The sequence below is a fragment of the Rattus norvegicus genome, chromosome 1 (assembly GCF_021556685.1).
Source record: "Rattus norvegicus strain SHRSP/BbbUtx chromosome 1, alternate assembly SHRSP_T2T, whole genome shotgun sequence".
Lineage (NCBI taxonomy): Eukaryota > Metazoa > Chordata > Mammalia > Rodentia > Muridae > Rattus > Rattus norvegicus.
Genome location: NC_141534.1, coordinates 46,249,902 through 46,394,080, shown reverse-complemented (window position 1 = coordinate 46,394,080; position 144,179 = coordinate 46,249,902). Strand labels below are relative to the sequence as shown.

The 144,179-nt window shown below is 41.1% G+C and overlaps 1 protein-coding gene and 1 long non-coding RNA gene across 3 annotated transcripts; one reads left to right on the top strand and one right to left on the bottom strand.

The window, feature by feature from the left end:
* Positions 1 to 68,035: 68,035 nt before the first annotated feature.
* On the bottom strand, positions 68,036 to 102,315 carry LOC120099111 (uncharacterized). Of its 2 annotated transcripts, none has more exons than XR_015645259.1 (3): positions 101,691 to 102,315; positions 100,529 to 100,707; positions 68,036 to 71,339 (listed from the first exon to the last, which is right to left on the bottom strand). It is a non-coding gene; the product is annotated as an uncharacterized LOC120099111 (long non-coding RNA). The 2 variants fall into 2 exon arrangements; XR_015645270.1 differs by lacking the exon at positions 68,036 to 71,339 and adding an exon at positions 96,595 to 96,982 and having other exon boundaries at positions 101,691 to 102,016.
* Positions 76,993 to 141,833, top strand: Nox3 (NADPH oxidase 3). The gene is made up of 13 exons (NM_001004216.1): positions 76,993 to 77,040; positions 77,610 to 77,705; positions 77,820 to 77,930; positions 79,898 to 79,982; positions 87,972 to 88,117; positions 90,572 to 90,753; positions 94,312 to 94,441; positions 100,024 to 100,116; positions 101,730 to 101,983; positions 107,520 to 107,682; positions 122,437 to 122,583; positions 125,941 to 126,065; positions 141,707 to 141,833. Exons 1-13 carry the CDS (start codon positions 76,993 to 76,995, stop codon positions 141,831 to 141,833), a joined length of 1,707 nt encoding a protein of 568 aa, NP_001004216.1.
* Positions 141,834 to 144,179: the final 2,346 nt, after the last annotated feature.

Here is a 144,179-nt window from a genome sequence, read left to right as displayed (position 1 = left end):
AGAATTTCTCACATGAAACTCTGAACATGGTTTTAATTTTTTCCATGTTTTATTTAAATACTGTGAGATGAAGGCCAAGGGAAGTTTGCAGCAGATCGCTCTCCCCTTCTAACGTATGGGATCCTGGGATCGAACTCAGGTTGTCAGGCTTAGTAGCAAGAGCTTTTGCTGTCTCAGCCGACCCAGTGGCCACGGCACATGAATTTTTTAACAGTACCTAGCCCATGCATTCTTCAGTGGGTGAAGAGTTCAGCATCTCCTGGTAAGTCAAAATCGTTCAACACTGTCCAGTAATGGCAAGGTACTGACTCATAGAGCAACGTGAGTGGATCTCTAGGAATTTCACAGATTAAAGAAAACAGAGCTGTGAGGCTCATATAATATCCAAGTATCCTCCTATAACAAGCACAGAAAACAGCACCACAGAAACAATGAGAAACAGATCAGTGTTCTTCCAAAATTAGGAACAAGAGAAGGGGTGGGGAGGTGCTGCGAATGTGAGAGGCCCGTAGGTGGGGGTACTGTGCTGTCATCTCTTGTCTATTTCGTTATCCCAGCGGGAATGCTGCATTCAAATTTTTCAAGAAGCCAACTCATAAGTATTAATTCCGACAATTGAATGTGTAAATGTATAATTATATCAAAATAAAACGTTAGTTTTAAGGGCTAACAATAAATGGGCATATCTATAACGCAGAAAACTTGGATCCTAGGATATTAAACCTGAGTGAGTGCACTGTGGGGCATGCTGGGTTTTGATAGTGTGACAGCTAATCTTGGTCGCTTACTTGACTACACCCAGAATGAAGAAAACCCCAAGCTGCTGGGTTTCTCCAGTGATACAGTTTTTAATCATATTATCTCAAGAAGAACCTACCCCACATGGACATGGGACTTTCTGGTTGTAGCCAAATAAAAAGACATGACTGGAGGATGCTTTGCTTCTTGCCTGCTTATCCTCAGTCTTCCTGGCAAGTTCACCTACCCGGTTGCTGCTGGATTCCTTCAGCAATAGTAAAACCAAATACTCCAGAGTTCAGACATAGGCTGAAGAGCAGCATCTGTCCAGCAATCCCTCCAGATTTGCAAATTCAAAACTGAACAGCCGAGACATCCAGGTTCATGGACTAGATTTTGTCCACTTCAGTATGAGAAAGTCTTGTCTTATCTGAACCATATCTGGTAAGCCAATCAAAAAAAAAATCCCCCTTTAACGTGTGTGTGTGTGTGTGTGTGTGTGTGTGTGTGTGTGTGTGTGTGTGTGTGTTCTACCAGTTCTCCTTTGGAGAATTCTGATTTGTGCACACAAAAAAATACAAATGGTAAAGCATTATTCCCCCTAATCATTCAGTGATACACCAATACTTTAAGAAGGATTTGACAGCAGTGGGAGAGAAAATGACTCTAAAATAGAGAAATCTTAACATGGTGAAATACAGTACTTAGATACTAGTACTCGCATTAGTTGCTTTTCTTGTTGCTCTGGGTGGGGGGGACTTAAGAACTTAAGAATTTCTTGGTTGCTTTTAGGAGAGGAAGTGACAGAATTCCTGGTGTCAGTGGCATGAGGCTAGAGCTCACCTAGACAGATCAGGCACAAGAGATCCAGGATCACAGTCACTCAGAGGACTCCCTGGTCCCCTCTTTTCTACCTTTTGATTCACCCAGAATCCCACCCCAGGGGATGCTGGTTCCCACATTAAGGGTGAGTTTTTCCTTCCTAAGTTAAAATCCCCTAGAACTGCCCTCAGTGATGCCCCCACAGCCTGCATCATTAATTGCTTAGGTATTTCTGAAACCAATCAAATTATTACAATTAATCATTGCATTTATTAAGTCAAAAATAAGCATCCAATTGTGTTCACATGGAGACACACTGACCTTATCTGAACCTTGCTAGAAACATTGAGCATCTCTCCTAGGCTGACAGCTTAATGAATTATGGACACCTTGGATGTGAGAATGGTATGTGACTCTTCAAAAACATACACCTGCTTTATGCTGCCAACATAAACTTGCCTTGAAATGTCTGTCACATTAAGTGTGACGTAGAGCCAGGCATGGGCACACACCTTTACTCTGCTTCTGGGAAGCAGAGACAGACAGACCTATCTCTGTGAGATTCAGGCCAGCCTGATCTACATAATGAGTGAGTTCCAGGCCAGTGACGACTGAATAGGATAATACCATCTAAAGAATAAATTTTAAAATTGAGTATAATGTGATACCATTTATTTCAGAATAAAAAGCCCTGTGAGAGATACAAAAGCTTGTTTATAAATACATTTTAGAGGAGTGTGGAGAAAGAGTTTCTCTCTGAGCAGGATAATCGATATCATGCTAAGAATATTTTCTACTATAAATATTGCCATATTTAACATATTCACTAATTAGCTCTTCTGAAGTGTATATAAAGACAAACCTGAAGGGGAAAGATTGATTAGTAAAAGGTTAGGATCATGTGCTATGCATCTTATACTCTATTGTTGGTATTCTGCCAGGCCCTCTCAATACTGCAAATCGCACTCTGGTTGAGCGCCCTGATGTGCAGTAAGGGTTCTCTAGTGTGGAAGGAGAACCAAGAAAATGGACCTAAGTTCCTCCTGTGGGCCTAAGGGAGAGTCGAGGTGCAAAAAAGACACAAGGCCAAGAAAGAACAGTAGCCCATGAGGTGCCCAAACAGACCATTGGCATCCTGTAAAACATGGGACCCCAGTCTCCCCATCCACAAGAGCCAAGGGAATTGCATGACAACATTGATCTTTGATGGGACCATGCAATCACCCACATCTTATGAATCTCAAAGAGAGGCAGTGCTTAGCTACCCTCTAGGACCTAAGTCAGATTTCATCAGTACAGATGCAAGATTTACGTAACCCCATATCATACATCCGCGGTTCTCAAAACATCCCTCAATGCCCACTGGCTTAATTATCCTAGTTGATTTTTTATTTCTGTTACAATGAAAGAATTGTGTCTTGCAAATATGAGTTCTTTGAGTCACCTGCACCGTGCTGGCGTGGGCAGAGAGCTGCAGGCATCTGCGGTTTGAGAGGAAAGGCCCCTTTAGCTGAACCACGGATGACAAATTCTGTTCCGAAGCTCATGACAGTAGCCAAGAGTGAGACAGATGACTCGGGGCTCTCATATGTTAGGATTGTCCCCCATTAGCTATTTATAGGGAAATCTTTTAAAAATGTATATGCTTAAAAGTTTAAAGTAGGCCGCTCAGGACCATACAGTGATAAATGGATACGCTATAGGTTACTGTCCCCTCACTTCAAGCTTAACTTTATTGCCAGAGGTGGGAGAAAATACGAAATGTTTCAAGTTCCTGATCCCAAACTCTTAAATAAAAGGACTTCTTTTTCTTAAGTTAAAAAAAAAAGAAAGAACCTATCTCAAATATTTTTTTTTAAAAAGTGCATTCTTACCAAGGGAAAGATATAATAGTGAAAGAAAAGAAAGTAGCAACAAAATGTATGTGGACATACAGGAAATACACTTAAATTAAATGGACAGAATCCCCATGAGGAGTCGCTGTGCATGGATGCACTGGGTACTTTTGTGGGCCTGGGGAGCAGCCTTGGAGGTAACACCTTGACAGAAAAGGCACGATGGTGATCACAGCTTTGGAGCTCTACCTAGTTAGTAAATTAACTTGGTTTCCACAGATTTATCTCAAGTGCTTATGTCCAGGTACTGAGAAGGATGGAGAGACGCTTGCTGTGCAGTCAAATGACACACTTACCGGTTAAATCCTAGCTTTATCCTAGGCTGTGTGTGTCTAACTGCGGAGAGGAAGACAGTAGATCATGCAGGATCACAGGCCGCAGCCTCAAGCTCCCGAGAACCCAAGAGTACAATCTTCCTCTCGGCCATCACCACAGGGCCTGAACCTCCCGGTCTGAAACAGCAATGAATTGTGATGCAGACTGACAGCCTAAGTGTAAATCCCTGGATCAAAACAGATGCAGGCAGAGCTGGGGACATTCGGCTCACGGAAACCATATTGTTTCAGTCTGTAGAACAAAGTATCCTAGACTGAAATGTGCTAAATACACAGATATCTTCAATTTTAGATGTCTTTTTAAAAGTTAGTATTTTATCTGTCCATTTTTTGTATTCTCTGTAATAATGGATGGCGTATATGAAGGATATGGGCAAAGCCAACCCTTAATACAACAGCATTGGTACTTCTATATTCATACCATTGTAGAGAGTGTGTGTGTGTGTGTGTGTGTGTGTGTGTGTGTGTGTGTGTGTAAATTCTAATTTAACCAATTTGAGTGAATAGTTTCACCATCTTCAAAGAACTTACTGTGGAGTGGTGTATCCAAAAGAACAAATTATTCACATCCTACTTGACTGAAAGGGACATGTATGTAGTAACGCATAGAAAGTGCTGTGTGTGGAGGTAGGGATGGAAAGAAAGATAGGAAGAAAGAAGAATTATACTTTGATATGAAGATATATCAAATGATGTGAAAGATGAAATGAATAAAGTCCTTTTAAAAAGCCAAGAAAACACAAAAAAAAATTGAAGGAAATGAATAAGACTGCCCAATACCTGAAGGAGAAAATAGAAGCACTAGAGAAAAGACAAACAGGGAATTCTGGAAATGAAAAAAAATTAGGAATTCAAACAAGAACCACAGAGTCAAACTCCACCAACAGAATACAAGAGATGTAAGAGAGAACCTTAGGCATTAAATATACCATAAAAGAAATGTTAAATCTAAAAGTGTCAAATAAAATGTTAAAAATTGTTCCTGACACAAGATCTCCATGAAATCTGGAGCACTGTTTTTTGGGACTAGGTAGAATATCAAGGTAAAATGCTAAGGCCTAGGAAACTGTTACTTAACTAGCCTGCCATTATAGGGAAACTTTCTCATGTGTTTCCGCTGTTACTAGGAATGCCAAGGTTCAATACATATTCTGTTTTGTTCCGTGCCCTTGGAAACCACCCGTGATAAAAGTCAGTAGGACTATTTACTATAGTTACCCACAATAAGCCTAGACCTGAACCAATCACCCAACAACACTTCCTGCACATATGTAAAAGTTTTTATGGTACAAGCTACACTTGGATGGACCCCAACATAAGAGATATAAAAAACTATTTAAAATAAGACTTTGATTTTGAATAAGGGTCAAATAAAGTTTAAGTTCCCAAGACCTCCCTGGGAATTGACATTCTACTTGGCCGGAAGGGATGTGTATGTAGGCAACTGACATCCTGCTCAACCAGTTAAGACATGAATATTAGACAAGGTAAGTCCCTTGCCACAGTTGAATACCCCAACCAATGGAAACACAGGCTAAATGTATAACAAAGACATGTTGTTCCTAAGGAAATCCCCTATCCCTAAATCCTGATTAGTGAGATAACTTGGCACAGATGTTTATGGATTTGGGGCTTAAAACCCTGTAGGACCTTAACTGTTGGTCATGGTTCAGTTCCAGAATCTGGACCGTGGACCTGGCCAATCAGTCCTGGGTCATAAGCTCAATAAACTATCCGTGTCTGAGTGAGATAGGTGTTTATGTGGCCTATAAGGTGATTCCTGGATCCCAACAACTACGGAAAAAATCAAATCTAAGAATAATAGGATTAGAAGTAGGAAAAAGAATCCCAGACCAGAAAATAATTCTGACAGAATTATAGACGAAATTGTTTCTAAAGAAGAAGATGTCTACAAAGGTATAAGAAGCTTACAGAACACTGAATAGATTGGACAAGAAAAGGAAGTCCCCTCAGCATATTAATCAAAACACTAAACATATAAAACAAAGAAAAATTATTAAAAGTTTCAGTGGAAAAAAGCACAAGTAACACATAAAGGCAGATCTGTTAGAATTAACCTGCTTTCACAGTGGAGACTGTAAAAGCCAGAAGGGCCAGGACGGATGTGCTGCAGACTCCAAGAGATGCCGGCTTAGGCTACTATACAAAATGCAAAGTCCAACACCTCTTTATGATGAAAGTCCCAGAGACATTAGTGACACAAGGGACATACCTCAACCTAATAAAAGCAATTTACAGAGAGCCTATAGCCAACATCCAATTAAATAAAGAGAAACTCAAAGCAATTCCAATAAACGCAGAAACAAGACAAGGCTGTCCACCATCTCCATATCTATTTAATATTGTTCTTGAAGTTTTAGATAGAGCAATAAGATAAATGTAGGAGATCAAGGAGATATCCTTCAAAAGTAGGTAGGAAAAGTCCAAGTATCACTGCTTGCAGATGATATACTAGTATACATAAGTAACCCTAAAAATTCCACCAGGGAACTCTCCCAGCTGATAAACGCTTTCAGCAAAGTGGCTGAAAACAACTAAATCAGTAGCCCTCCTACATGCGAACAACAAATGGGCTGAAAAAGAAATAATGGAAACAACACCCTTCGCAATTACTTCAAATAATATAAAATATCTTGAGGTAAATCTAGCCAAGTGAAAGACTTGTATGATAAAAACTTCAAGTCTTTGGAGATATAAATCGAGGAAGACATAAGAATATGGAAAGATTTCCCATGCTCATAGATCAGTAGAATTAACATAGTAAAAAATGGACATTCTACCAAAAGTCATCCACAGATTCAATGCAATCCCTATCAAAATTCCAGCACAATTCTTTACAGGCCTTAAAAGGATAGTTCTCAACTTGATATGGAAAAACAAAACACCAAGATAGTTAAAAAGATCTTGAACAATAAAGGGCGTGCTGGAGGTAACACCGCCCTTGATTTCAAGCTGCACTCAGAATTACGATAATAAAAACTACGGTACTGGCTTAAAAACAGACACGTTGATCAATGGAATCAAACTTAAGTCCCTGACATAAATCCACATACCTATGGACACATGGTTTTTGATGAAGCCAAAAATATACAATGGAAAAAAGAAAACATCTTCAACAAATGGTGCTGGTCTAAACTTGATGTTTCCATGTGGAAGAAGCAAGTAGATTCACCTCTATCCCCCTGGACAAAACTCAAATCCAAATGGATCAGAGACCTCAACGTAAAACCACACACACTGCACCTGATAGAACAGAAAGTAGGGAACCGCCTTGAATGCATTGGCACACAGATGACTTTCTGAATAGAACATAAGTAAGGGACTAAGATCAACAATTAATAAATGGGACCTCATAAAACTGAAAAGCATCTGTAAGGCAAAGGACACCATCAATAGGACAAAGTGGCAGCCTGCAGAATCAGAAAAGATTTTTACAAACTCCAACAGATGACTAATACCAAAATATATAAAGAACTCAAAAAACTAGATATCAAAAAACAAATAATGCAATTAAAAATGGGGTACATACCTAAACAGAGAATTCTCAACAAAGGATGTCAAATGGATGATAAACACTTAAAGAATTGTCCAACATCCTTAGCCATCAAGGAAATACAAACCCAAACTACTTTGAGATTCCGCCTTACACCTGTCAGAATGACTAAGATCAATAACACGAGTGACAGCTCATGCTGACAAGGATGTGGAACAGGTGATACACTCCTTCATTGATGATGAGAGTATGAACTTATACAGCTACTATAGAAACCAGATATGTGTGTGTGTGTGTCTATGTCTGTATTTATGTGTGTATGTGTACATGTACCTGTACATATATGTGTATATGTATGTATATGCATATAATATATATGCATATGATATATATGTATATACACACACGTACTTGGGCACATACCTAAAGGGCACTCTATTCTACCACAAGGAAACTTGCTCAACTATGTTCATTGCAGCCTTATTCATAATAGCCAGAAACCAGAAAGAACACAGATGTTCCTCAACTGAAGAGCAGATAAACAGAATGTGATACATTTGCACAGTTGTTGTTTTTTAAATGACATCATGAAATTTGCAAGCAAATGGATGAAACTAGAGAAAATAATCCTGAGTAAGGTAACCCAGACTCAGAAAGACAAATATTGTATGAATTCACTTATAAGCAGATATTAGGATATCAGTGGATTAAGTAAATGATAAACTATAATCTGTGAAGTGGTTAGGTAAAGAGGAGGGGCAGGAGGGGGGTGCGTGGGTCACCCTTGGAAGAAGAAATAGATTTTGCAGGTGAACAGCAGGCAGGTAGAGATAGGAGTGGGAGGGATTGGATGGGAAGGGAGATGGGAGTGCAGGGAGAGAGAGAGGACTAGAATCAGGCATGCATTTGGGAGTGGTATGGAAACTTAATGCAGTGAACATTTCCTGGAATCTATAAGGGTGGCCCTAGGAGCACTCCTAGTAATGGAGGACACAGGGTCTCAACTTGCCATTTCTTATAGCCAGGCAAAGCTCCCACTGGTGGGACTGGGTTCCATTTGGTTGAGTTGTTGGCCAAAGGGGTCTCATGGATATCCCTAAGTAACTCAGGCTGAGCCTAAGACAGAAGGTGGTTCTATAAAATCTGACAGCGGGGCCCCACTGTCAAGGACAACACCCACACAACTCTGTGAACCTGGTAGAGTCAAGCTGGTGTCTGCGTGGGGCTGTTCACTCCCTACATTGTAGGCTCTTTGACAATGGAAGGTACTCTACAGGCAACTGAAAGAGAAACGTGGACACCAACTCAGCCACAAAACCTTTGACCAATAATCTGTTCTGACTGTAAGATATGCTGAGGCGATAGCAACTCAGAACTTGTGGGAGAGGCCAATCAGTGTCTGATTTAACTTGAGGACTACTGCACAAGAAGAAGCCCATGCCAGACCCTGCTTGGATGGCCAGGAAGTAGAGGATGAATAGACCAGAGACCTAGGGTGGAACCCAACACAACTGGTCCAATAAAAAAAATAGAATTGATGAAATGATTTTTAAGGCTATTTTGCTATATTCATAGATCAGTGCTTTGTCCAGTCAATATCAGAAAGGCTTCTTCCGGCAGCAGGTGGGAGCAGACTCAGAGACCCAAAGACACTATGCACAAAGAGTCTAAATTGGAAGTTTCCATTGGCTTCCTCCCCTTAGAGCTTGGGCAATCCCTTGGAAGAGGAGGTGGAACAATTGTATGAGTCTGAGGGTATTTAGGACACCAGGAGAACATGAACCACTGAATCAGCTAAGCCAGGCTCACAGGGGCTCACAGAGACTGACGCAGCAAGCATAGGGCAGCATAGGTCCACAGCAGAGAGTCTGCATGTAAGTGGGGCTGCTAACTGTAGAACAGATGTCTCTCCTGACTCTTTTTGCCTGCTCTTGGGACTCTTTTTCTCCTGTTGGGTTGCCTTGCCCAGCTTTGCTGTAAGAGCTTTTGTCTTGTCTGGTTGTATCTTGTTTAGTCATATTTGGTTGTTTTCTCTGGAGGCCTACGTACTCTTTTCTGATGGGAGCTGGAGGGAGAGAGAATGGATCCAAGGGAGGAGGATGTAGAGGAAAGGAGGGAGAGTGGAGGTAGGGGAAATGGTGGTCAGGATGTATTGTATAAGAGAAGACTCTATTTTGAATTAAAAGGAAGGAATCACGCTTTGAGAGAAGAGGCAGTGAGGTTCAACTTGGAAACTGGATCTGTATGAAGGCAATTTAGTGACTGACTTAGAAAAGGCTTCATACGTCTTCACTTCCCCATCCATACAAGGGATTCCTGCTCTATTTAAGCTCTGCATAAGAGAATATGCTTTTTTAAAGTACCGGAAATAAAACATATAACACACACACACACACACACACACACACACACACACACACTGGAAATAGTAATACATCAAATAAACTCCACATTTTTGAAATTATATTTTATATTTGGTGCTTTAGAAAAATGTTTTTTGTAAGAGCAAGAAGGCATCTTGTTTTTTCCTCTGAGGAATTTTGCATTATTAAAGGTATAGAAGGCAGATAAGGATGAAGACTGTAAGAGTTTTTTAAATTGTTCACTCTTCAGACAATCTAACAAACATGTCTTTTAAAAAAAATGCCTAGAGCTTATTTTAAAAAACACATCAGAATGCATGATCCCTATAGGCAGTTTTTGTTCACTGGAAGGCAATATAAAATGTAGCTCTCCCATTAATGTTAGTAGCAGGAAATTCACATATGCCAGCATTCCATTCTTACATTTACTATTTAGACTTCTTCATTTCTAGTGCAAATGAAACAAAAAAAAGTTCAATGCAAACAGGTTTCTGGGATGAACAACCTGCGCCACATGTATACTACTACTCTGAATTCAGAAAATCTGGTAGAACCAGATTATTGTGCAAGCGTCATCTTCCCCTTGCCTCCGAGCACGGTACTGGTTCTGATTTCAACTGAAGTGGCTGTCTCTTGTCACTCGCGTAGCTCTGGATGAATGGGTTTTAATTTGACCCTCAAGAGTCAGTCTAGCCAAATAATAACAATGAAAATGCATGAGAACAGCAATTTCAACCTGGCTATTTCACAGACAAGCTTATTTTATGCATCAATAGCAAATAAATCAAGAAATTGGATGGACTTGCTGAATGTCTTTCACTGCTGTAAGTAAATCTGTCTAGCTAGCGTAACAAGCAGTTCTGAAGATTGGAGTGTAAGCAGAGAAGAAATATTGATTGATTGCTTTATTTAGAGTGGAACTGCAATACCACCTATGCGAGGGATTTAGCATATCTAGCCAGGCAGTACCATGTTGTTGCTATAACCTTAACTGCAAGGTGGGTTAGTCATGCACATGTGGATTCCCAGCTCATAACCTAAGCCCATCTCTCACAGCAGAACAGCTCCTACCAAAGCTTTGGGTAGATGCAGGTCACGGCAGCCTACGCTAGTTTTCCATAATACCACATTGTAGCTTGGATCCATGGGGATGTCCAAATCCACCCATAGGAGCCAGTTAAGCCATACTTGCAAATATTTAAACTAGGAGAGCGTCTTACTGAGAAAGCAAAGTTCCAAATCTGTGCTCCATGCAGGAGACACCTATTCAGACAACCATTCCCTTTTTTGCAGGCTTGGTATCATCTTCTTATCATAACTCATTATTTTCCAAATAGGCATGATGCAAAAAAGCCCTGTCCCATACTCTGAGAACAGTTGATGTCTTATTGAGACCAAGAACATAAAGGACTTAAAGAAGAAACACGTAGGCTAACAGTTTGCTTGCCCTGGTAGAAAACTCACTGACGCTGTTGTTTATTATACATCACTGATTGTTCTGAACACCACTTCCCAAAGGTATATTGTTATTGAGATGTTCTTTAGAAGATTTCTAATGTGAATAACCAAACTCTAAACAAAAATAATATTCCATGTACCTATTGCTAATAAGTTAAAATGTCTTAACTTTCTTGATATGCTGAAAGGGACAAATCCTAAAAGGTTTGTGTATCCCCAAAGAAACACACAGCCCTTGGGTCTATGAATTCTCCTATAACATTAAATAAGCCCAATGACTTCTAAAATCCTTTCAGAGAACGGTAATTCAACTATTAAGGCCACCAGAGAAAAGCAAAGCATATCTGGGTGGCCCTGGTGTTCTACTTCTGTTTTGTTGGTAAAAACCAGAATGACCAAGAGGAATTTATGACAGACAGGTTTATCGAGTTTACAGGTCACAGGTCCCTCACGACATGGCAAAAACTCAAGCAGAAACTTGAAGCAGACATCATGGAGTACCTCCACTTCCTGGCTAGCTCACTAGCAAAAGTTTAGCTAGCTTTCTTGTACAACCCCAGACCCACAGCCTAGGGATGGTTCTTTCATAGTGAGCTGATCCCACTTACATAAACCAACCATTGAGACAATCCCCTACAGACATACGTGTCAATGGGCCACTCTTACTTGGGAAATCCTTTAGCTGAGATTCATTTCTCAGATGACTCTAAGCAATGTCAAGTTGACAGAAGAAGCCTATAACACATGGTCAGGTGGACTCGCTTCCTAGTGGATCATTGTCTTATAATGTATGAGTTGCAAAGTGTTCTTCAGTAAAACAATGAGAATTGCTGCAGTTACTACATCTTAAATAGGGATGTCTTGAACATGTGCCTATCCAAATTTACTATTGTGCAGAGCCTTATGTGCATTTTTAGCAGAAGAAAGTTGTCATTCTTCATAAATTGATTTATTCAGTTTCAAGTGGATTCAGATGAGCAGAATTACTGGTAATACTTAATACAATATCAAGGGGGAAGTTTTTTTTCAGTATGTCATTCTACAGTCAAATGAAAGTTCTAGAATGTTCAGAGGTAGATATGAATTACTAGAATGGAATTATTTATAAAGGCTTGATTTATGTGTATCTGGATATGATGTTCCTTAGAGACCTCTGTGAAGCTCAAAATTACCTGCCTACTCCTGGGCAGAGCCACTGAGACAGCTACACTATGGCTGCAACCCTTCTCTATAGATCCCAACCCTTACACTGGAGGCATCCAGAAATAGGTTATATGTCTCACTGCTGATTTTTATAGCTTCCAATGATGCTAAGAAGACTTGTTTCCATGGGTACTTTGCAGCTGTCTGGAGTATTGCCTTGCTCTGACAGGTCCTTCAACCCCTAGAGTGGCCCATGCCCCACTAATGTCATCTGGGTACCCTGTGCCTATATGACAAGTCCCTCAAGAGCAGAAGTATGTGGTGGTTCTCCATTTTCACAGCCCACCCAACCATGTGTCTCTCATAGAAAACTACATGACACTCGGTAAGCAGAATAATGGAGACACCAGACATTTGACTAAGCCACTGTCTCTAACAATTCACACTCTCCCTCATTTTTCCTCCTCTGAGGCCCTGGGAAACATAACCCATGCTTGGTGGGAGCTCCTAAGGTTTTCTGGGTACAGGAAAATAAAAGGAGTCAAAATAGGAGGTTTGAGTAGGAGGGAGTGCAGTTCCAGCCAGCCATGCCCACAGGCAATCAGAGTGCATCGCTGTGAGATGTAGAAATGTAGAAATGGGAACAGTCTATCATCTAGTAAAACAGGGGGAAATGAGCACAATGCCTTCATTTCCTACAGTACAGTGTGAAAAGAAATTGAATAAATACCCTGGCTGCCCAAGTCACTAGGCTTCATACTTGAAATGATTGAGGGAAAAGAGAGTTCTCAGAAAACACTTTTCTAAAATGGCCTGTTTAAGCAGCTCAGCTCATTTCCTCAAGCAAAATCACAACTTTTTTGATTTATAAAGTGTGAGTTGTGGTAGAAGAGCCTTTGAAAAGGCTCCTTAGACTCTTGAAAGCAGGGTAACATCGGCTGGTTGCGTCTCTGGAGAGAGAGCTACCTCCAGAATGCTGGGCTCAAAAATGCTTGCACAGGAAAGCATTTCTCCTGACTTAGTGAGAAGGAAAGAGAATTCAATTCTCTTAAGCCTTCTTTCTGCCTGTGCCAGAGAAGAACGACCTAGAAGGTTGAAAGAGCTCCTCGAGGAGGGACTGGGCTGTGACAACATGAGAATGCTCTCGTCATAGACATTTCCCACAGTGGTTATCGTGAGGACACCAGGTGGCTGTCACAATCCCCCTCTGAGGTGACACTCAAAACAATTGTATTCCTGATTTGAGTCTCCCACACAGGTGAGGACGGACTCCGCCTTTTCTGGGTTTGTAATAACATTCCCGTACTTTCTCATTTGACATGCATATTCCCTCAGTGTCTCTTCTTAAAGTGCAGCCCATTTCAAGGCCAAAGAGACTGGTAAGCTTCTGACATCAAAAGGTGGTTAGGATGGTAGAATATGTTTTGCCTATCTCACACATGCGTCCTCGTTTACTTTTTGCTGTAGGCTCTGTAAAAATTCTCCAAAGATGGCTAGTAGAGATGGCTCACTGGTTAAGACCACATACAGTTCTTGCTGAGGACCTGAGTTTGATTCCTAGCAGCCATGGTGGGTAGCTCACAACCACCTCTAACTACAGCTCCAGGTGACTGATCTCACACCCTCTCCTGACTTCCATGGACACACACACACACACACACACACACACACACATGCACACACATGCACACACACGCACACGCACGCCCCAAAAGCAAATCTTTAAAAATATCTCCCAAAGGGTATTTTTGTTAAGTTGTTTTGTAGATGAGAAAACAATTGGTTCTGAATCGTACTCTGCAGAATGTCCTTTGTGTAATTAAAATTAACCTAATGAAGAACAAATTAATGACTGCAGAAAATCTTTGTCTATTTTAAATGTCTCCGTCTGAGAAAAAAAATCTATAGCCTATGAAAGTCATTTAGTCTGATGGTTCTTTTCTGCACATAATTAAGGAGTGGTGCCTGAGGTTTAAGAAGGGAAACAGTTCTTTTGCACAGCCCAAACAACCTTCTAAGGTAAGCACCAGGCAGTCATATCGAAATCCCACAGATTTTATATGGGCTGATTCCAGTGCTATAGAATAAAGAAATTGCCAGAGCTTTCTCCCATGAAGGACTTTCTGATATGGGAATTGCAACTTGCTATAAACAAAGATAAAGTTACTGAGGCACACGAAATGGGTGTTCAAATAGCGAGAGACAAACTTAGTCCGATGACTCTAGGAATAAGGAAGAGATGAGACACTCCCTCTCATCCCTTGTCTTACTGCCTAGAGGTAGTTTTAAGGTCCTAAGTGGTTTTGAAAAGGCAAAGAGACTGGACAATTCCATGCGATGCACAAGGAAGGTGATGGTGTTGGGAAAGATCAGAGTTCCAGATTCAAGAAGATAGGGTAACAGAGCTAGGAGACTATTTAAGGAGATGGCTTGACACCTACCGAAGTGGCCATGCAAATCACTGCCCCAATACTGCTGGACACATGGGACGGGTAAAATTCCATAATGCCAAGACAAAGATAGAAAGCAGAGTGGGGAAAACTTAATTAAGGCAATACAGGTGGGGGCAGGGATGATGCAAACAGATGACAGTTAACAAGATGTATAGACTTAAACGAAAGCATATGGATAACTGAAATTAATATAAACGGTCTATGTGGCAGCTGGATCCAACGCACAGCTTGTGGAGCCGCGTGGGAACCAGGATAGCTGCAACACGGAATCCTACACTTACTAAAGGCATTATGGTATGTGTCGCTCTGTTTGTATCTCTGTTGCGAGGCTCTCTGGTGTGAACACCACTCTAGATGACAAAGTTGTGTCTCAATGTCAAAGGCTTGAACACACCTGGACTCTAATAAGGAAGCAGAAATAGAATTATAAAAATAAAACTAAACTATACGTTCACTCCAACAAACGTCAATATGAGTTAAGTTACATGTTCTTATTATATTTTTTTATTATTTAACATGATTTTAAACTTAAATATATTTTAATCATATTCCTCTCCTCCCCCAAGTCCTTCTAGATCCTCTCCCCTCCCTATCCACCCAACTTAAAGTTCTTTCTCAAAATATAAGCAAAAATCTAACACAACTATAAAAGCTCACAAAACCAAGAAAACAAACCTGCACACACACACCACACATGCATATATAAATACATACACACACACATACACACACACACACACACACACACACACACACGCACACACACACACACTGTGGAGTCCATTACTACTGTTGGCAAATTACTACTGAACATGAGGCCAGCCCTGGAGTAATTGATATAGCCAATGTCACTCTATTGGAGAAAATAACTGCTAACCTTTACTTTAGTGCTTACATTTTTATTCATTTATATCTTTAAAATATAGCAGAGTAAGATATAATAAAACAAAATAACTAAAATGTAGTAAAGCAAAAGAAAAAATCAAACAAAAACCATCACATCAAAGTTGGACAAGACAAACCAATGGAAGGAAAAGAGTCCAAGAGAGGGCACAAGGATCAGAGATCCACAACTTGACACACTTAAGAATCCCATAAAAATACTAACCTGGAAGTCATAATATATATGCAGAGGAACTGGTGCAGACCCATGCAGGCCCTGTGCATGCTGCTCAGTATCTGTGAATTTATATGAGCTTTGTTCATGTTGACTTAAAGGGTCTTGTTTTCTCGATGTCCTAGTCTATCCCCTCTAGCTCTTACATTTTCTGCTGTGTCTTCTACAGGGTTCCCTGAGCTTAGTGTTGCAAGGTCTGCATCTGCATCTGCGTCTGCCCCCCTGACACCCACCCCCCCTCCCTGTATAATGTCTGGCTGTAGGACTGTGGATCTTTTATTCATTCCTATATGCTATATGCTGCAGGAGGAATCTTCTCTGATGATGGCTAAAGAAGGCACTGATCAATGGGTATAGCCGAATATCATTAGGTTGTGTTCTGTCACTACTTTCCCCCCTATTTTCAGACCAGCATTATTTGGTTTTACCCTAGGTCCCTAGGCTATCTGGTTTCAGGGCTTTAGTTACCCAAATCATGTCAAGTATGAGTTCCACCTCACAGCATGAGCCTTAAGTCAAATGTCTTAATCAGACATTGAGTTGACTCACACAAACTTTATACCACCCTTAGCCTAACATATCTTGCAGGCAGTAGGCCATTGGTAGATAAAGGGCTTGTGGCTGGCTTGCCATTTGCATTTCTTCTTTGAGTGTATGCAGAGTGCACTCCTGTGCCGAAGACGCTGGAACATAGCAGTGAAGGGTCTAGGTAGGTACTGGTCCAACATCTCCACCTTCAATGTGTTACTTAGGTGTTGTCTTCAGTATGCAGCCTTGCTCTCAGTTTGTGGAGAAGAACCTACATTCTTGGCAATGACCTGGGTTGTATGTTTTAAAAATGCCAAATGATAAAGTAATGAGATTAATCAAAAGGAAGCTGAAGTGAGTACATACACGCATAATAGTGTTCTGGATGGGACTGTCATGTGGCATTGTGGTGCTAAAAATGTACTTACTTAATAACAGATATTTAAGAAAATTTGACTCAATGGAGACAATATAAAGACAGATCCCAAATTACAATTAGATATGTGATCTCATTGCTGAGAAGGTGGATCATGGAGTCTAAACCCAGCCTTATTTAGCAAGTTCCGGCCAGTGAAAGAAGCTGTTGAGGTATAATTTCTCCTAAATTAATCCCTGAATTCAACACATTCAGAATAAAAATCTCAACAGAGCCTGCATGTACTGGATAGCTTTATGTCAACTTGACACCAGCTAGAGTCACCTGGGAGGAGGGAGTCTTGATTAAGAAAATGCTTCCATATGATCCCGCTGCAGGCAGCTAGCCTGTAGGGCATTTTCTTACTCCATGATCAATGGGGAAGGGCATGGTCCATGTGGGTGGGGCCATCAATGGATTGGTGGTCCTGGGTGTTATAAGAAAGCAGACTGAGCAAGCCACGAGAAGTAAGCCAGTAAGCAGCACCCCTCCATGGCCGCTGCGTCAGCTCCTGCCTGCAGGTTCCAGCCCTGCTTGGGTTTCTGTCCTGACTTCCTTTGATAATGAACAATGCTATAGAAGTATAAGCCAAGTAACCACACCCCCTCCCCTGCAGGCACAAACACAAAGTCGCTTTGGTCACGGTGTTTCATCACAGCAATAGAAATCCAAACGATGACACTCCATGAGGTTGAGCTGGGTCTCTTCACGGTTTTTAGTCCTGACTCAGAAAGACAACCATTTCTCTTGTCTTCAGCTTATTTGTTTCTTTCTTGTGCTGGCTGGAGCCTGAGTTTGCCTTCTCTGGTGCCTTGGGCTTCCTTACTCTTTCCACAAAGCTCCTCTTCTTACCCTGTCTGCCTGACTTCTATACCAGATTTACTTAAAACCCCATAGTTCTCATTCTCTCTCCCTCCTTCCTTTCTCTCTCCTCTCTCACTTTCTATCTCCCTCTCCCTCCCTTTCTCCCCTCCTTCCCTCCCTTCTTCCCCTTGCTCCCCCTTCTCCTTCCACTCTCCTTCTCCTCCCCCTCCTCCCTTCCCCTCTCCCCCTCCTCCTCCTCCTCCACAGCATAGCTGCTGAGATTCACAGCTTGCCTGACCTGGGATTTTTCTTTTATACTCTAATAAAGTTGCCTTCTTTGACTGAAAACACAAAACACAATATTAAAATCTCAATAGGCTTTTGGGTAAGAATGACAAATTGACTTTATAGAACTGAAAAAGTCAGATCATTCAAATATATTTTTAGAACTAGAAACTAATGAAGGACTTACTAATTAATTTCAGGACAGAGATGTCGCTCCATGGTAGGATACATACTTGCCTGCCAGACATTAGGCCCCCAGTTCAATCTCTAGATTGAAATGAACAATCTGTATTTTAAAAACTTCTCTGAAAACTGTAAGTAATCATTAAATGAGCTGTGTTTGTCAGGTGTACAGAACCAGGAAATAGATTGAGTACAAAGGTACAGCGCATGTGTAACTGACTGACTTGCCACACAAAAACCAATAAATGGTGTCAGAACAAGTCGAGCTCCATATGCAAACGTTAAAAACTTTTAATAAAACCTCTGGATTTGTACAAAAAATAACTCAAAAATAAAACATACAACTGCATGTTTTGTTTTGTTTCTGGAAGAACTCACAAGAGATTTTCTAGAAAACAAAATCACAACTATAAAGAAAATAGCCCAGCATAGTTTGGACCAAGCCCATCTACTCCTTGGCTGCTAATGTAAGTCACTAGCTTCCCAGTGTTCACATGGCCCCAGTCACAACGTGCTCCCTCCCTCCTGCCCTTCCTCAGCAGGAAGGGCTGCCCTACTCAAACCGTGAGCTAAAACAAATTGTTCCTCCTTGTTTCTCTTAGATTTTTATCATAACAACGAGAAGGTCAAGTGTGTGTCTTGATGTTGGAAGAGATGTGACTCAGACACAAAAGTCCCCAAGAGCGTAAGGGAATGTTGGTGACTATTGCATAGGAAAGGAAACAGACTCACAGCACTATACCCACAGAGACAATAAAGACAATCTACAACAAATATATCAGTAGTTACAAGAGTCCAAGGCAAAGGGACACCCTTTCGCATCCAGAGAACTAAGGGAAAGCCTTCAGGATTAATAAAAAGTATTTTGTCTTTATTTTGTGATGGTGTTTGCACAACATTAAAAAATTTATCAAACACCAGCCAAATTGTGACACAAATGGCCTCATTTTACAGTATCTAGAAAAGCCATTATCCACACACTGCATGGATATGAGACCCCCTTCTTGAAAAGATCTCTTCCCAGTGATCTTATATGCCTCCTGTATGTATAATAAGCCTCAATGATGTTTGTTGTTTATTATTTAAAGATTACATTTTCTAAAACTATGTGCACATGGTATACATCTATGAGGGGGTGTGGATGTGTGAGTGCAGGTACCCAAAGTCCCCTGTGGCTGGAGTGTTGTGAGCTGCTGTGCATCAATGTGCTCATTGGAAGCCAAGCTCGAGTCTTCTGTAAGAACAGTAAGTGTGCTTAACTGTTGAGCCATCTCTCAACCCCCTGGAAATTTATTTTTTAAAACAAAAGTCAAATATATATAGTTAGATGAAACCATCATTATTTATTAAAGCATGAGCATTAAAAAGAAGTGTCTCTTGTTTCCTAAACCCATGCATCTTATCATAAGTTTTGCCACTTAGCAAGCTCACTGTGTAGCTGAGGGTCACCGAGAACGCCCCATCTTCCGATTCTGGCTCCCCTGGTGATGAGATCACAACATGCACGCACCACTCTGCATAGCTGTGCAGTAACTGATAAGTTTCTAACCAACTGTTATATTTTAGAATGCAAAGAGCACACAACTGCAACTCCATTGTGAATTAGTAGGTGGTACGCACATAGAAATGACTGGGTTTATTACTTTATCTGAATTATAATTTCATTTATAGTATTCCAATTTTTTCAATCAATGTCATTCATTTTCCATAAATTATGATGAAAAGAACATTGGGATAATATAATATTCAGTCTTTTGAAGTTTCACTTCTAAACCGTTTTGTCAAAAATTTGAAAAACAAATTCATTGATTGGAATAGACTTTTCTCAGCCTTGCTTTCAAAAGCACTGTAATCTATCTGAGCACATTTCTTCATCAATATAAAAGTTAAACTTCGGGAATGACCTATAAATAGACCAGAGGAGTAGAGGGATGCTGGGAACACGTTAATGACAGCTTCAGGTAATCAAGTCTAGTAAAAATGTAGGATTTAAATGTGTGATGTTCAGAATGAATCAACGTGAAAGGACCATTCCAAGGCTGTAAAGACCTGTACTGAATAAGAAAAAGGACCCCGTAAGTCCAGATCAATCACCTTGAAGTGGCCTTTTCACTATGAGTATTCTGCAGAATATTTAAATATAGGACACAAAGACACATAGATGTGTGCGCGTGTACACACACACATGCACACACACACACACACACACACAAATTTATTATCAAATCAATTAGGACAGCATTGAATTAAACCAAATAAAACTGCTTCACCCGTCCGGATATTTCAGAGTCCTTTAATGTGCAGTTCTGCATAGTGATTCACATCAGTGTACATGTTAGATACAATATCCCCACATTTTAGTCAATGAAATATTCTATCACAGAGCAGCAAACAGCAGTCATATTTGAAAAGCAAACCCTGGATTACATGGCTTGAAACATAATCTATTTTCTCTCAGAATCCTTTTCTTAAATAGGCGAGCATAGCTCTCAAAGCTGTGTCTCAATCTTGTCACAGGGAATCTCCTTTCATTTCTTCTGCTTAGTAGATATTGAAAGTGATTATTCTGTTGCTTGCTTTCGATTAGTATCTTAGAAAGTGCTGATTCACAGGGTAGGTCAGGAAGTGGGCATGAAAAACAGGAAATGGGCAGTGTGGAAAACAGTCCCTCCTGCAAGGACACATTCTGGGGGACCTTACTTTCCTACAGTTGCATATATAAGTAATTTTTCCATAAATAATTGTAAAAATATGCATAGAATTTATCTTATCTCAAACTAAAACCTATTCTGTAAACCTAGGAAAGTTAGCACAGTTTACATCAGATAGGCATCCCCACTTATCTGGGAAATTTTTATATTTTTAATCTATTATTTGACAATTCCACACATAAATGATGTATCCTCGGGACTGGAGTAATGACTCAGCGGTTAAGAACCCAGCTGCTCTTGCAGAAAAGCTGGATTTGACTCCCAGTGCCCACACATTGACTCACTGCCACCTATAACTCCTGTTCCAGGGGATATGATACCTTCGAACCTCCACAGGGACCAGGCACACACATGGCAAACACACACACACATACACACACACACACACATACACACACACACACACAAATACACACAACAATTTATCCCTACAATGCAATTAAATGAAGATATAAAAAATTAAACAATAAACAATGTATCTTACTATATATGCCTTCAGTTTCCCCCTCCAGATCCTCAGATATCTACCCAGCACTGTCCCTGTGGGGTAAGCGGACCATGTCACCAGACAGAAGAACTGGGAAAGGTTGAAGGAGGGTCACAAACATTGGTAAATAATTGAGAAAGGTGGGCAGGCATGGAACCAGGTGCTACCTGTCCTGGAACACGTAACCATGACACCCCACTGAGAAGACCATGACAACCTATAGCATGACCATATGGTAGCAGAAAAACCTAGAGTTCTCCATGCTAATGAGATATCTAGATAGGCCCGGAGTGAGTGACTATTCAGCCAATGAGCTTCCCTTCCTTCCTGGGCATCCTGTCCTAAAGAAGGTATTTATTCCCTGGTTCACCCTGAGTAAGACATACACATTCACATTTACCATAAATAAAACAGTTTAGACAAGGGGGGTTGGGGAGCTTTCTCACTCAGAACCAGACCGGATTCCACCCTGTCCCAGGCTCAGCTATCCCCTTCTTGCCCGGCACGTCAGGAAGAGTGAACTTATGGACCACCACTCTCAACTCCTCGAGGCCCTTAGCAACATCTAGGTACGCAGGAGATTGGGAACCACATCTGTCCCAGACTTCACGGTTTCTCATCCAGGAAACACAGGCTGAGACCCTATCTCAGACTATGCTCTCTTTCCCAGAGCAGCAAGCCAGTGGCAACTCCAGTATGCTGGCGGTACTCAGATATCCCAGCAGAGACGCAGACACCCAACCCCACAAGCCCCCTCTTCACTTCATGTCTTTTCACACATTCCCTCCTGGCTAAGTCTGATTAGTGCTGCCTGCTCAGTGTGGACTCACCTTGTTGCCTTGATCTTGTGCAGGTAATCATAGGGGCAATGAGTCCATTGTGCAGGAGCCATGTTGTATCCTGGAGACAGCATTTTGCAGCACTCAATCCTCTGGCTCTTAGGTTTTTGCCCACTCTTCCACAATGTTAGCTGAACCACTAAGGACGATGGGAGGATAGGAGTTAATATAGAAAAAGCCCATTTTAAAAAATGATTTATTTGTTTATTTACTTACATCCCAAATGTTGTCCCCCACCCCCTGACCCTCCTTCGCAGAGTTCCTCTCCCTTCCCCTTCAACTTTGAGAGAGCAGCCTCTACCCTCCAATATCCCCACCCCCAGGGGTCTCAAGTCTCTGCAGGATTAGGTGTGTTCTCTTCCATTGATGCAAGATGTGGCAGCCGTCTGCTACATATGTGTCAGAGCCTCGTACTAGCCTGTGTATGCTCTTTGGTTGGTGGTCCAGTCTCTAGACACTCCCATGTCCAGGTTACTTGACACAACAGGTCTTCCTGTGAGGTTGCTATTTCCTTGAGAGTCTTCAGTCCTCCCCTAACTCTTCTACAAGGGTCCCTGACCTCTGTCCAATGTTTGTCTATGGGTATCTGCATATATCCCAGTCAGCTGCTAGGTAGAGCCTCTCCGAAGCAGCCAGGCTCCTGTCTGCAAGCACAATATAGCATCATTAATAGTGTAAGGGATTGGTGCCTACCTGATCTCTGTTCCATTTTTGTCCCTGCATTTCTTTTAGACAGGATAAATTTGGGGTCAAAAGTTTTGTAGGTGGGTTGATGTCCCCATCCTCCACCAGAGGTTCTGTCTGGTTACTGGAGGTGATCTCTTTAGGTTTCGTATCCCAACTGTTGGGCATTTCTGCTAAGGCAGAAAACCAATGGCTCAAGCACTAAGAATTAATAAGTGGGACCTCATGAAACCAAAAGGCTTCTGTAAGGCAAAGGACTCTGTCAATAGGACAAAACAGCAGCCTACAGATTGGGGAAAGATCTTCACTAACCCTTCATGACACAAAAGGCTAATATCCAAACTATATAAAGAACTCAAGAAGTTAGACTCCAAAAAAAAAACCTAAATAACCAAATCAAAACATGGTGTACAGAACTAAACAGAGAATTCTCAACAGAGGAATCTCAAATAGCTGAGAAGCACTTAGAGAAGTGTTCAACATCCTTAGTCATCAAGAAAATGCAAATCAAAATGACCCTGAGATTCTACCTTATACCAATCAGAATGGCTGAGATCAAAAGCTCAGGTGACAGCAGATGCTGGTGAGGATGTGAAGAAAGAGGAACCCTCCTCCACTGTTGGTGGAATTGCAAGTTGGTACCACTCTGAAATCAATCTGGGGGTTCCTCAGAAATTTGGAAATAGTTCTAACTTAAGACCCAGCTATACCACTTCTGGGCATATACCCAAAAAATGGTCCAACATATAACAAGGACACATGTTCCCCTATGTTCATAGCAGCTTTATTTGTAAAATCCAGACACTGGAAACAACCTAGATGTCCCTCAACTGAAGAATAGAAAAAGAAAATGTGGTATATTTACACAATGGACTACTATTCAGCTATAAAAAAACAAAAACGTGATGAATTTTGCAGGGAAATGGATGAAGCAAGAAAACATCATCCTGAGTGCGGTAACCAAGACCGCAAATGACATGTGTGGAATGTCCTCACGGATAAGTGGAAATGAGCCAAAAAGTACAGAATACCCGTGACACACCCCACAGACCCCAAGATCATAAACAAGAAGGAAGGCCCAAGTAAGGATACTTGTTCCCAAGGAGGAACAAAATCCTGGTAGGCAGAGGGAGGGAGGGACCTTTGTGAGTGAGGGGAGGGCTAGGGGTAAGATCAATGTGAGGAGAAGCAAGAGAGAGTCCCAGAGGGCCAGATGAATGAATGGAAATATGCAGCTGCCAGGGGTCAGGGATGGGGGATTCTCTAAGAAGTCCCAGAAAGCCAGCCTGGGAAGTTTCCAGGAACCAGAGCAGGTGACCTTAACAATAAAGGCTCATTTAAAAAAAAAAAAAACAGAAAGTGGGAGAAAATTGACCATGGCTCCCAGACATTTCAGTATGTCTTAAGATAAAAAGCAGAACTGACTGCTTTTGGTACACATTTGAGGGACATTCTTGGCAGTGACAGTCTTAGAGAACACAGTATTTTCTTCTCCACAACAGGGCTTATTTCCTTGTAGTCCAAAATACAATGATAGTGACTTTTTATGGGAGTGGGGGGTGAAGGCAGGGCTGGTTTGCTAGCAGCCCCACTTGAAAGGATGGTTCCTGGATACCACCGAGGTTGGGCTGGAGAGATATCTCAGATGTTAAGAGCACATACTGCTCTGGAGAACCTGAGTTCAGTTCCCAGTGCCCAAATCAGGCAGCTCACAGACCACCCGTGACTCAGCTCCACGGAGGTCTGATGTCTCTGTCCTCTGTAGACTCCTACTTACCCATGAAATATAATTAACATAGAATGAAGCTCAAACTGTCAAGGATACCTTAACCCACTTGCATTAATTTATTTGACATCGTTGTGAACACTTTTAACTAACAAGAAAAAGTTAAAGGAGGAAACATGTATTTTGGCTCATGTTTTCAGAGGGTTTCAGTCCACCACAGTGGGAAAGGTATGGTGGAGCTAGTCCTGGGCTGAGTGGCTGCGGCCCATGGAAGAATTTATTCACATCATGGAAGATCAGAAATCAAAGAGTAAAGAAGAATCAGAGGCCAGGTAACACGTTCAAAGGACCATTCCACAGCATCCTAGAACAAAGCCACCAGGTTGGGAACACACACAAAACAAGCCAGGATAGAACATCTCTGATTCAAACTATAACCCTACTGCATATGGCGTGTGATACCTGTGCGTCTCACATTCCTGATTCTCAGGGTGATAAGGAACACTGTATACATGGAGCTTATGCTTTCTGGTAAGCTATGAGTAATGCTGTCCTTTGTCTATGACCCAGGAGTCTTGTATCTTTCTCAAGGCATTCGTGAAACTCTAACACACAGTCTTATTCGCTTGCAAACAGAATAAAATCTCAGGCCCCTCATAATTCCTTGACAGCTGTAACATTTACACTGAGATGACATTTTCAGGTAAATATCTTCCCATGTAGCAAGAAAGGATTGAAGATGTCAGCAGAGGACTGAATGACACAAAACGGAGATTGTAAAGAGACTCAGCCCTTGCTCACATAACCAAACAGTTAGTACGGGTCCCCAGGGGCTTCCCATGTAAGGTACAAGAGAAATGTCAAAAGGATATGAGAGAGGTAGGATTTCAGAACACAGTGTTTTGACTTCGCAGTCATACTGTCTACACTAATAACCACAGGTCTTAAAAGAGGTGGGAGGAAGGAAGTGGGACTTACGATGAGTATGTACTCCAAGGCTAAACAAAGGGCAAAAAAAGAAAAAGGCAGGAGAGGGAAGGAAGAGTGGAGGAAGGAGGGAGGAACATATGTAAAAGTTAAGTAGCTCTGCGTAAATTTTACTACATCTTTACTTTAGAAATCCTGAAATAAACAAAATATCGGTAACATGCATGCAATTCTAGAAGAGAAGGGAGGATTGGAAGGTATTCTACAGGAACAGCTGCGAAGCACAAAGTTCTGAAGAGATAAAGGCTTATCAAATTGCACACTGTCATTTTAGTCTATAAAAGTGGAACAAAAACAAAACAAAACAAAAAAATTTCTGCCTCGTTATTCAATATAGTTATAGGCAGAATACGAGTTCCATAAAGTGGCCGTGTTTTTTTTTCAATATCTGAACTATGATAAAAACATGGTGACAAAATTTTTAAAAAGACCTTGCAAATTTAACTAAGGTTATAAACCTTAAAATGGGGTACTTATCCTTGATTATCGGGGTGAGACACGTCTAAACACAGGAACCTTTAAAATGAGACAGAGATGGGTCAGACGACAAGGCAGAGAGATCTGTAGCAGGAGAGGGAGGTAACATACCCCTCCCGCAAACCCACGGTAGCAAGAGAAGGATAGAACTCACTGTTGCTGGAGGTCCTCGTGTAGTCCTATAAGAGCAAAGACTGGATCCCAGGGGACACTCAGCAGGGAAAGCGAGACCCCAGTCCTACAGCTACATAGAATAATATGTGTGACCTAGGGAGGAAAGTTCATCTCTAGGGTCTCCAGAAAGGGTCAGCCCAGGAAACTCTAAAGAGAGTATTCAGCTTGTCTCCAAGTCTCCCTGGACTTGTGACCCGCGGAGCTACAAGATCCTAAATAGTGGCATTGTTCTAAAGGTTAACTGCAAGGCTATTTGTTATAGAAGAAGAGCATTAACACAGGCCCTGTATTCCCTCTCTAAGCACAGGTGGGTAGTTTTATGACTTTTTTATTTTGAGGGTTTCAGCAGAGATGGACCAATGATCAAGCTATGGGGATGTTGCCTGTTTTAACCCCGGTAAAAGTTATTTGCCCACAGACAATTAGCAGAGTAAACAAGGTAACTTGATGAATAATTGAAACTTTGCTAACAGATACCTTTTCAATTATTCAATGACAAAAGATAATAGGAGCCTCATTGCCTCCGAGTTTAAATAAATATTCTCTTGTGAATTTACTTAACTCTTATACTATGACCACGATGTCAAGGCTATCACAAGATGAGAGGACCTCCTCTGGATTAATTTTCAGTCACTGAACAGGAGGCCACTGCAGGTTAGTGGAGCGGATAGGTTAATATTTGCATCTTGACCAGAAAATGACCTAATCCTTTTGAAAGGATCTTTCTTGTTACTTAGAGCGATTGAAGTTAACTTCTCTTTGAGGATAAAACCCCTTGACAAGTCTAAACTTCAGATTTGAGTACTGTAATCTCATGCTTTGGGGAACTGGTAATATAATAATATAAATGACCTTTCTATAACTCACAGAAAGAATGTGAACAAACTCTAAGACTGTGAATAGAGATACACAAAGAGGAAGGGACTGTGTGAGGCACAGTGAGCGATGTTCAATGACCATAATACACAACTCTGAGTTAACACTCTAAAAGAAGATATTCATGCCAAGGTCATTATCAGAGAACAGCTCTCCACATAGCTCATGACCTTTCTCACTTAATGTGACTGGACAGTGCCTAGTTACAGATTACAATTTGCACCATCACAAGTATCCCTGACTCAAGAGCAAAAGATTCTCTGCATTTATCATTTTTACAGCATGGTTATCATCAGCAACAACAGCAAAACCAGGATAGGAAAAAAATGTGCTAGAAACTCTCTAAAAACGTGTTCTGGGACTGGGAAGATGACTCGAGGGGAAGGCACTTGCCTGCAGATCTGACAACCTGAACAGGATCTGGGAACCCACTCAGAAGTAGGAGGAGAGGACTAACATTATGTAGTTCCCTTCTGGCCTCCATACGCGCACCATGGCACATCCAATCATAATGGATAAAAACAAGGTCGAAAAAAATAATAAATAATGCTCTCCTGGAGATATGCCCTATAGATGCCAATAAAGGGAGAGCAAGGAAATTTCAAAAAATCAAAAGTTATTTTCTTACTTGGCGTTTATTTTTAAAATTGCACCCAGAGACCAGTAAAGGGCAAACTCGTAGGGGAGCTTTAAGGCTAAATGTCATGTAGTCTTTCCTCCTATTTGCAAGAAGGACAACAGCAAGTTCACCTCAAACAGATAAAAAAAAATCAAAACAAACCAAACTTTTTGTACTTGAAAATGACCTCAAGGAAAGGGAGTTGCACATGTCCTATGAAGCTCACAGCAATGCCTATTTTTTTTTAACATGTAATTTTTCTGCTGATAACAACTGGTTGAAAACTATGTAGATATGCATTTAGTACCTGCTCTGGTTTCCTTCTTTAACAGCTTGGTTTTTGGTAAAATTCCATGCTATAGAAGTATCCTTAGGATGGGACGTGCCCTTTAATGATTAGAGGAAACACAGGAGAAAAGCACAGATAGTATTACTTATAGGTTCTGGGATATATAGCATGCCTGGGGACCAAAGACAGCAGTCACATGAATAGAGAAAAGGAGGAGCCCATAGACCGATAGTTTCATTGGATCTAATACGCTTATTACAAGCAATTTTGAGGGCATTTTAATTAGTGACTAGAAGCCAACAGGGAAAATTCCAGGTCACAAAGTGACTGCAAAATGATTCCTGAGACATGTGTGCATAGTCATCTGTGGTGTGAAGACCTGGGAGCCCAGTCATGCAGGCTGCATCTAGCTATGCTTGAAGGAACTGGCAGTAGGGAGCTGGTACAGAGGCAGGGACCTGCATGGAGCTCATGGAGGATGAGTAAGTAACAAGTGTGGACCAGGATATGTGTCAAGTGTGACAGTGAGTCCAGCCTCCAATGAAAGCCACCTGGAACCACAGACATTTGCTACATAACCACATACCAAGACCTCACATGGGGGCTTCATGGTGCTCTCCAGACTCTACCTACTTTCTCCCAGAGAGCTACACATCCTCACTGTGCTTGCCCAAACTACCCATGCCTTTTCCTTCCAGACACAGCCAGTCCTGAGCAGCGCCAGGCACCGTGCACTCATCCTCCATCTTCAAGTCATCTATGGGCAAGGACATTGTTGTACACCTCAGAACAGACCTGAGCATCTTTGGAGCCTTCTGTTTGATAGACCAACATCTCAGGGTGAAATTCACTGATGATACCAACATCCCAGACCAGGAGAAAAACCTTCGGGCTTTGTCAGTAGAGAATTGTCGAATCTGGGCTCCAGGGTTGCCATGGGCAGCTGCTGACAGTTGAAGTAGACGGGGCTGACATGGAAGGATGCAACCTTCTCCATCCATGAGCTGTAACTGCACATCACGCTACCCCACCTCTAAGTAAAGCTTTATTTGGGGAGGATTTTTTTAGTATTTTGTCTTGTTCTTTTAAGAAGAATAGTTGGGGAGACTACCCTATGTGGAGAGCAGCAGATAAAGAGGCCAAGAACTTCCAAACCTTCGCAGTCTATCCCGCATGACGTTACTTTCCCTCGGGAGCTGTGGGCATGTTCTAGCTTGTTCCAGAGCAGCATATGATACTTTTAGGGGAGGGGAGAAATTAATTTAATCCACTCATAAGGATTAAAATGTATGATGAACTATTGGGCAAGGAGGTAAAAGAAACCTATTTACAGTGCACAATTGAATGACTTTGGTATATGCTCAAGTTGTGCAGTGGTGACGCCCAACCTGGTTAGAACACGGTCATCAGCACACAGCCTGCTGCTCATTAGCAGCCATGCCCTGTCTGTCTCTATAGATTAGAGTGTGTGTGTGTATTTGTCTGTGTGTGTGTGTGTGTGTGTGTGTGCATCTAAGATACCATCTTTTGTTATCAATGTTATCAATCCCTCAGTAAAATGCACACATGGTATGCACTCCTTGATAAGTGAATATTAGCCCAAATGCTCGAATTACCCTAGATGCACAGAACACGTGAAACTCAAGAAGGATGATCAAAATGAGAATGCTTCACTCCTTCTTTAAAAGGGGAACAAGAATACCCTTGGGAGGGAATAGGGAGGCAAAGTTTAGAACAGAGGCAGAAGGAACACCCATTCAGAGCCTGCCCTACATGTGGCCCATACATATACAGCCACCAAACTAGATAAGATGGATGAAGCAAAGAAGTGCAGGCTGACAGGAGCCGGATGTAGATCTCTCCTGAGAGACACAGCCAGAATACAGCAAATACAGAGGCGAATGCCAGCAGCAAACCACTGAACTGAGAATAGGTCCCCTATTATTGGAATCAGAGAAAGAACTGGAAGAGCTTGAAGGGGCTCGAGACCCCAAAAGTACAACAATGCCAAGCAACCAGAGCTTCCAGGGACTAAGCCACTACTCAAAGTCTATACATGGATTGACCCTGGACTCTGACCTCATAGGTAGCAATGAATAGCCTAGTAAAAGCACCAGTGGAAGGGGAAGCCCTTGGTCCTGCCAAGACTGAACCCCCAGTGAACGTAATTGTTGCGGGGAGGGCGGTAATGGGGGGAGAAGGGGAGGGGGAGGGGTTGTGGGATGTTGGCCTGGAAACCGGGAAAGGGAATAACAATCGAAATGTAAATGAAAAATACCCAAGTTAATAAAGATGGAGAAAAAAAATGTTCTTGATGACTACTCATACTGTAGGACACACCGGAATTTCATGTATGGATACACCACATTTTATTTGTCCATTCATCAACTTACAGGCATTTGGGTTGTTTCCCCTTTCTGGCTTTTATTAATAATGTTTCTGTGATCATTTATGTGTGGATGCAGGTTCTCATTGCGCTTGGATTCATATCATATTCAGCAATGTGATAATGGATGATGGGTACAGCCCCGTTAGCATTTTGAGGGGTCCCCAAATATGTTCGAAAGTAACTGCACAAGTATACATTCACACCAGCAGTGCCTAAGAATATATATTCTTACCAACACTTGATTTTCCGTCTTCTTTATTTCTTTTTGGGGTCACTACTGAAGATGGAACCTCGGGGATACTTGGCAAGCATTCCATCACTGAGCGATACTCCCAAGTCTTTGTTCATTTTACTTTGAGAAAGCCTCTCAACTAACCTGCCCAGGATGGCCTTGAACTCACTTGGCAGCTCAGGCAGGCCTTAAATTTGCAACCTTCCTGTCTCAGCTTCACAAGTAGCTTGGGATTATAAGAGGCCTTGGAATCCATGGCTTGGATTCTCTGTCCCCCACCCCCAACTCCCTTCTCTGTGTTTTAATTATAGCCATTCTAGTTGGAGCAATATCTCAGTGGACTATAATTTTAGTTTTCTCAGTGAACAGTCACATTGATCACCGAATGAGTACTTTCTAGCCATTTATTTATTTTTGTTAGAGGCTTATGTTTACATCTGGATGCTCTGTGCATTTGAATTGGCTTGCTTTTTAAGTTGTCATGGTCCTATGTGCTAGATACAAATATGATATATAGACAACTTACAATATTTTCCCCGTTCTAAGCATTATATTTTCATTTTCTTGATAATTATTTGTGGTAATATATGGTAATATTTGTGGTAATATATGTGGAATTTTCCAGTTTGGGTGAAGTCTAATTTATCTTTTTATTTGAACTTGTGATGTATTAACTAGAAAATGGTCTAGCCTAGGTCATACATGTTTGATCCTAAATCTTTTCTAAGAGCTCTATCTTTTATATTTAAGTTACAAGTGTGTTTTGAGTTTATGTGTTAAGAAAAAAAGAACCTCGTTTACTTTATTATAATATGGATGTCCACTTTTCTCAGCACAACTTATCAAAGACTGTTCTTTCTACACTGAATGATTTTGGCAACTTTTTACAGAGTCAGTTAAATATCTAAGCTGATATATGAAAGTCCATTGCTTTGGCCAATACATACATCTTTTTATTAGTACCTAACCCTGTCATTAATATTTCAACTGTGCAGTAAATTTTTTAACTGGGATATGTGTCCTCATCATTGCTTTTCTTTTTCAAGATAGTTTTGGCTCTTCTTAAATTATTAATATTTCATATGAATTTAAGATCACATTATAAGTTTCTCCCCAAAAGCAAATAAACAGACTATAACCATTATACGTAATCATCACTTAAACGGTCAGTACAATGATTTTTGGCCACTGTTCCAATTTGACCATGGATTCTGAATTAGTAGCTATAAAAATCCTTTAAAGATATAACAACTCATTCTTTCTATTGACCTCATTCTCCCGCAATGCATAAACCAATCAAAAGGTACTCTGTGGTAAATAAACTGATAAATTTTGAATGGATAATTTTTGCTGAGAGCTTATTTATTGTCAGTTGTGGAGTTAGATGGTGAAACTTGGAAATGAAGGCAACATACTAAGAGACTACGAGCTTAGCCACTCCAGGGTAAGTTGGCAAAGATAAAATACATAGTCCGTAACTTATAAATGGCCTTCAACTAGATAACTGACTCTATAGTTTATTAATTTCTTTATCCTCTTCTGAAACCATTCACCCATGATGGTCAAGGGCGTAGGCCAAGAATCCATTCTACTTGAAAACAGGGATTAGTAAGCTTATCCAATGGAGAAGAGCTGGCATACAGTATCATTTATCATGCCTCTAGTCTCTATTATAGCTACTCAACCCTACCAGAGAAATGGCCACTACCCAGCATCAACCTATAATGTGTGTGTTCTAATCTTCAAAGTTTTTAAAGACATAACATCTTGGGTTTTTTCTGTATTTCAGAGCTATAAGTACCATGCTTTTTGGGATAGAGGTCAATAGGGGAAAAAAAGAACAAAACAACAAAACCCAAGATGTTATATCTCTAAAGATTTGCTTCTGCATTGGGTGGGCAAAAAGATCTGGCCACTGTACAGCAGCCAATAACCTCTGTCCTTCTATACTATACTGTGCCTAGAACACAATGTTGCCCTCATGCACATGTGGATGTAAGCACTGTGGACAGGATGTGTCCAATACTAATAGCCCCTATTAGTACATCTCCAGACATTCAGCCAATCTCAAAAATGATAGGAGCTTCCAGTTATTTGGCAGCAACTTGCTTTTGAAGAGAGGGAGTCAGGGAGAGGAGTGGGGTTTTTGCAGCCAAAGACAACAGCCACCACAGCCCAAGACTTCTGCATTCGTCTGTTCTACTTCCTAGAGCAGTAGTTTGCAGCCTTCCTAAGGCTATGCCCTTTTAATACAGTCCCGCAACATGCTGTGGTGACCCCAGCCACTAAATTATCATCACAACTTCATAACTGTTATTTTGCTACTGTTGTGAATTGTAAATATCTGATATGTGATTCCCCAAAGGGGTCACAACCCACTGGTTGAGAACCTCTGTGCTAGATACCAAAACAATACACCAAAACATATACCAAGAGGTTTAAACAACAAGAATTTACTTTCTTATGGTTACCTGATCTACAGGCAGACTATTAAGTTATTAGCAAGACCTCTCTTCTGGGCTCTTTTTCCTGTACTTTTCTAACTCTGTTTCCTGATCTTAAAAAGAAGGACATCAGGAACACTTGGTTAGAGCTCTCCTGACTTTAACTGTTTTCAAATGAAATCGCATATGGTGGGACTTCAATGAGCATACTTGTGAGAGAGGACACATGTCCATAAACTAGCTTTACTAGCCACAAATTTTTCCCATCTAGGTGCTTCCCAGCTTTTCCTGGGTTTCTCTATCCCAGAAAACATGGCATTTACAGGTTTAAAAGATAACAGGAAAAAAATACTCCTTCTGAAGGCTTTCAGAACCTAGGTTTTGTGGAGAAAGACATAGTTCCTCTCAGAGAAGGCATTGTATAGACGTTGGACCAAAGAAAGATTTGTCTATTTTCTTAGCAACAGGAGCTAACATTTACATGAAACTTTACTACAAGGAAGTGCATATACATATGTTTACATACACATTTGATACACCATCGTTTTGTCCCTGTGGTTCAGGTGAGAAAAGCAGGAAATCTTTAAATTAAACATGAAGAATCTGAGCTACAGAAAGATCTATACACAACTGAAGTTCTTAACTAGAAATAGCCAGTGCTCTGGTTGACTAAGGCATGGTTGGCACCAGAGATTGTTCAGAAAGTTCTAGCTGCTGCCTTCCTGTTTTGAACAAAAGATGCTATAAAATATCATTTTGGATCATGGTTTCAAACGTTTCAGGAGGAGGGCTTCCAGGACCTTGGGCCTGGTATAACGCTGAATATGAGAGGGCTGTGTGTAAGGAGAAGATGGCTGCCTCCTAGAGTCAGAGCCAGAGGCTGGGGGAGAGACTAGGGCTCAGATACCACCTTCCAAGACAACCCAACCAACTCCCTCCACCCAAGACCCACCTTCAAACATTGCCTTAACGTTGAAAAATAACTCCATGATCATCTAGAAACCAAAAGTTTATTTTAACACAGGAACCCAGGGTGGGGGTAGAATGTTTTTCTCTATATAAAATCTAACTTCCTCAAGGTATGAAAAGCAGGTCTGTTACCAGGATAAGAGAAAGAAGATAAAGCCAATGAGACAAGTACTCAGGAAGGGCTAAACTCCAATGAAGTTGAGAAAAGTCAGGTTCCCCTGCCCACTCTTGGCTCTGAAGGCGCCAAGACAAAAGTTCAAAGTACCCACTTATAGGAAGCAGTGACAGGAACAATACAGAAGTGCTCACACATCCTCCAAAAGAGTTTCCGAAAGGAACATTGACCAGAGATGATCCTAAGACACGGCCAGAATCATTCCTCAGGAAGCAGGTTTGGAGAACCATTTTGGACATGCGCAGTAGACTTTTCTTAATACATTGCCTATGTGTGACAGGCACCGCTAAGCTTGATCTGCCTGCAGCCTGCTTATAGACACAATGCTCTGTGGGGATAAAGCTTACGGGGAAAAATACCCTTCCATCAAAATATTTTGTCTTGAAAAGATATTGTTCAATCTTTCCCCTGCTGTCCTCTGGAAAGCCTTTTTATTTTCTAAAGGGCATGTTGCTTAAATCATTCCAACCAAGGCTGCGCAAAAGCTCTTCAAAGGCCCTTCTCCAGCTGCCCTTGGGAGAGAATGCCAAAACACATTAGGTTCTGAAGCTCCGAATTGAAAAAATGTTTCTAATTCACAGCCCACAGTTTCCTTGACTAAATTCCATGGCATTACTTCTCATTATGTTTCCTCTTGGCAAAATATATATCCCTCCCCTTCTTCTTACCCTTCGGATGGCCGTCAAGAGTTATCGCATCGCTCCAATTCATCACTTAGCTAAGACATATACAGCATACTGAGTTATTTCAGCCTCTTTCTTCAGGCTCAAGTCTTTAACAGATCTCTTTATTGTCGGCAGCATTCTTCTGGGTAAAGATCTCAAAGTTAGGAGGCATTTTTAAAAGTCACTTTAATCCTTAGTCACACAAGTGACATCCAAATCTAATCTTACCCAAGAGACCCACAGAAAGAGTTCCAAACGACCCCTCAGCATTCAAGATACTCAACCCCTTGCAAGTCAACCCTTTTCATCTGAGGGGCACAATCTATTTTTTAAAATTATTATTTGGGGTGTTTGTTTATGCTTCTGTGGAGAAAAAATATGACTTTGAACATCTTTTTAATGCTCGGAAGGTCAGATGAAAAGTCTGCCTATCACATATACTTCCAATCAAGCATTGAGAACAGCTAGCAAAGTCACTGAAGAGTTCCAAGACCCAGTTGACATCAGGAAGCAAAAGCATTCACTGAGCATAGGGTGAGCAAGTGGTGTGACTGGAAAAGGTGTTGGAGAGGGGAGACAGAAAAAGGGTGAGTATAAGATACAGGAGGTCAGTGTGACAAGAAAACAACTCTGAATATTCTATAGCATAGTAGGGTAACCATTGTTGACAATTGATTATGCAATCAAAATGTCTAATTATGAGGATGTGAATGGTCCCAACATAAAGAACCAATAAATTCTTGAGGTGATGGATATATCAATTAACCTGGCCTAGTTGTTCTATCTGAACACATGTATTGAAATGTCATACTGAACTCCATAAATGCATATCAGTATTATCAACTAAAACTGTTAGTCTATAGATTGAGCACTCATGGTGCCTAACACTGAGATTAACAGCCTACGATGCTAAGGGAAACCTACATTTCAAGAATTACTTCTCTCTTTGCCTCTGGAGGCTGACTCGGCAGGTTTGCCTGGCACTGCAGTCAGCTGCACAACTGCGTTTGTCTCTGGAAGTAAAAGCTATAAGCACTGTCCTGTGAGGCCTCCCATGCTCAAGGACAGAACACTCTTGGCTAAATCTTTGTACTTGTTTATCCTGAGGATGGTGAAGGGCCCCGTCAGATAACTCGAGAGAGAGAAAGGACCCTTCCTGCTTCCTAACTGCAGAAAACTTTAAGGTCTCCCAGAAAGGAAAGGACATTGAGATCCACAGACTGGGAATGTGGTTCTGTGGTGGAGTAACTGCTTAGTAGGTGCAAGGCCATGGGTTTGGTTCATTCCAAACATTGAAAAAAATAAAAATGAAAGCTTAACTAAATTACCGTGTATATCCCCCTGCCTCTCTTGCCCTGATTCCAATGACCAAATATCCCTCTATTTTCCTATTCTTCCAATATGGATGTAGTAGTTTACCTTTCGTTGCCACGACAAAATACCTGACAGAGGCAATGTAAGGGAGGAAAGATTTATTCTAACTAGTGCTTCAAGCACGAGAACACAACATGGCAGAGAAGGTGTGACAGAGGTCTCAGTCTCTGGTGACAGGAACATGTGCCAGGTTACATGGCAATAACCAAGCAGCAGAGAGGCTGGGTTCAGAGACAGTCATGGTCCCAAAACCCAGCAATCCATTTCTGCCAACCATTACTCATCAACAAACTCTTCTGCAAATGCTCAAACCTGTATCACTCTGGACAGCAAGTGTTCAAACACCTGAGGCCAGGGGAAAGAGTTCACACACAAACCCTACCAAATATTCACCTTCCTGCCACATTAGTCCTTTGTATCTAGCTCTGACCCGTTCAAAGAATTCCAACAGGTACATTTGAATTCAGAATAAAAGTTAGACTCTCTGCTGGTAGGTCAAATTCTTTGTGAATCATCTTAAGTCTGCCGTTTTCCATTGGCCTCCCATGGCTCTTCACAGATCTTGTAACTCAGGCTGTGATAGTTTAATAGGTTTGGCCCACCATACACTCATATATTTGAATGCTTGGCCCATGGCGAGTGTCACCATTAGGAGATGTAGCCTTGTTGGAGGACGTGTCTCAATGTGGGGGTGGGTTTTGAAGTCTGCTATGCTCAAGCTCCAGTCAGAGTGGGTTTTTGCGCCTCCCTTTGGCGGCCTGCAGAAAACAATCTCTTTTCGGATGCCTTCAGTTGAAGATGTAGAACTCCTGGCCCTTCAGCATCGTCTGCCTGCAAAAGGACATGATTCCCACCTTGACGATAATGGACTAACCCTCTAAAACTAGAAGCCAGCACAATTAAATGTTTTCCTTTAGAAGAATCGCCTCATCGCTTCTTGGCCTTTTGGCTAAGATCAAGTGTAGAAGAATCGCCTCTGTCATGGTGTCTCTCACAACAATAAAACCCTAAGACACAGATAAACTATACCTGCTCCAGTGCAGACAGGCATTCATAGTCACTGCTATGCTCTCAACCAGGATTGTCCTTTACCATTGTTCAAATGAGCCAGTTCTCCAGTCTGCACAGGCTTATCCCAAGGCTTCTCCCCAAGCCTCCTGCCAAGACTCCTCCCAAGCCTCTTCCTAAGACTCCTCCCCAGGGCTCCACCCCAAGGCTCCTCTCTAGCCTTTCTCCTACTGCTAACACTATCTTCCTCTAAACCGTCAGAGAAATGGGTTTTGTTTTTGTTGCATTTCTTGAAGTATTTGCATGGTTCTATCATCTTCCCCATTATACTAATCACCTACACAAGAGACTACTAGTTCCAGGTCTTGAATCATGTGATGCTTAATAAATGTTTATCAAATAACACCAAACACAATCAGTAGTGGGAGGTTATGCAGAAATATAAGTTGCAAGAGAGAGGTGACTGATGTCATTATATGTATAATCACATCTATCTATCGATCTCTCCATCTATCTACATAATATGTCATATATATGTATATGTTCACATATATACTTACACTAAATATATATATATTGTTTGATATACACTATATAACATTATGTTATATATATGCACATATATATACATGCATATATACTAGTATACATTTTACATATTATATATATATAAGCTTTTTAAAATATTGGCTTTGTGTGTTTGATTTAAAGATTTCTGTGGTGATATGACTGAGCCCTTCATTACACACACACACACACACACACACACATATTTTGCTATTAGAAGAAAAAGAAAAAACTTGCTGTCATTGTACTTCCAAGTTGATAAGCCACATCAGACACGCTTTACAGATGGCCTCCTAAATTGGTGGCATTGAATTCCTTGCCTCCTCCTCCTCCTCCTCCTCCTCCTCCTCCTCCTCCTCCTCCTCCTCCTCCTCCTCCTTCTCCTCCATTGGTAGCATTGCATTCCTCCTCCCCTTCCCCTCCCCCCTCCTCCTCCATTGGTAGCATTGTATTCTTCCTTCTCCTTTTCCTTCTCCTCCTCTCCATCCTCCTTTCCCTCCTCTCCCTCCTCCTGCTCCCTCTCCTTCTCCCCCTCTATTGGTGGCATTGCATTCCCCTTGCATTTCTATCCTGTTCTCTTAACAGCTTGGAGAATGCTGCAAAAATGTTATTATGCTTTATTACTGGTGAGAAAAATGGAACAATTCAATTTCCAGCAAAGATAACTCTGGTAATCCTCCTTTGCTTGCTAATTCTATAAAAAAGGCTGGGGGAAAAATGCAAAGAAACATCAAAGTGCTATTTTCCGAAATAATTCCATCCCTTCAATGGCTCCACAAGGGTGACAGCCACAGCAGAAGAGACAAGGTGAGCTTCCAGGGGCTAATTACAGTGCCTCCATCCAGGATACCAGTAATTGAGTTTTAATGTCCTGAGCTGTTGCTTGCCATAAATCCTCTATATGTAAAACTTGAGCCTTTGCTAGCTGAGATTAATGGTTAGCAGTGTATATAATATTTATTAAACTTCTTTTTATGTTGCTTGGCAATCTGTGCTACCATCAAACAAGTTGAAGTAATTGACATTTAGCACATCAACCCGCTTTTGACTGAGAAGCATGACATTCATGTAGATAGTAAACATTTGGCAATTGCTGTAAATGTCTCCAAATTTAACGTCATGACCTTTTCTCAGGTAAATGTTTTTGGATAAAATGTAAATAATGATTCACCGGATGTCAAATACCACAGTATGTCAGATACTGTACAATGTCAAGTTTACTGTCTTGTTACCTCCAGAGGTTTGGAGATTGCTTGGCCTGGCACACCTCTCCATGAGTCTCATATTAAAACTCGTTACTACTTACAATTCCCTACCCTCCTACACACACATATATATACAATATTTCTGATTAAGAAATGTGGCTTTGTTTCCCTGTATAATTAAACAGAACTTGGCATTTTAAAAATCTATACTCAAGCATGAAAAAGCTAATTCTGTTTCAGGGGTCTGTGAGACACAGACACAAAATATCCCTGAGAACCTCAGTGAGTGCAAACCTCCCATTGGAATGTGGAGAACTGAGCAAGCAGGTTCAAAGGGTACATCCCTCTATCTTCCAGCATCCCTAACTATGTCCCAAACATACGACGAAGGCTAATGTTATCAAAAGCATAAGGGGAGTGCATCTAACCCTGCTACTCTGGTGCACTTCACCCTACTCATGGAAAAGATCTATAAGAAGTAGCACAATCAGCCCTTTTAACTCCATGGCTGTCTTTAACTCCGTCTTTTTCCAGGAAGACATAGACTGCCCACATATGGTCCCTTAGTATACACCAGATACAAGGTACAGAGTTCTGCATCTTTCACTCTGTACTCTTTATTGCTGTTATAATCGTTGTTTAGGTTCCAGGGAAGAAGTTGCGAGTGGATGCGGAGGTGTTTTGTTTGTTGAATATGGATTTCACAGCATGGCTCAGGTTATCTTGAACCTCGAATCCTCTTGCCCTGGCTTCTGGGTGCTGGTAGGGCAAGTGTGCATAGCTGCTCCATTCCTTTAGTTTTAAAATCATCCTATATTGTGTATTTGAAAACTTAACAGATTCCATAAGAGTATTATTGGGCTGGAGAGATGGCTCAGTGGTTAAGAGCTCTGACTGCTCTTCCAGAGGTCCTGAGTTCAATTCCCTGCAACCACATGGTGGCTCACAACCATCTGTAATGGCATCCAATGCCCTCTTCCGACAGCTACAGTCTACTCATATACATAAAATAAATAAATCTTAGTAAAAAGTATTATAATGTTGCAACAGAAATAGATACACAGTGACACACTATCTTAGGGTTTCTGATGTTGTAAGTAGACATGACTGTGGCAACTCTTATAAGGAAATCTGTGACTGGGTTACAGTTCTGAGGTTTAGTCCATCATTATCATGGCAGAAAGCATGGTGACACATAGGCAAGTATGATGTTGGAGAGGTAGCTAAGAGTTCTACATCAGGATACGCAGGCAAGTGAAAGAGAAATGGCACTGGGCCTAGCTTGCTTGTGTATATGAGATCTCAAAGCCTACCCGCTACAACACGCTTCCTCCAACAAGGCCAAACCTACTCCAACAAGGCTACACTTCCTAACAGTGACACAACCTATGAGCCTATGAGGGCCATTTTCATTCAAACTACCACAAATGCAAAATAGTAAGTTTAAAATCTATCTAAAATAGTTTCTGAGGTTCAAAGTCCTTGGTCAGATTCCTAAAGAGACTTTCAATACAGATGTCAGATGATCAACTACAAAATAAAAAGTCTGGAGACCTATGGTGGGCCTGTTATTCACTCTTCCCTTCCTCATCACTCTGGACAGTGTGACTTAATTCTGAAGAGGGCATCAAGCCCCTATATAGTGCTTACACACTGGGGAAAGAATATTGTGTGCATTATCCACAGTACCAAATCATTGAAGCTATTGAAGTCTTAGAGATGACTTTTTTCCTGCCTTCACTTCATCTCAAAATATTTATATGACCTGCTCAAAGACACTTATCCCTGTGACCAAGTAAAGTCAGAACTCTTAATTTCTCCCACTTTCTAGGGGACTTTTCTGTCCACTTAATTTGTAAATTGGTACCTCATATGAAGGTCTCAAAAAATTATCTGGTCTTCCTATAGTCATCAGGATCTGCAAAAGCCAGACAGTCTAAATGCAGCTCTTTAATATCTCTCAGGGGAACTGTTGGGTTGTGTTCAAAATAGTAGCTCTGGTAATCATTCAACCTTCTTCATAATGCTTGTTACCCTTCAGACCCATCACTAAGCTCTTTGCATATATTAGCATGTTTAATCCACACAACAACCTTAAGAGTTAGGCTTTTATCCATGCTTGAAAAACTTAAAAAAAAAAAAGGCCCAGAGAAGAGGATCAGCTCTTAAAGCTCTTTGAGTTAGAGACAGTGTAACCTCCAGAGAAATAAGCTCACATGCCTAGATGCTTTAAAATTCCCATGGTGTGCACTTAAGTAAAAACCAAACTTTAAGACATGTATGAAAACATATACACATATAGATACATATGTATGTATTGCTTTTGTCTGCTTTCTTTTGCAAAGTACTACTTGCGAGGTCTTTGCCCTGGCCTTTCAAGTCAGAGTATCCCTGACTAGAGTCTGCTCCTCTGGAGTCACACATAGATTATTCTGATGGGTACTGTATTGTTGGATATGATCACCTGTCCTCTGCTGTTGGTTTCTGGGAGAGAACAGACATCATTGCCTTTAGTTGTGTACTCTGTTCTGAACCCAGCAGGTTCCAACAGATAACTCCAAACCGGTGGTCATACAGATGGTATGGGTTAATTTCAGTAAATCACAAAAATAAAAAAAACCTAGTAGAGGTGATTATGGATGTGAGAGAGACATCCGGAGAGAAGGGAAGGTGGATTGAAACAGTAGCAAGGCGGTAGGTGAGAGTCTTCAGTATGCAAGGTAAAATTGGAAAACAATACAATACTAATAATTAAAATTTAAAATTACTGACTGTCCTTATGCAACTGGATTTGGCAAGAAAGTGCCCCAAATAGCTTACAAGATTGGAACCTAAATTATAAAAGTGAGAAATTTAAAATCCTCAAGGCGTATTCAGATGACTAAGAAAGGAACAGAAATATTCTGTACCAAATACAAGGAAAATATACTTTAATCTGAACGGAAGCAGAAGTTTGTAGCTCTTGCCAACACGGGATGTCCATACATTCTTTCATGTCACTAGCAGGCAGAAAAAAAAATTTAGAGTTGATAACTTCAATTGTTAATTCCTGATTTAGACCATTGAACCCTAATGCCCTTTCAGGCTAAGTAAATTTTAAATTCAATTCACTTGAAGGAGTTCATTAGTGACCTTTGCAAAATCAATTGCATGGTATTCCTGGGGAAAAAAGATGATATAACTTCCCTATAAATTGATAATCTGAAAAAAAGTGTATGTTATTCCTATCAAATACATTGGAAAACACTTCCCACTCAAAGTTCAACGACAGCCGATTGCATCCTAACGCTACATTTTGAATCTCCTTTTTAAAATGCAGTTGAAGAGATGAATACTGAGAAACAGATCTTTGCACAAATATTTGGTAATTTTTATAAGCTTTCTTTTGGTCTTGCTCTTTGTTTTGACTACTTGAATAAAAATTGGAGCAATTGTTAAATTGTAATCTTCATTTTTTTAAATCAGCACACTTCCATTTTCTGCAAAAGTGAAAGCAGTTTATACAATAAATAAGACTGTAGAGTTAATCATACAAAAAAAAAATTGTCCCTAAGGTATAACCATGGATAATTAATGTCACAACTGACTAATGAGTCGGCCTTTCAGGATTCATGTAATCTCTCTGTTGGAAATCCAGAAATACTTTACATCAAGATTCAAGACCCAGTGACTGAAATTGGCTTCCCTCTTTTTACCAATGCCAATGGTCAATTCCAGATAACCTGCAACTCTCCTCTCTGGAGGCTCCATCCCAAGCACAGCTACTCTACCAAACTGTGTCCACAGTGACTGTAGTACATCAGGCAACAAAACCGCAACCGCTCTTCCAAATCCCTTGTTGATCAACTATAACTACCAGTTTCCAATTTGGGTGACATTTGCTGTCTTAGTTGTCAAGGCAACTTATAAAAGAAAGCATTTAATTTGGGGACTGATGGTTCCAGATGGTTAGCATCCATGACCATCAAGGCGTGGCTGCAGGCACACAGTCATGGCAATAGAGCAGTAGCTGAGAGATCATATCTTAAGATACAAACACAAGGCAGAGAGAACTGAGAGTGGGTGGGGCTTGAAAACCTCAAAGAACAGCCCCAGTGACACATCTCCTTCAACGAAAATCCTTCCAAAAAAGTTCCACAGATTGGGACCAAGTATTCAAATATATGATCCTATGGGGCCATTCTTATTTAAACTACCACAGTAACTTAATAGACCCACCAGTGAGGTAAACAATCAAGTTCAGAGGCTAGATCAGCAAATACCCAGAGTCCTTTGTTTGCTGAGATCAGCATAAACTGGGAGTAGGGGCGGGGGGCAGAGAATTAAGAACTGGTTCAATGGTTAATGGCAGAAAGATTAGTGTCTGCAAGTTTCTTATCTTTTAGGGAGGTACTTGCACTTGTCTGTGGATCACCCCCAGACTTAGTAAACAACTCCTCAAGCCCCATCTCCTGTCTGCAGAGCCAGCAGTTAAACACTGCTTCTCAGGGCAGTTTATATAAATAAGTTATGGACAATATATTGCGAGCTTCCACCACCTAATAACATCATGTATTTTTTATGGATTGTTGGAATTCACAGGTTGGAGGCATATCCATTGAGATGGATAATGGTTGTGTGCTTTTATTTTATGCACTTACCCTTCTTATTGAGAACTGCATTAATCTTGTGTTTTACAATGGTGAATGCCAAAGAGGTATCTATTCCTCTCTGCTGAAAAAAAAATCTTGCTTTGGCATATAATGTACTTGCTCCTTCTGCTTATCTTCTGCTTAGACATTTTTATTAGTATAATTGTTTTGAGGAAGCATAAACCAAACTCTAGAATCTAAGAAACCGAAGTTCTCATGGAGAAGATTTATGATCTAATATGAAATTTTCTTGCACTTTGAAACTCAGTCTCCAAAGTCAAGAAGAATTTGATGTCAGAATGTTTTAAATCATTTTCCAGAAGAGATCTAATACAAATGCCTAGAGACACCAAGCTTCCTATAAATGGAGTTAAATTTCAGATTAATATGCATGGGTATCAGGCAGTATTATGTAATTTAACCATCATTAGCTTCCAATTGTTACGCAGATTAAATAGCTATTTTATTCTAAATGCAAACACAATAGCACTACACAGATTTATTATTTAATTGTTTTAAATAGACTATAGCTTTACATATTTCTAGTAAGATGCTTTTTCTTAACCTCTCTGAGAAAAGCCGTGCTGCTGGTATATAAATAAAAACTAGTCAGTGCCAGAAACCATTACACTATAGAGAGATTCAGCAAACAAGAGGTTTGGGCTCTGCATTTTCCAATCTCTATGTTGATATCCTAGCAATTTGCCTGCTTATAGAACATGAGAGATGGAGGGGACCTGAAAATGTAATGAAACCCAGCACCTGTATCTTATGTGGGACAATCTGAATGTGTAAATTAGGCAAAGGCTAAGGGAGAAGGCAAAATTTTGGGTTTCTACTATGATGTTCTTTTCTCCCAGACCGCATCGTATCTGTATGGTCAAGGAAACCAAAGAAGCATCATGCACAGTAGCCACTTGCATCTGTGGGTGCATTCCAAGAAGCTCTGGTTAGCTCAAAACTACATACAGTACCAAGTCCTATATATACAATATCCTTGTTTTCCTCTGTACCCTAGAGCTTTGTTGTGTGGAAACAGATTTAATCTCTTCGTCCCTGTCTTACCATATGGTTCCTCCCCCTTTGCATTACAACATTTGTGCATTGGGACCACTACTATATGAAGCATGGCGTCACTTGAACACAAGCAGAGATTACTCAACAGTCAAAGTGGTAAGTAAGTGTTAGGCAGACTAATAGAATATTCAGAGTAGAATCTCTGGTCATGGGTAGCATATACCGGGTGGATAGACTGGCCAAAAGATTTATTTACATACTGGGTAGGGCAAAGGAGGACAGTGTTTTCATTGTGTTATACAGGACAGCATAGAGTATGATACTTATATATTGTTTATTTTTTGAAATTTCTATTTATAATTTTTGGGCTTTGGTTGACTATAGGTAACTGATACCATAGAAATCAAAGCCATTGGAAGGGGGTATGGTTGTACATGGAATTATTTTACATCTTTTGATGACAACTTGAAGGATCCCATGATCATCATAAAAAAATTCATCCTAAATATTTTTAATGAAACCCACTAAAATTCAAGTTGCCTGTTATGATGAAAAACATTAGCCATTTTCTTTTCTTTTTGCTTTAATGGATTGTTCATGGGACTAACTTGTAGAGCTCCTCTTTCCTGAAACACTGTCCTATTGAAGGTGCTGTGTTTGAATGCTTGTCTTCTGTTTTCACTTAAAGGTGAAAATTGTGAATGCTTTACTAAATTTGATTTAGAGCTGTTCTGTCTTCTGTTATGCATGTAACAACTCTTAAGATTTGAAAGGTCTTGTTCGAAGAGCCCGAATCAATTGATTTCAACATCTTATGTAAATGAGTCTACAGATATCTAAATGCCAGCTCACAGCAGAGAGGAAAACCTGATAAATCCTTAATGGATGCAACCCTTATTAACAGTCTATGGTCCCAAGGAGAACTCTTCCTGTAATTTAAAGCGGTATCATAATTATCCCACTTCCCATAAACGGCGACTGTAATGACACAAAGCATGCAGTTCATCATATGAGGGCAGTAGAAGTACATATATAGCTCTTCACTTTTAATAAGTCATATACAGTAATGGGCATTCTCCAGTAATAGCAATATGGACTATATTTATGAATGCCCAGGAATGTTTACTTATAATAGCCGACATTAAGACATTAAGTGAGAAGTAAATATGGCAGACAGTGAAATACTACATCCAAAGAAGCAAAATATTCTTAGACAATTTGCAATTTTTGCCCCACCACCTCTATCATCATGCACTTGTGACCCGGTTTTGTCAGAGTGACAAATGACACCACGATCTACATTGTGAAGACAGCTACTCCTATACATGTAGAAGAAATCTCTTGGTATGAAAGTAAGATAATCAAATCCAAAATTGATCAGTATGTGAGCATCTGGAAATGCTGTAGAGTTCTATCTATGAAATAGTGCGACGTGCCAAAGAGCAGCTTAATTATGCAATGGCCGTTGCTTTAAGTTTCTAATACTTCATGTCCGAGCTTGAAGTATTGATAATGAGGTGATTCGTAGAGAGCAGTGACAGTAACCTTTTACCTTTGCTATATCTTCAAAGGTCACTTGGTTTTATGGACTTTTATAGGCACTCATTTGAAGTAATTGTGTACTATATTTCAGTGGAATCGGATGTATAATGTCAGAAGAAAAAAAGATGCCCCTGCCATATTTGCCCTACGTCTTCTAGACTGAAGGTCACCATGATGTGTACTTCACATTAACAGTGCACTCAAAGAATTATATCTTGGATGCATGTTGAATGACAGAACTCTGTAATAAATCTGGCTAGTGGTCCTCATGTTCACCATCCAACACCATGTATTTTCTCCTATCAAACTCTTCTGCAATTGCCAGTTTACTATCCCAAACCCTCCTCTGTAATGAGCAACATGAGATAGTGATGGTGACTTATTCCTTATAATTCTTTGATGCTCCCTTTAGATTTTCAAGTATACATTGTGCCTTACACACAATAGGTGTGTGATTTTGCATGTGATTAAGGGTTGGGTTAGAAAGACAGATGCAAGGTGGAAACATAGAGAGAATCTCTTAAAGCATCACCTGTCAATAAAAGAAGCTTGGAATACCTAAGAAAAAAATTCACAGATCATATGAAGCTCAAGAAGAAGGAAGGCCAAAATGTGGATGATTCATTCCTTCTTAGAAGGGAGAACAAAATACTCATGGGAGGAAATCCTGGGACAAAGAGTGGAGAAGGGACTAAAGAAAAAGTCATTCAGAGACTGCCCTACCCGGAGTTCCATCCCATATGCTGCCATCAAACCCAGTCACTACTGCTAATGCCAAGAAGAGCTTGCTGACAGGAGCCAGATATGAGAGGCTTTGCCAGAGCCTTATTGATACAGATGAGGATGGTTGCAGGTAACCATTGAATTGAACAAGGGGACCTCAATGGAGGAGTTAGAGAAAAGACTGAAGGAGATGAAGGAGTTTTTCAACCCCACAGGAAGAACAACAATATCAACCAACCAGACCCTTTCCTGGGTCTAAACTCACCAACCAATGAGTACACACGGAGGGATCCATGACTCCAGCCACATACGTAGCAGAGAATGGCATTATTCAGCTTCAATCGGAGGAAAAGTCCTTGGTCCTGTGAAGGCTCATTTCCCCAATGTAGGGGAATGTCAGGGCTTTGAGCTGGGAGTGGGAGCATCTTCATAGAAGCAGGGGAAGGTAGGGGGGAGTATGGGAAAGGGAGGAAAGAGGAAAACATTTGAAATGTAAATACATAAAATATCCAAGAAAAATAAAATTTAAAATAAGTCAATGGCCAATGAGCTGAAGCAGGAAACATGAGGTGGGCCACTAGCAAGAAGAGAGGGGAGGATTCTGGGAAATAGTGAGAGACTGAAAAGAGACACAGGGAGAGATGGGGGAAAAGATGCTGAGGAAATTGTGAAGGAAGAAGTGGTCTGGGACTAAAGGAAAGGTAACTAACCATTTGGAAGACACAGAATAGTTTGAGTAGGTTAAGTAAGTTACATGCTAGTCATAAAAAACCTAGCTATATGGCCAAGGTGTTTATAAATATATCTTGAGTCTGAGTCTCATTTCTGGTAGCATAGGACTGGGAGGAAGAACCAGGCCATAACTTCTACCCAGAAGGAAGGAAGGAAGGAAGGAAGGAAGGAAGGAAGGAAGGAAGGAAGGAAGGAAGGGAGGAAGAAAGAAAGGAAGAAAGGAGACAAGAAGAAATTCTTCCCCACCACCCTTTTAATTTTTTAACTATTCATTTTTATCACTTCTAATTATATGTGTATGTGTGTATTTCTGTAGGACAATAGTTTTCAACATTCCTAATGCTGCAACACTTTAATACAGTTCTCATGTTGTAATGACCCTCCAACCTTAGAATCATTGCTACTTCATAACTGTAATTTTTGCTACTGTTATGAATTGTATTGTAAATACTTGTGTTTTCCAATGGTCTTAGTCAACCCACACAGGTCCTTTGACCTCCTGGCTAAGGGGACTGCAACTCATAGACTTGAGAATCGATGTGAGTGCAGTACCTACAGAGTCAGAGAGAGAGAGTCAGATGTCCCTGGAACTAGAGTGGGAAATAGTTGTGAGCTTTTTAACGTGGCTTCTGGTAACAGAATTCAGGTATTCTCCAAGAGCAGTACAAGTCTTCAGCACTGAGATACCTCTCCAGCCCCCTCAACTTCTTGACAAACTAGGCCACTTTATCCCTGTGAAGAAAATGACAACATCTAGACGCCTATATTCACTCACGAAGTAATGGTAGCAAGAAAAGGTCCCAGTGCTGTGTCCTGCTGCTATGAAATTTACAGAAAGTCCGGCTGCTTACAGTATATTTGGAGTTCCAGTCAACTAAGATAAGCATGAGACCATCCCCATCCTTCTTAAAAATAAGTAATGCTTATGAAGTGGCTGGTGTGGATCTGATAGCATGCTATGAGAGCAATGCAAAGGCTCACAACCACCCATTCACTCAGCCTTTATTGGGGACTTAGTAATTTGCCAGCTGTGCTGATTGCTTTCTCTTTCCTTGAGATAATGGTACAGTTTCTGCAAAGCCGAGGCATGTAAGTATGAAAAACACGGTGAGAACAGGAGATACACGGAGACACTTGTAATCAAGGCAATGTTACCCAACATCTCATGAGCTCTTCCTACTGGTCAAGATGGTGCTGAACTATATATATATATATACATATATATATAGAGAGAGAGATAGATAGATATGTGTATATATATGTGTGTATATATATGTGTGTATATATATGTGTGTATATATATATGCATTATTTTATTTAATGTTCCCTACACTTTGTACTTACTGAGGTCACTATATTACAGCTAAGAAAAGCTTGTCTCAAAACAGTTAATTAGCTCCCTGTCTTCATTTATTTACACTGCTAAAACAAAACACCATTGCCCAATAGTTTATGGGCAATAGTAATATCTTTCTAACTCTCCTGCAGACTGGGGTCCAACAGAGTCCACATTTGATGAGCACCTTTCTTGCAATGCATTGTCTTCTAACTTCACATGATGGCAGATCCAGGGGGGCTCTGTAGGGTTTCTCTTGTAAGGGCCCTAATGTCGTAAAAGCTCTACTACCTTGAACTGATCAATTCTCAAAGGTCCTACCTTTTAATCCCATTACTTGGGGATGGGGGTAGGATTTCAACAGAAGAATTCTGGAGCAGGGCCTAACCTTTCAGGCCAAAACATTCAAGTCAGTATCTCATGCCTCCAGCCAACGATCTTCACAGCCCTCAAATCCATGCTCTTAAACCTGTGTTCCACTATTCCGGGTTACCTGCCTAAATAGGTAGAGATATGCAATACATTCTCAAAAAACATACTCCATGTTGCCTAAAATTATAAGAGAAACTTCATAAAAGGGAGAGCAGTCTAGGTCTTGGAACGTTGACCTGATTTTCACAAGTAGAGGAAGATAAAAGTGGAGGCAGAGACTCCTTTTCAAAAATCAGTGAAACAGTCTATAAAATCGTAAGCTCTCTCTGGAATCATTTAATTTAATAAAACTGAAACCTCTGCCTATGGATGCTAACGGATAGGACCAGAACAGCAACCTGCATTTCATACCCTACAATGCTAGCTTCTTCCTCTCCTATCCCCATTTACTCTATGATATTAAGTTCTATTTACTTTGGCATTTGAATTGGTTTTCACCTACCCATCACTACTACTCAAACCTCAATTTAAGACCTTATAATTTCTTCCTAGGGTTAGTGCACCAAGACCAACTTGCTTGTAACCTCATGCAAATTCCTATCTCTCTCTGTCCCTCTCTCTGTCTCTGTCTCTCTCTCTGTCTCTGTCTCTCTCTGTCTCTCTCTGTCTCTCTCTGTCTCTCTCTGTCTCTCTCTGTCTCTCTGTCTCTCTCTGTCTGTCTCTCTCTGTCTCTCTCTGTCTCTCTCTCTGTCTCTCTCTCTGTCTCTGTCTCTCTGTCTCTCTCTGTCTCTCTCTGTCTCTCTCTCTGTCTCTCTCTGTCTCTCTCTCTGTCTCTGTCTCTCTCTGTCTCTCTCTGTCTCTATCTGTCTCTCTCTGTCTCTATCTGTCTCTCTCTCTGTCTCTCTCTCTGTCTCTGTCTCTCTCTCTCTCTCTCTCTCTCTCAACTTCAGTTTTCCTGAACAACAAAATAAAACACGGTATGTTTTAGGCATGGTAATAAAATAGTTCTGATAGGCTACCATGACCATAAATGACACTATGCCTGTGAAATAGCTAACTTGGTAAGGAAGATAGACTTGCAGAAGAAGAGCTTTTCTTCTTCGGTTAAGTGTCTGGGCTCTGTGAATTAAACTAACATTTTACAGATTTATTGGTGCCAATGTAGTAAATTTGGAGACAGTATCTAGCCTCACACTGAATATTTCCTTTTCCTTGGTCTTATCTATCCCTTTATGATCTTTCTTCTATATTATCCATATCCCAGCCAAGGTTCATTTCCAAAATATCCATGACCATTTAGATGTTCTGATTCAAATTTTCTCAATGATCACTCTGCTTTCAGAATGAGATCCAGACAACCTTGTCTGAACATCCATTTCCGCCCATTAGTACATTCACCATGTTTGCCTATTAGAGCGTTCACCTCATTTGCCTCTCAGTACAATCATTCTATTTGAAAAATAGTAAGCTCCTTCTATGAGTCAGGAACTAATCTAGATTATTAGTTGGCAACAATAAAAATCAAAAACTCAAAATCTAGTGCTCACAATGAAGTTTTGTAACCCAGATAGAGCACTGGAGTCCCCAGCGTGTTCAGGAACCATAGGCATAGGTGAGAAGCTGGCAGAGAGCATAAAGCATTAGAAGAAAAAGGATTCCAGACACTCATGGCACCAGTAGTTAAGGAATAGGAAAAAACAAAGAGAGCATGAAGGAGCCTGGGGAGAACAATCAGCAAAAGTGAAACGGACACTAAAGGATTGCGATCCAATCAAACACAAAGAAGCAAAGGCCTGGTCATCGTGATTGGTAGCAGGGCACCTCAGTGCCTTCAGGGGTGTGGAGCAGAGACAGAAACCCAACAGCCATAGCTTAGAAAGAAGATGGAGGGCGAAAGCACAGGCTACAGGCTATGCTTGGGATGTCTTCAGTAGGTCAAAGGTTCCGTGCAGACAAGGGGTGGGATTTCTTTTAGATAAAAGCTTTCTTTGCTGGAGATTCTTTACAACCATGATCACTTTTAGAGTTAATGTTTGAAGAAGTAATGCTGGTCAGAGGAAATAGGAAAAAAAAAACAGATCTAATTACTTTTGAGATTTGATCAACATCTGTTTGGAAATTTTTGCTGTTGTTGGTTTTTATTTTTTATTTTTTTATTTCCAACATGGTTCAGACTTGCACCAGGATTAAGGGTCTCTCGGCTTGGGGAGAAGGGAGATTAAGGAGTCCTTCTGGATGTCTCCTAGAGGAAGCATGGATTTACCCTCAACATCAGGACAAAGAAGAAGTTCTCAGCTGTAGTCCTGACAAAGAGGGATTAACAAGAGAGAAACAGACAACTCTTGTTTCCGTGTAAATTTCCTATACCTGGGGGGAACTCAGAATAAGCAACTCAAAAACATAGCTTAAAACTCTGACTTATGAAGCGTTTTCAACAAAGAACAATGTGAAAGACATGAGTCAAGTGGGAAAAGAGCTGGCAAGACAAGTGTAAGGACCTAGGTTCAAATCCCCAGAACTCTTGAGTAGTAGCTCATGTCTGTGATCCTAATGCTTCTCTGAAAAGATGGGAGGCAGAAACAGGAGAAGCCCCACAAGCTCAAGAAGCCCATTCGTGTACAAAATGCAGCAAAACAAAACAAAACAAAACAAAAACAACAAAGAGACCCTTGCTCCCAAATAAGGTAGATAATATTGACACCCAAGGTTGTCCTCCAACTTTCACATATGTGCCTGTGAATGCATTTATGATCGTGAGTACACATGTACACACATACTCGCACAGACACGGGTTTTTTAAAGACAAATAGTAATTAAAAAGCAAACAAGCAATGCAGTTGCAGGGGAATGATTGGTCAGAGAAGAGTGGTTTGAGATTCAAAGAACAGAAAATTGTGGAAAAGCACATAGATAATGGGAAAGAAGTCAGTGGCGAAGCTGGGTATGCAGTTTGCTATGTAGATTTCTCTGGTACCGTCTTCAAGTTGGAAGTTAAAGTTGTGTCCTGGACTAATCATTGACGCTCTTGGAAGGGCAAGGGGACAGAGTTACAACACAGGGGTTTTATAAATAATGACATATGTTTTTAGTACATGAGTTTCACTTTGCCCTTGAATTGATGTAAATGATCTTATGCAGTCAGCCTAATAAGGTTAAATATTAGACTTAACCTTTTAAAAGGCACTGGGAACCTTCACAAGGTGAATACTTCAATCAAGGTGAAACTAAGGTTAGCCAATATTAGTTACCAGGTAAGGGTAGGGCCAATCTTCCCAAGAGCTTAAGCTATTGGCTGTATTGACTGTGTACCTAACTTGACTGCCTTCCACTTGTAAATAATCAATCATATCCCACCCACTCACCCACCCCACAGAAGTATCATGAGTGGAAATACCAAATGATGCCCAGGGTTCTACAAACAAAAGAGAAAAAACATAAAAGAAATGCTAGTAGCAAAAAAATGACTGTGCGTCATGGTGGAAGCCTATGGTCCCAGCACTACGGAGGCCAAAGCAGAAGTTCAAAGTAAGCCTGGGTTACACACTGAGATCCCAAGCCGCTGAGAAATTGTATTGGACTTTGAAGGAGACGAATCCTGGGCACCATGCTGTGAACTTCCTAACTTGCTTGTGCATCATTGGTTTGGTTAACTAAATACTGAAAAGTTTTAATTCCCAGATTCAGCATAATTCAGATAAAGCATTTGACAGATAATTAATTTTGCTTAAGCTAACCCTGAACTTGAATGGCACCTTTGTCCTCCCTTCCTAAATGACCCCAAACTGAGTAGATACAATGACAGAAGCCCAAATAATGATTTAGTAGGGCAATTACAAAAAGTTTACATTTTTCTCCTAAATTAGCTGCACAATAAAAAGTTTTAAATTTGTAGATAAGTGAAAGTTTATTAATTATTCAAGACAGGTGAGCTATAGAACATCACCAGGTGCAACGAACTCTAATTCATCATCACTCAAATTCGGTTACATGCTCCAAGCATACATGCACGTGTGAGTGAGCGCGCGCGCACACACACACACACACACACACACACACACACAATGCTTGTTCTTAAGGAGTAGGCACATATATGTCACCGTGGGTGTGCGGGCATAGGACAAATGCTCACTGATGCCGTGGCATAGAGGCGCTGAGATCTATCATGGCTTCGGAGGGTGCCCTGATGGTCACAGCAGGAGAAGGCAGAAATAAACAAATGGATACTTTTTAAATTTCTAAGTGACAAGATGAAGAATATTGTGGATTTTCTTCACCAGACTGTAACAATATTAAGGTAAATCAAATTTTGCACCTCATTTATTTAACAATGTCACTTTTTCAGATGCTGAAGGCTTATTTATTTATTTATTTATTTATTGGCTCTCAGAGTATAAGGCTGGGTGAAGAAATAGAATTTATTTTTAAAAAGAAAAAAATAAACAGCTCTCGAACAATTATAAGTGGTTAGACTTTTTTTCTTTATAAAAGTGATCATTTGTGAAAGACTACTTCACGATCATCTAAAACCCCACTTTGGAAAGACTGAAGCCAGGGAAGATGTAATCACAATGTAACGTCATCAGAATTCTTAATTAACATGCAATCATGAAAGAAGAAAAGAGTATCACAGCACTTGTACCCAAGAGCCGACAACGGGGCTCTTTCCAAAGAGAAATATATGCTTTATGAAGATTTTAGTGGTTACAGCATTCAAAAAATATTTCCCCTATACTTTTATTTGAAATTTAAAAAAAAACAAAAAACTAAAAGCAGAGTTCCAAGACCACTGCTTCTGTTTGCCGGCCCGGCCAGCTACGCTGAAGTTTCCGGTTACTGCTTGAGTGGAGGGCGTGGGCGCTCTTTCGCGTCTCCATTGCAAGCATTCCTTTGCATGCTCCATCTGCCCCACAATCTCTTCCTCCTATGAATTTGGGATTAGTGTGGTAAGTTATGGTCAGAAAGAAAGGCTGTCTTCCTTGGGAGTTCTAATTTCCTCCTCTCCTGTTTAAGTAACCGTAAGAACATATCTGTTACAATTTAGATCACAAATCTGCCATACATGCTCCTGCTTTCAAAGCTTGGTCCTCAGAACAGCCGAAGTGAGAGTGGATTTTGAAGACTAACCGGATCAGGAGGGCTCGGACGTAGTAATCTCACAAATCCACTATCTTGGTAGGCTATTGGGAGGTGGTGGAAACTTCGGGAAGTAAGGCTTACTCAAAGTAAGGTCTATGTGTCCCGTAAAGATATGTATCTCTTTACCTCTCTGTCTCCTGTTCCCCACGGTGATGTTCTTCCCCCTCCCCCACTGGCGCTAAAATAATGAAGCGAGATGCAATTGTGTCCCAAAACTCTACAACCATGAATGAGAATAAATATTGTCTCCTTTGATTTTTCTCAAATATCTGGTCAGTGTAACAGAAAATCAACCAATACAATATCAAAATACTGTTTTCAAAAGCTGCTGGGGGGACGCACCATTGGTCCATCACATCAATAGCAAAACAAAGGGCAAGAGAGGAATTTGTAAAGGGATCCGAACTTACTGTGAAGAACGGAACAGAACAGATCTCCAAGTGAAGGACCTTTTACGTGTGCTCATAGGCAATGCACGTACCTAGCCCTGTGGATGTGTGTACAGCAGGTTCTTCGTGGTAGGTACTCATCAGAATTGCTAGTCTGGAGGTGTGTCTGTGATCCCACCAAACGACACAATACCGAATAGACTTCCAACGTGGCCATAATAAATGACAACCCCCAGAAAGTTATGAGTGCCTACCGCAGTTAACACTTTAAGTCTGACAATAAAATGAAAGGGAGGTAATGTCCCCCCTCCAACTTGACGTTTTCTCATTAATTCAGCTAATTTCCTTTGAGCCCTCCATGATATGGTTTCTTAGAGATTTTTCATTTCGTTTCTCTAGTTTTGTAAAGAGCTCTTTGTGTGTTTCTAGAATTTTCTTCTAACCACCTGCTATAGAAGATGCTCAGCCTCTAAACCTGCAGCTATACTGCAAGCTCGCCAAAGCTGAAGAGCTGCCCAGAAAGCAATTAATAATGTCACTAATGTTTCATCTGCTTAAAATTGACCAGGGACTGCGAAAAGAAACTGGTACGTTACTGACGAAAAATACCTCATCATCAAAAGGTTTAAATATTATGAATAAACCGAAAAACATAGTGAAAAGCTGTAAACTGGTGTGCTGAGAAAATGCCAGGTCTAGCAGCAATGTTAATTTTAGATTACTTGTTTTAAAACAACAAAAAAAATAGAAAACAAAAAGAAAATGTATTATAGACCCTGGTAAATAAATTTTAAACTGCAAAATTTTATTTATTGTGGAAGAGCTTAGTAAGTGAGGTCTATTTTAAGTAACATAATTAATAATTGGACAACAAAACTGATTGCTAAACAAGAAAATGTAATTTGGATTATAAAACTCTTGCTTTATAAAAACTCCTGAGGATAGAAAACTGGCCCAGTAATTAAGAGTTCACCGTGCTCTTTCAGAACATTTGAATTTGGTTCCCAGAACCCACTTTTAGTGCCTCTAACTACAGACTCAGGGAATCTGATCCCCTCTTCTGGGCTCTGTGGCACATGTGCTTATGTGTACACACACACACACACACACACACACACACACACAAAGCACACGCGTGCACACGCACACATAATTTTTAAAATATTTTTTTAATTTAAAACATTCCTTAAACAGCGAGCATTTATTCTTTGCCTTTCATATATGGTTCCTTATTCCTGTTTATATTATTTTAACTACATGCAATTTTGTGTATTATATTTCACATGTAGCTATATATAAATATAATATTCCTTTTACGTTACATGGGGAATAATATTTATCACTATAATGAAATAATATATTAATTATATAAGTATATTTCCCTTATATTACATATATTTGTCCTGTATATTTTATGCATGTTAAAACGTACTCTCTTAATGTCCAATCAATGACTGTCCCTACTTAAGACCCATCCCCTGGGCAAGCACCAGTCCCTGACATTATTTAATGATACTCTGTTATGCTTGTAGACGGGAGCCTAGCCTGGCTGTCCTCTGAAAGGACAGATTCAGCAGCTGAATCAGAGAGATGCAGACACCCACATCCAGACAGTGGATGGAGCTCAGGGACTCTTATGGAAGAGCTGGGGGAAGGATTGGGGTCCTGAAGTGGAAAGAAACTCCACAGGAAGACGAACAGAGTCAACTAACCTAGGCCCATGGGACTGAGTCACCAACCGAAGTGAGCACAGGATGGACCTAGGCTCCCAGGCTGGACCTAGGCTCCCTGCACAGATGTAGCAGAACAACTTGGTCTTTATGCGGCTCCTGAACAACAGGTCCTTGAACCTGTTGCCTGCTGTGGATCCTGTTCCCCTAACTGAGCTGCTTTGTCAGGCCTCAGTGGGGATGGGGACTACACCCTCTCAGAGGAGAAGGGAAAGGAGGGATGGAGGAGGGACCCTGTGAGGAGGACCAGAAGGGGGGCAGTGATCAGTAAAGTGAATAAATAAATTAATGGGGAAAAGAAAAAACATTGCCTCTTAGCTTTCATGCTCCATTTTAATCAAATTCTATGGGTGTTTAAGTGCATTAGGAGTACGTTTTCACCCTGACCTACATACAAATCGTTAGCTTTGGACATTTGTGCCTTGCTCATGACATAGTTTTCCACCCTGAAACAATAAGATCTCTCTCTTGTATTTTCAACAAACCGTTTGATGTGTGTGTGTGTGTGTGTGTGTGTGTGTGTGCGCGCGCGCGCGCGCGCGCGTGCGCGCACATGTGTGCTTTTCTTCTTCTTCTTCCAGCATTTAATTTGCACAGATTTGGTTCTGATGTCATGTGAGGTGGGTGTATAATTATATTTTTCCCCACACTAAAAGCCACATTTTACCTTCTGTCTATGATACCACTCATTCATCCAGCCTCATTTACTCTTTGGTACTTAGTGAATTCCATACTTACATCAAATTCAAAGATTGCTTTACAAGAAAAAAATGATATTTTTATAATGCTGGGTCATCCCAGTCATGAAAATATAGTTCTGGATTACTGTATGTCTGCGTTAGTGTTCTCCAACTAATTTTGCAAACTTCCACATGATCATCTCACAATTTTTGGCTAAATTTCAGTGCCATGAATGGGATTTATTAATGAATTTAATTTTAGATAAAGAAATTTTGTCTATTCATGTACAGTAATTTTTAAATAGAAATGTTCCTAAAATCTTCTAGTGGTTAAAATGTTTTGATTGTTAGCTGACTTTTTTGGACTGTGTATGCAGATCACAATTTGCAGTCTGTATTTCATTATACAACTGTACATCACGATTCTGAGTCTTCCTTATTTTCTGGTTAGGTACCTAAAAGCAGGGTTGGATGATTACAGTGGTCACTTTTTCTGATGAAGCAAGGGAAGGGTTTTAAACTTCATCACCACATATAACATTCAATATAGCTTTGGGGGATGTTCTCTAGCTGAGAGACTCAACTTTCTTGTTTTAAAAAAAAAAAGCTATCATTGATGAGTCCTGTAGTCAATGACTTTTCTTACCTATTGAGATGATCACAGAGATTTTGTGATAATTTATTTATGTGAATAACACAAAGAGATTTTTCTCATATTAAAAGAAATTTTTGCGTTTTTCCAGTGAACCCCTAACACATTTTTCTACACAGCCTACACTTAGCTAACATTTTTCTTAATTTTTTTACAAAAGGTCTGTGGTTCTCTTCGCTTACTTTATCTGATTGGTCCTCCTGATTACACCGTGGGGTAGCGTTTGTAAGACAAAGCTTTCTACATTCTCCGCGCACACATATTGTGGGATGATGTCACAGGTGAGGCAGATACAAGATAGGAGGAGGCCTGTCGTTGGATGAAAAGGAAGATGGGCAGGAGAAAAGTTTGAAGGAAGAGGGGACGGGACTGGAAGAGGAGGAGAGAGAGAAGCTGGGTAGACAATATGGCAGCTGACGTTAAGATCCCACGCTGTACCTTTACAGGTTGTTATAAATGTTCTTAAGGGATGGATGTGTACAGGGCTTTGTATGTTTAGGTAGGCAATTATATCTTATCATTTGGATAAAAGATTATTGTGTTGTGTGGTTTTTCTTGTGTAGATTTAAGTGTAAGGGAGTCTGGGCCGCCATGGAGTTGGGATGTGTGTGTCTGGCATGGAAACCTGCCTTGGGAACTAGATGGGTAGAGAGATTGCTGCCAGGCTCAGAGAGAGGCCTTCAGCAGTGTGATATGGGATGGAGCAAAGCGGGCGAGAGGCTTTGCTGACTGAGACTTAAGATATCCAGCAGGTATCATGGGGCACTGTGGTGACAGACCTAGTGGGGATAAAAGATATCATTTTATTTTTTATATTTTTACAACAACAACATACTCCTTTCTTTTTTTTTTTTTTTTGGTTCTTTTTTTTGGAGCTGGGGACCGAACCCAGGGCCTTGCGCTTCCTAGGCAAGCGCTCTACCACTGAGCTAAATCCCCAACCCCAACATACTCCTTTCTTACAAGTTATGCCTCAACTATCTCGTGAGCAGAGGATTTGGAAAGCACAGAACAGTCTTGGCTATGAATTCCTTTCTTTATTAGGAATTCTCAGTTCTTCAGTAGGACTCTCCTTATTTCTTCTCATTTGCCTTGAGCACACTACAGCCTGCCCCGTTTTTCTTGAGAATCATATTATTATATCATTGTTTTCAGATTTTTTTTCATAATTTCAAAATATGCATTGACAGCATGCCTTGATGCTTAATATCTACCATTTAGGTCAGTTACTTTAATTTCATCCTTATCGTCTTTCTCTTTTTACTTTTTGACATCATTTCCTGCTTCTATTTATTGACCACCTTCCCCGCACAACTCTGACTACTGTTTATTTCATCATAACTTTTGATTGTGGAACATCTCATAAAGGATGGTATTGTGAGCTCCATGAAACCCTCCCAGTTTCAAATGTAATTAGCCCCAAGCCAATCATTATTTTTAAGTAGAATTGGATATTGTTTACTGCAGCCATATGTATGTACGATGGTATCCATATATATGTACTATGGTATATGTCTCTGAAAGATGAATTATCTTAAAAATAGAATCACATTTACATTGTCATCTCTGAAGATATAAAACTCTTAACCATATGTATTTAGGGCTGAGTTTTCCTTACCATCTCAAAAATGTTTCAAAGCTTGATATTCTGGTCTTTTGTTAAGGTCCATCAATCTATAGTAACTGTCTAAACTTGCCCAAGTTCCTCTTCATCATTCACTGTTCCGCATTTTACTTTGTTGCTTGAGTTGATAGGTGGTCCCTCAGAGAATCACTTAGTACAAGTGTACTATGTAACATAATTAAAAAATAATCCCTTAGGTAAAAATGTTTTGTGTCGTTTTACTGACAATTCTAATTTAAATCCATAATTACAGAATTTCTGCTTAATCTCATTAATTTCATATGCATACCCTTTTCCCAACATATACAACCCCCCCTTTGCCATGACAATACAAATATTCATCTATATCCAATGGTCTCGAAAATCATTGGCTAGATCTACTAGCCTGATCAAATGAAGTGTCTGTATTTTGTTTAGAAAAACATTCCATAATGCTAAGTAGCACAAAAACATATGTACTGTCTAATTGGAGTTTTGTATGTACTGTTAGAAGCCCATGGTGATAAACCACCTATATTTAGCATTTTGATTTCAGGATTGGGTTTAGATGTGAGGAAATATCTTAGCTTTCTTCACTGCTTTGAAGCTCAAGCTTGAACACACCACTCCTAAGAAGAAAATGTCCTCTCAATCAGTTATCAATAGGTTCACCACAGAAACAGCTTATGAGAATGCTAATGGCAGATCAGAAGGCAGGGGGTGCTCTAAAGAGCAGGACACTGGGGATATCTAACTAACCGAGTTCATATTGTCAACCCTTGAACATCCTGTGGAGTTACATGCTACTGTTTACAGCTGTTCAGGGTGACAGTGAAGCGTTCTAGACACTGATCCAGTCAGGCTGGCTGTAGCGTATCCATTGATCTGAACCGAACCTGCTTTCCTTGACAAAGCCTAAAATGCTATCCATAGTTTCTGGTGAACCTGAACCAACAGTTTTATCTGGTGAGATGCTGTTCTCTAGTCTTTCAGGTAGGGGTGACAGTGAATAAATTGTGTAATGCCTTCCTTCCAATGTTTGCACATTTATAAAATGATGTTTTCCTTTCCGCTTCAGCTTTAGGAATATTTTTCTCTATAGTTCTTCTTCTTTAGACTTTCATATCTCCTCATACCCCTGCCTCCAACTGTAAGAGAAATGGGGGCAGGGTAGCAACATAACTTCTTTTCTACAGTTCTGCTCTTATCAGTTACTAGTTGATTATAGTTGAGTATTTTTACTGGATTGCATGCTAGAAAAATTTAAATATAGGTCTGTTTTGTTTGGGGCCTGTCAGGGTTGGAAGTTGAACAGCTGTTGCATTGTAGACTTTTGCCTTTATATTGAAAAATTGAAATCAGGCTTGTCTTGATTTTTCTCCCCTATTAAACTGCCATGTTCAGTATTTTGAGGGGGTGGGGGAAGGGACTGCTTCATAAGTTCTCTGCCTGTTTGTATGTGTGTGTGTGTGTGTGTGTGTGTGTGTGTGTGTGTGTGTTATAAAGACTTTACTCTCGCTGTAAAATAATAAAACAAAAAAGAATCATCACCAAAAACCAAAATTAAAACAAACAAAAATAAACCGTCAAAGCAGAATGATGGCACATAAAGTCCATGTGTATGCACTTTTTAATTTATTCATTTGTAAAAGGATTATCTGATGCCTCGACAGCTTCAAACATTCTAACCGAGGTGTTCGCTTTTAGTATCTTTATGGATCAATGCACTTTCTCATCCCTGCTCTCCTCTGACCACCTTCCCATGCTGGTCCTGCTTGCCATTCATATGGCACTTGTAGTCTATAATGGCTGTCTGATCTCTGATGTGACCAGAAATTACTATTGAGTTAATTTCAAAGTATAAACATACTTATAACTGCTTGTTAGCTATGAATCACCTGTTCCAAATATAGACCCAACTCCTACTCAGTGGCCTCAGGGTGTTTGTAGATAAATGACATTTACAAACATAGCCTGAACCAAGGCAAGTTCACCACCCATATACACTTGGATGTCATATATTTTAGAATTTTTCCATGAACATAACTAGAAATAACCTCTTAGACAAAGTATGCCATGCTTTATACTGATAATTCTAATTAAATCCATAATTACAGAGTTTCTGCTAAGCCTCATTAATCTCACACTTTTATCCTTTCTCCCTACTGAAAACCTTTGTGTTCAATGACAGTAACACAAACACTCCTTTTCTTTATCCTGGAGCATGTGCAACACTTAGAGTAATATAGCCACTAAAAATGTTTTACTTCTTTTTCCCCTACAAAAATACATCCAATGTAAATAAATTACTTGATAAACGAAAAACTCCAGGGGACTGACAAAATGGCACAGCAGGAAAAGCCGCTTGCCACTAAGCCAAATGTGATTGGCTTTGACCCCAGAACTACATGGGAGAAGGAGAAAACTGAATCTAGCAAGTTGTTGTTTGATCTCCACAGTGGTACATACATGGTGGGGGAGGGGGGAGAGAGAGATACAGACAGAGACAGAGAGAGACAGAGACAGAGACAGAGAGAGATACAGACAGACAGAGACAGACAGAGACAGAAAGAGAGAGGGGAGGGGTGGGGAGGGGGAGGGAGAAGTTAAAATAACTGGGATAGGTAACTTCTGTCTGTGTAGTTATTGCTCCACCATTCCTAATAATTAAAGGGGTAATTTGTCAATCCTTCCTTCCTTCCTTCCTTCCTTCCTTTTCTTTCTTTTTCATTATTGATTAAATTTTATCTTATTTTTATTTTACTTACTTTTCTTTCTCTCTTCTTACCTTACCTTTGCATACACAGTATGGCTTTCAGTTTGTTTTTTGTTTTTGTTTTTGTGTGTGTGTGTGAGATTCCTGAGTTTGCAAATGTGTGGGTCTCTGTATCTATATCTATTTCTTGTGCCTGTTCTTGGATTCTTTTCCTTCTGTTTGTCTGCTTTGTTCTATTCCGGTGTATTAGTTTTGTTTTTTCTTATTATATTGCATTTTAATTATTCTTTAGAAGCTTGTTTTTATTTCTAATGAGAAATAGAAATGGGAGTAGATCTGGATGGAGAGAGGTGGAAAGGAGCTGGAAGAAGCAGAGGGAAGAGAACGAGTAATCAGGATATATTATGTGAAAAAATCCTACTTTCAATAACAAAGAAAAAAGAGTGAAGATTCAATCTGAATGTGTAGAAATGAAACCTTTGGAAGATGATTAAATTGTACAAAGTCACTGTGGTGAAGGCCCTGTGGTTGAATCTTTGTAGTTCATATGAAAGGAGAGAGACACAAAGAAATAATGCACACACACTCACACAGGCACGCACACTCATGCAAGTGCACAGGCCTGTGCAGAGGTATGCATGCATGCAGGCACACATACCATGATCCTTGTCTCTCAGCAGATAACTTCGTATACCACATTAAGGCTTCATGTATAATCTTGACCCTGGTGAGCCAAAGCCAGTTTGTTTTCACAAGCCTTACATGGTCTGTAGCACTGTGTTATCAGACCAGAAAACAGACAATGTAGGCAGAAAACCTATTGCCATCTCTTGGATGCCCCTTGTAGGCTGTGGCCCCTAAGGGATTTCATTCCCAATGTCCTACCCACTAGTGCTGCTTTCTATAGCTTCTTCCTTTGGGCAATTGGAATTCTTCATTTCCGTGGACTTAGCTATCTCTTTCTCAATATTTGAATATAATTTTCTTTCCCGAGTATTTTAAGTTGTAGCGAGGCTCCCTGAATCTATTAAGGCCATAATCATGATGAGAGGTTTCAGAAAGTGAATTTCCACAGATGAGTTCATACCACCCAGAACAAAATGAAGTCTGGAAGATTCCCCCATGCAAATATTGTGGTGATTATTGTAAAATTATTAAAGCCATTTTTCCTTCTGGCCACTTCTGGAATGATGACTCTGAGACTAATTACTTATTAATAAATACGTAGCCATAAACTTTGGAGCATTCCCCAAGCAGCCCTTAGCTTTTTTAATCCATTCAGACTACTCTATGTCTTCCAAATGGTTAGTTGACTGTCTTTCAGTCTGGCCTGCTCCTTCCTTCATGACTTTTCTAGAGGCTCTCTCAGCATCTCGCTCCAATCTCTTTCCTGTCTCTCCCTGTGTCTCCTTTTATTCTGTCATTATTTCCCAGAATCCTCTTCTTCCCGCCAGTGTCCCACCTCCTAATTCCTGCCTCAGCTCATTGGCCATCAGCTTTTTTATTGACAGGTGATGTTTATAAGAGATTCTACAAATTACAAACATCTGAACAACTGACTCTATTTGCTATCTAGAAGCTGACTTTATGAAGTTTTTTCTAAACCACTTGGCTCATCCACTTTAATTTCTGGTAACCATTTCAAATGATGCATAATTTCTGTTCTGTCATGTTTTGACCTTGAGCATAACATTTCAGCTTTTATCCACTCAATGACAAAGCTTTATTGAAGTCCAGATCATGTGACTTTATGGGATAAAGAGTGCAAATCTTTCAAGTATATATTCCACAGGTTTGAAAAGCTTCACCTGGGGTTTAGAAATTATGCTTTAGGTATTTTAATTATGGGTATGTGTGAGTTGGTTGGTGTGAATGGGTAAGTGGGTTTATAAGTGGATGTGAGTGTGTGTGTGTGTGTGTGTGTGTGTGTGTATGTGTAAGTAGGTGGGTGAGTAGGTGGATGTGTAAGTGGATATGGTTGGTGTGTATAAGTGTTTGTGGGTGAGTGGGTGTGTAACTGGGTGTATATGGGTGGGTGAGTTATAAGCAGGGGTGGGTTGCAAGTGGGTATAGATGAATTGGTGGGGGTGTGTATATGGGGGTAGATGGATGGGTGTGTGCAAGTGGGTGTGGATGAATAGGTACGTAAGTGGGTGTGAGTAGGTATGTAAGTGAGTGTATGCGTTAGTGGGTGTGGATGGGTATATGAGTGAATGAAGAAGAGTGTGTAAGTGGGTGTGGATGGGTAGGTGTGTAAGTGGGTGTGGATGGGTAAGTGTGTAAGTGGGTGTGTGTATAGGGTAGATGGATGTGTAAGCAAGTGGGATTGATGGGTGGTATATACATGGTGTAGATGGATGGGTGTGCATGGGGGGGATGAGTAGGTTTGTAAGTGGGTGTGGATGGGTAGGTGTATAAGTGGGTGTGTGTATAGGGTATATAGGTGTGTAAGCAGGACTGGGTATGGATTAATGGGTGAGTGTATATACATGGGATAGATGGATGGGTGTTTATAAGTTGGTATGGGTAGGTTTGTAAGTGGGTGTAGGTGGATAGGTAGGTGTATAAGTGGGGGTGGGTGAGTAAGTGGGTGTATAAGTGGGGAAGAGGTCAGCGAGACTATCAGGTTTGCACAGCAAACACTGTTACCCACTGTACCACCCTAACAACCGGGATGAAGGTTTTAGTAACATGGCTTGACCAGTTTATTATTCGGTCATTTGTTCTGAAGGCAAGGAATCTTCTTGCCTTTGTGTTTAAGTTACCTGGCTCCCAAAGTCTAACCCTCATCCCTTTTAAAAGGCATTAATTTTTTAGAGAAGAAAAAGATATATTTTAAAACAATTTTCTCTGTCATATATAAATCTTAGCAAAACTTAGAGAAGATATTTAAAAATTAAGTTCATACCTTAGCAATTATATTCATAGGCTGAGGAGAACAAAGTTTTATAAATGGAAGACTTTTAAATAAATTATAATTAATTAACTATGCAAATATATCAAATAAATTTGGATACATAGTTAGATGACTAATTACAGTTCAGAAAGGTTAGAAATTTTAATACTATTTTTTAGCTTAGTTAATATAATATTATAATTGAGGTTGCTTTGATCATTGGGAATGTCAGAGACAATAATTTTTCAAGCTTGGCTGATTTTGAAATCATATGGTTATGAGTATTAACAGCTTAGTATAAAATGTGGTGCTGTCCTCAAAGTTAAAAGAAATTATTTTTGTCATAATAAGCTATATTAATTTAATTAGTCATGTATAGGGTTATATTTTTCATTTGAAAATGAATGCAGAGTGGTAGCCGTTAGATCTGGTTCTTGAAAGAGAAAAATAAGTCTTTGATATTTCAAATAGTTTCATAAGAAAAACATTTGCACATGTAAATTGTATTATCTCATCGTATACTGTTACATGTCCTGTAATTTACGTTTTCATTAGGTAAGCATCCTCATGGGCTCAGCAATGAATTAGAGACTGCTACTCTTGGAGTTAACTTTTATAGGTTCTTTCCTGGCCGTTATGATGACTTTCTACTGTGTCTGTAACTTTGAGTTCATTCATTTTAACTTACTTTTCACACTGGCCCCCAGTCTTTAGCCATCGTCTTCTGTATCCAGCACCTCCATGTTTCATGTTCTTACAGGGTTTACCACGGTGGTGGTCCAAAAGTGGAGGTCCATGAGTTGTATCTATTTAATAGATTCGTTCCTTGGGCTCACATATCTTACACATATTTTGTTTTTCCCCAAAACTGAACAGTGCACTGATTATATATCAAATTCTAGAACTCTGTCTTTCCTTCAAAAATTAAAAAGTGAGGGGGCTGGAGAGATGGCTCATCAGTTAAGAGCACTGACTGCTCTTCCAGAGGTCCTGAGTTCAATTCCCAGCAACCACATAGTGGTTCTCAACCATCTGTAATGAGGTCTGATGCCCTCTTCTGGTGTGTCTGAGGATGGTGACTGTGTACTCACATACATAAAACAAATAAATAAATCTTTTAAAAAAAATAAAAAGTGAGCATAAAGTTGTTCCACACTCCTAGAGCCAAGCAGGTCATGCCCGACAGATGAGGCCATTGGCAGCAGGTGCCTTGACCTCGTAGACAACTGAAGAACATTTGGAGGTCTAAATCTGTGGTCCCTGAATACAGGTCCAGATACAAATCTAAAGTAAGTTTGTTTGTTTGTTTGTTTGTTTGTTTGTTTGTTTTCCTACAAGACTGTTGTGGGTTATGGTTTCCAAAGATATATCCACTGGGAACATCCGGAGATATACTATTTAAGAAAAGGTACTATGCAGGTACAATGAAGTCATCTCAATGTATGATAATTCTGGATTAATGAAACTTGCAATATTATGAGCATCCCCATTTAAACAGAAGAAGAAGACTCAGAGACAAACAAAGATGTGGGTCATATGAAGGGGCAGGTACAAACAAATGTTATGGCTTGAATTGCAAAAGTCCCTTAAAGGCCAAAAGTCAAAAGTTTAGTCGGGGCTGGGGATTTAGCTCAGTGGTAGAGCGCTTACCTAGGAAGCGCAAGGCCGTGGGTTCGGTCCCCAGCTCCGGAAAAAAAAAAAGAACCAAAAAAAAAAAAAAAGTTTAGTCACTGGCCTGTGACACGTGAGCATGGTGGAAGCTTCAGAAGGTGGATCCTTAAAAGAATGAAGTTAGGTCAGTGAGGCTGGGCTCTTGGAAGGGATAATAGAAGCCTAGTTGATGCTGTGTCTCCTCTCTCTCTCTCTCTCTCTCTCTCTCTCTCTCTCTGTGTGTGTGTGTGTGTGTTTCTGTGTGTGCACCTATCTGTGCATTGTTCTCTCTCACTCCACCTTTCTCAGCAGCAGTGAAGTGAGCAGACTCTCTACCCCATGCTCTCATTGCCATAATTTGCCACCAAAAGCCCAAAGTAGCAGGGTCAAATGACCATACGCTGAAATAAACTTTTCTTCTTTATACATGGATTATATTGGAGTTCCTGTCACGGTGACACAAAACTAGCTAACAAGCAAGAGAACACCAAAGACTGCTGACAACCAGTGAAAGCTCCCAGTGAGACAGGAAAGAGATTCTCCACCAGAGCCCAGAACCAATCCTGCTGAGCCTTTGTGTTGGACTTCAAATCTCCAGAACAGTTTAAAACACAAACAAAAAACTATTTGTTTGAAACTGCCACCTTTGTGGAAACTTCTTGGAGCAACTCAAGACAATTCATAAGAGGCCTCAGTGGCCAGGCCCCGGCTTCCTCTCCAGTGTCCCCTCCCACACTCCCACACTGTCCTTGACTTGACTGCTCCATTCACATCAGTCCCCTGCTGCTCCTGCCCCAGGCTTGGGAGACTTTCACATCTCTTCTTCCTGATTTAATTCAAATGAGTGTTAAATGTTGGACGCTTATCTCTTTTGTGTCTGCTATCCCTGGGGCTACCTGCAGCTCCTTCAGGCCCTTTTCAGTGTAGGTTCAGAAGGGAATCTTACAGAAAAGTTTCCTGTGGTTCTCAACCTTGTTAATGCTGTAACCCTTTGATATGGTTCCTCATGTTGTGGTGACAAGAATTTAATCATCTCTCAACAAAACCAAAAGAAGAGAATCACACACACACACACACACACACACACACACACACACACCACCACCACCACCACCACTACCACCACCACCACCACCACCACCACCACCACCAAAGTAACAGGAACTAACAATCATTGGTCATTAATATCTCTCAACATCAACCGCTTCAACTCACCAATAAAAACACAGGCTTCATACAAGAAATACACCTCAGCAACAAAGGTAGACACTACCTCAGAGTAAAGGACTGGAGAAAGGCTTGGGTATGTTTTTAATTGAACATTTAATTGAAGGGTCCCTTTCCTTTCCTGCATCCAGACCTTCCCCAATATCCTTCCTCAAACCCTTCCCATGGCCCCTCATTCTCAAGTTGATAGTCTCTTTTCTTTGAATATTATTGTTACATACTGTGTGTGTGTGTGTGTAAATATATATGAATACAATCTGCTGAAACAGTTTTGAGTTATACATACACACACATATTTATATCTATATCTACATCTATATCTATATCTATATATAGTCAAAGCTGACCAATCTACTAAGTATTTGACAAACAATAAGAAGACATCCCTGGGGAAGACTAATTATCTTATTTGACTTTCTAAACTGTCCTATGACTTCCATGTTTCATGAAATTACAATAAGTATAAATGAATTAAATTATGCCTAGGAAGCTCTACCTGTGCCTCCCTTCCTGAATGAGTCTAGGGAAAAATGCAAGGGCTGCAACTATGAGCAGTAGGTTTTGTAGCTCCTGAGTTCCAGTGATAATTAAATTGGCTGGGACAGTTGAGACCACCTGGGAAAGAAGGCAGAAATAAGACCAGGTATCAGAAGGGACTGTAACACACTTGAGTGTCCGCATAATTATAGAAATCCAGTGCCCTTGCTGAAGACTCATTTTCTAAAATGCACTGTAACTTGGTCTTGTGCAGTGGCAATACTTCTTCCCCTTGGCCAGAAGAATTGTTAAAATCTTTAAAAGAAAAGTATAAATAAAATTTAGATTTAAATTGTCTATCAGAAGAAGGCATTTCTTCTGATCAATTGTCCTACAAAATCTTATTCCTCCCTTGGGAAAATTCACATTTTAGATAGAACTTTTCAAAATTTGACATTAGACTTACATTCTCTGGGAAGAGCTATGCTGCCAGAGGACAGGAGAGTAGCTGAGGACTGGCCCTGTCTTTCCAGGGCACTGAAACACAGCTCAAGGGCCCTGTGATTCTGAATACATTTTTTTTATTGGCTTAAGTTAATCAGCCAGGCCATCATAAAATCTAGCATGCCAATCAAAGCAGGAGGTAAAAGAGGTGCCATCCAGTACTTGTGAGGCTTCTTTGCATCAATCTTTAAAATAGCTCAGCCAGGCAGAACATCAGGGATGAGCGCAATAGGCACAAAACTCAACCATGACCTTTTCTCACTGTTACAGATCTGAAATACTTGGCACCTAAGAGACCTTCCAAAATATCTCTTCTCCAGGACTTTAGAGAATAGTAGCATCTCTCTGTGCTACGGGTACCTCTCTGGTTGCATCCACTGGACAAGAGATGTGCTCTTTGTCCATTGTATCACCCATGTACACTCTAGATGGCAAAGATATGAAAACAGGTGTTGGGAATAAGACAACGGAAAATCCCAGCGGATGGAATGCTAAGCGGGTGGTGTTGGTCCGTGTCTGCTGTAATCAGCAAGACCACCTTACCTGGTGGCCTTGACTTCACTGCCACTCTACAAACCCTAAGGCTTCCCTCAGTTCTTCCAAATCACAGTTCTGGGAAGTTTTCCTTCAAACTGTGTGCTCTGTATCATTTCTAAAGAAAATGATAACGTATATTTTTCTGTATGCATGTCCTGTGTCACAGGGATGACAATTTTAATGATAGCTGTATGCTTTTTCCTATTAAAAAAAACAATACTTTTATTCTGCCTTCTAATGGTCTTTGTCACCAATATAGAGCCTTTAAAATTTAATAATACAAATACTGAGTCCCATAGAATGATAACAAATTTTCCATGCGATGACAGGAGAAATGAACACATTCATCTTGGAAGACAGGTCCTAGCCAACCTGTTGAGCGACAACCCTCTCCTGTAACACAGGTGCACATTGCTTTCTTCAGCTGATATTTTTATATCTGAGTTTAAAAAATAATAATAATAACCTTTATTTGAATTCCCTGTTGTCTTCTAAAGCCCGATCAAACAGCGCAGTTTGGCAAACTCACTTATAAAGCACTCAGATTAAAAGTAAACTTTCTGACTTGTCTAAATGGATGGTGAAAACAGAATATTTCAATAGATGTTCATTTGCCTTCTTATTTGCTATCAGAAAATTCATGGCTGCTCTGAGAAATACATCTTTGCGGGTGTGTGTGTGTTGGGGGGCTGTGTTACCTCGCTTCTCCCTGTCTACTAAATCAAAGGGACGTAATTCATTGTCGGAGCTGACGGAGCTTCCCCAGTGGCAGCACACTGTGGAGGGAGGCTGGGGGATGAGTGAACACGCAGCAGGAAAGAGCAGCAGGACTGGATGGTTGGAAATGCTCTCCTCATCACAAATATGTGTCTTCAATATTTAGTTGTTGTGGCAGGAAAACGCCAACAAATACATGAACTGTAAACCATCTGGCTTGAAATATGTTCAAATATGAATGTTCATCTTGAAAAATAAAATCTATGGAATTCTGGCATCCACTTTGACTTCTGAAAGATGAACAGCTTGGGTGTGCAAGAGAGGGATTTCTAGACTAGCCTTCTTCAACTTTACATTTTTCTGAACTCGGAAGTCAAAGAATCCACTGCCTGGAAAGGCAGACTTCCCTTCCGTTCTGAAACTTTAATGAAAGACAGTGGCTGCCAGAAACTTCCTGTCACGGTGTCTGTGTGGGGATCTGTACAGAACTGTCTCGTGTGCTAAGAAGCAGAGAGACAAATGCAGCTCTGTATGTATTATTTAACATTACGTGGCGTCTGATGTGTGCTGTACCCGGTAAGATTAAAGACATGAGTCCTGTCCTTAACCGCATTTCTAAGCCAAGCGTTTCAAACAGGGCCACTTAGTTTAGAGCAAGAAATGATAAATTAGTCACTCTGTAGTCTTGTGCTGGGAACTTCGGGAAACCTAATGTCAGGGCTCTCTCAGCAACTTCAAGAATAGTTTTAGAGACACAATTAATAGAAAGAAGAAGCTGATTGCAAATGTAGGAAGAAGAGGAGGGGCACACCAGTGATGTTGAGACGGTCCGAGCTGGCAGAGCACAGGGAGAGCCTGGAGGTCTCGGGTGCAGGATGCCTCAAGTGGAATCTTGGGGTTTTGCACCCACAACTGTCATCTCCACTCCTCCGTCTCAAGAAAGTCAGACCGCACACCCGCACGACACAAATGTAGGATGACCTCAGCACAACTTCCATCCGGGATTGTGACCATGAGATTAAGGAAAGAATGATGACACAGGTGACGGAAGGAGCTTTGAACTTAGAATTCTGAACTGATGAGCCGAGTCACAAGAATTACCGGAAGAGAATTTCACAGTTCCTGAAATAAACACGAAATATTCGCGATTCAGCAAAAGTTGGGATACTGTGATGGACAATGACATTTTATCTGGAAATCTGTTATGCATTGATACATATCCTTTTCATTTTTTCTAGTCCATGTATCCTGCAAAAGTAGGCTTTATCCAATACATGATTTATGTAATACAATTACATAGTTGCCACCATAAATGTTCTTTAAATAATTGTGTAAGAATTGGAGACGGGCTGTGTTTACCTTTTTTTCCCCCAGTTTTCCATTCCTTTTCACCTGAATATTTAGATGCTGATGTGTGCACTCAGGAAAAGGCTAGAAGATGCTTATCTCTTAGAAGATAACCTGCCATACTATTCTTATACTATACCTGCAGGGAACCTGGATTTTATCGCGCAGCAGTGAACTGCCAGATGATTAATCCCGTCCTTGAGGATCAAAGTCTTTCTTCATTTGGCTAAGTAACCAGCTAAAGGATTGAAAGGAACTAACACACAATGGGTGAAATTAATCCCAGGAGTGTAGCTTGGTTAATATAGAGTTCTCATTCAGTTATAAAAGCAATTAATCTACCTTTCTAAACATTGTTCTTTTTTTTTCCATTTTAGAAGTATTGATAGGGCTGGAGGTACATGTCAGTTGACAGAACAATCACCCAGCACGCAAAAGGTTTGAACCATAGTACTGCATAGACTGTGCATAATGGCTGACACCTACAGGTCATCTCAGCACAAGGGAATTGAAGGCAGGATGATCGGGAGTTCGAAGCCTGCCGACGTAACATGACACCCTCAATATCAAGGATGAGCTGTTATTGGTAAGTGTTACTGAAGAACAATACCCCAATACTTTTATATCATCTTTTGTGGTGGGCTAGAGAGGCCAGTGAAGGTTATCACTTCATAAGGAAGACGGCAGAACTGACTCACTCTAGTTGGATAACAGGTAGGTCAGGTTTCACCTTCTGTTTTGAGACACTTCTGAGAAACAAGGTGGCACTTAGCGATGGAAAGAGTTTGATTTAAGTAGGTCCAGTTCTAAGCATATTCATTCTATCACTAGACTCTGTGCAAGCTCATGTCTTGTTAATTTTGTCCCAAGTTCTTTGAAAATGATTCAAAGTCTTGATTTAAACTGTGACCCGTGCAAATGCCTTCTGTGAAGGTAGATAAGATAAGGTACATTTGGGGCTTGCATCCTCATACCCTCAGCAGGTTAATTAAGAAACAATGGTTACCCACTCATGCTTCATTCATAAGTGTTTCTGTGGAGAAGTCCTCACAGCTTGAGATTGCACCAACATGGACTTTTATGTGTGCTATAAGATATGATGTCTGATGTTGTCTAGAGTTTGATTCTAATTCAGAGGTGTAATCAGCTTATTCCTAAACATGAGAATTTTGAGAATTATCTCCATCAATTGCACAAAATTTTGGAGTTCTGAATGAATTTGAATGTAATTTAGAATTAAATATAATTTAGAACATAATTTAGTCTTTGATATAAGTGAACTAAAATCATCCCAAGCTCTAAGAAGGTGGAAAGCATTAGGAAGATAATCCTTTAGTTAAACCATGAGTTAAGGCCTTCATAATATGACTACTAACCATTTTTGTCTACTGTAAGGGATAATAACTATATTTTAGCACATAAGGATTACACATAAAGATGTATTTGTCTGGGAACACAGTTTCAGATGATGCAGTCTGCGGCCATTAGGTATTGTGCCTCGGGCCTAGCTGAGGAAGCTGACCATAGTGGCAGCACAGGGGAGAAGTGGTTGGTTCACCTGATAGCAGGCATTAGGCAAAGAAGAGGCCGGGTTCCATATCTACTTCAGGGGATATTTCCAGAGACTGGACTTCTGAGTGACTCACCCTCTAGTAGTGCCACAGACAGTCAAGACTTTCATTTGTGGCTTTTAGGAAACATTTGAGATCCAAACCATATATGACAAGCATTCTATGTCTCTTGAAGGCAGCTGGGTCGCTCCATCAGTGCTGCCATGGGTCTTAATTGTAACACAGTATAAAGAGCTCAGAAGACTAGAAGACTCTGTTTAGCTCACTGAATATGAACTGAGGATAATATAAAATCTGTGGGTATTCCTTCTGAATTAGACTTTTCATAGTCCAACGAATAAGGCCTCGAAGATATGTAAATCCTTAATCATTTCAGAAACAACAAATCATTTAACCATGGGAAATTATTGGCTTAAAGTAATGCAAAGATTTTATAGGTTTTGAAGTTTAAAAAGTAATTTGTATGTGTATGTATGTATGTGCGTGTGTGTGAGTGTGTGTGTGTGTGTAAGAGAGAGTATGTGTGTGTGTGTGAGAGAGAGAGAGAGTGTGTGTGTGTGTGTGTGAGAGAGAGAGAGAGAGAGAGAGAGAGAGAGAGAGAGAGAGTGTTTTGTGCAGTGTCCATGCAGAAACTCGACAACACCCAGTGATATTTCAATCCCCTGAAATTAAAAAAGCAGGTCGTGGTTGTGAGTCACCATGTGGGTGCTGGGAACTGAACCCGGGTCCTTTATAAGAGCAGCAGGTGGTCTTAGCCACTGAGCCATCTTTCCAGCCTCAAGAGATTACATCTTAATATTGCTCATTTTTGAATAATCAGTTAAAGATGCTAACTTACATGCTAATCCCAAGCAAAGGCTGCCCAAACGCCAATGTCTCTATATATCTCTACGCAGAAAAATTCTTTTAAATTTGTGTCTTTTTCGAAGAAGAGGTGAATGTGGGAATTATTTTACGCCACAGCCAAGATTTCTCCAAAAGAAGTATGACCTTGCTTATGTTTGTGTACCACTGGAAGTGAGGTGAAGCAGGGTTGATTCCGCAAGGTGGCGCTGTTTCGGCCCACTCTAATGAACATAGAAACAGGCTTACTAGAGGTAACTCATAGGTCGCGTTAGGCGACACACAAAAAGTTCTTCCAGCACTTAGTGGATGAACAAAGCCCTGAATATTTAAACACATAGACGTTTTTAAAGCCTGGGACTTGTTTGAATCCGATGTGCTAAGATGGCAGAGAGGCACTGACCTTGAATTAAAAGATTTTTTTTTATTTACAGTCCCCCGATACTTAGCGCCATGCGGGGAACAGGTGGCAAGCACACGTTCAGAAGGCAAATGGAACCAAGAAGAAAATGTAAACCAAGGCCTTCACTGGTAGATTTCACACAGGGCAAGGCCCCATGAGCAGCTAAGCTGACCTAAGATCTGATGATTTGAACAGTTTCACCCGGCCCTGGGCCATGGATGGTCCTGGCTCTGTACCTGGCCCTGGACTGCTTTAATACAAAGTTGTTTTTGTATATGAGAAGCTGAGGGTGGGGATGGCTGTTGTTTATGAACCGGGGACTAGAGAGGGGCTTCTTGCCTTGTCAGCCCACAGTAGAAAGGCAGAGAGAGTGAGAGAGAACATGAAATGGGGCTGAATGTGTCCCGTTAGGGACATGACACTGGCCTATAGCATTCATTCAGTCATTGATCATTGACCTTGCCACCGACCCTTGTGCAGGCCCTGCCTCTCAACCCCATGTCACCGAAAGTCAAACTCTCATAGAGAACAGAGAACCCATTAAAACCGTAGTGAGCCTCAGTATGTCAAAGTATCCCAAAATTTATAAAATAAAGAATAAGGATTAATGCAGTTGAAATATTTATCTATGAAGTTTTTAAATTATTGAGAAAACAGTACTCCTAGTCACATAGAACAATTTAATTACTTGTAACCGATACTCTAAAATAAACCAGTTCCTATAACTTAAATATGTCCAGTTGGTAGGAATGACATTCGTATGGTAGTGTTTTAATACACAAATCGTGTATTGATATTTTACATGGTAGTGGTTGAAAATATGAACGCCGAGCTCAGAGTCACAGTCAGGTCACCATCGTTCCTTTACCAATGGCTTCCTTTGACTTTCTCCCCATGGTTGTGTACAATGCTTACGGCTTCTACATCTTACAGTCAGTGTGCAGATTAATTGGACAATAAATATCAAATGTTCTTAACTGCATGCCTTGGTAAACGCAAGTCAACAGAGGTTCACAGTTATTACACTTACTAGGCTCTTAATGTTTAAGAATTCTTTCATCATGACTAAACAAACCAGCCCTACAAATACACAAGCACCGTGAACAATTCTCCAAACGACTCAAAGCCCTTACTTTCAGTTTTCTAAAAACGTAATTAATTGTCATGTACGGATTTTTGCCTGCCTATGTGCCGTCTGTGCATCTGGTGCCCTCAGAAGCCAGAAAGGGGTGTCTGGTCCCCAGGAAATGGACTTATAGACAGCTGTGAGCCACCATGTGGATGCTTGGAATTGAATCTGGGTCCTCTGGAAGAGCAGCCAGTGCTCTTAACCACTGGACCACCTCTCCAGTCCCATAACAAATTTTTAATGAAAATATCTGGGCCAGAACTAGACAGAAAACTACTTTGGTTGAGAATTGTCTTAGAATCACAGTCATTACATTTAATAATCATGACTTACATAAAAATAAGAGAATAACAAGCCTTCCTGGGGTCACCAAAGTATGTGTGCTGACGGTGGGGAAGGGATCTTCGTCTCAATGGTCACACACACACACTCACACACACTCACACACACTCACACACTCACACTCACACACACTCACACACTCACACTCACACACACTCACACACACTCACACTCACTCACACACACACTCACACACTCACACACACTCACACACACACTCACACACACTCATGTGAATGCATACATCTCACACATACACGCACATACACATACTCATGTGCATACACACACACACGCACACACACACACTCACTCACACACTCACACACACACACACACACACTCACACACACACTCATGTGAATGCATACATCTCACACATACACGCACATACACATACTCATGTGCATACACACACACACGCACACACACACACACTTGTCCGTGCATACATGCTCATGCGCACACAGAAACACACATACTCATGTGCATGCATATATACTCACACACACACAAAGAGAAGTATACTTTATACTCTCATCAGCATATTTTTAAACTTACAAGAGTTTTCCCAACTGGGAATTTTAGAATCTTTTCCAAAATATTCTGAAAAAATGGTTTAGTCTATATTTACTTAGCTCAACTCTCACTCTTGGTCTTTTTGGGAGGTTTTGTTTACTTGTTTGTTTGCTTGCTTGCTTTGTGTGGAAAAAGGAGGAAAGACTTAAAATAAGTAGTGTGGGGAAAATTAGGTAGAGATCCTTTCGTATACCCAGGATCCTTCAGAAACTGGGTTATTTCTCAAATTTGCACATGGAATTATTATGGTCCTGACCACAATCATGTAGACAATGAATGGGGCATGGGCATGAAGACAATTTAATGAAATGAGTTTCTTTTCCTTTGAATTCTTTGAAGAAGGGCATCATTAGACAGAGACTCATATTTACCTTGTCCATGAAGCATGTCAGCTTGGTGATGGGCTCTTGGCACTAAGTCCTTGATTAGAAATTCCTTGAGAGCTCCTCCCCACAGGTGCTCCAAGACAAAATGATCTAGAAGGGAACTCTTCCCTAAGCACACAACGCAGAGGCTCAAGCAAACAGAAAGGAATAACGTGTTGGTAGTAAGAGAAGTGTCATGCCGACGTGCTGGATTTTGAACGAGAGTGTGTCCTTCGTGGTTGCTGTGAGTATCACTCTTCTTACTTGGCTTTAAGAGTCCCCCTTTCTTAGAAAGATATTTCTAAAGCGGTTAAAGTTTGGAAATATTACTTTAGATATGAGACTAAAAACTTGTTAGTAAACATTCATTGAATGTATTTAACCTACCCCTATAGCATCATGCAAAGTTGTTTTCCAGTTCAGTTCTATTTTAAAGTATTTTTAAAGTCAAGTAGTTTGTTTTGTGTGCATGAGTATACCTCTCTATCAAATGAAGTCTTTGAATCAGCCTGTGATACTGTCATTTTTCTAGAACGCTTTAAAGACACCCTGCCTCTTCACACAATGGTCAATTCCTGTTGACTAAGAAGATTCTGTGCATGTCAGCAACTACTTTGAAGTTGACCACACTTAACTTAAAATAATGTATTTGTAATCCCTGCTGGAATCTATAAGAAATAAACATATGGAGTGATTCCGTGGGATACTGACAACCTCTGCATTGCATTTGAAAAGAAGTTGAACCCGGAATGATCCTGGGTGGGCCAAGGGTGGTCCATAACACTGATCTTATCTCCTTTCTCTCTATCCTAGCTCTTGTGGCTGGCAATAAATATCTATCTGTTTATTGACACGTTCTGCTGGTATGCTGAAGAGGAGTCTTTCTTTTATACACGAGTTATTCTGGGTGTAAGTAGATTTAATGACAATCTGTTATTGTTTCAGAAAAGAAAATGCATTCTACTTTCCCAAGCTTCGATGTTTTCACCGTCCCCCTTTTTTCTATTTCTAACTTATGGACAGTCCGCATTGGCATGGGCCCGGGCATCTGCCGTGTGCCTGAATTTTAACTGCATGCTAATTCTGTTACCTGTCAGTCGGAACTTCGTTTCACTGGTGAGAGGAACGAGCGTGGTAAGTACTAAAATATCTTAAGCAGGCTCAGTTGTTGTCAGCCTGCAATGGAAGACTGGAAAGATGGCCAAGCAGGTAGGAGGGCTTGCCTGCAAGCCATGGGGTCTGAGTTCAAATTTGCCAAAGTCCATGTAAAAAGCAGTGTGTACTTGTGTATGTCTGTGACACCAGCGTGGTTGAAGGTCAGAGGCAGGAGGATCACCAGGGATCACTAGCTCACCACCAACCTAACTCCAAGTTCAATAAGGCCCTGATCTCAAGGAAAACAAAAAGCAGAGAGTGATAAAGCAGGTGACCTGGTGTTCTCTAGCCTGGGATTGTGTGCACGGGTATATGTATGCATGTACACTCAATATGCACATCCCAATGCTTACACACACACATAATTTTTACAGGTGTGATTGAAACATGTATTTTCCTATGAAATTCCCAGCAACTGGGCTTATACTAGTTAAAACTTGTGGATGTTAGCCCAAAAGCTTGGGACACCCAAGATATAATTCACAGACCATATGAAGCTCAAGAAGACCAAAATGTGGATGCTTCAGTCCTTCTGAGAAGGGAGAACAAAATACTCATGGGAGGAAATACAGGGACCATGACTAGAACAGAGACTGAAGAAAAGGCCATCCAGAGATTGCCCCAACTGAGAAGCAGCCACCAAACCCAGTCACTATTGCTGATGTTAAGAAGTGCTTGCTAACAGGAGCCTGATATGGATGTCTCCTGAGAGGCTCTGCCAGAGCCTTACTGATACAGATTAAGATGCTTGCAGCTAACCATCAGACTAAGCATGCAGACCCCAATGGAAGAGTTAGAGAAAGGACTGAAGGAGCTGAAGGGGTTTGAAATCCCATAGGCAGAACAACAATATCAACCAACCAGACCCCTCCTCCAGAGCTCCCAAGGACTAAACCATAAACCAAAGAGTACATGTGGGGGGACCCATGGCTCCAGTCACATATGTATCAGAGAATGGCATTGTCCAGCCTCAATAGGAGAAGCCCTTGTTCCTGTGAATGCTTGTTTCCCCAGTTTCAGGGTGTTGAGGTGGAAGTGAGTGGGTGGGAGGGGGAGCATCTTCATAGAAGCAGGGGAATCGGGGTATGTGAGAGGGGAAAACTGAGAAAAGGGATAACATTTGTAATGTAAATACATAAACTTTTCAATAAAAAAGTAAATAAAAATAAAACAGACCCTAAAGATCAGTACATTCAATTTAATGTTGGTTTTCTGCTATTGACTTTCTAAACAATATTGGACTCAATTTTTTCCCACATGGAGATGCAAGGCTTATGACTATTTGAACCACAGTCATTTCTGATTGAAGAAAGACAAATAAATGTTCTAAATAAACCACTCAGGGAACACCCCAGTTTCTACCATAATCAAAGCCACAAGGCCCGGATTGAACCTGGTGATTTTAACACCGATCAGTGGTAACACCCTTCCAATCCTATTCACTTCACCATGCTAATTACCACTCCTCTGCTATTGAAAACGGCATGCAGAAAAATAAGATTATTGGTGACCTTTGTCAGAAGAAATATCTTATTGTGGAATCATCACAATAGCAGATATTAGTTACAGATGCAAAGCCTCTTTCCTTGTATAATAAGGAATAGTGTACAAGTCATTCAAAATATGTGGTTGGGGGTGGCAATTGTTGCTTCTTTATTCTATATCAATACGCTGACTGAGGCATGACTATAAGGTTCATTTAAGAGTTGTGAGCTATAGCCAGAGACCTAAGAGTTCCCACTTTTGGATAGAGTTGATATTCCAGCAAAATAGCTAAAAGAAATCCTTTGCTTTGCTGTGATAAGTGCCACTAGTTTTTAAGTCCCGTGTCCCCATTTGACGCAACATAGATGTAGGTTGGGCCTGAGTCATAACCTCTTAGGTCTCGTTGCATTGTTAGCTCTGTGTCCATTTTCCTAACTGATTTATTCACTTGGATACTTCAGTGCTGTAGAGGACCGTGGAGACGGCAACTAGACAAAAACCTCAAGTTCCACAAGCTCGTTGCCTACGGGATAGCTGTTAATTCAGGTGAGTGCTTACCAGTTGTCCAATGGCTTGGCACTGGCTAATGTCTAACTTCATAGCTTTTTAAAAAATTCCTCCCATCTTGCCTTTAGATAAAAGAAACTTTCGCCCTTTATCTGAACACATGAAACCTTGTATTTACATTTTTCAATTCTTTTTTTTCCTTCTTTTTCTTTTTTTTTTCTTTTTTTCTTTTTTTTTTTTTTTTTTTTTTTTTTGATCTGGGGACCGAACCCAGCTCTACCACTGAGCTAAATCCCCAACCCCATTTTTTTCAATTCTTAATCTACGCTCAAAGAAGTTTTTCCATAATAATTCCTCAAATATCAAAAGAAAGTTTGTCAGATTTCCTTTTGTTTGTGAACAAGTGGCTTCTCTATAATGTAGTGATAAATACCTATTTAAATAAAAAATCTGCTATTCATATAATTCAGAACTAAAATTGACATAGCCAAAACCTCACTCATATAATAGGAAAACAGCTATTGCCATTCAACAAACATCAATAGACATGGGATAGTGTTCTTTTTTGTGTGTTAAAGATGGCTTTCTTAGCCCTGACATCAGAGTCAGAGAAAGAAAAAAAAGAAAGAAAGAAAAGATTGGTCATGTTACCTGGGTTCTGAATAGTGTTGCGTTAGTGGACATAGAAGAATCTTAAAGAATAGAGGTTGTATGTTGTATAGTCATAGAAACCGCTACTGTTACTGTTACACTTGTCATTTAAGGAGAAATTAGAGTTTCCATGCAAGGTTAGACACCCAGGAGGAAGGGAAGAATGAAAGGGGAGGTAGCAGTCAACTGGCTTGTGGCTTTGCTGGGGAACAAAGACATTGAAATAAAAGGCCATCGGAACCATAAAGAGTTATGATTCAGGACTCTTTCTCTCAAACTAATTTCACTATAAAATGTTTTCCTCATTTGTTTTTTATCCTCTCATGCATAAAAAAATTGCAGAGTAAAAGGAACACTTGAACCAAATGGGAATTTAATTAAGCAACAAGACATGACAGACGGTGCCCGCGTGCCAATTAACACAACTCTGGGTGTGTAGTGAGACATGCGGGAAAGATTCTCCCCATTGATTGTCTTAAACACCAAAGCAAACCAACCCAAGATGTGCTTTCCAGTGGGGCTTTGTGGTTTGTCTAAAAAAAAAAAAAAAAAACTAAAAGAAATGGCTAGTGAATGGGGAGGGGCAGGGACAAGGCTGGTCTAGCTGTATATCTCAGGGCCTGGAGTGGTGTAGAATAAACCTATATACATAGAGCCTTTGAAATTGGAAGCCATTTCCATACATTGAAACAATCAAAAAGCAGAATTATAGTGCTGGAAGAGCTCAGAGCTCCCTGTGACGGGTGTTGTCCAGGCACAGCTATGGAAGCTCCTTGGTAAACTCGTCAGAGAAGGAATTCTAGGACACTTCCGGGCTTGCTTTAAACTGTTCAAAATTCCTTATTTTCACATTAAGAATAGAGGTTGAACACTGTAAAAAGGCAAGAAGACTCTTATTACCATGCACAGCTTAAAGGCAGAGTCAGACTTTAAAAGAGAGTTGTAACGCTATAAAGAAAAAGGGGGTCATCAAAATTCATCAGGAAGAAGCACAGAGCATACATGGAAGCAGGAGTTGTGAAAGGCTTTCTTCTCAAACCTCTGGGTACTCAGATATCAGTAGTATAAATGTATAGGTAATATATATTGAATGTTTCCCATGAGCAAGGCACCCTGGTAAGACCTATTACCTTTTGAACCCCCTATGGTCAGTGCTGCTTCAAGGTGCTGTGAAACTGAGTGTATTTGGCTGGGATCATATGACCAACTTCTTTTAGCTCAGAGCAGGTCTCTTCAGCTGGCTGTGGAGTTTTAAAAGCATCAATAGCCATTTGATTTCTCTACCTCGGTGAGATAGTGTAGATTACTTTCAAGACTAACTCTGCTTGGTAATCTGAAGAATACAAGGTCTTCATTCACTTACTGTTATTGCCAATAAGGTCAAGTCTGCACCCCAGAGTAAGATGGACAGACTCACAGCTCTAGCCACATGTTCATTGTCTTTTCCCCTTGGGTACTCCTCAGAGCAAACATTCTCCACCTATGGGTTGCGACCCCTTTGTATGTTGCATATCAGACATCCCCCATATCAGATATTTAAATTGTAATTCACAACAATAGGGAAATTACACTTATGCAGTAGCAATGGAAATCATTTTATGATTAGGGGTCACCATAATATGAGGAATTGTATTAAAGGGTTGTAGCATTAGAAAGGTTGAAAACCACTACTCCAAGGTCTTCTATGCCCTTGCTCAGGTGTCCCCTCTGCTGAAATTCCCTCTCTTTCATGGTGCTCCCTGGGTGGTTAAGACACTACTGTATCAAGAACCACTGTCTGACCACTGTCTTAGATGCCTATAAGGCTCATGACATCCTCCATAGCTCAGACGTGGCAATCCTCAGTCTCTGAGAGGCTCAGAGGCATGGATTGTCTCTTGCATTTTAGTAACTAACCTATGTCTCTGACACATGAAGACAGTAACCGATTTAACCAAACCAGGGCGTGTGGCATCTAGCCACATGCATGAGAGGCTAGAAGAATTGATAGGAAAGGAACAAGACACAAATGTCCAAGCATCATGCGGATGAAACAGAATTGGGGAAATGAATGGATTCAGAATGCTACCAATTATTCGAGATTATACATTCACATTCTGCTGCGAGGAGAAAAAACAGGATGTTCTTTCTCCATCTTCCCCTCACACATCTCCAAAGAGCATTAGTATTCTTTCCAACCCACTTCTCTTGAACTGCCAGCCACTCTGTGCTGCTCCTGAGCGCCTCCTGGGACTCACCCCAGCAGGGTCAGAGCTGTATCTCCCAGCAAAGGAGCCTCATCCGGTCTTCCATGGCAACCAGACCCAGGGCTGTGGTTTCCAGCCGGACAAAGGCAGGAAGGTGGAAAGGAAACTCTCTACCTTGTCCAATCCTTGACAGAGCAATTACTGCATTTCACATTAACTAAGAAATGTGGCTGGCAACTGTGCTTTTAGAGAGAGAGGGGGGAAAATGCTAAGCCTGGTTTCATTGCTACACCTTGCTTTTCTCGTTTGTCCTTCTGCTGTATTCACGGGGGAGCAGCTGCAGTGTCCCTGGGCTTGTTTTATTAGCCTCAACCATTATGCTGCTTTGAAATAGCCAACTGGCTTAATAGAGGTGTGTAACCTTGGAAGAAATGCATGCACAGAGAAGTTTTCGTGCCAGCCTCTAATTTCTCATCCATTCCCCTAGATGTTGAACTGCAGGCTCTAATTGGTCGGATCATTAAAGGATGTAATTAGAGACTGGTGGATATAGGCAAGGGAGTGGGGAGAAAGGCAAAACAGTGATATCTCTAATCAAGGGCATCACCAAAAATGCCAGGAGCCCTCCTTCCTGCCTTCTTGCTTGCCTGCCTGTGAGAAGCAGGACCCCCACCTCCAAACACTAATAAATGTGTTCAGGGACCTGTAACTCCATTGGTATAAAAATCATAGTCTTACAGCCTTTACATTCTTATTAATGTGGATCTTTCTGGGTTCCCTAGTCCATGGCAGACCTCGAAGACCCCAGCAATTGAAAAGCAGTATGTGGAGCCTGGGTTTCCATCAACAGAGGTTGTAAATTGTGACCCATGCACTTCTTTCCGCAAATTCTGCAACTTGTGTCTGCCAGATTTCAGAGGTGTAAGATTACGCTGAGTGCAACTCCTGATGAGTTGCTAAAATTAGTTCACAAACATCGATGAACAGAAGAAGGGCAGGTTGAGAAGACAGGGTACAGAATAAAGATCCTGAGAAAATAACGACTTAGAGCTCCCAAGGTAGAGACGGTGCCAAAGGCATGAGTTCCTTGGAATCTGACATCTAACAAGACACTACCAACCAGCTCGTTAGTTTCACTGAAGGCGATCAAAGCTCCAACAAGGTTCCACCCGGAGTCCTGCCTCATACGTTCAAATGTGATTGACAAACACGTGTCTCGTAGTATCCCAGATGGACTGGCTCTGTACTAGACACAAGGAAGTTTCAGGCAGATTGTGGCTTCAAAAGCACAGGGGAGATTCACTCCTAGGTCCTGGTTTCCACGCACTGCACTGCTTAATTAAGGGGTGATTAACTCCAGATCCACTGTCATCTCCGAGAGGTAGGCAGAAGAGTACTAGAACTGACCCTCTTCCAAGATTCCTCTCCAAGATAAGTTCTTTGATCTCCAGGGGGAAACTAAAAGCAAAAGGCACTTTCTCAGGGCAACTGGATTTAATTGTAGCCTTATGGTGTTTTTTTTTCTTTTGGTCGGCTTCTCAACAAAAGTTTCTTATATGAACTCAGAAGTCCACAGACCAATTAAATGTGCATGTGCAGCATTGTCAACATAGCTGGTCTCTTTAAAAGTACTTGGGTGAGAAAATAGAATTACAGGAAGACCCACTTACAGCTGGGATCGTTCAGGGGCATTATGGAGAGAGGTAGTTTGAGCCTTTGCAAATATGCAGCAGTGTCTGCCATGGAAAGGACACAGGGGCACACAAAGAGCTTGTTTTCAGCTAATGACCTTGGCTTCCTGGCAAGACTGCAGATCTCCCATTCAAACTACTGTGTTGTTTGGGGGATCAAATTAAAATATGAATTTCACATCTGCAGATCCCTTTTGAATGGAGAGTGCATTCAGTGAGCTTCAGAGAATCACACGGTTGTCACACAGCTGGAAGAGATTTGAGCTGCCTTGTGTGGTTATGGGTATTTTTTCCAAATCTACCTATTTTACAGATGAGAAAAATAGAGGCAGAAAAATTAGGTAATTGGAAAGCATCCACTCTGCTACTCTTTTTGCTGGACACCAGCATCCAGTCTAATGTCATGAAAGTATCTCGGTGACTGAGAAGGAGAGAATGCAACCAAGGCAGCATCTTAAACCCATTCCAGAGATAGCTACGGCCATACCATGATAGTTTGATTGTTCATATTAAAAAGAATAAGACATATAAAAAAGAAAAAACACAACATCTGAAAGGGAACAGAAGCAATAACTCTCAAGCAGCCTTAGATCTAACAGCTTATATATTTCTAGTTTTTAGCCATGATCCAAATCTAAGAAGAAAATAGAATGCTTACCCAAACAAAATGGCCTCGTGTGGTTTTTACCCTGAGGATCCCTGAGATTACTAAGATCTTACACATTTAATCTACTCTGGGAAGCAAAAATAATCTGGAAAGGACTGAAGAAAAGAAACACTTATTATATAAACCTTAAAGCACATGACAGCTCAGGTAACAGAGTTCCAGCTTAGGCCCTTTGAGGTGTCTCTGAGAGGCAGCTTGGGCTCCCTCCTCCAGTGGTGTTTTCAGTGCTAGAAGAAGGGAGTAAACATGAGTGCGCACCTCTGGGGCCCGAGTCATCCTCCACACTTCTATCCAGTTTAGCTCTGTCAGATTCTTCTGTGGAAGCTAACCTAGCAGGGAACAGATTGAGATCAGCAGCTCATTGCACCGGAGAGGAGTGTTATAAAAGCAGGCGAAGACAATGGGAATTCATTGCTTTCTTCCTGACTGTTAGGTATGGATGGCACATTGGTGAATCAGCCCTATAATATAAAATGAAAATCAGTCTCTAATTCTGTGAAACTAGAATGTCCCCGTCCTTGCCTCTATGGAGAGAGATTTTTTTAATTATTTCATTTTTAGTTAATCTTGCATTCAGCCACTTTGGTGAAAGTGTTTATTAGCTGTGTGTGCTCCCAGGTAGAATTTTGGGGGGTCGCATATGTATACTATCATATCATCTGTGACTACAGATAGTTTGACTTCTTTCTTTCTAATTTGAATCACCTTGATCTCCTTAAGTTGTCCTACTGCTATGGCTAGAATTTCTATATTGAATAGATGTGAAGAGAGTGGACACCTTCATTATGACGTGTTTGGTTGAGGTTCCTGGAAAGGCAATGCTTCTCTGAGAGGTGAAGAGTGGTGTGGATTGGGGAAAGAGGAGATGGGGGAGCGACTTGGGGGGAGGAAAAACTGAAGTCAGGATGTACATATGAGAGAATAAATAAAAAGGGGAAAAGAAAATAAAGAAAATGCTTCTAAATAATAGACAGCATCGGGCCGCTATAACCATAGGCACAGAATTAGCAGCAATATCCTCAAAGGTTCTGTGTGTGCACACATGCACACGCATGCATGTGCATGCAGAGCCAGGCATTGGCACTGGGTGTCTTCCTCAGTGGTTTTCTAACAGTATCTCCCTGAGCCTGGAACTCACCAGATTTTTTGGACAGACTAACTGGCCAGCAACTCCAAATATCTGCCTCTTTCCTTTCCAGCTCTGCCTTACCCAGTACTGGGGTTATAAACCTGCACTACTGGTTATACAAGTGTCAAGAGGTAGAAGTCAAGTCTCTGCTTACCGACCGCACCACCTCCCACCCCAAGTGTTCTCAGGAACACTGAGATCTTATTTGCCACACATTCTTCCACACCTCCAATCACAGAGGACAACCATGGAAGATGCTGTAACACACCCACAACGTGTATAGCCTATATACATGTTAGCCAGCTGTATAGTATACATATGTATATATACATAGAAGCCAGCACGGCTACTTCTTCCCATTGCAGATGCAGAAGAACTTTGGGGAAAATAACTACATCCTGTGTAATGAGTCCTTTGTTCATACTTGAGTCCAATCCCAATGGTGTGTGTCAACTGGCTGACCATCCAGGTCTCCATGGAGATGACATGACTGCTGGCTCCCCAACAGAGTTTCCAAGCTCAGAAAAAGCAGCATAGAGGCAGAATCTCTGGGCCAGATCAAACAATGTCCTTGAATTTGTCCTCTTTATCTAAAATTTTATCATATCAACTCTCAGAATTAGATAGCACATCTTCCTTAAGAATACAGAAAAAATATGTTTGGTTCCACAAACACTGGCTCATTTTAATGTGCCAGATGATTCTGTAAGAATCATCTATGTAAATGTGTGTGTATAAGTACATACACACACACACATATATGTGCCTAAACATATATACATACATACATGCATGCATGCATGCATATATATATACATATGTTAAAGTATATGAAGAGAAGAACAGAAAATATTTCTGTAAAATATAAAGAAAATATATACTGGTATCAACTTATGTGTCAAATAAACATATATTGCTGTGTGTGATGCATGGTTTCTAGAATAATTCTTTCTGACTTCTTAGGAAGCTTCATATTCTATACCCATCATAGGCTGACTTTGCTTAAGAATTATATCGTCTATAATATAGTATGCTATATTATATTATATTGTATTGTCTAGGATTAAAGTAATGCTATGATGAAATACTGTGGCCAAAAATGCAAGCTGAGGAGAAAAGGGTTTATTTGTCTCCATTACTGAAGGAAGTCAGGACGGGAGCTCAAACAGGCAGGAACCTGATGCAGAGGCTGTGGAGGGATGCTGCTCACTGACTTGCTCCTTGTAGCTTGCTCGTTACAGAACCCAGGACCACCATTCCAGAAGTGGCCCCACTCACAGTGGGACAGACCCTCTCACATCCATCACTAATTAAGAAAACAGCCTACAGTCTGATCTGATAGAGGGATTTTCTCAGTTGAGCCTCCCTCTTCTCTGGTGACCCTAGTCTGTGTCAAGTTGACATAAAACTAGCCAGCACAATAACCATGTCCTGATGTGACTTACGTCACTTCCAAAATGACTAGAAATTTAAAATTAAATCATGAATTAAGATTATTTGTTAATATAATTAAAATACATATAATAAGCCATACGCCATATGTTCTGCTCCATTCAAGAAACTGGGTAAGATGCACAAATAAATCACGATTCCTTGTAGACTGCCAACACCAGATCAGAGAAACCTAAGGTATCAGCACAGTGTTTTGAATGAACTAAAAGGATGTCTCTGACACAGCCTGTGCCCAATGTCTCTCACCCTCAGTTATCCACATTGTGGCACACTTGTTCAACCTGGAGCGTTATCACCTGGGTCAGGCCAAGGATGCTGAAGGGCTGCTGGCTGCGCTTTCCAAACTTGGCAATGCCCCAAATGAAAGCTACCTCAATCCGGTCCGCACCTTGTATACGGTGAGTGAGTCCTTGCATGTTAACCAGCCTCGCTTCTGCAGAATCGCTTCTCTTCCCATCCCTCTATCCAGAGCAATAGATTTCAAAAGCTTTACATAAAAGAGCTGAAAAAAAAGGTTTCTGCCAAATGCTAATATCAATTCACCTTTCTGCTCTAACAGCTGGTTTTCCGACCATTAATGTGGCTGGGAGGATATGAGCAAGGAGAAAAACATACTCTGCTTAATTAATTTATAGTGAATGTGTATCTGTGATATTTTAGGAATGCAAAAACCTGTTAAAGCCTTAATATTATGGGTTTTAAAAGCAGCGCCTGATCAGATTTCCTTCACGGATGTTAGATTCATAAAGCAAGCACCACCTGAACCCAGAAACGACAGGATGGATGCTTGGCTTTCAACCTGCAAATTGTTTTCTGGGTCTGTCCTCTGTGCCTCGTCTTCTGGCACAAGAGTGAACAGCTGGTTTGCCAAACCATACACTGACTGAAGGTCATTTCAGAGGGAGAACTAGATGGCTCGTGACACCATCAATGCTAATGCCTAGGTGCACAGAGCAGCAGTGTCTCTGGGAAGGAAAATACAATCAGCCACAGCATCCTACCCTAGAGGTAAAGACTTCCCTTGATTCAACATACATCGCTCTTATTGGTTCATCTAAACATCTTCCATGGAGTACCATATTGGAATAGAGACCATATATTTTTAATCTATTTTCTAAGAAAAGTCTCAAGGCCACACACCCCATCGATAGAAATCTCTATCACCTGGGCCCTCCCTGTAAATGATGGGTTTGCTCATTTTGTGTTTATTAGAGAAGGAAAATTCAGATTCTAGTTACAAGGAGATTCTTCCAAGTCAAAATCTTGATTTCCTCATGAAGGCTTGCAATCTCAGGTCATTAATAAACTGAATTCCCTTTTCTTAACTGACACCAATTAGAAGCACAGATTTCATAGCTACAAATCAAAACTGCAGATGCCCTAAGCATGCAGAGAGCTGTTTAATACCGTTTCGTGGATTCTCAGAATTTATTTGGCCACCTGTTTAGATCTACATCCCCACCCTTCCCCCACTAAAGCTTCACAAAATTCACTGCTCGCAAGAGACCCAAGAATAAATCTCAACATCTTGAAGAAACTATGTAATAAATAGTATTTATTATAAATAACCTTTAAAGCAATTTAACAAGCTAATTAAGCTACTTCAAACACAGTTGTTTCAAAAATTTTAGAAGCAATATACTTTGTTAGTACTAATTAAGCTCAGAAGCCCCTCTAATTTGGGTATTTGGAGAGATGATTATCAATAACTTGAAACATACATTAAAGCAATTCATAAGTAATGCTGGGGGGTTACTTTAGACAGCTCCTGGCAGCTCAGACCAGTCTGTAAATGTATTGCAGGGAATTGAGGAGAAATCGTCTTTAATAGTCAGAACAGAATGATTTGAGATTAACACACCATGTGCTATAAATTGACTTCTAAAGTGCCTGAGTGTACTTATAAAACAAATATTTTAAATGTTCTACATGTACCCTCTTTCAATTTCATTCCACTCTTCTGTGAAGAGAAGAAAATAAACAATGGAGAAGTCCCTGTCCAAATTACTTCCAGATCTCAAAGCAGCCTAAATTAATGAGGTTTTACTGACAAAAGATATAGTGTGAGTTTATTGAGCTGGTAGTTGGCTCAGAGATGGGAACACGGGGTTTGAATACTAATGACTAAGCAAGGATGTGGGAACTCACAATAAAAACAGAATGCTTTGCAATTAATATTCTAAAAGGCTATTTAACTGTCCCTTGCACTCGTGGGTCAGAATCCTGCTCGTTGGGGAGTACCAATCAGATAAGAATAGCTGTGCCCTTATTGATCACAGAGGCTTTACCAGGTCTTATTCCAAGGACCCCTGAGGTTACGTGAAGGAAATGCAAGTCATGGTCCTTCCAATTAAAAAGCCAGAGCAAGGCATAACCACCAAGGGAACAGTGCATGCAACTGCTTTATTAGGAGTGCCCCTAAGGAACCTCTCCTCCCTCCAAAAAAGTGTTTATTAATGTTAAGATGCAATTAGGCATGGTGAGCCACAATTTTTAATCTTAAAATTTAAAAAGCTCGAATTTGAGCTTATTCTGCAGCTTTGTTCTTCCAGTGCTCTTTAGTACCAATTCAAAATGGCAGCTCTGACAGGAAAATTAACTCATGCAAATGAAAAATTTGTGCCTAATGGCATGGCATTTTATAAGGTCTGAACAAAGTAAATATCCATGGTGAGACAGGGGAAAAAGGAAGAATTTTCACAGCTAGTTTCTTGAGGTGTATCTGGACTTTGGCGATGTCCTGTGTGTTGGCATGAAACATTCTAAATTGCTTTGTTTGGATCCTCTAATGCTGATCCCAAAAATGTAAAAAATCCAAAATATTAATTTGGTGATACTTCGTGGTCTTCTAGGGTACAACCACTCAGCTATTAATGACAGTCTCCGGAATTACTGGCCTGGTGATCTCTCTGGCTTTGATATTGATCATGACCTCTTCAACTGAGTTTATCAGGCAGTCCTCTTATGAGCTATTCTGGTACACACACCATATCTTCATCTTCCTCTTCATCAGTCTGGCCATCCACGGAGGAGGGTAAGCTGATTTTATAATTAGGGTGCTCAGATCTATGTCTCTGTGCACAGATTCCCTAACTATTGTGAATAGAGCATCTGTGAACATGGTTGAGCCAGCATTTGAGGGGTAGAATGTCAGGTTTGTTGGGCACATGCCAAAGAATGGTATATCTGGGTAGTGTAGCTGCTCTGATCTTACTTTCTTAAGGAGTCTCCACACTTATTTTCATAATGGCTGTACCAGTTACAACCCCACCAACAGTGAGTGAAGGTTCCCTTTCCTACATCCTCACCAACGTTTCTTGCCAGTTGTTTTCTAAGACTTAGTTGCTCTGACAGGCATAAGGTGAGATCTCAGAGTAGTTTTAATTTGCATTTCTCTGTTAAGGATGCCAAAGGCTTTGAGGTGTTCCTTATCTGTTTTCATTTCTTCTTTTGACATCTCTCTGTTCAGATACATAGCCCTTTTTTACTTGAGTTGTTTTCTTTTTTTTTTTTTTTCGGAGCTGGGGACCGAACCCAGGGCCTTGCGCTTCCTAGGCAAGCGCTCTACCACTGAGCTAAATCCCCAACCCTGAGTTGTTTTCTTTACTCTGGTTTTTTAACCATTTGTATCGTGTGGTCATTAATCCCCTATCAAATGTACAGAGAGCAAACACTCTCTCCTACTCTGTAATTTCCTCTTTCACGTTATTCTTTCCTTTGCTGAACAGAGTGTCTTAGTTTTCATAATGTCAAATTTGTCAATGGTTGGCCTTGCTTCCTTAGTAAAAGAAGTACCATTCAGAAAGTTTTTTTCCATTACATCTTGTAGGATTCTGCCTTATTTTTCAGTTTCACGTCGTGACCATTGATCCACTTGAAGTTGTGCAGGGTAATACATACGGGTGTAATTTTATTCTTCTACACGTAGACACCAACTTCTCCCAGCATCAGTTGCTGAAGATGCTGTATGTTCTCCATTATGCATCATGGCATCTTTGTCAGATGCGAGGTAGCTGTGATTGTGTGCAGTTTTGTCTGACCCTTCTATTTCATTCCATTGGCCTATGTATCTGTTTTTATGCCAATGCCATACTGCTTTGATTATCATGGCTCTGTAACGTAGTTTGAAATGTAGCGTGGCAACCCCTTCCCCAGCATTGTTCTATTTGCTCAGCATTGCTTTGACTAACTAGAGTTCTTGTTGTTATTGCTGTTGTTCTTGTTTTGTGCGTCCATGTGAATTTTAGAATTTTCTTCCTGTTCCTGTGAATAGTGTCATGTAGAGTTTGATTAAGTTTGTGCTGAACCTGAAAACTACAGTTACCATCTTCACAGCATTAAGTCTACCCACCTGTGAACGTGAGAGTTCTTTGCATTTTCTAGTATCTTCTTCCGTTTCTTTCTTCAGAGATTTAAAACTCTCACCTCCTTGGTTGGGTTTATTCCTACACATCTTATTGCTAATAAGGTTTGATAATTTTTTTTATGTTTTACTTATTTCAGTTTATTTTTAATTTGGTTTAGTTTCCTGTATTTCAGACACACAATTCTGTGTATCATCATTTGACTCTACTGGACATTAAACATGCTTAAGGTGTCTTAGGAGACACTACATATTTACACACTTGGTTTCAATAAATGTGAGTGATGAAATATATCATGTTTGATAGTCTTGTTCTCACCTTCTTTGCTCATAGTCTATAGTAAGGATACTGATTTTTGTATGTTGACCTTAGACATCTTAGTGTAATCCTCTTTTAACATAGTAAGTATCCCTGAAACCCCCAAAACCCACATTTTCTGCACTCACACCCTGGGTACTGAACTACGAGTCCATCCTGATGGTCAGGAACTTGACTAAAGTTAGGATTTTTATGCCCAAATAATATTTCACAAGGAGAATGGTTGAGTTATTTCAACCTTGCTGAAAAGCTTATTTGAGGATAAAAACCTATTTAATCTTCTCAGCTTGACATATTCTTCAACTTCTATTTAGGTCAAAAGAGATTTGCAAATTCTATACAAAATGCCAAGTAGATGCAAGACTGTGGATGTGATACATTTCAGTACCTATATCCTTAGATCTGTGGTAACTTTCCCCATGTTATCTACAAGAGATCCCAGGTCATTCCATAAGTATATTGTTAAAAATATCAAAAAGTTTATTTTTCCCCACATATATCATTGCATAATAGGCAAACTAGTGAGCTTTTAATGCCTTCCAACAGTCTGGCTCCCATTTATCATTCAACCACCTGAGGTTGGCATCATTTGTGCCTGGAGATTCACAGATTGTCTGCTTACCTGATACAAAGGGGTGTCATCAAGCTTGAGTGACTTGCATGGAACAGAGTCAAAGCCTAACATATCAATTGCAGCTGACACAGGCTGTTTCTGAGAGCAGTGCTCTTATCCTCCCATGCCATATAATAATAACCAAGGAAACCACTACTCCACAGCTGAGCACAGCATCTCTGTGATGATGAGAACTTAGTTTCTCAAAACAAAGCAGTGCATCTTATCCATAAGCACCCAGGAACTGAGCAGTTCCTGGACTCTATTACTTAGGTGTCTGGTCCTGCTGTGAGAGTACAAGTCTGTAAAGTCATCCCCAGAGTTGATGCCTAAGCAATATGCAAAGGTCAGTGGGTCGTGCATGTATAACAGATGCAAGCTAATAGGATTACAGGACTCTTTATCTAGTGCTCCATCCATTCAGACTTCTCTTTCTACTTTTAAATTTATCAATACAGCCTCAAAGACACATTTCAAAGTGACCTGTTTTGACCTTGTCAAATGCTAAGCCTGCTAGTGGTCACTGGGGGGGGGGAACACCATTATTCTGGGCACCTCTCTTGACTTATTCACTTCAAACTTCTAAGTGCTCAGAAACAAGCTAAGAAGGATAGAAGTTAAATCAATCTGCAGAAGAAGCCAATCGTACAAAGTTAGCCAATTAGCCCAAATCAGCAATCAGAATGAGATGAAACCTAATTAAATTCAACAGTCTACAAAAGGATGTGTTCAAACAACTTCCTTCATTATGAATTCTCTAATATAGACACTTTCAATGTGACACAGGATACCACAGAGGGGCACTTCTTTTCTGGGATCTTCAAAGTTACCAGAAGCTTTTTTAAATGCCTATTTTTAAAGATGCTGGAGAAGAGTGACAGCCCAAGTCTCAAGATAGGGGAGTGCTGTTTTGGAACCGCTGCAGAGTATAAGTCTGTGTAAAGACATCTCACAAAATCAGCTTGACATTTTTGTGCTTTTCGTCTCTCTCTCTCTCCCTCCCTCCCTCCCTTCCTCCGTGTCTCTCTCTCTCTCTCTCTCTCTCTCTCTCTCTCTCTCTCTCTCTCTCTCCCTCCCTCCCTCCTCTCTCTCTCTCTCTCCCTCCCTCCCTTCTCTCTCTCTCTCTCTCTCTCTCTCTCTCCCTCTCCCTCCCTTCCTCCGTGTCTCTCTCTCTCTTTCTCCCTCTCCCTCCCTCCCTCCGTGTCTCTCTCTCTCTCCCCCCCCCTCTCTCTCTCTCTCCCTCTCTCTCTCTCTCTCTCTCTCTCTCTCTCTCTCTCTCTCTCTCTCTGTTTCTAAGTCGCATCATTCGAGGTCAAACTCCAGAGAGTCTCCGGCTGCACAATGTCACCTTCTGCAGAGACCACTTCGACGAATGGCAGGAAGCTGCCTCGTGCCCTGTACCTCAATTTTCTGGCAAGGAGCCGTCGGTAAGAGTGAATCCAGGAGCTTTTTAAAAATAACTGTCTCCACAGTTAAAATAACGAGAGCTTTTATAGGCTTGAAAAAAAGAACCACCCATGTCACCACTTGATGAAGCCAACTCTTTATTAAGTGGGCTAATGGAGAAATCGAGTTATGGATAATTTTAAAAGAGATTTACTGCCAAAAGCACTTTGTTCAGCTTTGAAATGTATTCTACTCAGGCTTAAGTATGGATGTCTGATATTGCAAGACTTCATAACAGCAGAGTAATGAATCTGAGGGAGTTAGCCTCATGGCTCACCACCCTCTATACCCTTGCTATTACTTTGCCTATCTCTGGAGTAATTGGGAGTAATTCCTAGGCTTACTTTCTCTCTTTCTACAACTATTGGTGGTCAAAAGAATTAGGGGTGCCCAATTACTTTTATTATAATTAATTTCAATGTTAGCCAAGAATAGATTCAATCAACTTAAGTATTAATTTAATGATAGTGTCCACAGATTTCGAAGGTAATGTTTTCTGGTTTTTGGGGTACGCCACAGTCTGCAAAGTTAGTGACATAGGTGAACAGGAATAATGCTCCCATCTGGACTCTGACATATTAGGAAAGTTCAAACCTTTGGTTTAACTGGTAACTGATATATGACAGATAATAAATGAAGTGACTGCACTAAAAGTAGGAAGAGGCTGGGATGGGGCTTAGGTGACAGAATGTGTGCCTAGCATACACAAAACACTGAGTTTGATCACCAGCACCCCCAAAAAATCATGCTTGTAATCCCAGTATACAGAAGGTCAGAAGTTCAAGGTCAGCAGCAGCAGCATAGGGAGTTCCAAGAGAATCTAACCCTCTGCAAGACACGAGACCTTGTCTCAATATAAGAATAGACAACAAAATGTAGGAGAAAACAACTCCCCAAAATGTGTTATCATTTAAAATAGGGATGATGGGCTATCATAGCATATAAGACATCAGAAGAATGTAAATAATTTTTTAATCCTCAAATACACTAAACTAAGTGCCATATTTTAAAGGTAAAAGTACTAGGAAAATGTTTAAAACGAAGAGACATGAAATAGATGTGCCCGTTAGACCGTGGTTCCTTTAATGGCCAGTATAGATTGTCTCTGTCTTAAACTCAGCTCTCTGCAGCCCCTATCTGGCCTGCATATTAATGAAGAAAATGAATACCTCTCTAAAATTTTCAGCCACAGCATCTCCATTAAAAAAAAAATCAATTCTCTCCCACACTTCATGAATACAGACCAGGGCCTGCTCCCAGCAGTGTGTGCTAGCATTAATTATGATTAAGAGGGGGAACCTGGCCATCTATTGCTAACTCCCCTGCTACACCTCCTTGCACACCCAAACTCACTGTGTCACTCTTTTCCATTATTTTTAATGGGTCCTGATTCAAAGCATGTGTGGGCTGTGCAATTACTGCTTGGCTAGACTGTACCATAGTTCCTCTGATGTCTTACTGACTCGGAATCAGAAAGGCATTCCAAGGATGGGGAGGGGTTCCGTGCTCCACCACACTGGACCTAACTCATCTTACCAAGTCTCCAGGTAGTCCTGTTTCCTCTCTTTCCTGGGGCACTTTCTAATGAAGATTTTATCTGTAGAATAGTCGTCGGCTGATGCAATGTTGGATCAGAGAATTTTTTGCTGTCACCTCGTCTGAGCCAGAGAAATCTGCTGCCCTAGTCTCTACCCCAATCTCACAGGCACACAAACCTGCATATTTGACAGATGCTCACACAGTCAGTCTAGTCTCAAAAACTGTTTGGTCTTTCTTAGCCAAGAAATTAGCTCATTTCCCTGTAGATAATAATCATAGGACTCTGGCTTTCTTTTATTTTTAATTTTTTTGTTATTTGTTTGCTTTTGTTTTTTCACTTTCAGTGGGATAATATTCATGGTAAGAGGGAAAGCTTGGAGGAGGGTGGAGTCCATCAGTGAATGTTACCAATGGTGTGCCCTCCTGCTTGCTCATCAGTAGACAAGCACAGGACTTGGACATGAGGGCCTGCCCTGGGGAGTTTATTGCCTATGGCAATAATCTATTCATGACCACACCCATAAAATAAAATCAAAGCCAGCCTGCCCTTACATTCTGGAAGGATTAAAAATGGAGGAATGGAGTTGCATTGCTATTGCTGTTAAATCAACACGATTTTATTTCCGTTACGATGCATCTGCTGCACTATGGTTTTCGGCACATTTTTGGAGACTGGAACAAGAAAGCTAAGAAGTCATATGAATTTTCAATACTAATAAAAGCTCACATGCTAAACAATTCTGACCCTTTAAGAGATGGAGAAAGTGGGGTGGAGGGTGTTTCAAAGGGTTGCCTCTGACACAGAGGGCACTCCAAGCAGAGCCACACCATGCATAGAAAGCTCATGACTTTGTGGCAAGCTGTGACACTTCTTCTCCACGTGCTATGGCACTCCTTCTGATTTCCCAACCTTCTTCCAAGGCTTCCTTTGACAGTCCTCTGCTGCTATCTGTGAGCTCATGCTCCCAGCACCATTTTTATCTCTGTGAATAAACCCAAAACATTTAAGAGCTCGGCAAGAACTTCAATGAGAATTTTCTCCAATCGTCTTCCAGTTTGAAAAATACAAAATTCAAATATTAGAAAAAAAGCCCAAGATACGAGCCAGGGAGATAGTTTAGCCAATAAAGAACATTGTATGCAGGTATGCAGACAAAAATTCAGTCCCCAGTACCCATGCAAAAGCCTGCCACAGTATAGAATACGTGTAATCTGAACACTGGCAGGTGAGACAGGCAGATTCTTGCAGCTCACCGCCCAATCCCTTAGCCTAATCTGTAAACCTGAGGTCCCAGTGAGAGATGCTCTCCAAAGTTGACCTTGCACGCACATATGCACGCGCATGCACGCGCGCGCATGCACACACAAACACACACACACACACACACACACACTTCACCACGTATCTGATTATACAGGATGAAAGATGGGAGCATGGTCTCCCCATCTGTTCAGGCTTGTCTGTGCTGCTGCTGATCCCCACAGCTGGACCACTTTCCTCACATCACTTACTGGCTGTACTCACCCTCGCTCCTGAACTTCCAAGGGACTCTGGGAGTATCACAGTATAAATAAGCCTCCCTATCTCCTCTCGGAGCAATTTATATAGTAGAATAGAGATAGAGCCAAGGATTAATGGCTTACATTCTCCTTCCTGACTAACCATGGAAAGAAAAATAACCCATTCCATTTCATCAATGTGGAGAAATCAGAGGCCATGGCTGATTTGACACCACCAAAATGAGCTATGTGATGTGTAAAGTGTGTGTTTAAAATGTGTGTTCTCCAATGGATATGGAAGATTATTTGTGAAAATACACAAAGGCTATGTGAATATCTTTGCAAGTCTTTCTCTCATGTAGAAAGAACTCTTACCGGCATTCCTCTAAACACCCAAACCACTTCTTAAAATACTTTCAAGCATAAGGAAGCTCTGGCTTTGTTTACGTGGTCCACCTCCATCCTCTGCTATGTCCTCTGTTTTGCCTTTTTTGACCATCTTCGCTGCCTTACCCTTGCACGAGTGGACAAAGGGATTTATCCTCCCCACCATTCTGAATGTGTTGCTGAATCCCACTGAGGCAGAAGTGAGTAACTGGGTAAAAGTGCTTTGTGTTACGAATAAGTCCTAGCCTTTGTCAAGAAAGCAAGAGGCCCTTAGGAAAGAAGCAGAAAGAGCTGATAGGCGAAAACAGAGATCCTGCAAACAGCTGAGACTAATGAAAACAGAAAGGAATTAACAAGAGGAACGTTAATTCAAAAGAAATTAGAAAATTATGTCAAAGAGCTTGTGAACTGGGAGGTGGAGCTAGATAGATCGCTACGAGGAAATAACGAGTAGACAGAGTGTAAAGAACATACAAACTCAAAGGAAGGAGGTGCCCTCCCTGCTCCCATGATCTTATGGAAGAGCCAAGGTCATGGTAGATTTAAAATGGCAAAGGGGAAATTTAAGAACCCTTTCCAAGGGTTGGGGATTTAGCTCAGTGGTAGAGCGCTTGCCTAGGAAGCGCAAGGCCCTGGGTTCGGTCCCCAGCTCCGGAAAAAAAAAGAACAAAAAAAAAAAAAAAAAAAAGAACCCTTTCCAAGCCTTGAGATCCAGTGAGGCTCTCTCTGAGATCCAGCCCAGCCTCCCAAGGTAACACAAACTGATTCCCAGAGAACCAGAGTTTGTTTTTGTTTTGTTATTCTATAAGATTAAAGCAACATTTTTTTTAAAAAGAAGCCCTTGACAGACTAAAATTCAGTAAGCTCAGGAGGCTAATGTTTTACAAAGCAAAGCTCTGAACGGACCCTGGTGTTAGGCAGTAAGTAGTGGGACTCCATTTCTGCTGTATGCTATACTTAAGCAAGGCAGCTGGAACCCTGGAAAAACAGAGGCTGTGTACAGGTCCACCCAAGCCCACCTCTTCACCAGATGCCTTATCATGTCCAAGGAGACATTTGATCAGATGGAGCCTCGGGTTCTTTGTCTGTGAAACAAAGAGGCTATCCTATACCTTGCACGATTGTTTGACACTGAACCACAAAAATTATGTTCCCATCCTTCCTGTCTACTGGAGAAAGACCCCACGTGCTACATGTAACACCTGAGGCAAGAGTAGGCTACAAAAAAAGTGCCATCTATAATGCAGATTATACTCAAAAAGTTAAAGTAGTAAGTAACATTTTTAACCATGAAAATGTTCCTAATCATATCTCTCCAAACAATTGTTGATGCCTTTGTTTGATCCTCTGAGATTCAAAGTGTTAAAAAAAATCTAGCTTGATTTTTTTAAATTCCACACAACATAGGAGGTAGAGGTACACACAGGGGGTCATGGCAATGTGAGTGTCTGTATTCAGACAGATCCCCTAGTTGTGAGGCATTAATGGCTCCCAAAACTACTATTTGAATCTCTGCATGTTGGCTGAAAAAAATGCTCTTTTTTTTTATAAGCCTTTGACTTTGACTGTTTGGGAGCATTTATGGCCCGATCATACATAACATAAACATCAATCTGATTTCTTATTTCTTTGCAAATTCAATTATTTCTAATTACATAAAGGCATCATTGATCAAGGAAGCATAAAAACAAATAGAGGAGAATTTAATCTCTTAAATAAGCTTGTATACTTTAAGGAATAATTAAGCGTTATTGTATTTAGTACATGCAGACATCTTTGTTGTTGATAGCTGGGCCAATGTTAAGGGAAATAAATACCTTAGTCCCATCATGCTACAGATTGATATGGTTTGAATTAGAAATTTTGAACTCTATTTTAACATACCTCTCTGTATCACTGTCTTTCTTACTATCTTTCTTTTCTTTTCTTCTTTCTTTCTTTCTTTCTTCCTTTCTTTCTGTCTGTCTGTCTCTCTGTGTCTCTCCCACCTTCCTTCCTTCTTTCTCTCTGACTCCCCCTTCTCTTTCTCTCCCTCTCTCCCTCCCTCTCTCTGTTTCTGCCTCTCTTTGTCTCCCTCTCTCCCCTCACTCTCTCTGTTTCTGTCTCTCCCCCTCCCTCCCCCCCCATATCTCTGCAGGCCTGGAAATGGACTTTGGGCCCTGTGGTCTTGTATGCGTGTGAAATAATAATTAGGTTCTGGAGATCTCACCAAGAAGTTGTCATTACCAAGGTATGTGTGTAGCTTTATGTCTGAATAAAAGCCTGAGTGTAGATGAAAATTTTTTATTAGCCCAAGTTTTTAATTTGCCATTTTTATTGCAGAACTGCCTGTAATTTAGAGGTTCATCTTCTGGTCTAATAATTGCTTGTATCGGGAGCATCTTTCAGTGTGACCAATTTTACTGGAGACAGGGATCAAGGCTCCATGCTGGTATTCAGAATTCTGATAAAGGCTTATAGTATGGCATCGGAGTTAGTCATATTTCTCTTTATTATGGTTTCTCTCTCATGAGGAAAAGACAGGAAACTACTAAGAATGCTTTACACTGACCGTAGTAACTTCAAATAGCACACATCGGTGGGATTTCCCAAACATGCCAGCACCATCGCATCCACACAGCTTCAAGCATATACATTCTTACCGGGAGCTGAGCACATGCTGGGAATGCCACCACAGGTTCAGAGTCTCAAGGGATGCTATAAGGTTCAAGATGGCAATGGTGCAGTGTCATGCTGTTCTATCCTGCTCAGTGGTGTGTACCTTGGAGGGACTTCTCTGCCTTGCTCTTCAAACTTGTGGCTCTTTTGTTTTTACTTCATGCTGGAGGAAGATAGGAACAGATGGCCAGATAAAACGTACCCTGCAGGTTAACAAAAATACAAAGCATGCTACCCCATCCTGAGTGTTAGCTAGTGCAGTTTTAACAGAATGCTATGCACCCTTCACTGTCACATTGAAAGAGGATGGAAGGCCTTCCTATTTCTGCTTTTATGGGTTTCCATGTTACTGAGCTCAAGCTTAGAACCACAGGAGGTCAATCCAGACTGGAACAAGTGGGGGAACTTAGATCTGTCAGGAGGAAGACATTTAGTAGTTCCTTCAGAGGCAGTGTCAGGAGGGCGAGCAGAAATCTGGAACTAAAGATTAAAATGCTGTGAGGGACACTTCACATGGAAAAGTGTCGTACCAGTGTTCACGTGCTTGGTGGTGTTCTCATATGCATTTACCTCAGAAGACGTGAAGGTGTGCAGATAGTTTTTCATAAAGCAATGGATATATATGAAAGACAAATGCTCCTTCCCTCAGAGGAATTGTTAGTGTAAAGTTCTTGGAGAAACTTCACAGAGCCTCCCTATACCAAAAGCTCAGCACCAAGACATTCTTTAGTCAAACCGAACAAATGAAACATTTTGAGGAGATACGATAGATCATTATTTTTTTCCCCTCAGCATGAAGAAAATCCCAAATTATTGCCAGATTTTTGTTAAGTGAAGATGATATGCTAACTATTTTAATAAGCTCAAGTAAAATTATGGGATATTCATCCATGACCGCTTATATTCAATTCGGAATGGTTAGCTGGGCTCAGGGATGCTTGGTCACGTGGGGCATGGAGTCATGTGCCCGCCATATTGCTTCCTTGCACAGTTATTAAAAGTCAAGCGCAGCACCCTGCACAATGAACTCTATTATCACCTAAATTGCAAGTCTAGGTATGAAAGTGGTGACAAATTATACATCAAAAATTAAAAAGCCAATTAAAGACTTTGCATGGAATGAAGAATGTGCTCTCGTTGTTTTACCTGAATGAGAATCCCATCGGCTATCTTGCTCTGCTGTAGGTGGTGAGTCACCCATCTGCAGTCCTGGAACTTCACATGAAGAAGCGTGACTTCAAGATGGCGCCCGGACAGTACATCTTTATCCAGTGCCCATCCATCTCCCCGCTGGAGTGGCACCCCTTCACTCTCACGTCTGCTCCCCAGGAGGACTTCTTCAGTGTACACATCCGAGCCTCAGGAGACTGGACAGAGGCGTTACTGAAGGCATTTGGAGCAGAGGGACAGGCTCCCAGTGAGCTCTGTAGCATGCCGAGGTGAGACGACCAGGTCACTGTTATAGTCAAGCTGTGCTACTTCAAACGAGGAAAAGATTTAAATGCATGAATAAACTGTTCAATTTGGCAATAGCTTTATATTAAGCTGCAAACTTGAGTTCGTTTAAAAAAATTGAGAGTCTTCATCAAATGTATAATTTAGGAGAAGCAAGTACATTTCTGTAAAAATAAATAAATGTTCAACAAAAGTAGGAAGTGATCCAGGGAGAAGGAAGAGTTTCCTTTCCAGATCCAAAAGAAGCACTAGTCTAATTATGTACAGCCTGTCATGAGTCAGAAAGCTCCCTCTGCAAGCTCTCTCCCACCACAGACTGAGGTTTTAGCCTGTGTTTGCAAAGGTTGGTCTCCAGAAGAAGGAGAGTCTATTCTGCTCATGCTGGACTTAACCCATACCATTCCTGTATGACTGCAGAGTAACATATAAGAAACTTACATAGAGACACTTCATTTCTGCAGCACTCTTTCCAGATACACAATATAAGGTCCTAGAGTCAGGACTTCTTTATACGAATCAGAGGCATGATTCTGGCCATACCACTACCCTATTCAGAAAAGCCTACACGTTTGACCCAAGTCACTGTGTGAATGATCATGCCTTGCCTCCTTTAAGTGAACACACAAGTTAATTCCCACTCCTATAGGACTATCCAACAGTACTTGAAGTCCGTGGGTAGGGCCCCCCAAAACAAGAAAACGGGGCTGGACAGATGGCCCAGTGGTTAGGAGCACTGACTGCTCTTCCAGAAGTGCTGAGTTCAATTCCCAGCAACCACGTAGTGGCTCACAACCATCTGTAATGGGATCCAATGCCCTCTTCTGGTGTGTCTGAAAACAGCTACAGTGTACTCATATAAATAAAATAAATAAATCTTTTTTTCAAAGATGAGAAAAATGCATTAGAAACAAAATATTTTAATGAGGCATGAGAAAAATTATGCCTACTTATGCCATTCTTGGGGGACACTGGGCACCACATGTTTATTTAGTTAAAAACAGAGTGGTACATAAGTAAGTACATGGGAGTTCCTGCAGATGGGATGCTGCCATCATCCTGCTGTATCACCAGGGCCTACAAAGATGTCAGACACATAAAGATAACATAACAGATAGAAGTTCACACCTTCACCCAATGTACATCCTTTAGCTCTTTTAACTCTTGGGATTACAAAGTAAGCGCCATTGCAAGGGTAAACATGAGATGAAATTATCCCTCCCCAGAGAAGGCAGAACTGTAAACATGTCACGTTGGCTCTCTCTAGGGGTGGAATAAATGATGCCTTCCTATCAAAGACAAGTGGTGAAGGATAAGCAATGCTGTTGAGTTCCAAGATTAAAAATTAAAAAACTGAAAATACCTAAAATCAGAAACAAATGTAGAAGGAATAGGAGATCTCAATCTCTCTCTCTCTCTCTCTCTCTCTCTCTCTCTCTCTCTCTCTCTCTCTCTCACACACACACACACACACACACACACACACACACACACACACACACACACCACATACACTCACGACAATGCAATTCAGTGTATTTATCCTTGCTTCTGCTCTGTGTGTATCCAGGTACTTGGCCTGTCAAACGCCCTTCCCTTGGCTAATCAATTACTTCTCAGTCAATCTACAGAAAGCACTGTGTGCTGCTTCTTGCCTGTGGAGTGACACTGGGACATCTGACATGATCTGGTCACCAGGGCCTTGAACACATCTGCTCCATCCCCTTGTCCATCATTGATATAACCCTCTTAGCCTCCCTAGTTTTCTATAACTGATAGATTGAAATTAAATGTGCTTACTTTCTAGAATATGATTTTGAAGTAGATGTACGTTGTGTGTGTGCACACATTGAGTTTATATCTGTCCATTATGTTTCATATGTGCATTATGTTTATGTATGTTCATTATATTAATCTAGTGAATATACTGCTTTACAGTTAACACTGTCACAATGAGAATACTTAATGTCTCCTCACTTTGCATTGTTTAAGATTATAATACATAGTCACTGATTATGGTCACCTTGCTATACAATGTGATCTCTTCAAAGCACCCTTCCTATGTGGCTGTACTTATGTTCCCTTTATGACATCTTTCACTCCACTCTACCGAATCCCAACCCTCCCCACCTAACCATCATTCTACTGTTTAATTCCATGAGAAAAAAAATTTTTAAATTATACTTAAATGGGAGATCACAGTAACTCTTAATATTCTGCATAGGGTTAGCTATTATGTTCAATAATGACCCTGGCACAATACGTAAATGCCCAGAAAGAGTTACCATAGTTGGTTGCAAGTAAGAATGGTAAAGTGCCCCAAAGATACCAATGGAAGTGTTGGTATCCCCTCATGTTATGAAGCACCAAGAAGCAAGAAAGATCAATAACCTCCTACTTCACATTAAAATCCTGGGGTCCAAACCAAAGAGGTGGCATGTGAGTAACCTCAACAGCTAGAACTTATCCAGGACCAGGAGATGGTTCTGCAGGTAAAGAGTTTGCCATGTAAATATGCAGACGCACATTCATATCCCCAGGACCCACATAAATACTGGGTTAGCAGGGCAGCTCACTCACAAACCCCGTGCTCAGGGAATAAAGACGGGAAATCCTGGAGCCAGCCAGCTAGTCAGACTAGCCAAATCTGTGAGCTGTTAGTTCAAATTTAAGATCCAACGTAGATATACAAGATGGAGAAGCCACCTGACGTCAACCGCTAGCCTCTACAGGCATGCACAAACACATGCACGCATACCAACACATATGCAGGCACACATACTCCCATGTCCACACATAGTCACAGCACACATACTCCCATGTACACACATAGTCACAGCACACATACTCCCATGTACATACTTAGTCACAGCACACATACTCCCGTGTACACACATAGTCACAGCACACATACTATAAAGTGAAAGAAAAACATTCCAAAGATTACCTTTTCCAATTGTAAGGATGAGAGAAATGTAGTCCACCCCTCCAAAATAAATCAAATAATGAAGTGTCAAAGCTTGATACATAGGAAAGAAGATATAAAATATATTTTAAAGAGGGCAAAAGGTAAGATCCTCACAGATTTCAGTGAAGAATTGTCTCAAACTGAACCCTGCCCCTGGTATGACAAAAGTGCCTTGCGAGTTGACATCAGAGTATGAACAGGCCTCAGACAGGAGCACAGAAGAGCTCTCAATCCTAAATAATTAAGCATATATATATATATATCTTATATATTTTTTTCTGTAGATTGCTTCTGATTTTACTATGTCAATCCATGAGCATGGGAAATCTTCTCGTTTTCTGATGTTTTCCTCTGTCATTGGATGCCCTTTCTCTTACCTTGACTGCTTAGCTGGACCTCACTGGGAGAGGATGTGTCTAGTCCTGCTGGGACTAAATGTCCCAGGGTGGGGTGGTACCCAGGGGAGGCTCCCCTTCTCCTCAGAGAAGAAGAAAGAACAATTAGGGAAAGAAGTTTAAGGGTGGAGTGAAGAGGAGAGAAGGCAGGGGGCTGTGATCAGGATGTAAAGTGAATGGAAAAATAAATTATTGAAAAACTAATGGGGCAAAAAAAAGAAAGTTATATGTATTTCTGTAGGGTTTGAGACATAGGTCTCCTCTGAATTTAATTGCTATATTTTTAAAAATTTGTGTCAAATAAATCACTGGTTATTAATTATAAAAATAACCAACAATAAGATGTCTTAACGGATAAAGTCTTTGTTGTCTATTTATCTAATTATTTATAAAATAATCTAAGTGGGCTAAGATACTAGCACATTCTGGTTAATGACCTTTTATTTTTATTCTTTGATTTCCATATATCAATATGTAATTAAGCCTTATTAATTAAGATTAACTCAAGGAGAGTTCATTTGAATTATTAGGAAGTCTGGGATATAGAATATTTTTAAATAAATCCATTTGAACCTTCATGAACACATACTAAAGCCCAAATGGGCTAACCCCCACCCCCACCATCCAGGTGACAGGTTCTCCTCAGAGACTGGTTAGGAATGACTTAGAAACCTTTCCATTAGCATATCTCTGTTCATATGTAAATGTGTACTTTTGGAATAGTAGGAGTTATTTAATACATTCTACCTACTTAAATGCTCTAAATATCTCCCTTTACAATTGATTCAGCAAATTATTATTGAACAGCTCCAGACTGGGTCGTTAGCAGGGCACCAAATAGGCAATGAGCAAAAATAGACCTGTTTCCCACATCCATAGACCTGGAGGCTTAGAGGTCACGATAAACATGACTAAATCTCGAGCACCTACAGTACAGATGCTAATATTCAACTACAGTAAGGAAGGGTAGGTGAGGGAATTTCTCCCAGTCACAGAGCTCCAGGGAGACTTGCCTGGGGAAATACAGGATTAACAGGACCTAGAGGACAGGTGTCATGTATGCAAGTAAGGAGAGAGCAGAAATTACAGCTACGTATTCTATAGGAAAGATGTTGTATGTTAGAAGACAATACTGTGCAGTATTTAGGTAATACAAGAAAAGCCAACATGGAGAATCGGGGAAAAGAAACTGGGAAGAACCCAAGTGGCCAGACTGTGTAAGAACATCTTATTTATTTTAAAAGTATGTTTTACCATTGAAAAAAAATTGCTAAGGAGAGAGAAAACATTTTTTACTGCCCCTGGGCTGATGAGCATAAAGGATGAGGTTTACAAGTTGTACTTAACTGACAAATTATTTCAAAATTATATTTATTTTGGACAAACCACCTCCATTAGACTAAAAAGATATAAATATATAATAACATGCAAACAAATGGAAATGTGGGGTGTGGGGTGTGGGGGGTCACCATGAAAAGAAAAGACAATTTTTCTAAGCCTCCTTGGAGTATCTCCTTTGGCTTCGATTGGCAGCTGAGGGAAAGACCGTCATGGAGGCTCCTCCTGCAGGCTTCATGATGCTCACAGTTAACAGGAGCTCCCAGAACTCTAAAAGCAGCAAGCCATGTTGATATGGAAGAGTAGATGGCAAGATGTGCCTTCCGGGAACAGCCCCTAGCTGTCTGAATAGAGTGTCGTGTGTGTGTGTGTGTGTGTGTGTGTGTGTGTGTGTGTGTGTGTGTGTACTCATGTGTGAGTCTGTGCACGTGAGTACACATGTTCATGGAAGACTGGAAGTCAATGTCAGGTTGCCTCCTTAATTACTTCTCTACTCATTTCTTTTGAGACAGAGTTTTTCATTTGCCTGAAATGTGCCTTTAGGATAGACTGGCTTGCCAGACAGCTACAAGGATCTGCCTGTCTCTGTTTTCCCTAGCCTGGGATTACGAGCTTGCTACCATGCTTGACTATTTATACAGGTTCAGGCACTGAACAGAACTAACCAATTTGTCCAATCCCCCTCCCCAAAGAGAGAATCTTTAAATGACCCAGTAACCTCCAGCCCATATTTGCTGACCCACCCAATGAAAGCTTGGGATGTCTTTGTGTCCAAGAGGGAAACATTCAGAAGATCAACCGAACTGCATTATATGATTCCAGACTGGCAGTGGACGGGCCCTTCGGAGGCTCTCTGGCAGATGTATTTCACTACCCTGTGAGCGTGTGCATTGCAACAGGAATTGGAGTCACCCCCTTCGCCTCTCTTCTGAAGTCTGTGTGGTATAAGTGTTGTGAATCACAGAGTCTGCCTGGACTGAGCAAGGTATGGAAAAATCACTAGGTCACCCTTCCATGGAGTGAAAGGTTCAACACCCTTATATCTCTCCTCTGCCGATTCTTGGGGAGGATTTTAATTAACTATGAGGGATAAACTCAAGGATCCTTAACTATACTTATGTTCTTAAAAATCTCCATTCAGTGTTACATTTATGAGCAGGGTTATGTCTAATCTTGTTAAAGATGACAAGACATAAATTTTATTGCTTCATTGCCATTACAGGACATGTAATTGCTCATCTCGATAAAATGTGGACAGGCTGCAAATGGCTATGTGACTGGGCTGCAGTTAGTCACATTAACAGGCAGCTTCCTCCTCGCCTCTTTAGCTCCATTCAGTGGTTGCAGGTATCCAATTCCACCTCTTCCTTCCGTGGCCTCTACTGATAGACCTTGTTATCCTTCTCACAATGGTGTTGGCACATGGTACCAAATCCCCCTTTGTGATTCCTTGTATGTCCTTGAACTAAGCTTCTCCATTCCTTTGTCCTGTCCAGTATGAGACACCATCTCATGCTTTGACCCTGTCAGGGTAAAATGAACCTTCTCTTCCATCCTTTGAGAGTTTGATAATTGGCAGACACATTAACAGAAGAAAAGATACACGAATTTATTGATGCATAGGCTGATAAGAACCTTACAAAGTCCAAAACTCAAAGAGAAGCCAGGTGGTTGAAGCTTTGATAACCCTTTCTTTGGCTCCTATGGTCAATTTGACAGTTAGTGATTTGGGGGAGAGATGGATGAGCCTAAAGAACAAATACTTAGAAAAAAGCTCACTTATATTCTGCCTATGGCGTCAACTCCATATTCTCCATGAGACTTGGTATTTTGGAAAATCCAGCCTCTAGGTCAACAGCAGAGTTACACAGAAAGACCCTTCTCTCCCCTCAGAAGTGACAACGTGGGGCAGTCGATGAAGATCAGGGATGGTTCTCCTCAGCTCAGAGCACTCATCCTGCTGATATGCCACACTCTGGACTTTCGTTCTCTGAACCTAAACCCTCTTAAGATCTTCATGGGGTACTTAAATAGCAGAGAAAAGTTGGATGTTTGTCTTAGGGTTGCTAATGCCATGACAAAATAATATGACTGAAAGCAGCTTGAGGAGGAAAAGATTTGTTTCAGGTTAAAGTTCCATGTAATAGTCCACCATGAAGAAAGTCAAGGCAGGAAGTCAGGGGAACCTGGAGTCAGGACCTGAAGCAGGAGCAATTCTGTTTACTGGCTTGCTCACCCAGGACTATATATCCACCCACAGTGCACTGTGCCCTCCCACATCAGTCATAAATTAGGAAAATAGGGAACAAATTTGCTCACAGGCCAAGCCAGTGGGAACATTTTCTCAATTGAGATTTCCTCTGACAAATTAACTCCAGCTTGTATCAAGTTGGAAAAAAAGCTAGCCAGCACAACCTGTGAACATAATGTATGGAAACGCATGAGGAAGCAGGCACTTGGTGAGTTTAGAGCTAATCCTGGCCGGCCCGTATCTGCTCTGTGTGGCCCTTGGTCATGGGTTCCTACTGGACCTAAGGAAGATGCTAAAGTCAATAAGTGGATCCCAGTGTAAGTCATTACTTCTTCATACCGCTCTGAATAACTGTCGAGAAACAAGGGAAGGAGCACTTACTTTGGATCACAATTGAGGATTTAGTCCATCATGGTAAGGAAAATGTGGCAGTGAGTGGCCCTGAGGCACTGAGAGAACACAAGAGCTGCTTACTCGTATTTAACAGACCAGGAAGCCCAGTCTGTAAAGGAAGCTGGACCCAGCCTTAAGCTCCTCCCCCAACCCAACTCTTCTAGGAAGGTCCAACCTCCCAAAGATTCCACAACCTCTTAAAACAGCTAAGGTCCGAGCATTCAAACACATGAGCTTGTAGAAAGCATTTTACATTCCTCCTGCAACACAGTGTCTGTTCTATGGGATGTTAGGTGTATGGTGTGATCTGCTAAAAGGAATTCTGTGGCCAAATAACACCTAAGAAACGCTCCTTCAACATCATATTCTAGAAGATTGGCGTTTTCTGCCACCTTTTCAGACTGGGTCTGCAGAAAAAGAATCCTAGGAAGTCTTGCTCCACCCATTCTTCCGAACCCCATTTAGCCATCGAACCTTCCTTCATCAGCTACCAACTCAGGAACTGTGTTCTGTCAAGTACTGAGAAAAATGTAACCCAAAGACCCAAAAACTGGTGTCTTCCCCACTAAGAAAGAAGAGGCAAATTGACTACCTCCTCAGATCCAAAGTGACAGATGCTGGACGTTTGTTTTTCCTTTGGTCTTGGAGATGATCTTCACAGCTGGGGACTAGGTGTCAGAACACCAGATCCTGCAAGTAACATTTCACACTCAAGACTACAGCACAGTATAAGAATTAAAGTTCTTTCACAACCTGATGTTTATAAAGAGTAGAGGGACCTTTGCAAAAATATACACAGACAATCAGAGGCAGGATCCAGGTCTGTCTAGTTCTTTATATACCATAGAATCAGCACAGAGTAGACATGACACTATAGGACCTCTCTCTCTCTCTCTCTCTCTCTCTCTCTTTCTCTCTCTCTCTCTCTCTCTCTCTCACACACACACACACACACACACACACACACATACACAGAGAGAGACACACACAGCAAGAAAGCAAGAGCATGTGTGTCTGTGTGTGTCTGTGTGTGTGTGTGTGTGCGCGTGCACACACACATGCATGCCCGTGTGAATGCACACGTTCCTGTAAGTGCACCTGTAGATTCAAGTTTCAACTACAGGTGCCTCTGTGCCCGACACGTGCATCAGGGCAGAGTAAAGACCCAGACACCAGCTCCAGGCATCTCTACTCTCTGTTTGAGACTCTCCTGAGCGGGCTATCTTTCCTGTCAGCTTCTAGGGAACCATCTACCTTACTGGGACCACAGGTACACACTGTGCTACTGGCTTTTTCTGGGTAACTGGCCTCAGACCCTCACACCTGCAAGCTAATCTTGACTGACTAAGCCAACTCCTCAGCACCACTGTTACTGACCAGAGAGCCTGTATCTGAATTCTGCTCTCCCAGATGCTTTGCCTGACAGCTATCACTAAAGAAACACTACCTGCATTGCCTCCACTCACCTCTTTAGACTGGAATTCCTATTCCATCCAATGGAGAAGAAAGAATCCATATCAAATGTGGAGTACATTTTTTTAAGGAAGAATACTGTGAAATGCAGAAATGCTGTTCTGCTAGTAACTACCAGATCCAGCCTAGAGTTGCTGAGAATTCTCTACCCAGACAGTATAGAGCTGGGCATTGTACATATTTCACAATCACATGGCTTTTTAAAGTAATTTTTTTATTTTCATTTTACAGAAGACAAAATAAAACACCAATCTCAAAGCTAACAAGAATAATAGATTAGATTGTCTTGATTAAAATAACTAATACCCTCACTTTACCATTGGAGGATACAAAACACAGAGTCAGCAGATGGTCAGCAGAACTAGAATTTGGATCTAGGTCCTTTTGGTACCCAAGCCACTCACTTGTAATTGTTATTTTTTCATTATCAAATTGTGATGGGGTGGGGCCAAGGCATGCATGTGGCGGTCAGGGGACAGCTATTGAGAGTTGGTTATCTGTATCCACCGTGGGCCGCAGGAATCAGACCCATATCATCAGACTTACACCACAAGCACTTGCACCTGCAGATGCACCCGATGGCCCCATGCCTTTCTTTCCTTCACAACCAGTTTAGCAAGGTGAGAAGAGTAGCTACTATACTGTAGGTTTGAATCTCAGAGCGAGGCCTTGTTCATCATGGTCTTGCAGTCTACCAAGTAAAACCCACCTGTAGAGGGGGCTTGCTGTCTCCCAGTTTCCATGACACCCGAGTCACATCATGCTTCACACAGAGAGGGTATAACACGTGAGCCTCACTTTCACTTGCCCACTCACGCAACATATATTCAGCACCTACTATAAGCCAGATTCTCTTGTGCCGACACGTTAAGCCTCTCGCATCTGCCATGGGGACCCAGCACACAACTGACTTAAAATAACTTCTCTGCTCCCCACCTCCCTTCTCCTCCTTTGCACTGTCCTACTCTCTAGCTTGTCTTAGCTAGCTCCCTTTCTTGTCTTAACATTCATAGAGCAATCTTATTGCTCTGAACACACTCTGAGCGCTATAAAATCGACCTATCCTCTTCATTAGTCAATGCATAGTGCCTGTTTGCACTGGTGAGCCACTGGGTCAGCACCAGGGTGTACGATTCTGATTTCCACTTCAATACTCTGTTAAAAGAAGTGGCATTCTCATACTATTCAAAGGTTAGGCTGACATTATGCTTAAGACCTAACTTCTAAGGGTTGGTCTGCCTTGCCGCAGGGTTAAGATGTTTCTGCTCTTTGAAGCTGTTTTGTGTGCATGTGCACATGCACGTGTGTGTGTGCATACGTGCATATATACATACATACACGTAGATTCATGTGTACATGTGTGCATGTGTGTGTGCGTGCATGTGTGTATGTGCAGCTATCATTGGGTTTATGCAACTAACATTTGTCAGGGCTGCCTGCCTGCTTTCGAGACATAAGTACTGTTCCTTTCTTCCACTGAACTGACAGCCTCTGGGTAATTTTGAAAGTGAAGCAGAGCAAAGTGGTGTGTATTTATCTAACAGCATCTTCACAATTTTAGGTCTAGGCCACAGCTTCCAGACTGTTCTCGTTCATTACAGGCAGAGAGAAACATAGCATAGAAACTCAGAGCTGAAATTTTCAGTGTAAATTGTCAGCTGCGGTTAAGTAGGATTTCTATCCTCTGGATAAAAAAAAAAAAAAAAAAAAGAATCTGGCATACGCATTTTCATGTTCAAGCGTTGTTGTAACTGTACAGCGGAGAGAAGTTGCTGCAGCTTTTCTCCAGTGTTACTATTATCTTCTCCTTCTCCTCCTCCCCCTCCTCCTCCTCCTCACCCTCCTCCCCCTCCTCCTCCTCCTCCCCCTCCTCCTCCTCCTCCTCCTATTGACTTTCTGAGACAGGACTTCTCACTGTAGTCCAGATTGGCCTGGAACTCACTACATGGCCCAGGCTGGCCCCAAGCATCCAGCAATTATCTTGCCTCTGCCTCTTAAGTTCTAAGATTCCAGGTGTAAGTCACTACATTCAGCTACACCGTAGCATCTTCTCCCTTGCTATGTAATTCTAAAATCCTTCTTGGGAAAGGCAGTATCCTAACCAAAAAGGTAGAGAGGTTGGTTCTTTGGCTGATATAATGAAGAACTGTCTACTTGAAACAAACGTTTTAAAATGTCTTTGTTTCTGACTTGGTATTTCAACATATAAAGTGGGTTGGGAAGATCATTCAGGGGACAAAGTGTTTGTCACACAGGTATAAGGACTTGAGTTTGAGCTCCCAGAGCCCCAGAAATCCAAGCCTGGTCATGGGTGTCTAGAATTCCATTGTTCCTACTGTGAGATGGGAGGCGGAGATGTTCAAGGGTCAGCTCACCTAGAGTATGGAGTGACAAACCAGAGATGCTGATAGTTAACAACTTAGAAGGTGAAAAGCTGAGGTAAGATCTCTGACCTCCACACACACTCATGCATCTTCACTCATACACACAAACACCAACACATGCATACACATGATGATGGTGGTGGTGGTGGTGATGGTAGTGGCGTCAGTGTCAGCAGTGATGATGATAATTTAAAATAATAAGATGGAGAGTGAATAAGAAGGGACAAATAACCTATGGAGGAAAATTATCCATAAGCATAATGGCGGATTGCTTGGAAAAGGTGAAATAGAAGTTGTTCTGCATTGAAGAGCTATTTTTAGCACAGAAGAGTAACCATCACTAGATTGAAGAGAGACAAGAGCGGTGGCCCTGTGGGGGGAGGGAAGAGGTGAGAGTTGGCGAGAAGACTCTGGTGCAACCTGAAGGAAGCCATGTGCTCAGAGTGTAAAGGCCCTGTGGTGGTAAAAGTCTTCCGATTCCTGGCTAACGGCTGTGATTAATTCTACATCACACCCAATTTGTGAGAAGAACTCTTGAAAAAAGTTAGGACAGTTTGCTTGTGCAAACTGTCAAGATGATGAATGAAATAGGCGTGTGTGAATGGGGAGGGGAGGAGGCTGCTGACATGGATATATCGGCTTACACATTTCAGTTCTCTTAGTATCACCTCCGTGTAGACGGCTCCGAGGGAAGTGCCAACTGGGAGATTTGGTTCATTTTCTTAACTGCATATGTAATCTTCAGAATACAACAAAATAGATTATAGAAAAGCTGAGATAATCTAATTCCTTCATAATTGTCTCTCTTCATCAGCTCAATAATAGATAACAGTGATAATGGGTATTTATAGTGTGTCCTGCGCAAAATGGCCTTTGGGTTCCCAACCTAATATAATAAACAGATAATTCAAATAAAAAGACAGCACAGGCCAGTGGGAGCAAGGCAAGGAGGCCAAGAAAGACAAAAATCCATACTCTGCTTAAAGATATTAATAAAACAAAGAAGGGCCTGCTCCCTTTTCTAATGAATGAAAAATGCATTTAATTTCATCCATTTACTTTGAGAAATTATTTACTTGTACTCTCCATCACACTGGAGCTCTGGCCACCCCTGGAATTGATCACCTCTTGTAGTCACAGAAGTGAACAATCAATTGAGCAGGGTGGCCAAGGCCGTGTTTGCCTCTCCTAAGCCTAGGTAGGCACCCCACTTTCATTAGGTGACCTCAAAAGACTCCAGTGTCCCACTAGGCCTTACTCTTGTCCTATGGGAAGATGGCAGCCCTAACCCTTGCAGTGCCTTGATTTATTACACGTATAAGCTTTGGTGACTATTCTCCTCGTATAAGAAAAGATTTAAATAAAATATATCTTTTAAGAGCTCCCTTTATTGATCTCAGTTCTCAAATTAAACATAGCCCAGTAAGTCCCTAAGGAGTCTTCCCGAAGCTTGTCTCAAATCCATGGCCTTTCATTACCTTCACACAGTAGATGGAGTAGCTGAGTTTATGTTTGTTTTTAATGTGAGCGCGCGCGCGCACGTGTGTGTGTGTGTGTGTGTGTGTGTGTGTGTGTGTGTGTGTGTACCAAGGAGAGAAGCAGTTGTACCAGTTGTACCATTTGTAATAAAGTAAGTGCCACGACACCCAGCTGCATCTCACTTGATTTCGGTGACTTTGAGTATTCGTGGGATACTGGCCCACCATCAAGATAATCACTGGTGAATGCTTCCAGCAGGATTAATAACTGTAATTACAATGGTCACAAAGATGTCTAGTCATGGGTCAGATGACAAAATAGTAATAAAGTTCTGAGATAGATAACGTGCAGAATAGCGGCTTTAAGAAAAAGAATCTTATGGGCAGGAAAATGATTTACAATAGCTGATCTCAGTCTTATTAATATACCATAAAATAATTTTATAATTTTATTGCTTTAAAGTGGTACATTTTACATGTTGGAAAGTCTTATAAAAAGTTTTTTTTTTACTTTTTTGTCTCTGTTATATTCATTCAGGATTACTCTGACAGTAACAACAGCAGAATAGAACCTGGGAGATAATAGCAGCCATTTACTGGGGAGATGGTACATTTTCTAAATGGCATTGCAGTCTCTGTCTTTCCAGGGATAAACATTCTTATTTTTCACAATTGTTGCTATGCAGAGTCTCCATCCCAAACTGGCATGAAGCTTCCCTGTGTTCTGTGTCTTTTGCCCAGTGTAGAGACAAAGCTGCCTGTATGGAAGTGGGTCCCAGTGCTACCCACTGTCTTCTTCCTTGGGAAGAGACCGTGGGCAAAGTAGCAAGATGATTCCCCCTGCGGAATGCTGCCACAGGGATTAAGCACATACGGAGCCTGGGGTGCATTTTCTCTAGTGAAGGGATCCTCTTGAAAAAGTAAGTCATTCGATTCATACCGAAGTTTCAATTCTAAGACTCAAAATCAAGTCTCTCAGTGGCCATCTCTAAAATTATTTATTAGATAATGAGAAAAAGACCAAGAAAGGCCAGTGTCCCTGTTTGCTCTGTCTTATAAATACATTGTGCCTACTTCTCTCACTTCTCCAGTGACAGGAAGTGACTACCAATAGCGGCGAATATCTTAGCAGCTACAGTTTGCCTCAGACACTGAGCAGAAGCTTGACAGACTATACTATCTATTCTCACAGAAATATCATGAGTGGTGCTATGTTTATGGACATTTTGTCCGCACAGTAAAAGAGGGTTTAGCTAAACACCCTGCCCAGTTCCACAGCCCCCGCATGGTGAAGCCAGGATCCAAGGACAGGTCACAAAACCTGGGGCCCACATTGTGTTTAGTGGCAGTGTTGTGCTTCTTTCTCTATCTGTGTCCTCCTGGACACTCTCCTTCTTTGCAGTGGGTTATAATAAATACCTTCCCCATTTGTTCTTGGTTAATCAATTTGGGGCCTAAAGAATCGCATTGTTATATATGACTTCTAAGATGGTATACCCCGGAAATATTATACTCTGACTGGAGAATCCATGAGGCCAAATAGAAAGATAAATTAGCAGCCTTTCCTTTCTTATTTTATTTGTTTATAAATAATTTGTTTTGCGAAGATCTATCTTCTATGGACTCTGGGTCACTCTGACCATTACACAAGTGTTACTCGGGAACCTTTACAGAGAAGCCTGGGTTTTGGAACATGAAAAGGAGTTCAGACAGGACAGATCACACCATCATGTATGTAGCTCAGATCCAGGCTTCTGTGACAGACGTGTACATGAGTTGGATCAGACCATAAGTGCCCACAAAGGGCTGAACAATGAAGACCTGTTCCAGGCCATGTGCAGAGAATCCCATGATCTCAGAATGAATTCCTATGAAACCTGAGTCTACACTGTCTCTCCGAAAAATGTGGGCTAGCTCTTGTTGCCACGGAAGTTCAAACCTTTATTTTACCGACTTTCTGCTTGCTGCAATCTTTTAACCTTGGGTATTTTAGACCTCTAATATCTGCCGCGAGTTCTTGTAACAAGGCTTTGTGCAGAGAGCTGATTTTAGGTTTGTTTTATTTTTGGGAGACTAAGGGGGAGAAGGCACAGATCACAGCACCACAGCCCATTGTTTGGGACATTTGTTCTTCCAGGGACCGTGTCCTTTCTCCTGGGCCAAGTACAGGGGTGGAATTCTGATGTCTCTTCACAGTAAGTGTCCCCACCATCAGAAACATGAAAGCGAGTCGAAGTAAATAGCGCTTTCTTCTGTTCAAAGTCTCCCCTTTCCTTTGTGTGCCTGAAGCACTTCTACGGGGCCAATGCATTTTCTCTCCATTGCCTCTTGTGCCAAAAAGGCCAGCATCTCCACAAGTCAATTACGGAGGGGAAAGCTCACAAGACAACGACAAGGAAGCAAAGGCATGAAAGGCCTCACAACCTCTAAGGATACTGGATGCTATGCCCTGCAAAAGCAAAGACAGGAGTAATTTCTACCTGAAAAAAATTAGAGTGTAGAAAGCTAAGACGGTGAACATCTTTGCAGAATAGGCTCTGATAGGAGTTTTCATTGTTCTTGCTGCTGTTGTTGTTGTTGTTGTTGTTGTTGTTGTTGTTGTTGTTGTTGTTGTTGTTTTAATTACTATTTTTGGGACACCAGGCTAAAAAAGCCATTGAGTGCTCCGAGCTTAATGAATCTCACGGGAGCTTAGAAGATAATGCTGAGGGAAATGTGAATTGTGGATCCACTGCTCATGAGGTTTTAGAAGATGGCAAGAGTGCAATTCATAACTAGACGGTGGGTCATTGGTGTGACATTTTCACTAAGGATTGTGAGCTCTGGTCATGCTGGAGCTGAAGAAACAGCCATGGTTGTCAAAAAGCTGTGGCTCCACTGAGGTAAAACCAAGCACATTTCACTAGGAGAGTGGGTGCTGGCCATCTGGGGCTACAGAGTCCGCTATGACGAATCAGAGATCAGCAGATGAGCACCACTAGGGTCATTTCTTGGAAGTGTTTCCTCAGGGTCAGCCCAAAGAAGCTGTGGTCCGCTGCATCTCAAGCCGGTAACTGAACCTGGCACTGGGTAAGAGTGACCCACCCAGTAGGAATTTTGGAGGTATAAAAGATGCAAGAGTGGGGAGCCATGAAAACTGCCTAAGGCCTGCAGTGTGTGCCATGGTCACACTGAGAGGTCATTAGGGAGGTGGCCTTAGCTGCAGTGGAGAGGAGGCTCCAGGATATCAGAGATGCCAAGACTGTAAGACAGTGAGTATGGAGTAGACTGAGACTAAGCCAAGCTCTGTGTGTTGAGGACAGAGAAGTGGAGAAATGACAGTTGCCTAAGCTCTGTAAGCTCATGCGTCCAAGATTCTGGAGACAGAACTGCAGACCATAAATTTATGAATTTATGCTGCTGAACTTAAGTTTTGCTTTTATCTGATGTATTCTCTCTCTTTCTCTCTCTCTCTCTCTCTCTCTCTCTCTCTCTCTCTCTCTCTCCCCTCTCTCTCTCTCTCTCTCTCTCTCTCTCTCTCCTTCCCTCCCCCCTTCTGTGGAGGGTGGGGTGGGGGGTGATTTTTTTATTGTATTTGTTCTCACCTGCTGCAGGAGGAAGTTTCTCTGGCGATGGCTGAGCAAGGCACTGATTGCAGAATGTCATTAAGAGTCATTTTATCACTATGCTTTTCCATTTTTGTTTTTGTTTTAAAACCACTAATATTTAGTCCCTGGGAGATCTGGTCTCTGATTCTTGGTCACCCAAGCAGGGTTGGATATGTGTTCCCTCTTGTGGAGTGGGCCTTTAGTCAAATCAGTTATTGGTTGGTTCCTCCCATGAGGTCTGTGCCACTGTTGCCCTAGACTATCTTGCAGGCCGTACACCCATGATAGGTCAAAGAGCTTATGGCTGCCTCAGGCTTTATATTTCTCCCTTTTTAGTAGTGTGCAGAGTATCTTTCTGGATCAAAGATGCTGAAACATAGGGTGAAGGTTTTATGCACCCGATAGCTCATCTTTTCCGTGTTCAATGAGTTGTGTAGGTGCGAGCAATCAGGCTTCACTGTCAGAGAGTATAGAACAATCTATTGTCTTGGAAACAGCTTCAGTTGTTGGAGATTCCCATGAGACCCTTTTGGCCAACAACTCAATTACTTGTTACCCAATTCTGGTAACTGGAAGCTTACCCTAGACAAAAGTTGGGATTCTGTTTCCCCCAAAATTTGGTGGTTTCATTTACATAGCCTTCATACATGTATGTATTTTATGAAGTTTCTACTGTATTATATATTTCAATACTACCCCTTCAAATGGCCCTTAATTTTAGCTCTCTCCCTGTATTTTCTCCTTCAACCTCCTCCTCCATCCCTCTCCCCATTTGATCCTCCCATTCCAGCCCACACATCCATCCATAATCATCTATTCCATCTCCTTTTCCTGTGAGATCTATCTTTACCCTCTAGCCTGTGTTCTATGCTGACCTCCGTTAGTTCTATGGATTCTCGGCTTGGTTATAATTGACTTCACGGTTAATGTGCACACACAAGCAAGTACACGCCGTATTTGACTCTCTGTATCTGGAGTACCTCACTCTGGATGGTTGTTTTCTAGATCCATCAATATGCCTGCAAATTTCGTGACATCATGTTTTTAAAGACTGAGTAATACTCCATTGTGTAAATATGCCACATTTTCTTTATCCAGTCTTCTGTTGAGGGACATCTAGTTGGTTTCCAGTTTCTGGATGTTATGATTAGAGCAATAATGAACATGGTCAATCAAGAGTCTTGTGATAATGAAGCATCTGTTGAGTACATGCCCAAGAGTTATAGCGCTGGGTCTTAAGGTAGATCAATTCCCATCTTCCTGAGAACCTCCACACAGATTGCCATAGTGACTGTATAAGTTTGCACTCCCACCAGCAATGGATGAGTTTCCCCCTTGCTCCATATCCTGATCTGATTTTTTATACCCAGTTCTTCCCTTTTGCAGTAACAGCATATATAACTCGTGTATATTTTTATAAAAGCCCACTGTTAAGTGATTGTAGACTTTTAAAGAGAAGTTAAACTTTTAAAACATTGGAAGTTTTTAAAAGACTATGGCGCTTTTAAATGAAGACTGCACTGTATACTTTAAAATTAACATGAGGTCTTGGGAGCAAGAAGGAAATATTATGGTTTAACAGCAATATGTTTGTGTTGACAAGGGATGAAGTATCTTGTTTAGGCTTAATTTTCAACTTGACCCAGCCTGAAGTCATCTGAAAGGAGAAATCTCAATTGTAAAATTGCCTGGATCGAGTTGATCTATGAGCATATCTGTGAGAAATTGCCTTGATTATTAATTGATACGCAGTTGCCCAGCCTATTGTGGGCATATGGTGCTGAACTACATTTAAAAAGGATAGTTCAGCATGAGCTAGTGAGTGAGTCAGAGAGCAAGCCAGTCAGCAGTGTTTCTCCATGGTTCCTGATTCAAGATCCTGCTTGGGTCCTTGTGTTGATGTCCCTCAGTGATGGGTGTTGACCTGAGAAGCCAGATCAGCCTTCCCTTTACCATGTTTCTTTTGATTTAAGTGTTCTTATCACAGCAACAGCATAAAACTAGACACCATCTAACACCTCTTCCCCATGGTTGTGCTCAAGTGTCTACATCTCAGTGAGGTCTCCCTTTGTCATTGTGATTTTTCCCAGACTGTCTCATCTCTACTCTGCACTGATTACCATCTAACATAGTCTATACTTTATGTGTTTATACATCACTCTCCTCCAAGACACAAACTCCATGAGGATGGTGTGTGTATGTGTGTGTCTGCCTGTCTCTGTGTATCTCTGTGTGTGTGTCTGTCTCTGTGTATCTCTGTGTGTGTGTCTGTCTCTGTCTGTCTCTGTGTGTCTGTCTGTCTCTCTCTGTGTCTGTCTGTGTGTCTGTCTGTCTCTGTGTTTCTCTCTGTGTCTGTCTTTCTATCTCTGTGTGTCTGTCTCTGTGTGTGTGTCTGTCTGTGAGTCTGTCTCTCTCTCTGTCTGTCTGTGTGTCTGTGTGTCTGTCTGTCTGTGTCTGTTTGTCTGTCCACCTGTCTGCCTGCCTGTTTGTCTTATTCATGACCATTGTTCCAAAGTGTAATTTGGTATCTACCCATACATAGTAAACATTTTGTAAGCATTTGCAAGTGCATACAGAGGTAGTGCTGCCGTCTGTTGGTGAGGACTCTTGGGATGTTCAACATAAGGCGCTTTAGGCTCTGTTCTGCTTTGAAGCTACCTGGAAGGCCTATGGACTATACACTCCAAGAAGGATGTATACACAACCAGGAAGATGGGAGACGTCTTTTAGGGATAGTAATTGCACTTAAGGTTTACGACAGTGCTTCTCAACCTTCTTAATGTTGTGAGCCTTTCATACAGTTGTTCCTCATGCTGTGGTGACCCCAACCAAAAAAATTATTTTCATTGCTACTTTATAGCTGTAATGTTGCTAGTTATAAATCATAGTGAAATATCTTATATGTAAGGTATCTGATATGTGACACCTCCCCACCAAAAGGGATCCAGACCTACAGTTGAGAACCACTGTTTTAAGAGACTTCTCCTTGGATTAATATTCTGAGTTTTCGTCTGAGCATGAACTGTTCAGCAAATATGTAACCTCTGATTCTGAGTGATGGTCTTAGATTCTCACTTCCTGTTCTTCCTGACTGTTAACACTACAAATCACAGCATAAATATGAAGAGAACCGGCAAGATACTCAGCCTTGAAATACATTCCATGATTTTATTTTCTTTGTGATACTAATTAAATCTCATTTATAAATTTGATTAAATGATGGTGAGCTTGCAAGGTATGGGGGGGAGGAGATTGGCTTCAGAGGGCATGTTTCAGGTGGTAACACACCAGACAGTACCTGGAGTGAAGATCAGGCTCCATAGACACTGGTGAGCCCTTCAGATGTCCCTTTGGGGGGACAGCAGAAAGTAGAGAGGGGAAAACCAATAGAATTAACAGATTTGTCTCCCATGGCTTCTTCTAGCTAGATACAATTATCTGAAACTCAAAGCACAAAGCTAAGCCTTTCTATTAGCAGACTCAAGCTGCTTGTCAGCTGCCATTTCCTCAATGCAGAGAGGGTGTTTCAAAAACTAAATAAAAAAGAAACAAAACCCCTTCCCAGAAACAATTTCACTGCACCAGTTGACACACAGGCACAACCTCCACCCACCTGCTTTGGAGGACACTGATATATCTCACTGAAGGGAAATTTCCTGTCTTGCGAGACTGCACTCTGTAATTACCATAATCTCCATTCTCAAGAGGCTGAAGCTGGTGAAGTGGATTAGTGCCCGAGCCTCTGGGGGGTCTCTGGAGAAGAGAGGTGAAATCTTAAGCTTAGGTCATAAGTAAAGATGAAGGGGGCTGGTCTAGCGGCTTATCCCCTTTGGGGAGCAATGAAAGGCACAGCGAGTTATGATTATTAATCTTGTTCAGAAGAAGCTCGGCCAGAAGCATGGAAAGTTGATCCTCATCCAAAGAGGTTGGCACAGTCCACGGAAACCCTGACTCCTTGAATTCACTCTGTGCCTTTTCAAACCCATTGGGATCCCCCCGCCACCCCCAAAAGAAATCTCAGTATGATGGTTTGTTCACTGATAGAGAAAAGCGTATGGTTTCGCAGAAGTGCCCGTCTGGGCTCAAATAATTTAATGGATGTAAAGTAGCCTGTGATTATCAGCACGTTATGGAGAGAGGAATGGATATGCCCTCTGTCTTCTCTCCTGACAGGTGTACTTCTACTGGATCTGCCGGGATGCTGCAGCCTTTGAGTGGTTTGCCGATCTGTTACTTTCACTGGAAACACAGATGAGTGAACAAGGGAAGGCTCATTTGCTGAGTTACCACATATATCTCACTGGCTGGGATGAATACCAGGTATCAGTAAACCCTGGGATCTCCATTACGGCTTCCATTCTTGAAAGAAACTCATTTCTGTAATGAGCTGGGGGCTTATCAGGCAGCAGCAAAGAATTATCCTAAAGTTCTTAAAGAGGAGAGAGGAACAGGAATCAGGCCAGACTGAAAACAACTACTTAAGGTAGCAATAAAAAGACCTCTAGCTGTTGGGTAATAAACGGCAACCCAGATATTAGGAATCTTTAAGTTTGAATTTGTCATTTGAATAGCGGAATCGCTGTCTTGTCATTAATTGGCTGCGTCATCTGCTGAATTCCTAATTGCTTCTGATTCTATGAGGCTCAGAGGAAAACAGAGAAGATTCCAGCTCATTTCTCTGCAGCCTTTCATATTGAAAAGCCTGTGAATCAGAAGATTACTCTGGACGCATGATTTGCATAGAGAGTTCTTTCTCTTAAGGGGTTCTCAGAAAACAGGTACTCTGTATCTTATCAATACTGAGATGGGGAGGAACTCTGCAAACAATTGTGTGAAAACTCAGTTGGACAGAAGTGATATGTGTCAATGCACTGACAGGATCAATCCTGATAAAAGCTATCACAATCGGGGTATAAATGATGATTAGGGCATCAGAGTCCAATTGGCATCTCCAAACATTGGAGTTGACGAAGCCATTACACTGGTTTGTGAAAGGTGTGTTTTAAACCCATGATTCTGAAGATGATATTTGATGGAACCCTTGACATACACGTTTAAGGAAAATAGGTTTAGACCAAGAATGTTTGTATCACTCACCAAATTTACAAATGATTATCCTAAAGGTTCTGCAAATGTTCCTCCCCCCACCTCTCTCTCTCTCTCTCTCTCTCTCTCTCTCTCTCTCTCTCTCTCTCTCTCTCTCTCTCTCTCCCTCCCTCCCTGCCTCCCTCCATCCTTCCCTCCCTCCCCCAACATTGTTATAACTTGGCTCTCTTCTTCTGTGAGTAAGACCATACTTGAGGTTCAAATATGTTTTGAATTTGTATGGTCTTAATTCCAGTCCTTCTTTAATATTTAACCCTCTGGGATAATCTGAAATTGCAGGATTCTTGGGAACTGGGCTTGATAGATCTTAATGAATTATATGGTGTAAATTAGGTTTGCACACAAACATTTTCCCTAGCTAAGCGGACTGATGGTCCATTTGGTGAGGCACAGACATGGCTTCTGTCTTTTGCTTCTAAGCCCCTGCCTGTCCTTCCACTGCTGAAGTAAATTGGTCCCAAGTGTTCACTTAGCCAATTCCTGCTGCTTGGGATTTATGAGACTTGGAACTCTGAAGTGGATTTTGTGACAGCACAACTCTGCCCTGCCTTATCTTTGTCCCTTTCAAGACTGAGATATAAAATATCTTTTTTTCCTAAATTAAAGTAAATTAAAGTTGATAGCTTCTTAAGTTTTCCCATGGCATGTCAGAAATTCTTCACACTTCCAGATTTCAAGCAGGAAATCGCTAATCTCAACATTTAAGGAGAAGAAAGGGTTGGTACGCTTCTGTCAGTTCACTCAAGCTCTGAGGGGCTGTGTTAGAAATAGCCCATTCTTAAACTGAGTCCAACAACCTCAAAGTGGCAAATTGACAAGAACAGAAGGGACAGATGGGAGAGGGCAACTCGAAAGAGTTGGAGATTAATTGAACAGTGGGCTGAGAAATATGGAACAGATATAATTCCAAATGTTTGAGCACCAGACACTAGGCGTTCCCACAGTCATAAGTAGGAAAGGCCTCCCCCTATACCATAATATGTCTTAACAAGCACTTTAAGAATCTTCTTAACCTAAACTGTTTCAAGGCAAACCTCACTGCTTTCCTATGGTCCCAGAGCTAATGGATGCTTTTGCATCCTGCTGTGTGAATTCAGGCTTTCAAGTCTTCTGCTCCTAGTGGTTCTACTCTCTGACATGTCAATCCAGACCCTCCTCCATTCCCCTATCCTCACTCAGCATGAACTATTGTTCCAAAACTCTTTTACAACATTAACAGCTAAGGTCAGACTTGCTGGACAGCAGTACCTGTAGCCTGACATTCTGACGACCAGTCTGCCCTTGTTAGAGCAGCCACCATAACTTGGGTGTGAACCTCCAGCACTAGCTGCCTTCTTGGACTAGGAAAAGAGCCATTCAGGCAAGTCATGTTCAAAGCAGGTAGCTGAGGCGCAAGTTGGGCACAGCAGGGCTAATATTCAAGTTGTCAAAACGAGCAAGATTTAGAGGATTGGAGAAAAATTGATTTGTGAGTTTCCAGGGCTGATGGTTCTCAGGAACAAGGCAGAGCACACACATAACTGAGGCAGGCAGAACAAGGTAGCTTCTAGAATTCATAGCAGTTGAAGTCAATGGTAGGGCTTGAGTATATGCTTATAAAGAGTATTGTGCCCTGGGCTCTTATATATGAGCCTCTAATTACATGGTGACTGGATGAATTAATTCACTGGGTTTGAAGCCAGTCACTTGCAGAGCCCCAACCAGACCCTGTAATGTCCTCTGTTCCCAATATCACATCACCATCTTCAAGTGTAACCCCCAGCACTTAAAACCTAATACTTTACAGTTGGTCCTCCATATTCTTGAGTTCCACATCGGTGTGTTCAACCAACTGGGGACTGAAAATATTGGGACAAAAATACATCTGTGCTGAAAACATATGTCCATCTTTTTTCTTTCCATTATTCCCTAAACAATGCATGACAACTATTTTCCTAGCTCTTTAACGGCAGGAAAGCTTTATAGACCATCAAGATGGTTTACGGTGTATGAGAGGATGGATGTAGCTTATACACAAATCCTTTTGAGCCTCTGAAGATGTTGGTATCTGGGGAAAGGGACAGTCCTAATATTTGAGAATGACTGTCCATCATACCATGTCAACTCAGTAAGCAGATCTGATTGTAAGACCCAGCTTCCTCTTGGGTACTTCAGGGCACTTTAGTCTGGAAATACCCTTTCCAAATCCCCTGGATTAAACGAATGGGGACAGGAGTGGGAGATTGGTATTTGAGAAGTTTCGTAGGAATAAAACTAACTTGTTCAGAGTATTCCCTTAACCATATTTATTGTATTACCCTTATCCTTTAAAATAAAATCTTTCCAAGCTGTATCTTTGCATATATACTAAGTATAAGAAAGTGTGTTGTCCCAACAAGAATAAAAACAAAGACAGATGAGACCTGATACTTGTCCTAAAGCACAACATTGGAGGCATCTGTTAATAAAGCATCTCAAACCGTGCTTAAAATATTTTAAACACACAAATGATGATGGTGAGTTCATCTTTTATTTATAGGCAGTTCCAGTGGGTTTTTTTAACGTCGTCTGATAATACAATCTTTAATTTAGGCAATTCACATAGCTTTACACTGGGATGAAAGTCTGGATGTGATTACAGGCTTAAAGCAGAAGACCTTCTATGGGCGACCCAACTGGAATGAGGAATTCAAGCAGATTGCCTACAATCACCCTAGGTGAGCAAAGTAAGCTCTCTCTCCTCTGCCTGTCAGGACCCTCCCTGAAGTCCAGACAAGCTGTCACTGGGGAAAAAATGTTAACCTGCAGTCAGAACGGAGAATTTTGGTCCAAGATTTAAAAACATATCTACCTTAGAAAATATAGCCATGACTGGCTTATATTTCAGGAACCACAAACCTCTGTTTCACTGGCTGACAGATTCAGACAATTATCGATTATGTTGAAAATCTTCACACTTAACCTCAATTTAAAGTTGGTATTTCTTAAACAGCATATGCCTTCAAAAAATCTTTTCAGCAGAGTTAGTCTCTAATTACCCAACTAGAGAATTCAATTCTATCCAGCTCGACAGTGTGTCTAGCACATCTAGCAAAAAAGCAAAGAGAAAAAGTGTTCTCAGACAGATAAAGCAGGGATTTGGCATGGTGCTGAAGGACCCAGATTGAAGCTGGGGTATTTAAGTGTCTATCCTGGCTCTGCCATTCCCATGGGGTATACCTTGGTCAACTAGTCCCCTCCTCCTCAAAAAACTGTAAATAATATTGTTTGCCTCCCAGGATTCTGCAAGAAAAAAAAATGAACGAAGATCTAAAGTGTCTGATACAGTATCTCAGTTAGGGTTTGACTGCTGTGAACAGACACCATGACCAAGGCAACTCTTTTTTTTTTTTTTTGGTTCATTTTTTCGGAGCTGGGGACCGAACCCAGGGCCTTGCGCTACCTAGGCAAGCGCTCTACCACTGAGCTAAATACCCAACCCCTCAAGGCAACTCTTATAAGACAACATTTCATTGGGGCTGGCTTACAGGTTCAGAGGTTCCATTATCACTAAGGTGGGAGCATGGCAGCATCCAGGCAGGAGTGGTGCAGGAGGAGCTGAGAGTTCTACCTCTTGTTCCAAGGCAAACAGGAGAAGACGGACTTCCTGGCAACTAGAGTGAGGATCTTAAAGCCCACATCCACAGTGACACACCTACTCCAAAAAGGCCACACCCACTCCAACAAGACCACACCCCCTAATAGTGCCACTCCCTGGGCCAAGCATATACAAACCACATCATACCTTTCTCAGCTGCCACTGCCTTCGCCTCCATCAATTCAATTATCACTACGATTATCCTAACTATATAATATACTTAATGCATGGAGGGCCTAGCCATGGGGCCACAAGACGAGGGTACAACCTATGACTTTCAGTTCTAGAATTTTCCATCTATGTGACCTTGGTTGGATAAGGTAGCTTATTTTGGCTTTATTTTTAGAGTCAATGTAAAAGCACAGGTGATAAATTCACACTCGGTGTTGTTTCCTTAAGTTAACACGGTGTTGAGGAGCTGGGTAAAGTATAAGTCACTAAGACTGAGTGTTATCCTCACTCCTATGTCAGTCTTTGTCTGGAACCTTCGTCATCTATAGCGTGTGCTGTCTTCATATTTGAGGAAGGAGTGGAAGGGGACAAAGGGAGCAACTAGAAGCTAGCAAGAGCCAAGAATCCTGTTGTGATTCGGGAGGCCAGTGAGTGGACTAGAGGCCATAAGAGGAAGTATTCCCAGAGATATCACTTAAGTTGGGTGACAGGTGATACTTGCAAACCATCATAAGACTTTAGGTATGATTCTCAGAGCTATAGCCACTTACAGGTACAAGCCCAACACTGACATGCGGCTCACCCTTGTTGCTGTAAGAAAACAAAATGCAATGGACCTGGAACAGAGGTAGAGAGGCCGGCGAGGAACAGGCAAGGGTAGTAGTTTGGTAGGTGGAGTGCACTGAAGAGGTTGTGAGGAGCAGTTTGATGCTGAACATTTTCCAGAGGTTGAATGGGCATGAGTTGTTGATGGACTGGGGCAAGACCCAAGCTGGAATCAACTTCCACTCGTTAGCATGGACATGACCGTGAGAATTACTGTGTAGAAGACACGGGGTAGGGGAAGTTGCATTGTTAACGTTTAGCTTAAGATACTTGTTAAACATTCAAACGTCCAGCAGGTGATGCCTGCAGCGGGATTTGGGGTGAGGACCCCAGCTGAAGGTATCTGTATGTAAACTGTGTGTGGAGGCACAACCTCAGGATAAATGATCAAGGGTTCCAAGACACATTATGTTCAGGAAGCAAGAAACCATAATCTCTATGTGTGTGTTACAAAGTTTAATATACATTACTCATATCTACCTTGGCAATCAAGCCATTTGAGGCTTTCTGGCTTTTTATCTGTTCCTTTATCAGTAAATTAAAATCTACCCCCGTGTCTCTGATGACTTCTCCATTCTCCATGATTGCCTAGTTTTTTCTCATTGGTCTTCCTTCCATGCTTCATTGATCTCTCTGTAATTCCCTGGTACCTTTTTCTGCCCTGTGGAATTCTTTTATGGTGAGCATAATTCATCTTTTGATCAATTCAACACCTTTTCATATTTTTTCCTTATATTTTCTCAGCACTGGAACTATGCCTTTCTGTCTTTATTAGCTGCCTGTGTGTCTGTCTGAGTTTACTGAACCTCCTCTTTTTTTTTTTTATTACTTTTACACTCCAGATTTTATTCCCCTCCCGGTCCACCCCGGCCCCCTAAGTTCCACATCCCATACCTCCTTCCCATCCCCCTCTGCACTGCCCCCCCATCTCCAAAAGGATGTCTCCACCCCACCCACCCCACCCACCCCACCAGACCTCTCTTGAGGGTTAGGTGCATCTTCTCTGACTGATCCCAGACCCAGGGGTCCTCTGCTGTCTATGTGTTGGAGGCCTCATCTCAGTTGGTGTATGCTGCCTGGCTGGTGGTCCAGTGTCTAAGAGATCTCAGGGGTCCAGGTTAATTGAGACTGTTGGTCCTCCTACAGGGTTGCCCTCCTCCTTAGCTTCCTCCAGCTTTTCCTTAATCCAACCAGAGGGGTCAGCAGCTTCTGTTCGTTGTTTGGGTGCACATAGCTATAACAGACTCAGCTGCTTGTTGAGTCTTTCGGAGAGCAGTCATGGTAGGCCCCTTTTGGGGAATGCCCATAGCCTCAGTAATGGTGTCAGGCCTTGGGGCCTCCCCTTGAGCTGGATCCCACTTTGTCCCTGCATCTTCTCTTCCCGAATTTCTTTCAGACAGGAAGAATTATGGGTCCGAGTTTTGGCTGTGAGATAGCAACCCCATCCCTCAATAAGTTCCCTCTCCCCACTGTAGAGCCTTTCATCTAGGTTCCCCCCTTTTGAGTCCTGAGAGTTTCTCACTCCCTAGGTCTCTGGTACATTCTAGAGGATCCTCCCAACGTTCTTCCTCCTGAGGTCGCCTGTTTCCATTCTTTCTGCTGGGCCTCAGGGCTTCAGTCATTTTCCCCCACCCAATACCAGACCATGTTCCCCTCTCCCCCACACCCATTCCCCTTTCCATCCCCTATTCTTTCCTTCCTCCCCCATTGTGATTGCTTTCTTCTCTCACCCAACTAAGGTGTCCTCACTTAGGCCCTTCAGCTTTTTGAGTTCTGTGGACTGTATCTTGGGTATTCTGTACTTTTTTTTTTTACTAATATCCACTTATTAGTGAGAAAATACCATGCATGTCCTTTTAAGACTGAGTTACCTCACTCGGGATGACATTTTCTAGTTCCATCCATTTGCCTGCAAAACTTAGGATGTCCTCATTCTTAATAGCTGAGTATTCCATTGTGTAAATGAACCACATTTTCTGTATCCGTTCTTCTGTCATGGGACATCTGTGTTGTTTATAGCTTCTGGATATCACAAATAAGGCCACTATGAACATAGTGGAACATGTGCCCCTGTGGCATGGTGGGGCATCTTTGGAGTATATTCCCAAGAGTCGTATTGCTGGGTCTTCAGATAAGTCTATTTCCAATTTTCTGAGGAACCTCCAAATTGATTTCCAGAGTAGTTGTACCAGTTTGCATTCCTACCAGCAATGGACGAGTGTTCCTCTTTCTCCACATCCTTGACAACATGTGCTGTCCCCTGAGGTTTTGATCTTAGCCCTTCTCACTGGTATAAGGTGGAATCTCAGGGTTGTTTTGATTTGCTTATCTCTGATCACTAAGGACTTTGAACGTTTCCTTAGGTGCTTCTCAGCCATTCAAGATTCCTCTGTGGTGAATTCTCAGTTTAGATCTAGACCCCATTTTTTTTATTGGGTTGTTTGGTTGTTTGGAGGTTAGCTTCTTGAGTTCTTCACATATTTTGGATATTAGCCCTCTATCAGATGTGGGGTCAGGGAAGATTTTTTCCCAATCTGTAGGATGCTGATTTGTCTTATTGACTATGTCCTTTGCCTTACAGAAACTTTCCAATTTCATGAAGTCCTATTTATCAATTCTTGATCTTAAAGCATGAGCCATTGGAGTTCTGTTTAGGCTGTTTCTTCCTGTGCTAGTGAGTTCAAGGCTCTTTCCCACTTTCTCTTCTATTAGATTCAGTGTATCTGGTTTTATGTTGAAATCCTTGATCCACTTGGACTTGAGCTTTGTGCATGGTGACAAATTTGGGTTTATTTTCATTTTTCTACATACAGACATCCAGTTAGACCAGCACCATTTATTGAAGATGTATTTTTTCCATTGTATATTTTTGGCTTCTTTGTCAAAGATCAAGTGTGTGTAAGAGTGTGGCTTTATTTCTGGGTCTTCTATTCTATTCCATTGATCAACCTGTCTGTCTCTGTAACAATACCATGCAATTTTTATCACTATTGCTCTGTAGGAGATCTTGAGGTCAGGGATGGTGATTTCCCCAGCCCTTCTTTTATTGTTAACAATTGTTTTCACTATTCTGGGGTGTTTTTGTTTTTGTTTTTGTTTTTGTTTGTTTTGTTTTGGGGTGTTTTTTGGTTTTCGATTTTTGGGGGGGTTTTTTTGGTGTTTGTTTGTTTTGCCTTTCCAGATGAATTTGAGGGTTGCTCTTTCCATGTCTTTGAATAATTGTGTTGGGATTTTGATGAGGATTGCGTTGAATCTGTAGACTGTCTTTGGTAGTCATCTGTAGCATTTACTATGTTAATTCTGCCAATCCATGAGCATGGGAGATCTCTCCATTTTCTGAGATCTTCAATTTCTTTCTTGAATGATTTGAAGTTCTTACCATACAGATCTCTCACTTGTTTAGTCAGAGTTATCCCAAGATGGTTTATGTCATCTGTGACTATAGTGAAGGGAATTGTTTCCCTCATTTCTTTCCCAGCCTGTTTATCATTTGTATAAAAGAAGGCTACTGGTTTATTTGAGTTAACTTTATATCCAGTCACTTTGCTGAAGTTATTTATCAGCTGGAGAAGTTCTCTGATAGAATTTTTGGGGTTGCTTATGTACACTATCATCTAAAAACAATGATACCTTTAATTCTTCTTTGCCAATTTGTATCCCCTCAATCTCCTTTTGTTGTCTTATTATTGTAGCTAGGACTTCAAGCACTATATTGAATAAAATGGGGAGATGGGGATCCTTGTCTAGTCCTAGATTTTAGTGGGATTGCTTCAAGTATCTCTCCATTTAATTTGATATTGCCTGTTGGTTTACAGTAAATTGCTTTTACTATGTTTAGGTGTGAGCCTTGAATTCCTGATCTCTCCAATACTTTTAACATGAAGGGTTATTGTTTTTGCCAAATGCTTCTTCCGCATCTAAGAAGATGATCATGTGATTTTTTTCTTTGAGTTTGTTTATATGGTAGATTACATTAACGGATTTTTGTATATTGAACCAACTTTGCATCCCTGGGATCATGATGAATTGTGGTTTTGATGTGTTCTTAGATTTGGTTTGTGAGAATTTTATTGACTATTTTTGAATTGATATTCATAAACGAGATTGGTCTGAAGTTCTCTTTTTTGGTAGCGTGTTTGTATGGTTTAGGTATAAGAGTAATTGTGGCTTCATAGAATGAATTAGGTAGTTGTCTAAGTTAGGGTTTTATTGCTGAGAACAGACACCGTGATCAATGCAAGTTTTATAAAGGACAACATTTAATTGGGACAGGCTTACAGGTTCAGAGGTTCAGACCATTATCATCAAAGTGGAAGCATGGCAGCACCCAGGCAGGCATGGTGCAGGAGGGGCTGAGTTCTACATTGTGACCTGAAGGAAGCCAGGAACAGACTGAGCATCCTCGGGCAGCTAGGAGAAAGGTCTCCAAGTCCACCCCCACAGTGACACACTTCCTCCAACAAGACACACCTTCTAATAGTGCTATTCCCTGGGCCAAGCATATGCAAACCATCACAGTAGTGTTCCTTCTGTTTCTATTTTATGGAATAGTTTGAGGAATATTGGTATCAAGTCTTCTTTGAAGGTCTGATAGAATTCTGAACAAATCCATCTGGCCCTGGGCTTTTTTGGTTGAGAGGTTTTTAATGACTTATTCTATTTCCTTATGGGATATGGGCCTGTTCAGAAAGTTTATCTGCTCTTGATTTAACTTTTGTATGTGGGATCTGTCTAGAAAATCATCCATTTCATCTAGATTTTCCAGTTTTGTTGAGTATAGGCTTTTGTAGTAGGATCTGATGAATTTTTGAATTCCCTCCATTTTTGTTGTTATGTCTCCCTGTTCATTTCTGATTTTGTTAATTTGGATGCTGCCTCTGGGCCCTTTAGTTAGTTTGGCTAGGGATTTGTCTATCTTGTTGATTCTTTCAAAGAACCAGCTTTTGGTTTTGCTGATTCTTTGTCTTGTTCTCTTTGTTCCTATTTGGTTGATTTCAGTCCTGAGTTTGACTATTTCCTGCCATTTACTTCTCTTGGGTGTGCTTGCTTATTTTGTTCTAGAGCTCTCAGGTGTGCTGTTAAGTTGCTAGTGTAACATCTTTCCTGTTTCTTTACCAGTGCACTTAGTGCTATGAATTTTCCTCTTAGCACTGCTTTCATTGTGTCCCATGACTTTGGGTATGATGTGTCAGCATTTTCATTAAATTCCAGGAAGTCTTTAATTTCTTCTCTATTTCATCTTTGACCAAATTATTACTGAGTAGAGAGCTGTTCCGTTTCCACATGTATGTGGGTTTTCTGTTGCTTTTGAAGAGCAGTTTTAGGCCATGGTGGTCTGATAGGATGCATGGGATTATTTCAATCTTCTTGTATTGGTTGAGGGCTGTTTTGTGACCAATTATATGGTTGATTTTGGAGAAGATACCATGAGTTGTGAAAAGAAGGTGTATTCTTTTGCTTTAGTGTGAACTGATCTATAGATATCTGTTAAATGCATTTGGTTCGTGACCTCTATTAGTTTCACCGTGTCTCTGTTTAGAACCTGATCTTTTCACAGATATTGGGTGAGGAAGGGAAGAGGGAGGGGTAGAGAAGCATTCAAGGTTCATAAGCATCCTATTGCAGTATCCTTGGTCCATGTGAAGTCACTGGGCTTCCACTGCCACAAGTGCTGAGAGACAGACCCCTGCAAACTGGGAGTACAGCTTGTGTTCTGACAGCCTTCCATGGGAAACCCTGCATTCTGAGAATGTTCTGTGAGGGTCCCAAGCATCCTGATCATACAGTAGAGGGAAGAAGTGAGTAGAGACTTCCATCAGCCTATAAGGGGCAGAATCCTAAGAGGAAAGACAGAAAACAGCTTAGCATCTAGCTGAAAAGTCAAGAGGAGGTGGATCCATTGTACAAGGTGACAGACAAGCTTCTGCTCCACAGACACAGCTTTAGGCAATCTCACAGAGCTGCCAGCCCATGGCAAGGGCAGCTCTTCCTTGCTATCGAATCCTGGCTCTCTCTTGTTTACTTTGCTCCTTGCCTTGGCTCTTGTGGATGCCCAGCCTTGAATCCAGTCCTGGAGCACCACCTAGTCTCCAAATGTGTGACTCCATTCCAACCCCGCCCCCCAGGAGTCTTCTAAGCATCCACTTAACAATGGATGCTCAATCTCAACCTCTTAAGCCTCTCTAAGCGCTGGGAGAAGTTCCCCTCACCTTGCACCTTCCTCATTCTTCTCCAGAGCAAATAGAGTAGTTTCATGCTATATGCTCATATGTAAAACCTTAAGTGGGTTTGTTCCTACTTTCTCTTTTGGGAGAAAAATATAGTTTTGAACAAATTTATACCTCTTGTTTTCACTGATGACAAAATGGATTTCCCACTTCCTGGCTCCCTGAGTGTGACAGAGACGCAGGAGAATGGCATGTACACATGCATGTGGAAGCTGGAAGACAGCCATTCATGTCATCCCTTAGGCATCACACACCCCTAGTTTTTTTAGACAGGGTTTCTCCTTACTAGCCCAGAACCCCATTTTCTGGGATTAGTTGGGATGGCTGCCTAAGGGACCTCAAAACTTCACCTGTCTTTACTTCCCTAGCAACTGGGATAACAAGCACATATCAGCAAGTCTGACTTTGATTGTACGGGCTCTGAGGAGCAAGCTTAGATCTCCATCGCTTCCAGGCAAGCATCTCCTCTGTGAGATACCGCCTTAGCCCAGCCTCAAACTGCAGGCTTCTGAAATTTCCATCTTTAAATTCATGTGGACAGCTCCAGCCTTCAGAGTGATCTCCCTGCGTTGACGCTACCTTGTGCTCACCCTTTTCATAATATAAAGTTGACAGCCCAATGCAGAAGGCCTCGCAAATCAGATCACATAATCATCTTTCTTCCCTGGAGGGTGTGAGCCAGAAGCACAAGGTGTTGAGAAGCCAAAAGCAAGGCCAGCCTTGTGTAAGCCCAGCTCAGAAAAATGCCATTTCAGGCAGCTGAGTCTGCTCCATGTAGGCAGTGAGTGGGAAGCCAAGGACAGTCCTATCTAAGCTAGAAGGCATGTTCACCCCATACCAGAACCCGCCATCAGAGCACACGATTGCATGGAATGGCGAGCTCTGTTTTTCAGCATGGTAGGTGTGCAAACTCTCTTTCTCTCATGTATGATTTCATGTTGTCCAGGGGAAAAAAAGACTCCTGGGGTTAAGCCATTTCAGAACCAAGACACTACCGACTACTTTCTACCTGAAAAAAAAAATTAATATCAGATTTGTAAAAAGCCTGAGACTCCGGAACACACTGGCTTATTAAATTGCTTCAAGCATCAATATAATTAATATTAGATAAATCCATGCAAAATCAATCATTATTTCATCTCTGGAATGCCAGGTCCCTGGGACCCGGCAAATCTCCAGCATCGAGCTTAGCACCGCCCTTCAAGAAGACTTTTAAAATGACCTCCGTAAAATAATTTTTTTGTTTTTCTTCTTTGTAAAAGGAGATTTATGCTTAATGAAGCTTTTAATGAAGAAATTACAGAAGGAGAATGCCAATAAAATCTAATTTTTAAACAAGAAAATCTAATATTGAGAAGTATTGCAATATGCTGGCCTTTGTCCAGATAGAAATGAAACACAATCCAATCACTGTTCCGCACAAAGGACAAAGTTACATTAATTTTCTTCAAGATGGTTATTAGACAGATAAACAGTATGTTCTCCCCTTATTATGTCATGAAGATGTTTGTTCCCAAGCCCACTTGGCTACCCTCACAAGGACAGCTTCTCCTGCCATTAGCTGGTATCTCTTGGCAAAGGTGGGTCAGGAAGAATTGCTGGATTTGTTAGTAGCCTCAGAAAAGATCCTTTGTTCCCCAAGGCCTTTGAAGTAGGCTCTCCACCACTGGCACAAAACTAGGCATTCTTAGCACTAACTCCTGTAATCACATTTACCTGTTCACTCAAAGCTAGTTTGTTCCTGTCCTAAGAAAGAGTTGAATCAAAAGAACGGAGGAGAAAGGAGCGCAAAAAACCTTTTTTTTATAGAACATGAAAAACACCACCAAAAATACAGCTTCAAGGGAAGCAGATCAAAGCGGATTGAGCAAGTTCTGAAGGAACCAGAAAATTGCAAAAATAACAGTAATAGAGAAACAAATTGATGGCATCAAAATGAATACAAATGAGAAACAGGAGAGATGATTTTAAAATAGATCAAAGACTGGAAGCAGAAAACAGGAAAGTATGTTCTGCTGTTCTTATCTGTAATTAATTTCAGTAATTATACCAGCTGATTTACAAAAACATGAGTATAGTGCTCAAAGACAATCAACAGAGAGCAAATGAGTATACATTTAAAGAGGTCATTTCTTGCTCTGCCCAAACTCTCATGCATGTGACAATTGCCAATTACTTCAGTTATATAAGCACAGGAAAGTATTCCAAGCATACAATGTGAGCCACCCCCCATTAAAGTACAATGGGCTAATTAGTGCATGCACTGACACCTAGGACTTATGGATCTATAGAAATGTGTCTTGTACAAAAATGGAAGCCCTGTTTCATTTTCTGTAAGCATTCTCAATATGCTGCCAACCTTTAGACAAGTGTTCATAGTCAGAAAATCACTTTCGAGAAGACAGGCGGAGTGAAAATAAATATAGCTTTGTCATATCTAGCTATTTTTTTTGCAAACACACATTGTGCATCCACTCACCCCTGTGGACCTGTGGCTTAGCTGTTCTTAATTGACTAAGAGGTTTGTCTGTAGGGCTTCGGTCTTTGATCTTACACTTCAGAAAATATGTATAGTTTTCTGCTTTTGACCTACCTGCTGGTATCTTCGCCGTGCCTTTTAGGTGTGAACTTTATGAAATTAATTAGCATAAAAACTTTTGAGATTTTTCCCAGTTTTCATCAATAACTTCTCTAACAATGAGGGGAAAGAAGAGACAGGGATGTCAGTGTTCGTCAGGACAGAGTCATCCAACGCAGACATGAAGACGGTGTCAACTTACTACACAAGTGGGGGTGCTTCTGATCCATATGACACGAATGTATTTTAGACCCCCATTGTTTTCAAAACTGTTTAAAAAATACCTTTTTACTAAATTGAGTAAATGTGTCCATCTGCAGTTACATTTGCTTGTGTGCACACCCTTCAGTTCTCATTTGTACATGCATATGTGCAAAACTGATGTTAAGAGATATTTTTAGGAAATTAGCATTCTGATTATAGCATACCAGGTCCTTTATCTAACAGGGTATCCTAAACATTCATTATATGACTAAAATGTTCGAGACACTCAAAGAAATAGATTTAAATGTAAATCCAGCACGTGATAAATTATAGCTTTATAAGAAAAGTAAAGCCACCATAATGGATGGTGGAAATATTGTCCCCATAGCTAAATGGTACCTTTTCCACCAGAGAGCACCCAGCTCTGGTTATAACAGAGTAAAAATTCCATAAAAATTACTAGCTTTGTTTGTCGTTGGGGGACTAAGAACGTAAGTAAATAGTGGGTAGAGTTATTACTCTGTTAACTTACTTTGATGGCATTGTTCCAGTAAATTAAGAGTTGTAGAAAAATCTTTTGGTTGTTTATATGCTTACATGTCTTAGACCGAGGTAGAACGAGGGTAAGGGAAAAATATAGGATGGAGAAAAATCGTTCCACCATTTTCTGGGATCCAGTACTATGAATCTACTAGTTTCCTCCTCCTCTTCCTCCCCCTCCTCCCTCTCCTCTACCTCCCCCTCCTCCTCCTCCTCTTTCTACTTTTCATCCCCCTACTCATCGTCCGCCTCCTCTTACTTGTTCTCCTCCTCCTCCTCTTCCTCCTCCTTCTCAACTTCCTTCCCACCCCCACTCCATAAGGGCAACAGCTTAATTCACTCATATCTACTGTTCAGCATGAACAAGTGAAAGGATGATGACATAGAGGAAACAGAGATGAGAATCCTGAGTGTACAGTGACAGTCTTAGAGTTTGTTGGAAAGTGGGCAAAGAAGAGGTACACATAAGTTTTGTTAGTAACATCTGCAGCCGGGGATAAACAACTCAGTGAGGAGAACACTGCATTAGTTTCTTGTCTTGCTGCCATGTCAAAATACCTGACAAGAAGCAGCTCTGAGAGAAAAAGTTTTTCTGGGTCCATGGTTTGCGGAAGCAGTTCATCATAGCTGGGGGAACAGGAAGTGCTTGCTCACGGTGCATGCGCAGTCAGGAAGCAGAAAGCTGTAATGGATCCCTCTGCTCAACCAGTTTTCTCCTTTGTGTTCAGTCTGAGACCCCAGCCCTTGTTGTCAGTCTTTCCTCCTCCTCAGTTAATTTTCTCTGAAAATACCTTCGGACTGCCCCCTAAGGTGTATCTCCTAGGGGATTCTAAATCATGTTGACAGTCAAGATTGACCACCATACACTCTTGAGAAACTAAGTACACCCGGCTGCTGGGCATTGACTACGATATGGGTTAGAAAGGGAGAGAGCTGGCCAGCGCAAGTATCGTCTGTAGTTATGAAAAAGATGGTGTTGTATAAAGTGTAATTATGTGATCAATCACTGGGAGGCTTTTCTAATGAAAAACATTCACTGGGAAGATTAACCAGAACTTGTGTGTCCACTGTCTGAAACCGAGTTTGTAGCTCTCGGTGCCGTCGTCCTGAGCCTTCATAAATCCGCAGGAAGCTTCTGTTTATCGATTTTATTTGCAGAACACACTCAGGGTATAAAGTAATTTGATTTTTTTAACAGGGTTTAGGGTCTGCCCCAACAGGGTTATAACTTACCAAGCATAAAAGCCAACACATAAAAACAAACGTACAATTTAAAGAGAAAAGGGCTCGTGCCAATGGAATTGGTGAGTCGAGGGGGTGGTGAGATTACCCCCAGGCATATCCACACACCCATCTATCTGTCTGGGAATCTGGGGGTGAGGGTGGTGAGATTCCTCCCAGGCATAGCCCCGTGCCTATCTAACTGCTCGGCTGAAATCTCCTGGCGGGTGATATTTTGGATGCTTTTCACGCATGGTGTTGCTCAACCGTTTTGAGACAAAAATAAATAAATAAATCCCACAGAGAAGAGCACAGCGGTTATTTAACAAACACGAGGGGTGGGTAGAGAAAGAAGTCTCCTGTTTATGAGAACTCGGAATAATTCTGTGGATGTTTTTAACCATTTCTTTCACCTTCTGTGAAATCTGCCCTTTTCTCACCAAAGTCAGCCACTCAGACTGGTCAACGCCATTACTGTTATTTTGATCCAGCTCAGCACCCGGGTGCAAGCTCTGCAGCTTTCGGGCTGTAAACTGGAGGATAAATGGTGTATCGTGCTTTTATACTTCTTTTGCACAGAATCTTCTTTTTTAACTCTAAGCAATTGTGGATAATTAAATTTTTATAGAAGAATTTTTTTTTCTTTAGCAATCCCATTAGGTCTCTGCTGTACTTGCCCATTGTGTCATAAAGGAAAAAGGAAGGGGAAAAAAACCTGCCACATCTGTGCCTTAACCATTTTGTGCAGATTCTCTCAGCTCCATAGTTTATGGGATGCATTCATGGCCGGGAAACCCTATATTGGTGCCATAAATGCCAAGGCTGGTAAAGAAGGTGAGGAGCCTTACTTGGGGGCAATGATGAGAAGAGAGACAGATTAAGGGCTGACTGCTGGGTCACAGCTGAGGGCAGATAGGAAATGGTCTTCCTGAGACTTTTTGCTGACCGCATAACCAAGCAACTATGGGCCCTGAGCACGGAACAGTCTGGACTTCACTAGACAGTGTAACAGCCACAGCAGAGTAGGGGAGCTGAGAACCACTGAAAATACCAGTGGCTCACCTGATGGCTCACAATCTCAATACTTTGAAAGGGGCTCTAAAAGGCAGGGCATCAAAGAACGCCATCAGCTTCTCAAACAGTGACTCTAACTATAAATGAAAGGTCAGTTCCAATCTGTGGGAACAGGCCAGTGGCAACCTCTTTGGTGACATTCACACTAATAGGAAAATATCGCCAACCATAAGAGCACCTTTGAAACCAAGAGCAAGGATACCTCTGGGCAGCCTACCCACAGCAAAGATGTGACTCCTTATCAAGAAGGGCCTCCACCTGATCTCTTCCCCTCAGATGTTTTGTCCTCTGTGTCCACACCCCACTTCCCATCCTCTATTCAGCCCCGAGGAGCAGGTGAAGCCCTGTGGACATGTGCGATATGGATATTCAAGAGCTAATAGCTACAGAGAGCACTGTGGAGTAAACAAATGGACAGGGCAGGGCTGACCCTGCCTCTCTCCATCCTCAGAGAGAAGCTGGGAGCACAGAGGAAGGAGACCTTGAAAGGAAAGATCCTCCTGATTATCTGTACGTGAAGCAATAAGACTTTGAGAAGAGTAGTTAATGTGCCCAAAGCTCATGGCAGCCAAATGGCAGAGACATCAGCCTCCTTAGCCATTTATCTCCTACTCCCATAAACACCTAAAAATTACCTCAAGTCAAATTATATAGTATAAAGCATTTTTTGGGGAAAAAAAAGATACTTTCACAAATATCTGGATATCTTTGAAAGTGACACTTAGACATTTCAAATCTGTTCTCATTTGTAGATGAAGCCATTTGGTGGATTCTTTGGAAGGTAGTTTAAAATGTGGTTAAACCATCAACTTCTACGATGGGCATCATGGTCCCAGAACACATTGTTAAAATAGGACTCTGATATATGGCAGAGAACCACTCTACTGTGTGAGCTCGGAGCAAGGCTATACAAGCACGTTCTACCAGAAGGTGGCTGGAAGAAAGGCAGTAGAGCTGGCTGGCCCTGGATCTGAAGAATTTCTCTGAGGCAGTATGGCTCATAGGCCCATCTGCCTCAATATTACCTGGCTTCTAACCAAAAGTTCTCCATGGATCCCAGCCAAAGAATCTCAATTATAACAAGCTGCCTAATGATTTTATACACAGTAATGTGGGTACTTTTGGTCTGGGCTAGAGAAAGTACTTTTTAGCTGATGCTGGATATTAGGACAAGAAAACATCACAGTGCGCAATGACTTAGACAATGGGGAGGAAAGCTTCACCCTCTGTACCTTTCAATAGGGGCTGGCATGCCCTGAGCCCTTGGACCAGTGTTCTGCTTACACAGGAGTCTGGGGTACTCTTGCGATGTGAGGCAAAGTTGCATCTTCCACACTATTTTTGGAAGTACAAAGATCAAGGGCCACACTGTTTGGAAGACTGGGTTTTCAACAACACTTGTCTCTTCGATCTCTTCCTTTAAGCATCCTTTGCAGATTGAATTCCAGTAGGAGAAATAAATTGAGTTCTTATTACTTTAATATACACCTTATTATCTATAAAAATGGCAAGATTGAACAAGGTATTAGTCAAAACCAACCCTTTCATAATAACTTTTGAATATATTGTCTTATTTTGCTTTCAATAAAATACACAGTGTGATTGTCAGATTACATATGTAAGACCTCCAGCCCTGCCCAAAATCATGCAGCAATGATCAACATGACCACCTACTCATCCCTTCAGCAAACGTGTGGTCTTTGTCTACTTAAGCGAGACACTATCCTTGGTGCTGGGATGAAGATGATGAGTCAGAAGTCCTGATTTACACTCTAACCACAGATCCAAAAAGATGTTGACCAACTTACCTGACGAAAACCACACCGTATCCCAACCCCCCCCCCGTGCTATTATCAAAACCCCTCCAGCATCTATGTTCTTGTGTCCCTGGTTCCTGTTTCTGGGAACCACAGGGCTCTGGGAATCTTGGCTAGAGCAATGGACTGCAGGCCGGAAGGACTCTTGCAAAAGAAACAGACAGATAAGAAAATAAATTAATAGCCTGGCCACAGTGTCTGCTTCCTAACCTCCTAGGCCTGTCATGGCTTCCTGCTGGCCTTGCCCAAGTAACACTCTCTCCTTTTCTTACCCCACCTGCAGCAGCAGCATTGGCGTGTTCTTCTGTGGACCCAAAGCCATGTCAAAGACTCTTCAAAAGATGTGCCGTTTGTACTCATCCTCAGATCCTAGGGGCGTTCATTTCTATTACAACAAGGAAAACTTCTAGATGTTGAAGGTACATTTAATGCACTGTCAAAGAGGCTAGAATCAGATAGGTCAAGGGTAAGGACTTTTTTTTCCACAAAGGGCCAAATAGGCAGCATTTTAGACTCTATGTAGAGGATAATTGTAGCCTCATCTTCTCCACACTGTGGTTCCAAAGTGCTTAAGTAGCCCTGAATGAGAGCACATCGGAACGGGCTAACTGAGTTCTGCTGTCATATGAATTTACTTATGGGCACTGAAGGTGAATCTCATATAATCTTTTATGTCACAGAATTTATATTTTTTGACAACTTAAAAATGTAAAAGCCAAGGTTGGGCACTTAACTAAAATGTAGAAATCATGAGATTATAAACTTAGGCCATAAGCTAAATGGGGCCAGTGATATGTACACAATGTAAATCAAAGCATGCTTAGAACATGTTTAAGCATGCTTTTAGAACACTGACATTTTCTGCCTTGTATAACATATACATAAAAACTAAATTCTATGTTTACCTTCCTTCTCTTCTTCCTTCCTCCTTCCTTTCTTCCTTTGTTCCTTCCCGCATTCATTCACTCCCGATTCCCTTTTCCCTCTCTTTTCACAAATAGTTTTAACCCAATCCAACATCTGCCCCTAAAATCATCTGGAAATGATTTTGGAAATTTCCATCGATTTAGTCTTTCCATGCCCTGTTGCTGGTTATACTTCTTTCCACCAGCATGAATATTTTATAACCATTGTATCACATATATCAAGAGTGATGTGAAAATTATTTAGCCACATATAGCAACAAGTGGGTTCTTCAGTAATGTCGACAGAACTTCATTAGTGGTCTATCAAATCTTTTATTTAGGCTTCATATTAAATTATGAACTTCAGAGGACTCCTCTGGCACTCCTATGCCTGTTACTATCAGAGTCCAGCTGAAAAGGCTCAATGACCAGCCATTGGGAACTGTACCACATCATACTTTAGTAGTTTCTAGATGATACGTCATGTACAATAAAACAAAAGCATTTGCTGAAATTAAGATAAATTGGGCTTTACAAATACTTCTTTTTTTTTTTTTTTTTTTTGGTTCTTTTTTTCGGAGCTGGGGACCGAACCCAGGGCCTTGCGCTTCCTAGGTAAGCGCTCTACCACTGAGCTAAATCCCCAGCCCCTACAAATACTTCTTATCATTGAAGACTATCATAAAAGAAGTAAATTGACCTGACAGGTTTTGATTTTATAAATCAGGGTCTTCCATGTGTTTCTAAAATACAAATTGATCGTTTACTTTCTATTATCATTAGATCATTTCTTAATTTCAAGTAAGAATTTTACTCTTAAAGTCTACAGGGGATAGTTGACTATATTCAATGATATCTCATACATGATTTCTACTGCCTCTGTATACATACATACATACATACATACATACATACATACAATAAGTACATAGAATAAATTCATAGATATAGTCATTCAAACTCCAATTGGAAAACATCCAGGCATACTATACAATTATTTTCCCATTTAAATTTAATTCAATCATTATTGATAGCACTTTCTATAGCCAAATCTAATCTTTAGCCAGAAAATTTAATACATTAACTTTTTCCCTTTCAATCCTATTCAGTTACTACTTTTCTTTCTTCGACTATTTGAAAATAAAATGTATTATTTGATCATGCAATTTTGTCTAATAAAATAAAACTTTTTCTGGTAGAGTACCAAAACTACAATTTCTTTTTATTTCTGGAGATACTGTGCAACATTTACATATATATGTATGTATATCATATATATATATATATATATAATTTTCTCCAAATGAGGAAAATATAAAAATCTGAGTTCCATAATGTTAAAATAACCAAATTAAATGGAAATAATTTATTCAAAAGAGAATCATTCGACAAAAATTATTCAAGGTAATTTAATACATCATAAACATAAACAGGAAGACACTTGAAAATGGGCACAAGGAGTATTAACTGAATTTGAATGTTAAACACTCTGAAGATAGTCAATTTGTTCTGAATTAATTTCTCTGCTAAGTGAAACTCCAATTAAATTAAAAATTTTCTTGATTTTAGAAAGAAAAAAAAACTAATGAGGGGAATAAAGAGATGGAAACAGTAAAGGAAAAGGAAAGAGAGAAGGGATGAGATAGAGGAAGGAGAGGGAGAGGGAGGGAGGGGAGGGGAAAGGAGGGGGGATGGGGACGGGAGGGGAATAGAAGGAAGAACTGAAGACAGAAGTAAGAAATGGGGAAACTTCCTATGTTTGGAAGAAACCATCTTGAAAGGGGATCCTCTAAAGCAAGCAAAGAGGAAGCCTGCATTAGCTGTAAGTAACAACAGCAAGTGTGGCCACAG

Coding starts and splice junctions, on each gene's coding strand:
- Nox3 (NM_001004216.1), top strand. CDS start 76,993: ATGCCGACGTGCTGGATTTTGAACGAGAGTGTGTCCTTCGTGGTTGCT. Junction 79,983..87,971: donor CGGGATAGCTGTTAATTCAG/GTGAGTGCTTAC, acceptor TCTCACCCTCAG/TTATCCACATTGTGGCACAC. Junction 122,584..125,940: donor CTGGCTGGGATGAATACCAG/GTATCAGTAAAC, acceptor TCTTTAATTTAG/GCAATTCACATAGCTTTACA.